We start from the raw sequence: 144,179 nt of genomic DNA, 5'->3' as shown, positions 1-144,179 counted from the left end.
CACATATCGTATTCACATGTGCATATATTGATTGTTTACTTCAGCATGAAAAAAAGGATGCTCCATCTGTATAATTTCACATAATTACGTTTTCCTTCCTTTCTTTCCTTTTTTTACTATTGCAGTGGGTTGAGTACAATATGTACAAATAAAATATGTCACTTTCGCACTACTCCATCATTTCGGAACAGCAAATAAGCAATCAGGATGACAGATATATTTATTTTCTTATTATTTTTTTAAATTTGTAGTCAGTATGAGACAGCTCACATTTAGCTTGCTTGATTTTTAACAAGCTCTTGGTCAACAACGACACATATGTTTGGGACTCGGAAGTAAACTGTGCAGTATGTCTATCTCAGCATGCTTTGGAATGACAAGCCAAACCTTCATCTTATGCAAGTGTGGAAACTGACAGCTTATGCAACCACACACCCATAATACGTCTACAAACCTGTCATTCTTATGCAGAAGCGGTTGAAGTGTGATGTCAAAATATATGTCACTTTCATCACTCATTGATTCATGCGTGACATCTCTTCTTGTACTAATCAAGACGTGGCTAAACGATACCATCTCCTATAAAATTTTTCTTTCCACATCTGCATACAACACTTCTTGTTGTGAATGATGCCACTGCATAGAAGGTGTCATGCTCATAGCTTTAAAAAATAATTTCTTGCAGTTCTAACTGGCATTCGTTCATACCTAAGCAAATTTTCATTTCATTTCAATGCTCAAGAAGAATGTTATCATATGTGCATACTACTGTCCTCCGGATGTAAATTGTGCATTTTCAAGCGAGTTTCAAAACATTCTAAACGAAGTGCATATGCTATTTTGGCATTCTACTCTGATAATTTATGGCAATTTTAATTTCTCCGTTATTAACTGGACAACAGAATCTGTCACATCTGCTAATGCTCAATGGCATATTTCCCTCATTCCTGTCTTCACTTCACTTTACCTCAACTCATTACTCTCCCAACCTGTTCATATGTACACTGGCCAATATTCTAGATCTCATCAGAGGTAGAAATAATTAACATTCAAATATGCAAAGCCATCAAAACTGCCCTGGGCCTACCATCTACGGCTATCACTACGAGACGTCTCAAGATGGGCATACACAACACCTGGCAAGAATTAGCTGAAGCTCATAAAGCCAGTCAGTTAGACTGACTTAAGCTCATGCCCACCGGGAGATCAGTGCTGCAACGGCTGAGCTACAGTGAAACCTTTATAGGCCACCACGGACCGAAAGGAAAGAATTCCTCTAAACATCTGCAAATCCCTGTGCATAGCACCAATTACATGCAACATGCACCTTACGCACCACAAGGAATGAAGACAAGCCCGAGTGGATGCCCTACGGCAAAGACACAGGCAAGATCCGGATGCCAGATACACCGGCACAGCCAAATACCCGCAAAGAAATGCTTACGCCCTGAACGTCATAGATTCTAAGGGCAGAGAGCTAGCGTCTCCCATAGTCCGTGCACAAAACTCTGAGACTGCAGAAGAGACGGCAATCGCCCTAGCAACTACCACGTGCATGGACGCAGCTGTAGTTTTTTCCGATTCTGAAGCAGCTGTCAGGAACTATGCTAAGGGTCTAGTTTCGACAGAAGCACTAAAGATATTGAAGCACGACAGCGCTCCGATCCTCTACACCTGCGTGACCTGGGTTCCTGGGCATGGCGGGCTGGATGCGAATGAAGCAGCACACGCCGTGGCCTGAGGCCACACCTGCCGCGCCAACCCTGCCTACTCTCAAGATGCCGGTCTGCATCAGCAGGGGCAGAGACTGTACCCATCACCTACTTAGCTATCCTTCAATATCACAGGCTGAAACGCAGGGTGCACCCACCACCTCACCCAAAGCTCACCGAAGAAGAAAGTACCACACTCAGAAGACTACAGGGTAACACTTACACCCACGGAATACTCATGCACAGACTATACCCAATGTGAAAGGATACCACTGCTCAATGTGCGGCTTACCAGTCACTTTGGCACACCTGATCCTCGAGTGTCCATGACATCTAGATACAGACGCATCGCCTTCACCGAAAGAATATAACGCCAGACAAGAAAGCGAAGACCTCATTGAAACGTGAGAGGCCAAGCTCGTCTCCGAGGGCCTGGAACAACAATGACACCTTGTCGCCAAGGCCAAGGAGGCAGCGAAGGCCAGAGGGTTCCCGGAATGAGGAGACCTCCCACCTAGAGTAAAACTGGGGCTTAACCCGGGATACTGTTTCAAAAATAAATGTTTATTCCTCCTCCTCCTCATCTCGATGAGCGATCCTCTAATCTGTTCCGGCATTACTCACATAGACGGGCAGTCTGATCATGCAGTTATAGTAGTAAGTCTGCTTAACTTCTTTTTAACAAAAAATAAAACACTACTAAAGACATTAGGTGCTACAATAGGGCCAACGTTACTCTTTAACAAAAAAGAAAACACTACTAAACACATTAGGTGCTACAATAGTGCCAACATTACTCGGCATAATCGTTAATTAGTCACCTTTGCAGACACTCGAGCTATTGAAGAGAACTAGGTTATCTTTAGAGCCACCTTTGCAAACCTTATCAAAATGTTCATCATTTTTCTCAGAATTAGATGCAACAAAACATTCAATAAAAGCCTGCAGCACTTCATAAATAAAATGAAGCGCTCTATAGAATGGCAAATAAAAAAAATCCAAGACATGGCAAAGATACATATTATGTGACAAAGAATGCCAGATGCTACTAAAATCCACACGTCAGCAGGTTTACAGCTATGATTTATTATGAATAACAGTGATTATGGCACGTAATAAACCCCTATTCACAGCCTGACATAATCCAAATTCTGGTGGTGACGTAGTTCCTGAGTTATAGTGTGTGCAGTTACTAAATGACATGCTTTGTTGAGTGTCCAAATGCGAAGACATCACTGCGTGCCCTGACTTCCCCATGCAATCTGACATATCTTAAATTGTTATTAGTGCGTCGGGCATTTTTACCTTACTAAACAGATTAAAAACTACATCTGCAACAGGTCACAGCGAATTTAATAACAAGCTACTCAAGAATGTGTCCCAGCTAGTGTCGCGACATACCCCCTGGGTCCAATCGAAGACTGGTGAGTGGCTAAAGTCATCCCATTCTACAAATCCAGCAAATGTTTCTCACCCCTTAACTACCAATGAAGATCATTAACCAGTACAATTTGCAAACTTATGGAACACATTATTAATTCACAAGTCGACTATTTCGAAGATCCCAGTTTAACATTCAACTACCAGCACAGGTTTTCATTTACATTACGACTTAACATGAAACCACCACACTTACTCCATCTTTGCAGCAGCTCATCACTCTCTTGGCATCATCAAATGAAACCTAAAGCATGCTTTTGTCAACATACATAAATTTGCTTACACTACACTAATCCACACAAAGCTCGAATACGCATAGCTAATATAGCACTCTGGCAGGTAAACATGGTTGACGAGATTGCATTTGTTCAAAACTGGGCTGCTCGACTTCACATTTTCCGACTGTTCATCTTACACTTTATCTTTCTTTACGGCCATTAAATATTGGAACAAACTACCACCCCATATTAAAGCCTGCCGCACAACATTGACATTCAGGAGAGAGACGAAGAAATATTTACTACTGGCTACTGATTCATTACTATAAGTATATATTGTGTACAAATCTATTTCCCAGTTTTCAATGATTCTGTACTTACCTACTGTATCGACAGGCTTTATTTATTGGTTATTCTATATCTTCCTTTGTCTTTTTTTATCCTTTCTTAGGCATTTCAAATTTTTTGTCGTATAGTCTATATAACATTTGTACCTTGCGTATTGTGAGCATATATTTATTTCTAATTATCTGTTACATTAACTCCGTGTTCTTTGACATATGTCATTCCTATGTTTCCATAACGTGTCCATTACTACATATTTATTTATTCACATGCTGTATCGGTTTCATTTGCTTGTGTTTTGAACTTCAATTATTGTTAGCAACTTTTTGTATTTGTTTATTTTTCATCAACTTCGTGTTTTCTGATGTCTGTCGCTGCTATGTTTCCAAAATGTATTAATTCATGCAATGTTAAATTACTAATAGGAGGTCCCCCTGACAGTTCTTGTAACTCGGGGACCTCCTTCTGTACTAATGATGAATGATGAAATAAATGCGTACATACTTACACTTGCGTGTCATCATTAAAACCACGTAGTGATTTGCAAGCACTATCCCTTCGCCACAAATTAGTGCGTCTTTGCTTGCTTGACAAACGTTATAATCATACTTCTCTTCACAATGATTTCTTTCAGTCACCACCTGTCGTCTTTTCATGCCGGGATCACCACCTCATATTCAAGCGTACACCATCTCACACGTTACAATATGCATGCTCCTTTATACCCTGCACCATCACTGAATGGAACTGCTTTCCCTCTGATATTGCCACAGAATCTGACACTAAAATTTTACGACGTGCTATGCACTGGTAATTAGTTGGCTTTTTTATTACATTCTTGTTTAGTTGTTTTTGTGAGTTACTAATAAATACTTGTATTATTACCGTAGTTTATGTGTGCATGCATATTTTCAACATTTGATTGTGCTGTGTTCATAACTTTCGTTTTCCAATTCTTATGATTTTTTACATTCTGTTTCCTAATACCTAAACAATGTTAGCATACTTTTGTTATGTACTTTGTCCTATTGTTTACTGTAACTATTTCTTTGTAATCTCATTTATGTTTGTACTCTCCCCTCCCCTGTTATGTGATGCGCGCAATTGTATGCCTTTAAGGGCACCGTTGAGCACTGCAACACTGCTACTTTGACGTAGCAGTGTTGTAAGGCATTTTGCCACACCGTTGAGCACTGCAACACTGCTACTTTGACGTAGCAGAGTTGTGAGGCATTTTGCCACCCCAAGTAAAGTCAAACCACGGCACTGCTCTCCGCTCTAGCACCAAATTTAGGTGCATCATATGAAGAATTTTAAGACACATTGTAAGGCATTATAGTAACTAATATGGGAAGAAAGTTGGTACACAGGTTTCCAGGCATCACTTCATTGTTTTTTCAAAAGTCAGTCATCCATAGTACATTTGAAATTGGATATTTTACGGAATCCAACAATGTCTTTTCCATTGGTGAAATGTAAATGTTAAAGTGGGGTGAGGAACGACTAGATGCGATGTGCCCATCTAGAGCTGCCAAATCTAAGTGGCCACTTGTTTAGCCTACATCACAATATACCTCTTCTTGGTTGTGTTGCTGGTCAGAAATATACATACAAAATAACAGAAGGTGCTGCTGTGCTAATATATTCACAAAAGTATTACATGATTATACAGGTGCCATCCATTAGCATAAAAACATGGCCTGCACAACAAGCACAGTATCTCCAGCGGAAATTGTAGTGTTACATCTTGCATATAGAAATGCAGAAAAATGTAAACAAGGCACACTGTGCTGAAATTTGTCTTGTGAATTCCTACTGTGCCAACTGTGTAGATTGATGACATATAATTTGATGTGGGAGCTAGCAAAATGCACATGTACACAAAGGAAAATGATTCACCTCTTAAATATGTGAAATGACGCCCATGTAGGCACAATAAATTTTCAGATCTCTATGCTTCAGTGTTATGCTAGAAGAAAACGTTTTTTTAGTGTGTTGCTGATTCACAATTATATACCAACTATGCATATAAGAGAATAATCTGCAATCTTTTAGGCTGCATGTTAAAATACCATGTATACAAACCCAGGGAAAGCACGGGGAAGATGGCAAATGGAAATTCAAGACGATGAGCAAATCGAGAACAAGGTGAAAGCAGGAGCCAACGTTTCAACAAGTGGACATGTCTTCTTCAAGGCGACATATGCTGTCCGCGCCACAGTTACAGATATTAAGAATCAGTTTGGTTGATGCCCAGACTGATACTCCGTGATTGTACTGATAAATATGCATACAATTGTTTATCCTTTTTCTTTGGATTGCATTTCACCTACTTACAATTGAAAGATATCAGTCAACGTGAGATGGAAATAGTGTTGTACTTTGCGGAAGGTATGTATGTATGTATGTATGTATATATATACATATATATATATGTACATATATATATATATATATATATATATATATATATATATATATATATATATATATATATATATATATATATATATATATATATATATATATATATATATATATATATATATATAGCACCAGCGATTATGTTACGACCTTTGACGAATCATGTGAAGCGCTTGACACACCATGCTCGCCGCTGGGTTGTTGTGCTTTGAGTGCCACATGTTTTTCTGAGCACAGGTTTGACCGATAAAGAGTTAATGCTGTGAAGTGTTGTTTCCAGCGTCTTAATCTACACTGTCACGACAATGCAACAATGCTCTGAAGTATAATTATTGAATTGACAGCAAGAATTCCATAGAAATTTTTTGTGGCTTGAAGGAAGGAGATGCAGATATGGTAGCAGATCTGAATCATTGTTATTATTATTATTATATATACATATTATTACTGTATTAATCATTAATATACATCGTTGTACCGTGTGGTAGTACAATATATAGTATACCGCTAAACACAGTCAGTGCTCGAAGTTAGCCAGGGCTCGAGAGAGTTCGGCCTCTGTTCCATTTTCTAAGCAGGGGTTCGGTCCCGTCTTTGCAGGTCAACTGTAGCACTGCGGCACCCATTCGACAAGCACTGTAGGTAATTTTATTGCCGATAGTGCCTTGTGAGGGGAAATTCCAACTCTCCAATTTTTGGAATAATGACTTAAGTAAATAACAAATCGGTTTACTATCTCTGTCCAAGCGGCGTGATCATGAATGCCCTAAATTGTTGCATAATTCAAATAACACCCCACACTACTCATTAAAGAACAACTATCTGTCTCCTGATAAATTGAAACCTACTAGGAATAGCCACAAGCTTAACCTTTCACCATTTCAACCGCATACTAACCTGTTAAAGTATAGCTTTCCTCATAGAATTGAAAAATGGAACTTACTCCCAGGTGAAACTAGGTCACTGCCTTTAGAAAAATTTTTGTATAAATAACTTGACTCATGCTTTGTTTATTATACTGATTGTATCTTTTATTTTGAAGTTATCATGTTTCTTAAGGCATTGAAGCTGATTTGGGCAGAAAAATATTTTGTTATATGCAATGTACAAACCCACTCCTGCGATAGCCCAATCGGGCTACAGTATGTGAAAATAAAAATAAATAAGTAAGTGATAAATCAGTTTATAGGGCATGAGCAAAGACAGAGCAACAGCTATTGTCCTACTTCTGCATGCACTTCCCCAAGGCATTGCGCATGACAGTCACCAACCTTAATTGCTCGACTAATTAAGATTCTTGGCACAGCTAGCATACTGTTTCATGAGTCAGTTGAGTGTCAACCTACCTGTTCGTGAATTATTGAAGGGTCACCTTGGTTTCTTAGTTTACCAATTAATTTTAATATTCGTTTATTTTTGCATTGTGAGTACAGACTTGTGCTATACCAAAGAAGCATGTACTTTTTACCCTTATGCAGTAAGCAGGTATGAAACGATGAAATATATTCTTGTAGTGCCCTGATGTTCTAGGTCCTTTCGGCTCCCCTTATTACCATCGGTACCCCTACATCCTTTATCTCCAGTGGTGCGGCCGGTATGTCGATACCGCCGGAGTGCCTTATTGAGCGATATATGTGTGAACCTGGCACGCGCGGCTTGCCCGTAAATCCGTTTCACTTGCGCGTACCGCGTCAACAGAAACACGGCGCTTTTCTTTCTTTCTTTTTCTGGGGGAAATGGGGCACAACATCGAATAAACGAAGCTTTGCACAACACGTTTACAAACGGACAAACACAAAATAACAACCAGTCTGACTCATCATTAACATGTCTAATTGACCAACGATTTGGCGGCTGTCCATTGTATTTGTTAGGTTGTTAAATATGCTGTTTCTAACTGGTCAACCAAGCGGGACTGTACTAGTAATCATGCAAGCCGTTCGTTTTCTTGCATTTCGTGACTTGCTCGCCCGGCTCCTTTTGCCGACAAGAAGCAGCCTATTTCTCGCTTTATCCCCAGCAGCAATACTCTACAAAACGAAATATTGTCCCTCCATTTAAACCCCATTCAACCAGGGTCAATGTCCTCAACATTGAGCCAAAATATGTAAGAAATATCGTTTAAAGGCCGCAGGCCAGCTGACAATGGACATAAATCGGAGGGGCCGAGGGGCCAAAGAAACTAAACTAAACATTGTTTGCCGTGAGTATTTTCTAAACAGCATGTGCCTTATATCTTAAATAAATAAATATAAAAAAATCTAGACGGACATATGTTAGAACTTTGTTTCGTTTTGTCCATATTCAAACTCTTTTAGGTGGCGCCCCAACAGCTCATCGAAATGCACGCGGCGCGAATTCGAATCCAAGGCGAGATTTGAGCGCGGGAAGCTGCTGTGTGCCGTCATGCCAGGGTAGGCTTGACAACTCAAAATTTTCTATTTGTACTTAAGAGGCAGCAGTATTTGACAGAAAATAATAAGACTTTGATGCTCTTCTCACGCCTACAAGCGAGGACGGCGTGATTAACAACACAGCGTAATGCGCAACGGTGAACGCCAACGAACTGCGTGCCGCCACCAAGCTGGACAAAACATTTTGGTAAGCTCGTATTTTATTTCTTGTTTGCAAAGTTTGTCGCAGGCAAACAATTTTTTTTCTTTATTTCTAAAAGGATCGCATTTGACTTCGCTATCGTGAGTTTCACACCGCGAACAACAGCTTCTGCGATATCCAGAACGTATTGATGTGCTCAGTGCGCATGCATCATGTAAGACGATAGAATAAGCAGAACTGTGTAACCTCTATATCGTACAGGGGCGAAAAGACGCGAAGATAATATGTCAGTTAAATAAAAGGACATGTCTCGTTTATACGCGCTCCTTTTGTTTTAGTTACTGTATATTTTGTTAATGTATCTCATATGGTTTACCAGCCATGGCCGGATTTGGTGCTCTCGTTCTCGCGTGCAAATGTCCCGGTTTGCTTAGGTGGCACTGTGAGCAGCGCCAGACAGGGCGCGATTCCCCCGGTTCTTGAGCCCCTGGCCAAAAACTTAATGCTGGTATAGGAAAAATTTTCACACCTGTGCACTGTACCCACCGCGGTTGCTTAGGGGTTATGGTGTTGGGCTACTAAGCACGAGGTCGTAGGATCGATTCCCGGCCCCGGCGGCCGCATTTTGAGGGGGGCGCATTGCGGGAACACCCGTGTACTTTGATTTAGGTGCACGTTAAAGAACCCCAGGTGGTCAAAATTATTTTTGAGTCCCCCCACTATGGCGTGCCTCATAATCAGATTGTAGTTTTGGCAAGCAAAACACCATGATCTATTTTGTTTACCTTTGCACTATGTGTTTTGATATGTTCTCCCTTGTTTAAGCGCTGTGGTACAAGCCTTTACCGTAGCTTTAGCTTTAAAATTTGACCATATTCTCTCGTTGCGTAATGCATTTATATACAACAACCGCGGATAGAAGCTGCGACTGTTTGAGATCGTAGCGCCTTTCCTCTAAGTTGTAGTGATTAGATATCATTGGAAATGTGTAAGGTTGGAAATGCTTGTTTTCATCCTTGACATTCTAGAATACAAGCTTATGCTAGGGTAATTAAAACTTGCAAAATGCTGTGTGAAATTTAATACTTAACTTTCTTTATTCAAAGAAAATAAACAATATATTCAATGTCCCTTTATAATAGCATCATTGTGCACTGTGGAGGTGAACTGCTTCGAAGGCACAAACTGACTGAATGGATTCTTGTCTTGCTTTAGCATAACTCAGTTTGAGTATGGAAGAAAAAGTACAGGTGACAGGATGAGCACTAACTTTTGACTGGTCTTATTTCACGACCTTACTGCACATTATATGCGCCGCTGATAGCACACATGAGAAAAACAACTGAAACAACAACCTTACAAGAAGTGGACGACTGCAGTTCACTGAAAACGTGCCGACCAACTTAGAAAGTAAAGCTCCTTGCCTGATAAAAATAAGGAGGGTGTACTCACGCACAACCTAACGTATTTTGACGATGGCGTTAGCCTCAGTAATCTGGCACATCAGTTGAGTGTGACTGCATCCTATGATGATACATTCTTTAAAAAAAGCTAGTTTGCATCCACAAGTCTTGCAATGCATGGCAAGGGACCTACTTCGTTAACTTTTATGAAGGTTGTAACTATGCTCGCCCAAGCAATCATTGATACTGCATCAGAACGGCAAGTTGGGCCAGTTGGTTGGGATCAATACTAAGGTTTGTTACCGCGCAACCTAAGACAAGGACAACAGAAGGTACAAAGCAGCGCTGTGTCGTCATTTTGTACCTTCTGTTGTCCTTGTCTTAGGTTGCGCTGTAACGAACCTTATTATGAATCATTGATACCCCTTCCCGTCTGTCTAATGTAGACGCCCTTGTACAACAAGGGAAATTTGTATACCACAGCTCAAGTGCAATCAACATGCCCGTTCATGTCTTTTTTCCAACCAGTGTGTCAAAACAGATCTAAAATACTGGCAAACATGCAATGACCAGTACGTCATTTCACATTTATTCTGCAATATTCTGCTATCTCAACTGCAGGTTGCCAAGAATTAAAAATTACCAGAAGGTACTACTCAAATGCTGTTCACTGTATTTTGATGACTGTTGTTCATGGCAGTCGCTGCAAATATTTCTCATTCATTGCGCACGAATATGATTCATTAACTAACTTTTAAAATTTACCTAATCGATGAGATGTCAGTGAAAAAGTTTTGTATGATGGTTACAAATGGCCGGTAACAGCATTTAAAACAGCCTAGGATTTGTGAAGACACGAGAATGAAAGCCCGTTAAATAAATAAAAGGTGAAAATAAACTGCCCTGACCATGACAATGCTTCTGCGCACTAACTATTGCATCAATCTTTTCAAAAACTTTGTCAAATGGGGGCACTGGGAAAGATCAGCTGCAGTTTTTTCTCGACATGTCGACAGTTTTTGGCGTGCAAGTACAGTCCCTATCAAACGCGAAGTAGCGCGATCTTGGTAACAGTTCGCTATGCGAACCTTTACAACACTGTGCCCCAGGTTTGCACATTCATAATATACGCAGTGCACTGATGACACTGTTTCCGTCTGAGACCACTTATATTACTGATGCGGAGCGCATTGTCACATTAATTTCTAAGGAAAAATTTGCTCTTTTGGTGTTCTTTTTTTTGTCGGAACAAAAAAAAAGACCACACATGACCTAGGTCGTAACGCTGTTATCGATCATTTCTCGGCGTATTCCACAACCTTTGCATAGGCACCGTATTCTATAAGTAAGGAAATAAACATTCATTACAAGTACATATTAATTGCTTGGTCACAGTGGAAAAAAAACTTGAGTAGCACAAACATAAACCTATCAACATTGAGAGGGTGATGTTCACGGAAAGCACTCATCAATTTATTTCTTGGGCACAGTTAGCTGTCACATCCAGTATGTAATTTAATGGTGGTTTCGAAGAAACCTGTACAGGTCTCCTTCGTAGCTTCATGCTAAAGTAGGGTGGGTGAAAATTTTTCCTGTCATGAATTTTACTTGCCTTGCAGGCTTCCACAGAACTGATCTGCCATAATCAAATAGTGTTCTGTAAAGTAAAATAAGGAACACCTTTTCTTCATATACCTGTATTTCACTCATTGACCTTTACCAAGCTACTCATGTAAACACGCATTTACTGCTCCAAAATGGGCAATTCATGTTCAGTGTGTCAAATTTTGAACTCCCAGAGCTGCTCCAAAACTTCTTTGACTGCTTCAATCCCTGTATGAGTGGCCCATATATTGTTTAATGAAATTATCACTGGCATCCCACAAACTTCAACATTTAACATCCGTCTGCAAAATGCCTATATCTCAACATTTTGGTTAGAACTGATCACTTTATTTGCTGCAGAACTGAAGCTGTGTTGATATCTACAATACATTGGAGACTACATGCAGGATTATGAATGGATACCTGAACACTACTTGAAGGAGCAAGCTCTACAGCATCACTTATGCTCCTTTCCATGGGTTGGCAAGAGGAACCGTGGCACGCAACTCTACAGGCACCTGTGCTCTTCACTACCTTGGGAGGAGAGATGCATTGGTATGCTGTACATATATTTGACTGTGGGTTCCAGCTGCATCTCTTGCATTGTCATTCGATGTGCAGGTAGAGAAGTTACTTATTGGGCTCGCGTGTTGGTGAACGATACAAAAAGGAAGGTGCTTCTTTAAACACCAATGACCTTGTCCTCCACTTATTTATTTTAATTTTCTTGTTACCTTATTTTTGCTGATTATATAAAGGTCGCAGGCAATTAAGCCAAGAAAAGCGTTGGTGTAATTAGTTGTGGTTGAAATTGAAATGTAGAAAATATTGAAAAATAGTCTTGAAAGCAGTCGAAAAGACCTTGTCTCTGGTGGTGACTGAACCCACAACCTTTGCAGTACACACGCGATGCACTACCAATTGTGCTAACTTGGGTATTTATGGTATTTATACCCTGGGAGTGTTAGCCAGCGCCATTTAGAGCCATGGTGGGCAGATGTGGCACATCTTTTTTTGCACGATGGTGTCGTGTAACACCAGAACTGAAGAGAGCAGGCATGTGGCTAATAAACCCATGCATGCTACCCAAAGGGATCAAGGCTAAGAGGTTTCAAACCCTCGCATGAATGAATGAGAAGGAAAATGGGCTTCATTTTTTAAAAATCACGACCGTATAAAGCCAGCAGGCAACGAAGCCAAGAAAAGCATAGGGGTAACTAGCTGTGGTTGAAACTGAAATATTGAATTGACTCTGCGGCCATCCATCCAATTTCACTGCAATGCATTAACATAACTCAATGAACAGCACGCTTAAAAATTAAATTCAGAAGACTGCCGGAATTTCAACAAATGAGCAGTTAGAAAGAATGCGAGTGTATGCCCTTCTAATATTCTTCGTATTTATGGCACTTATTCGCAACTTTTCTGCTGTGTTATATCAGTGTATTAATTCGAACCAAAACCGTGCTATAATGTAGCAAAGAGGTTACGATCTAGTGGCGTAAATGTGCATGTTAATAAGAGGGCAAATCGCCTTAACGTTACCTGAGAGTTGTTTAAACTTGGGCAGCCTTCCGAAATATACTTTTTTTGAAGTTGCTGTCCATTGAGTTACACTGTTGCACTGTGTCATGCGAGCTACCGCAACGAGATGACGCTATGTACACGGTCATGTAAGATGCGGAACAACGCATCTGGGAGAGTGGACCAGACCGTGTAAGCCGAGCCGGCATGTAGCCGCGCGTGTTTTGCATACACAACCTAGTAAACAGTTCCCAGTTAACACTTGACGTTTTGTCAATAACGTATGTTGGTCACCCGACCATGACATGGGGCAGCGGTGGGATACTCGACAACGCTGTGTGAAATGCACCACGCAAGTAGAAGTCTACACCTGCAGCGCACTGCGGTGAATACGAAACTTTGCTACCCATGGCTTCACCTACAGTGTCCACAGCGAAGCACGCAGCTCCGCTAAACTTGTTCGTCGTCAAACTGCCGGCAAAACTTGATTTTCGGCGACCCGAGGAGTAGAAACGGTGCTTCACGAGAAGGGTGTCCTATAGAGCTATCTCCAGACTAAAGAAGCAAGACGACGAGACGCAGGTGAACACACTCATTTATGCAATGGGTCGTGAAGCCAAAGACGTCCTAGCCTTGCCAAGGCTCTGTGATGCCGAGAAACTCGACTACAACACACTAATGCAAGTGTTAATAAAGTATTTCCTGCCACGGATGAATGTGATATACGAGTGTGCAAAGCTCAACAGCCAGAAGCAAGACGCGCATGAGACAGCCAATATGTTCATCACCGAACTCTTCAGACTAGCTGAAGCCTCTGAGTACAGCGCCCTGAAAGAGGAACTGATCTGTGATAGACTCGTGGTCGGTGCCACAGACACACAGGCAAGTGAGAAGCTGCAGCTTAAAGCTGAGCTTACTCTAGAAGCCGCTGTCAACGCTGCTCGCAACATGGCAACAATCAAACAGCAGCAAAAGGACCTACGGCCACAGCTACAACCACTTGAAGCCATAGACACCATGCACAGCTTCTCGAAGAGCGAAGGAAAGTCAAATAATTCTCGTAAAAACCAGCGTGACCAAACTGCGCTAACATGCAAGTGGTATCGTTCAACAGGACAGCTATGGTTCACCATCACACACTATGTGCACAGCGAATGGCAAAACATGCAGCGCCTGCAGTAAAAAGGAACACTGCTGCCATATGCTTTTCCACTTCCAAAAAGCAGAACAGAAAGCACATACCAAGCTGCTTTTGAAGATGTTTACTTGGACAATTAACTGACCAACAGGATGCTGGGCCAAGAAAAATCAATGTGATGGTCAATGGCTGCAAGGTAGACATTGGCGCAGATGTAACTGCCATGCCAACAAGCCTCTACGATGAACAAGTCATCGGAAACCTGAAGCAAGCAAAGGAACAGCTGCTCGGACCCGGCAGAACCAAAAAAGGCAACGGTTAGACTGCTACCCTGTGCTGAAATGGCTGGTTGTGTCATGAACAAATTTATGTAATAGACAAGCTGCATGACGCACTTTTTGACGACCCGCAATAAAATTCTTCAATGTCCTACCAAGTCTCCTAGAAGTAGCGGAGTCAACAGGCAAGGTCAGCGACCAAGTCAACATTTTATGCCACTACCTCTACCTGGCTACAGACCTGGGCCTGCCTTCTCAAGACCGATTACAAGATATCGCTTATCCCTGATGCCAAGCGGTGTGCTATTATGTACTCGGGGCGAGTACCTCTGCCCATGTTGCCGAGTGTCCAATGTGATTTGGAGAGAACGGAGAGCCTGGGTGTCATCATAAAGGTCGAAGAGACCACAGAGTGGCGTGCACATATGGTAGTTGCGAAAAATAAAGGAAGCGAGCTTCAAATCTGCAGTGACTTTGGAGGATTGAAATATAAAGTTCTGTGAGAATGAGGCTTAGTGCCCACCACCGATTATTGCCTGGCCAAACTCACCGGAGCTGCCTGGTTTAGCAAACTTGATGCTATAGCCGGATATTGGTTACTAGTTACCCGAGTCCCAGAGGCACAACACTTTCCTGATGCCAATTGGCCATCTTAAGTTCCTCCGATTGCCCTTCAGAATTTCCTCAGCAATTGAATTTTTCCACAGGGAAATGCTAAGACTACTAGAAGGCCTGGAGAGCCAAGCATGTCTGCAAGACGACATAATAGTGTTTGGTTCCGCGAAGGCAGAACACGATGTAGGACTGCACAACGCACTTCAGCACCTGCAAGAAGCTGGCATCACCCTAAACGCAGGAAAGTGTGTACTACACCAGCAGTCCAAAAACGGGCCCCTTGGTTAACCCCCTTCTCGTTCATTACATAACAAGGGTCTCAAGTCTGGCAACATTGGTGCCTTCAGGTACTACGTGTGGGTTTACTGACCAGTTGCCTTCCCCCAAAAAGATCACATACTCGTGATGCCTGCGACAGAAAGGATGCTCTACATCCATCGCCAAGGTTTGTGAGTGGTGGCACTGGCTGACAATCCCAGGGTTAGTTCTAGTAGTAACATAAATACCCCAGAAAATAGATGGGAAGACGGTGCTGTGGAAATTCGATCGGTAGAGCATCACCCGTGTAATGCGTAGATGTGGAATTGTTCGCCACCTGCGGGAAGTTGTTTCTTCATCCACTTTCAGTTCCATTAGGTTATAATTTCTTTATTTCAATTAGTAAGTACAAGTAATTTTCCCTGTGTTCTCCTTGATGCCTTTGTTTGTTGGCGTCTGATGATATGATTAATAAAAATCGGCCCCCTCGGTTAATCTGCTTTCTTCTCGTTCATTACATAACAAGGGTCTCGATTCGGGCAACATTGATGCCTTCAGTTGGCATGTGGGGCTTTATTGACCAGTTGCCTCCACCCAAAAAGATCACGTACTTCTGATGCCTGCTGCAGAAAGGATGTTCCACATCCACCGCGTGTGTGCCATGTTTTCTAAGAAAGCAGGAACTATTCATATAATCTCTCTGGAAGTTCATAAAAGAGGGGGAGGGAGGAAAGATTGCAAAGAAGGAAACAGGGTCAAACAAATTGAGGTGTAGCAACCTGTGTAAACTGAAAGCAAAAAACATTCATACACATACTTGTGAGAAATAGAAAAAAATAGATAATTACACAGTCACTCCCACTCTTTGATATTAAAAGAGCTTTTGATATCAGTTGTGAATTCATGTTTCTACTTCTGCCAAGAATATATTTCAAGTTGTGGATGACAAGTGCATGTGTTACAATGCTCACCTACGTTGTTGTTACTTTGTTTCTATATTCTGCAAATGTTCTCTTGCCCTTTCATTAGTGCAGCGTCCTATTTGGCTTGTGTAGAGCATACCAGAAGTAAGAGGTTATTTGGTAAACCATTCCAATGGCACAATTCATGAACGGTGTTGCATGCCTTTTGTTTAAAGCAGCTGTATTTTTACACTAAAGCGTGGTAAAAAAAAGCCTAGATGGCTTCTTCGGAACCAGCAGCACGAATAGGGCCCCATATTTGTCATTAACCTTCTTGAGTGAGTGCAACTGCTGTGCTCATGAGGCAGTGCCTCTGGCTGCTTCAAACTGCGCACTGTTGCCTTTGCTGCTTTCAACTCCTGAAGTTTTCGCAGTAGGGATTCTGAGATTCCGCCGATGATGAGAGTGAGGGAGGCGAGCTGTTATGAACCTGCCAACGTGAGCACAAAATCTATTGCGCATTGTGTTAATACACATTTTTAGAGCCTATTCAAGGCACATTGGGGCAATAGTGGCCTTAACATGGATGTGGGCTGGTTCATACAGTAGCTAACCTTTCTTTGCTATTAGTTGGTAACTTCGGGAAACATGTTTTAGGCTGAACATCAGATGTTTACATAAGATATGCAGCATATTGTCAATGGGTTAATGAGGTTGAGCCTGAGGAAGTCTTATCTGGTTAGAGAGTGTCGAGGGGAAAAACAGAACTGACACCGACCAAGGTGAAAAATTATTTCAAAACACGTGGGAGCCTTGCTTACAATGCTTTCGCCATGCGTGTCTCATCTGTAAAGGTTAGTCCTTTTCCGTGCCCATTAAAAACATTTCAAATGTTATCTACTGTATTCTCATGTGTCATATTAGAGTTAGGTTGTAAAAGAATTAAGATATCAATGTATCTAAACACACTTAGAACCACGGCGTTGTCAAATACCTAGTGACCTAATGTCACGAAGCACAGGAGCATTGTGATTATCATATCTCAAAACCCCTACCGCAAAAGCTTAAATTCCAAATGCAATGAAATTTCACTTTGGCTATATTGGTAATAAATTAGTAGTAAATACTACTGTTGTGATCTTGGCAAAGTTGCGGGCCTGTTATCTAATTTTCTTTTTGATATTCTTTTCATACTGTCTTAGCAGACGATGCATGAACCTGGTGGTTAGTGGCTATGACGAGAGTCCACATCGCCTCCAGGTTTTTATCACACTGCAGGCAGCTGCAGGTGGTCGCTTATCTCGTAGTCCAGCCTAAGGAGCCCTGCAATCTGAGTCAAGCCTCCATGCCAGGAACTGACAATTGTGGCATTAATTTCAATCTCAGTATCAAGATTGCTAGCATGTTGTTTTGTATTCACACTGTTTGAATCATTTTATGCAGCCCTAACTTTTGTTGTAGTTGGGCTTTAGGGTCTGTAAAACAGCAAAAGCCAGCAGTGCACACACTTTAAAGCAGCTGAAGCAGCCAGAAGTACTGCCTCATGAGCACGAAGTGATGCACTCACTGCAAAAGGTTGCTGACAAGCATGGGCTCTGAGTTGGGCTGTTTGATGTTGCGCTGCCTAGCCTGATGGTGGATGATCAAATTGTAGCTGTGGCAGCTGCATTTCGATAGGTGTGAAATGCAAAAACGCATGTGTGTTTTGCACTGTATGCACAGTAGAGTAACCAAGGGGGTCAAAATTATTCCAGAATCCCTCGTACTTCATGCCTCATAATCATATTGTGGTTTTGGCACATAAAACTACAGAATTTGGTTCAATATATTAGTTGGTGCCCTTTGATGTACCAGTTCTCTCATTTTCTTGCTTATAAAAGCTCTGTCCATGCAATAAATGATAAATTTGTTATTACAAAAGGCTAAACATTAATCAAACTTAACTCATTATATTCCTTTAGTGTCCCTTTTCCATGCATTTAAAGCATGGAACACTAATACTTTCGCATTAATTTTTATTTGACTCGTGCTCAACAGCTAGATGCCATAGAAGATGAACTACTACCGTGGGCTTCAAGTTGATAGGTTGTCGTGTAAAAGCTTGTCTTTTCTTTTAGAGATAAAAACAGCTGAGCCTAGTTTTCTGTCTTTATATAGACTGTTTTACCTAAGGCAGCTGGGCGCCGCCATATGCATCATACTAACACCACCTGTCGGCTTTCACCGGAAGCGTCATTGCCGCGCCATGCTGGGCTGTTAACTGTGTGTTAACTGTGCTGGCAGTGCCTTTTGGCAACGTGTTTGTTTGAGGTGTGCCGACGTTTGTGTCTGTGAATTCTTGCGGAATTTTTGTTAGCGCGTTGCAGACGCATCTTTCTGCTCGCGAAGTCTTCATCGCTGCTAGGAAATGGCCACAGTGGCCACAACGAACAGCAGCATGCAGCCAGGAGCCAGCGGGACTCACACATTGTCGGCTGGGGATACGATCGACATCGGTGAGTGTGTGCGCTCAACTCGAAATGTTTTGCGCGTCAATTTCGCGTAGAATAACCAATGCATGCTGTGTTTCATCGTTCGCTGTGTCCGTGATCGCGCAGCCAGCAATTACATACAGGTGCATCTGTGAGTTGTACTTTGAACGGGAGTGTTAGCAGCAGCTGTCAGCTCGCACGTTTGTGGCGGCGCGGACACCGCATCTTCCCATCGCTCGCTATCCTGCTATGAACAATATCTTATCGCATGACTGGTCTGCAACCAAGCTGCTTAGGATAGCTTCGCGGCGGTGTCCTACCGAAATCTTCGTTCTCTGTTGCAAGTGCTTTCCACTCAGACATGTGCGGAACGACGCAGTTTGTACTGATCTGCGATCGCGGAAAGCCGTCTAGCCGTCCTAATAATCCGCCCGCATCGCTGGCGTGCTACGAAGCCTCATCTCGCGTAATAAATGGAAACGATGTGGGAACGAAGCGATATCTACCGTCTCAGAAAAACGAGCACTCCGCGGTAGCCCAGTGGCTATGGTGTTGCGCTGTTGGACTTAAGGCCGGCCGCAGCGTCCACTGCCGTGCGTTGTGTTCACACTAAAGGAGCCGAGCTGGTCAAAGTAATCTGGAGTACCCCACTACAAACAGCATATAATGTTTTAGTGAAGGGAATGTAGGGACGTTACAGTCTGAGCCACGGGCATGACAATGTCGCCTCCAAGTGCATCTCACAGTATTTTAAAATTAAATTATGGCGTTTTACGTGCCAAAACCACTCTCTGAGTATGAGGCACGCCGTAGTGGAGGACTCCGGAAATTTCGGCTACCTGGGGTTCTTTAACGTGCACCTAAAATTAAGTACACGGGTGTTTTCGCATTCCGCCCCCATCGAAATGCGGCCGCCGTGGCCGGGATTCGAACCCGCGACCTCGTGCTCAGCAGCCCAACACCATAGCCACTGAGCAACCACGGCGGGTTACCTCGCAGTGTAACCAAAGATGAGGCATTGGTTTAACACATATGAGATCGATGATCTCATTTCCCATCTCACATCGCATGTTCCCATTGTATTTGATAACCCACCGTGGTGGCGTAGTAGCTATGGCGTTGCGCTACTAAGCCCGGGGGCGCTGGATCAGTTCTCGGCCGCGGCGGCCGCATTTCGATGGGGGTGAAATGCTAAAATGCCCGTGTACTGTGCATCGGGTGCACGTTAAACAAACCCAAGTGGTCAAAATTAATCCTGAGTCGTTCTCTACTGCGTGCCTTGCAATTAAATCATGGTTTTCGCACGTAAATCCTCAGAATATAATTTTTAATCATTGTATTTGTTGCTGCAGTATATGCAAATATTTTTAGCCTGCATATTCACTCACTGATTGATGTCACCTATTTTTCAGAAGGAGTGACTTACGTGCACCCAATGTTTGTCAAAAGCTGGGTGGACGATGTCAAGGCGTGGCCAAGTGTGTCTAGTGCCCACATTGTGTGCTACCTCATCAAGAGCAAGGCATGTGACCTCAAAGAAGCTGAGGCATACAAAAGCCTAGACTCCTACAATTTTGTACAGAGTGGCTGGGTGGGCCAGGTGCTTTGTCACAATGTTAACGCAGACTTAGTGTACCTCAAGGCGGATGTTCGACCATCGCAGGCCATAAATCAAAAGCCTTGGACAGCATGGGCTTGCGTAAGGCACACTGGACAGGTGATCACTGCTGGTTGCTCGTGTATGGCTGGGAAAGCAAGGGTTTGCAGCCATGTTGGTGCACTACTGTGGAAAGTCGATATGGCTGTCGCCTCGGGAATGACCGGCACATCATGTACTGACCAAACTGCTCAGTGGAACAGGGGAACAAAGAGGAATGTGGAACCTGTCCTGCTTGAAGATATGGACTTTAAGCTGCAAAAACGAACTGTGGACTCCGAAAACAAGGCCCCAAAACCCACACGAAAGTTTCATCACTTCGGAAATGATGTAGAGCTGATGAACCACATTGGGAGGAAACCATTTTCAGATCTCTTCAACATTCCTGGTGAGGGCACATTTCTTCCAACATGAAATGAGTGCAGTTGTGTTAAGTGGAATGCCTTAAAATTACAGCGGCGGTTGTTCCTTGAAACCCTATATTTTTTTGCCACTGTATGGCATCAGTATGTTTTTTGGCATCGACACGCATACGTTAGGAGACTGACGGGTTATTTGTTGCCATTTATTTAACATAATGGTAATGCACATTGTGATAGGTGTTGGTGCCTGTCAAATACAGTAGATATCATGTTTGGTTATTGCAAATCATTATATATACAAGTGGTGTTAGCCGGCACAGTGCAGTGTGAATTGTGTGTAATTGCCTTATATCTTGCAGGTACCATGCTTCATAGTACATTGAATGCGGCTGCTTGGGACCCACGTGCTACTGATCTGCCAAGCCAGCCTCGCCACTCACATACAGACCCTTTGGAACTCCCAAAAGGCTGCGACCCTTGCAGAGTATTTTATCAAAAGTTTGTTATGCTTTCGAATGAAGGACGGGCTTCCCTTGAATTTGCCACTAGGGAACAGGGGTGCCCGCTATGGCGCATGGCCAGGCGCCTTCGCATAACTGCATCAAATGTGAAGCGGGTTCTTAAAAGGGAAAGCACTGATCCCTCGAAAGCTGTTTCTGCGCTTTCAAATCCAGGCTTTACCGGTAATGCTGCCACAAAGCATGGGCTGAAGTATGAAGCCATTGCAAGAGTAGCATTTAAGAGGAAGACTGGTTTGGCTGTAGCGCAGTCGGGTATGGTAGTGAGCAGTACACATCCTTGGCTGTCTGCAAGCCCTGATGGCATCTGTGCTGATGATGCTCTAGTTTGAGATCAAGTGTCCCACGCTTTCAGATTGCACGGTATTAATTGAAAAGGGAAAGTACGACGTTAAGCTTGTGAATGGGGAACCTGTGCTTTGTCCAGGTGGCAAAAATGGTTACTGTGACCAAGTGCAGTTTAGCATGTTTTGGTGTGGCAAAAGCACCTGCTATTTTTATGTGTGGTCGGCTGAAAGTGATGTCATTGTAAATGTGCCTATTGACACACGGTACATTGAACAGAACTTGAAGAGGCTCAAAACATTCTACTTTTTGCATCTCCTGTCTCACCTTGAGGACCTACATTATAAGAAAAAGCTGGCTATGTGCAAAAAGTATGAAGAGATTTGCGATTTGTGATGAGCAAGTGAAATTTTATTTGTTCATAATGTCTGCTTCATTGGAGCCATCCAAGTATATTGAATGAATAAAAAAACATTCAACCACATTTTAACACCTTGGCTTCAAATCACTTCCATAAGCTTCACAGGTACGAAACCAGTGACGTTACAAAAAAAATGGCAGTGGCTTAGCTCGGCTATACGTAGCGAAAGCTAAGGCATAGCATGGTTAGCCTTGGTTAATCTTGATTGCAAGTCCAGGTTGCAAGTCCAGGCCAATAAAGCTTTCACTTTAAAACGGCATTAGTGAAGTTTACCCTACTCACTTCTCAGAGTGCTTAAGGCTAAATTAAAGTACACACGGGACATTTATGCTTTTGTCTGTTCGTTGATGAGCGGCGTTTAAGGTTACAGAGTCCTGCACAAACAAGGACAATTTTGCTGGCATACTTTCTTGACTTGATGGGCAGTACTTGCTTGAAAATTCTGTACGTCTTGATTCGGTTGATTGCCCGCTCAACATGAATTCGTAGCGATGCGATGCGCCTAGTTTCGGTGACTTCACTTTCAGGTAGCTGATCCTTTCCTGAGAAAAAAAAAGATGAAGAGGCAGTCATGTACGTGTAATTACTGTGTAGCTCTTAAGTTTATGGAGGTTATGAAAACACTATTGTGGACACCTACCTTTTGTAAATGCAGGCCTGTTCATTTTAATCCCTTCAGCTTCAAGATAAGGGTCAAGCTTGAAACCACGGTCTGCCATTATCTCATCACCTGGAAGGAGGTACTCTTCCACTCCACATGTCCTTACAATGTATTTGTCTGATGCCCTGCCTCCATACACATCTGACACAAACATTATAAATCCATTTGGTGCTATGACGGTAAGAAATTTCATCGTGTTTGCACCCTTGTATTGGCTGTAACTTTGGGATCTGGCCATCAGTTTCCGTGGCCTTTGCATTAGTGCTTCAGTGCAGTCGAATATGCATGTTGTATGACTGTACTCGCTGTTTCTGAAACTCTCAGGCATGCTTGCCCGCAACCTTGAGCGGGGAAGCCACACAACAACTTCTTGCATGATCTTCACCAGGTCGTCCAGCACTCTCGAAAATGTTCTAGAAACATAAGCTACAGAGACCTCGAACCGTCTTGCTAAATCTCCACAAAGGAGGCCAAGTCTAAGCCTCATGAGTGTCAATAACAGCTGGTCTTCGATGGTCAAGAGCTTGCGAATTGTCTTGTCTTGAGTCTTCAGTGCTGACACGAGCTTGTCAAATGCAGCCACAGAAATGCCAGTGTAAAAAAGAATGTCATCACTGGTCAGTGTTCGATAGGAAATAGTTCTCATGGTCATAGAAAGTCTCGTGCTGGTGTACGAATGGTCAGCTGGTGGCAGTTCCCATTGTGTGGACCTATCTTTAATCACCTACAAGAACGTGGAAAGGCATGTCATGATGTAGAACACGTTAACATTACAAAATATTACCTTTGTATTTTTCCTTGTCATGATGTGCTCGGTTTTGCTTACTTGAATCTGACAAAATGACAGTTTTGTGAGAAACTTAAACACGTCATCCGGCAACTCAAATAATCTGCGTGCATACTTACGTCAACTTCGTGATCTGATATTAAGCTCCCACAAACTTCATTTTCTGCAACACTGCTGTCTGGAGTAGCTACACCATAAGTGAAAGCCTGTAAACAAAGCACAGCAGCAATCATCATTGCAGTGTCACACAGGAAGTAGACATGATCATGTGGAGAGGACAGTGCCTGTACACTCACATCTGGTTCCTTATCCAATGTACATCTGACTAGTGAATTTCCGATGTGAAGGGAAACCTGCAGAAGAAATTGGCAGCTCAGTTCCACTTGAAGCAGCATATGAAAAAGCCTAGATTGTCCCGACCACTCACATCTGGTTCACAAACTGTGCCAGAGCTGGGAAACGTATCTTCATTGCAGTGAGCCTATGAAAGGAGAAACCATGTGAATGTGTGTACTTCTTAACAGGCACCGTGTTCAGAAGCCTAGACTGGCTGTGTGAGCACTTACATCTTCATACCCCAAAACATTGTTGAATGATGTGGTTTCCATGTGTGCTGCAGCCTGTTGAAGTTGAGTTACCTTTAAATATGACAACATAAGGAGGCAGAAGAATTTGCACGACTGCTTACTCTTTCATAATGTGTAAAGAATTGAACAGCACTTGTTCCAATAAGTGGTGCAGGAGGTCACTTACAGCTGGTTCACTTTCAAATGCATCAGTGAACACTGCAGACTCACTGTGGGATGTCTCCTGTTGAGAGAACGATAGCAACAGTTGGCATGATTTTATCGTGTCTGGTGTACCTGTAAGCTTAAGCTGTTGGCATGATTGCTTACTTCTGTTTCCTGACATGCACAAGCGCTGTCTAGAATTGTCTCGGCACTATCTCCAACCTGGTATGGGTAGGACACATAACAGTGAGCACATATTGTCAGTGATAGTATGTCAAGACAGTGAATGCCTACTCACATATTCCAAACTGTCCAAAAGAGAGGTCAATGTGGAAGCTTGCGCATCATAAGTGACCTGTAAAAGCACATCAATAGCTTTAAGCCTGTTGCATTGACAGAACTAACGCTGGCCTACATAGTTATGAAAACTTCACAGCGCGGGAAAGACCTAGTTGGGGCATTTCCAGTAAGTGAAGTTACTTGTAGGCAAAACATCAACTAGCTAAGTTCTTGTTCTCAAAGACAAGCTTGTTTAACAAACGAAATATGTTCCCGTATTGTGGTACGCAGCATACTTATATCTTTCTCGTGACTAATCGGCTACATTGTTCTTATAACGACACACACCGGCTATTTTCCATAGTTCAATTCAATGGTATGTTCAGATTCTGACAAATTAGACCAAAGAAAAGCCTTACACTCTGTGAAGGAACCTGACGTGACTCTTCATCTCGTGTGTCTCTGCTCGTTTTTCTCTGCAATGGAAATAAATCATTATCAGCCACACAGTGACAACAATCTGTACACTTGCCTTCCGCTTAGTTGGTGCTGGCGTATTTTCGTCACGGTTCAGGCGTCTGCGCCCAAAGATATCCTGAAATATTACGAAGCTTTTTTATTATCGCAGCTAAAGATTCGTGGGTTTTATGTGCCAAAGCCATTGACAAAATTATGAAACGCACTGCAGTAGAGACGAACTTATTATTTCTGACAACCCGAAGCTCTCAGACCACCCAAGCATTAGGACAGGAGCGTTTTTGCGGTTTGCCTCAATAGAAATGTCGCCGCCTCGGCTGCGTATCGGCACCACGACTTCGGCCTTGGCAGTGAAACGCCTTAACCGCTAGGCCACCGCAGCAAATCTATTATCGCAGGCAAGAACGGAGGCTTCGATTCAGCAACAATTGCTGATAGATCGCCACGGACAAGCGAAGCGACGAAGATGTAAAAAGTTAACGTATCACCAGTAAGATATCGTGTCCTCCGCACCGATAGCATGAAGCCTAGCTCAATTGTAAAATTTCTCAGCACCACTATCGAGCATGAAACTGCGGCACGTTTCCTATTCAGGTTCGGCAGAAATCGAGGGGCAGAAATAGCTACGAGCTACGGTACATGACTTCAAAGCTTTTTCACTAGAGCTGTAAAGGCCCAATGTCTAAGGCACTAATTACACGAAATGCGGTGCTTTAGAACGGGTCAGGTAGCGATGAACAAGTGTTCACTTACCTTTCGCTGGTAACCCAAGTTCAGCATCGGCAGCGGGTTTTGCTCCGTGCGTTTTCCATCAACGAAATGCGCAGAACACACACGTGAATTTCTGTTTGGCACGAAGTCTTTCCTGTTTATCAGAGAAGTCCACTGACGACCCAAGTCGACGTTCGCGGGGAAGCGGTGCAACAGAAACATATCGCAACCACATTGCTCCTTCTTCACAGCGTGTTTTTCGTACAAGCTATCCGCGATATTCTTTCGTTTTCGCTGGTTGTTGCCACAACCCACCACTACACAGTGCTGACTGGACGATGTAGGCGCGGTGAAAGGCATTTCTACTGTTAATTAGCGCATGCAAAAAGGAGAAAACACATTGAAACAGGCACGCGTCAGCTTCTGTCGAGCAAATTTAACAGCCCAATGCAAGAGGGCCACTCTGGGTTACCGGAAACGGAAACGGCAAATCGAACGCAGTGCTCCTGGTTCGAGAGTATCCCCGCTCTCTCCGTAAAATCGTGTATAGACTATTGAGATAGGCAAACACCACTTGCATGATAGATCAGTGATTAGTTATGTGTTCAGTCTTTGCCCCCGCCCCAACAAAAGAAAGTGAACTTGTGGGATCGTTCCCCACCTGTGGCAAGTTGTTTTAGAGCGCAGCTCTTTGGCGTCCGTTCCTGGGTTTCGCGTCGTCGTCGGCGTTGTCGTCGGCCTCGTAACCAGCTCCGCCCCCCTTTCATCCCCCAGCGCTAGCAGCGACCGACTGATACCGCTGGATGCCGCTGACGCCGCTAGAGAGTCAAGATAACGTGACTGCATAGAACACCGTCGCCGCCATGCAGAAAGAGGAGGAAAGGGTCCCCCCCCTGTTCTTGTGTGGCAGATAGGGTGCTCTTCAGTTGCCGACGCGCCGGTTATTTCACGTAGGCCCCGGCACGTCGACGAATACGTGACCACCTTCCCACGGCTAGACCTGGTTCTTAGCGCTGCGGAAGCGAGGGTATCATATTGTTTGTGTCGGCATCGGCGGCGTTGTCCCTGAAACCAACTCCGCAGCTGGGGTTGACTCACTATCGGCGTCAGCGGCATCAGTCAGTCGCTGCTATCTCTTCCCTCCTCCCTTTATCGTGTTGTCCGCTTGCTGCGCGCGCTTCTGCCCCCATCGTTTGCCGCTGGGTGTACACGCCGCCCCCCTCCCCCCTCTTCCTGCGAGTCTCCGGTTGTCAAAGCGCCGGCTCGAACTTAATTCCTTTCTTCGCTCCTCCTCCAATGAAACCCCTGTGCGGTGGCAATCAGAGAGCCAGATCGGTGGCGGCGGATCTGTATATGTGCACCGCCCGAGCCGAAATTGCCGCTGCCGTTCGCCACTGCGAAATTATCTGCCAGTTCTTTCTGAGCCATGAGCGAGACGACCGATGGAAGTCCTCCGTCTGCTGCTGCTGCTGCTGCTGCTAAACGAGCTGCCAGAGCAGAGGCCCAGCGCCGTCGCCGTCAGAATCCAGAGGTGCGTGCTGCCGAAGCAGAAGCTTACCGTCGCCGCCGTCGAGATGATCCAGGAGTACGGGAAATATAAAAAAAAATTCTGTGATAGCGCATACATGTGTTGCTCGATTTCGTTGCCTCAATCTATCGAAAAGGTGAAACAGCTTATTTGCTGCGCTCAAATTTCGCATTAGGAAGTAACGTAATCGTCGGTAATTTTTTTTCATCCACTTTCATTTCGATTAATTTATCATTTCGTTATTTCATTTATTAAGCTCAAGTAATTTCCCCTATGTTGTCCTTGGTGTTTGTTCGCTTCTTATGATATTACTAATAAAAATTGGGCCCCTCGGTTAACCCTCTTTCTTCTCATTTATTACATAACGAGGGTCTGGAATCAGGCAACATTGATGCCTTCCGGTAGCATGTGTGGGTTTATTGACCAGTTGCTTTCACCCCAAAAAGATCACATTCTCGTGGCGCCTGCGGCAGAAAGGATGTTCCACGTCCGCCGCCAAGGTCTGTCAGTGGTAACGCTGGCTAACACTCCCAGGGTTCTACAAGGAAACATAAATACTGAAGAAAGTGGATCGGTAAATGGCGCCGCGGTAGCTCAATTGGTAGAGCATCGCACGCGAAATGCGAAGGTAGTGGGATCTTTCCCCACCTGTGGCAAGTTGTTGTTTCAACCACTTCCATTAATTTATCGTTTCGGTATTTCATTTGTTAAGCTCATGTAAGTTCCCCTATGTTGTCCTTGGTGCCAGTGTTTGTTGGCTTCTTATGATATGACTAATAAAAATTGGGGCCTCTTGGTTAACCCTCTTCTCGTTTATTACATAACGAGGGTCTCGAATCCGGTAACATGGATGCCTTCAGGTACCATGCGTGGGCTTATTGACCGGTTGTCTTCATCCAAAAAAGATCATGTTCTCGTGACGCCTGTGACAGAAATGATAATCTACGCCCGTCGTCAAGGTCTGTGAGTGGTGGCACTGGCTAACACTCGCAGGGTTCTACAAAGAAACATAAATACCCAAGAAAGTGGACGGGGAAACGGGCCCGCGGTAGCTCAATTGGTGGAGCGTCGCATGCGAAATGCGAAGGTTGTGGGATCGTTCCCCACCTGCGGCAGGTTGTTTTTTCATCCACTTTCATTTCCATTAATTTATCGTTTCTATATTTCATTTATTAAGCTCAAGTAATTTTCCCTGTGTTGTCCTTAGTGTCAGTGTTTGTTGGCTTCTGATGATATGGCTAATAAAAATCGGGGCCCTCGGTTAACCACCTTTCTTCCTGCAATAACATGTTTCATGGAAGATAACAAAAGCAGGCTTGACATTCTTAAAAAATATGCTTCATGTAGACTGTTTCTGCGTCCTTGTCTGTTTGCAACCTAAAAACATGAAAAACAGCTAGTAAAAGGCAGCAGAAAATTTTAAACGAACTGCTGATATTGCAGTAATGAAAACTCTTCACAAAGAATAGCTAATATAAATATTTTGGAAATTTCAGTGTTTTTCTGAATATAAAATTGGCATGGAAAAGGTTAATCTCGTATGGGGCACTAAGAACAGCAGCGAAACAAATTAGTCACCTAATGCAATGTGTGTAATGAATCGAGGATAAGTGCTCTATAAAAAATTACATGTTTTTGATGAAAGACGGTGATTATTTTCCGACACATGTCAATCTTTATTTGCTAATGTGGAAAACCACAATCACTTCCCTCTCAGCTCTGTCAGGGCTCTTTGCAACAAACCTCGGTACTGGAAGATAGGGAAACACCCACGGCTCATATGTTCAGCCATGTGGCTACTGTATTTATTCTTTGTGCAAGTTCTGGGTTCACCCACTCCCTCATTGAAACATTGATAATGCTTACGGTTACTAATACTCGTTTCCATACAGGACCAAAGTCAGCTTGTAGTTGATGCTAGTCCTGTTGACAGGTCTTTATCCTTGTTTCTTCATGCTATCATACTTCTAAGAATAAATAGTCTTGCATACTATTGCTGAAAGCTCGGAGAGTTGGTTACTGGCATTAGGAAACATAGTTACTACACTATAAGATGAAACACGTGAAATGCACAGTATGAGCACTGCACATGAACTTGTTTTAGTACATGAGTGCGATTATATGCATGCATGAAAGGCTCACATTTGCAGCAAAATTTGACTATACGTGACATATAAGATGCATCACTCATTCTATTTTGCATGTACCATACATCTTTTTCTAGTAATCAATTTTTGCATTCGAGATTTCAATAGAAGGTGTGCTATTGCATTTATTGGTTTGTCTGGGAAGGCCCTTATATATCAGTGTGCACTTTTAGCCTTAAATTTTCTGAGTATTTTGTTCTGTTGTATTTTGCCATGTATTGACATCTTTTACAATGTCCTGCAAGTTTTTCAGGCCTTGCTAGCACGCTAACCTGCGCAGAATGCTCAGCCAGTCTTTGAGGCACCTTTGAATACTTTTAATGCCTTCAGTAGCAAGTGTTATACCCCAGTCACACGAGCATGCCAACGGTCCTTTGAAGTTAAGGAGCATTGAGCTCTCAAAGACATTAGTTCAACGGATATATGTCGGTGCTACATAGTCTCCAGGTAGCCTCCGTTGAAGCTTTTAAAAGAAACCGCAATGTATCCTTAGCGCTACCATCACCTCGAAAGTAATAAAAAATATGGCCCAATGCGTCTTAAAATAAGTTTGTCACATTTTTTTCAGCAACATTTATTTTTCCTAATTCATAGAAACATGAAACAAATTGCACACGTAGTAAAGGTATTACTTTATCAAAAACAGATGTATTTATTGTAATGATGGCCACCATGTGTACCGATTTGTACAACGCACGTTGGCGTCGATTACTCATTGTTGCCTTTGCTTCAGCTGCTTTGTTTCATTCGTTGTGGCTATGTAGCGGTAGGTACACATAAATGCTGTAAAAAATTACAAAACAAAAGTAACAAGGAAAGAAGATGCGCAGAAAAAAGCTAAGGAGACTGGGACGCCTAGCAGCCACTAACCAAAGAACCAAATCGCACATGGCACTCGTATTGTGTCGATGTTGCTGCTGACGACAGGCCGTGCCAGCGTTGCTGTACCAACGCTTTCATGATGGAGATTGCGGGTGTCCCGAAAGTGTTTAATACTTTAGTAACAGTATTAAGTACTTATAAGCTCGTTCTGAAGAGGTAAAAATTGAACTTCCATATTTTTAGATAATTTTTTCTGCTGTCAAATGCCTTCTAGGCTTGAGAGTATTCCCTTGAGGTTTCAAAGGACGAACGCGCACTCGTTTGACTCAAAGCCCCCTTCCAGTAGGGCTCCTTTGCTGTGCCTGTGTCACAGCGCACATTCTCCCTTGCAGTAAAGGATCTATGGTTCAAAGGACTTTGAAAGTGCCCGTGTGACTGTGGTATTACGTAGGATAGACCAGGATTTGTGGTAATGGCAGGCTGCAGGAGCATTGTGTACATATGTAGGTGGTAACAGCATCTGGATATCTCACAAAACATTGCAAAAGATGCCAAACTGTGCCAAAATTTGACTGTACACATGCACTTTGCAAATATAAGGCAGGGAAGTGCAGATTTGTATACTAGGTCTTTTCCATCCAAGAAACCAATAACTGCATTAACAAACCTTCTACAGGGGTCTTGAATAAAGAAGTTGGTTACTTGAACAATATGATGTATGACATGGGTGCATCATGAATCGCATAGTTTATATGTCGTGTATTGTGAAATTTCCTGCGAATGTGTCGTTTTTATGTATGCAATCGTTGTTTAGTGAGGTCGCTTGATGTCCAGCACCCATTCTCTGCATATCATGTTGGTATGTTGTTTTGTCTTAGAACTGTAATAATGTTTCATAAAACCTTACATTGCTAAAATTAGACTTTTGGGGCAGTTTGGTCTTTTCATCCACATTCTTGTTTTTTTCGTTTCCCGTACCATGTAGGCATTTTTCTGGAGCATTTGCAGTATTTCGTCATGCTCTTGCGTTTACAAGCCAGATGTCTGTCTCTGAACAGCCAAACCACTTGTAGCATGCAAATCTGATGCATCCTCAATAGAACTCCATATTGAACGTATTGCTAAAAATATTCTCCAGGGGATGAAGCACTTCTGTAACTGCCGAGTTTTGCAGCAATAAAGAAGCAGAATACTTGCATCTGTGTAATCTATATATAATATTTTCTTTGTGTCATCTTTTATCTAACTGTCTGTCAGCATGGTAACATTGGATAATATTTTGTTTCTTAACATTCATGAGTTCGAAATAGCTCCTATAACCTTTTTGTCCTCACTTTTTCTGCAATATCCTTCACCGAAAGGACAACTAGAAGTTCACCTGATTTACCACTTTTACAGGCAACAAATTAACCATAATAGCAGTGTCATGCCTATTGCTTAAAAGCTCCTAAACGATTTTGCACATCTGAAAGTTCCTCGAATTCATGCAAGCAGGTGCTGTTTATATGAGGGCTGCATGCTTATGTGATTGGTTTTTAGGCCAATGTGAAAGAAAAACCCCAGTACCTATGTGTTGCTTTATGATGTTGACCTGTATTTATTATTACGTTGGTGAACTGTGTGTGCACTCTGAAGATATGCGCATTACTGCTGGTGTTTTGTATAATCTGTGTATAATAAAACAACACATTGTATTATCAAAAACACATTCATTTTATTAGTTTTTGTAATGTGTTGTCATGATTTCCTTTCATTGTCAGTGCTACAAGGCGTCCTAATACCTAATTAAAGAGCTTCTGCAGATATAAAGAGTTGATTCAAAATTTCAGAAACTTTTAATCACTGCAGCTACAGGTTTTTTTAATATAAGCTCTTTCTTCACTACAATATGGGGGTTCTTAAATTGGTTATTTGCACCTATAAACCACCCTAGCGGGATGAAAATGCTTTTCAGAAATTGCTCGAAGGTCTGTTATACTTAAGTCAGAATAAGAAGATACTCTTTGCAGATAAAAAACAATAATGGTCTATCTCACATAATGAAACATTCTGGAAAGCCTTGTGGTCATTCATATAAACACTTATTTGTAGCGTTGTCAGTGCCGTGATGTTTCAACCTTAGCCTACAAGGTAACGATGCTCACACGATGTGAAATTTTCGCGAAGTATTCTGTTTGTGCATTCTGCAACTTAAAAGGAAGAGGTCCGGACACTGACCAAAATGGTTTAAAGTAGTTATTTGAATTTTGGCTACCCCACGGGAGCCTTGTGAACAAGGCTCCTGTGGAGGAGCCATAACGTAAATAACTATTTTAAACATTTTGGTCGGTATCTGGACCTCTTCCTTTTAGTATGTATCATCCCTACCAGACGGGCTTTCGTCATTCTCTTTACTTCATCCAGTCTGCAACTGTACAATGGGCTGCAATTCTTCCTAAAATCTGAGGTGGCCAAGATACACTTGGAGTGGTAGCATTGAATGGCCCAGCACTGTTGAATAATTCGTGATGCCATGTTTAAATATTCATACGGTGTCAGTTTGCAATACAATAGTACATAATCTATTTGCGTTTCGTTTTTCAGAATGCTCCCTATCATGCACTGCTATCTCAACAGTACCATGGCTTTTTGTGTGGATTCCTTCCCTTTTGAAGGCCACCACTGTTTGCACAGCGTCACCGCCTGCCTGCCTTGATCTTGCGGAAGAAGAAAATACAAAATGCCTATTTTTTGAAATGCATGCATGGCTCCATGCAACACCACCTGTCGTCGGGGTGTTAGGGCTTTTTGCAGAGAAAATGTTTGTAATGACGCCTTATGTGTGCCCTGGTGGCTAAGTGTTTGTTTCTTTGCCTATGTAAAAATTTCACACTTATGGATACTGTTAAGAGTTCCTGTATCATATCTTCTTTCACATCCTATAGAAATTTTTGTTTCATTATAAAACTAAAATTATAGTTAAATTGCTGCTTTGTGTGATATGCAATATTCAGCTGAAGGTGATCAGCAGAGGTCGAACAAGAGTTATATCAAGTGGAGAAATTTTTTTGAGAAGTGGACTTCCTTGTTAGGGTAACAACCGTTTTCCTTGGCAGTATTTATATAGTTCACTTTTCTCCACTCCAGGGATATCCAGCAAAATGAGTGAGGGCATAGAGAGGGTGAGGTAAGTTTAAATGCTCAACATGGGGGTTTAGTTGGGATAGCAAGGCGTGTAGAAGTAGGGGAGTTTTGCAGGTTGCTGGCACCAATTTCTATGAGTGATCTTGTTGTTTGTGTCTATGTCGGTTATGTAATGCGAGGCGTCTTCTGAGGCCAGAAATTTTGAAAAATCTTATACTTGTGGAAATTCAGTACGGGCCCCTGGGGCTACTACGAGCACTTGGGGCCACAGGGTAGATGCAGCTCTTCAATGAACGTTTTTGACAGAAGCTTGTGTATGTACACTCGGTGTGTGCCACTGCATATGTGCCACTCTTTAATGAACCTCTTTGATGCTGACTTAGGTCATGGGGCATCACAACACGAACCTACGTAGTGACATCTGTGTATGCATGTAAGTGTGAGCTGGAATTGTCTGCTCGGATTTTCTTTCCCTGACGACGACTAGTCCCCATGTTGAATTAACTTCAGCCTGAGATATCACCTGTTTGTCTATTGTTATCACATTATGCCCATTTTGCTGTGAACTCGTCATGTTCTCTAGCTGGCAAGCTTTAATTTCAGGTACTGCACAGCGCTAAGGAAATTGATTCAGAGTGGGTGGTACCACCTCTGCTTCTTTTTCTTTGTAGCTGTGTGTTACATGAGAGAATAAGTTGTACGTAGATGTCTATTAGAAATAGCATAGGTATTCAAAGGTACTTTCATTATGTTCTAGGTCATTGGTGCTGTTTGGCCTCCTTTGCATCATTTTTGTAGCATGCTCGTTTACATGCAAAAACAATTGTGGCCTGTTCTAATGCATGCAAGGACTGCCCAATAGCTCATGATGTTTTGAGCCACTCAATTTCAGTCTTGGCTGCACTTGTGGATTTTCAACTGTACTGAAGCTTGCAATATGCTTGAATTTCCTGTCAAACTGGTTTGCTTGTTTGTATGCAATTTATTGAATTATTTCACTTTCGTTATGCTAATAGTCATTGATTGTACTATCATGCTGGCACATTTGATTCCAGACCTGCAATAAATTTCCAGACATTTTATTGCATTCATGGTTTTAGCAGTCGTCAGACACAATCTACTGAGCATACACACAAAAAGAACTCCCTTCAACCTCGTAAAATTCCCAAAAGGCGCATAATAAATTCCCAGACCTACCTGTAAAAGCTCTAATAAAGAGCTGAAATGCACTCCCAAAACATCTGTTTGAAACTCCCTCAGTAAAACAGCTCCATAAAGCTGTAAAAATGCACTCCCAAACGGTCTTCTATATGTTCCCATAAAAAGAAAATATTGAACTCTCAAAACTATCCATAAGGGCTCCCTCAAGCAGAGCTCCCAAAATATGGGAACGGTTGCTCCCAGGTTTACACCTAAGCACTCCTACAAGGGGATAAAATAATTTCCCAAAGGTATCCTTCAAAACTCCCTTAAGAAGCCAAACGTTTCCGAAAATATGTACGTAAGAACTCCCATCGCTTCTCCCATAAATTCCCATAAGAAGCAAAATAAAATACCCATGTCAACTTGTAAAAGCTCCCAAAGCTCCTCATAAGAACTTCCATAGTGCTGGTGTTCAAAAGAGGAATGAAAAACTCCCAACGTTCCCCATATAGACTCCTGCAAGCACTCAGGGGTTGGTGTTCAAAGGAGAATTAAAAAACTCCCATAATTCCCCATATAGACTCTTGCAACCACTCAGGGGTTGGTGTACAAAGGATAATTTAAAAACTCCCATAATTCCCCATAACACCACCAAACACAAGGGTGATAAAAAAAACTCCGTTCGAATGGAGGATATTGTCCTCCCTTAAGGACTGAAGGTATGCAACGAGGCCAAAACTCCCTAAAAGAGTCAAACCTGTTTACAGTGTGCCCTTTATTGTGGCATTGCAGGTGATAAGCAAAATGTTTCTCTGCACTGGTTTGTTTTTCGAATCCCTAGGACCATACGGGAATGAGAATATTTCCTCAAGGTCTTGCTTAGAGACTCAGCCATTACACAAAAGTGATCGAAGTACCTGGCGCAGCACACATTCTGCTCCAGCTTCCAATATGCCGTGCTTGATGTCTGGTGGTAGCTGGTGAGTTACATCAAAATACGGGAGTTGAAGAAGGGCTGATACCTCATTTACTACATAAATACGGCTGTTAACAAGGCTGTCAACAGAAATTGCTTGAAGGTGCGACTGTTGTCGACTGGGAGTGCATTCTTGGCACATTACTTCACTTGGCAAGTCTGCTGTTTTGCCGAGACCATGCAGAATCGACAAATTCGGCCGCTAGTGAAGCAGCACGAAAAGCCCCCAAGACGATTCATTGAGATATTGTCGCCACAGAAGCTGAATACAAGCTCTTGGCTCTGTGTCACGGCTCCCCCCACATTGAACATGAACCCTTGATCATACATTTACTTTAAGTCGTCAACGAGTCACTGCGGTACAGCAGTCAAGCCATATTTCTTGACATAAGCATCACGAACAAGCGAAACCAAGTATATGTTGCGAAGCTGAGACCTGTACTTCACATGGATGTTCAGCAAGCAGCAGTACACGGCAAGAAGTTTATGCACACCTCGTTTAGCACCCAACGGATTGACAACTTCAATTTCTTCTGAATGAAAGAAAAGCATAATTGTGTGTGTGCTGCTCTCTGATATGAGAGATTGTAGGTGCTCTCTATATACAAGACCATCAGTGTAGTCTCTGTATAAAGCAGGCACGCCCGGTTCGAACTTGGGAGTTGTGAAATGAGAGGCAATGTCGGGAACATTGCAAAGTGCGTGGAGAAGCTTTGGCACAGGTAGATAATGACACTTTGCATTTTTGCGAACTATATGTTTCTCTGGCGCCACAAAAGGAAAGTTCTCCTTTGCATATCTCTCATGCTTGCGTTTTTCACTAAGATCCTTGAAAATGTCATGCAAAAATTCACATGTCAATAGATCATTTAACACTGATTGTACTTCTGACATTTTCATGGAGCGCACAATCTTTGTATAGGCCTTTAACACAATCTCGAAAACGAAGTGCAGTTCTGAAAAAAGCTTTTCTACAGCCGCATGTGGCAAGTAGTGACACTCGGTCACATTGAAGAAGAACCTCCATATAGCAGATTTTGCTTGCTGAACGAAGGAGCAAAACCCATATCTTGGGTAATCAGTCTCCTGAAGCATTGAACTTCCTTCATGATCGAACAGGGGACTGCCAATAGGCGTTGAGTTCTCTTCCACCATGGTGCTTTCTACCAACACTGAATCATTTTCCAAAGGTGCCAAAGACTCCTCACTTTCCTGTGATTGGTGCGCCCGTTGGAGGCTTGTGCCTTGCTCCTCAAGCACATTTTTGTGCTGACGGTACAAGTGTGAATGGTATGACGAAAAGTTGGTGTAGGTGTTGGCACAATCATCAATGCCACAAAATATTCGAAAATTTGGCTCCCCACTTTGTGCCACACCTATGTTTGTGACCACTTTTTTAGACTGAAATTAAATATATGGGCACCTTGGACAGTACTTAGCTTCCATTACTACATGTGCTATGTCAAAAATATATTCCTGCCACTAGCAGGGAAGCATATGCCCAGGAGAGCAGTCTGTGAACTGAGGGTCATGTATTATGTGCACATATAGTGCAGTTTATTTATTTTATTTATTTATTTAACATACTTTCAAGGCCCGAAGGCCTTATAGAAAGGCGTGGGTGAACATAACAAAACATTTGTTCAATATACAAGGACATATTCAACGTGGCGTTTCATGAATGCTGGTTTTGAAGGTGTCGGTATCCAGGATGGCTGCAATGGTGGCGGGAAGGTGGCTCCAATCTTTGCTCGTACTAGGGATGAATGCATTACTACAAAGTTTAGTACGTGAAGACGGCACACCAACTTTGAAACTGTGATCAGAGCGAGATGATATGTATGACGGTTGGGTGATAAGCTGTTCTTTCAACAAAGGGTTGTGGTGGTAGATATTATGGAATAGCGAAAGGCGGAAGCATCTATGACGGAAAGAAAGTTCTGGCAAGTTAAGTCTTGTCTTCATTGAGGTAATGCTAGCATGTCGGGAGTAGTTTGATAAAATGAAATGCGCTGCACAATTTTGAATGGCTTCTATGCTGTTTGTGAGTGTAATGCTAGCCAGGTACCAAATGGCGCATGCGTATTCTAGTTTGGAGCGAACTAATGTTTTGCACACTGTTAGTTTCAGTGACGGTGGTGCGGATGAGAAGTTTCGGCGCAAATAGCCCAACATGCGATTGGCATTGCTACATATAATGTCGACATACATGTGCCAGGAAAGGCTGCTGGTTATGTTTAGTCCAAGGTATTTGTACGACGAGACAACTGAGAGAGGGCTATTATTTAGGAAATATGTATGGAGATTGTTAGTATTGGTACGCTGTGATACCCGCATGCATTTACATTTGCTTAAGTTAAGCTTCATAGACCACTTGGTACACCATAACAGAACGTTGTTAATGTCGTCTTGAAGTTTACGAGAATCATTGAGGTCAGTAATTTTATTATATATAAAGCAGTCATCAGCAAAAAGCCTAATAGTTGAAAATTTCACACAGGAAGCAAGATCATTAATATAGATTAGAAAAACTAGAGGACCGAGAACAGACCCTTGCGGCACTCCTGACGTTACCGCGAGGGGCGCAGATGACGAATTGTTCGCGATTACGTAGTGTGTTCTATTAGCAAGAAAGTTTTTAATCCAGTCCAGCACCAGCGGGTCAATGTTAAGAAGACTAAGTTTATAGATTAGTAGATTATGGGATACGGTATCGAAGGCTTTAGCAAAATCGATAAAGATGCACTCGGTGTCAAATCCTAAGTCGGTGTTAGAAAAGAGGTCGTTAGGCAAGTTAGTTGCGTTTCGCAGGAGAACGATTTCCTAAAGTCATGCAGACTGTTGTTAAAAAAAAGTTCGTCTCAAGAAAATCAACTATGTGGGAATATATTAAGTGCTCCATAATCTTACAGGGAATGCTGGTTAGCGATATGGGACGGTAGCTTTCGAGACAATGTGTGCTACCTGATTTGTGAACAGGAACCACCTTCCCCACCTTGTAGTCGCTTGGTAGTGATGAGCAGTGTAATGATTGTTGGAATATCCTAGACAGAATAATTGATGAATACAGTTCGGTACACTTGAGTGGAGGAGGAAATAACTTTATTGTGTCCTGAGGAACCCCTCCCCACCCACTCTTGGTTTAGTGGCCGGCAGGGCTCGCGGGCCGCACCCACGTTGGGACGGGAAACTCGTGAGCCTCCGCCCTTTTGTGAGCCCTCTGGACGGCCCGGAGCTGGGTATGGTGGTGGTCGCTTTGCAGGGCGTCCATCCAGTCTTCTTCTTTAGTGAACGCGGTGCCGCTTAACGCGGCACCGCTAGCGCACATGCCAGAGCATGTGCGCTAGCGAGCAGTACGATTCGCCACAATCCGGACATTGCGGCTCTACTTCTGGTGAATAACGGCTCAGTCTGCCTCTCGAGGGGAACGACCCTGTCTGAAGCATTCTGAATATCGATGACTGTGGTCTAGTGAGTTTAGCGTGGGGGAGTGGGAAGGTCCTCCTCGACAGCTGATAGTGTGTTGTTATTTCGTTGAAGGTGAGCAGCGGGTCTCGGTGCTCCCCTCCCGCCCCGCCACTTCACTCGCCACGATCGCCGCGGTGCGTGAGTCCTCGCGCGCGTCCGTGCGCCAGCTCGTTGGCGTTGGGAAATTCGGGGTGCACATCGGCCCCCATGTGGGCTGGAAGCCATTTGACGATGTGCTGACCCGCGGCTCCCTCGCTGCCGAGGACGGCCGCCGCTTCCCGGGATATCGAGCCCGAGGCGAATGCTCTTGCCGCCGATCGCGAATCTGTGTAGACGTAAGGACGTTCGGGGTCTCTCATTGCCATGGCTATTGCCACCTGTTCGGCCACTTCGGACGTTACCCCATTGACCGATGCTGCGTTAATTATTGTGCCATCCAAGCGTACCGAGACCGCCGCGTACCGGTCGCTGCGCCCATACTGGGCGGCGTCTACAAATGCCGCCAGGCCCGGGCAGTTGGCGGTCGATTTCAGCAGTGCTCGGGCCCTCGCCTTTCGGCGCCCCTCGTTGAATTGCGGGTGGACGTTTCTCGGAAGCGGTTCTACCTTGAAAGTGCCCCTGACTGCCGCGCTGAGCGCAATCTTGCGTGCGTTGCACTCTGCCTCGGCATTTATCCCTGCTTCTTCTAGGATGCGCCTGCCGGCCCTGGTGGTCGACAGCCGCATGACCTGTGCCTTGGTCTGCGCTTCGATGATTTCTGATAGTGAATTAAGGACCCCTAACCGATTGAGCTGGTCGGCGCTTGTAGTAATCGGAAGACTTAGCACCCTTTTGATGCTCTTGCGCATCAGTGTCTCTATCTTGGCCGCGTCTCTCTTGGTCCATCTTAGCGCCGAGGCTACGTAACTTCCGTGACTCAGGAGGAAGGCGTGGTAAAGTCTGATGAGACTGCTCTCGCTGAGCCCTCCTCTGCGGTTGGTCACCCTGAGGATCAGCCGGAGCATGTTCTATGTTTTGGACGTGAGTTTCATGACAGTTTGTGTGCTACCACCTTTCGCCTCAATTAGCAGCCCCAGGATTCTTATAGTGTCTACTCTGGGAATCGGCTGGCCGGCACTCGTATGTAATTTGATCGGTATTTGATCGATCGGCGTCAAATTCCTCATGCCTTGTTTTGAGGGCCTGTACAGCAACAGTTCCGATTTGCTGGGTGACAGACGGAGTCCCGTTTCCTTCAGGTACTCTTCCGTTGTCTCCAGTGCCTCTTGAAGAGCCTGCTCGACTTCTGCGTCGGACCCTCCCGGGCACCACACCGTAATGTCGTCTGCGTACAGGGCGTGATTGACGTTGGTCACTCTCGTCAGGCGGTCCGAGAGCTCTTTCATTGCCAGATTGAATAATAGTGGGGAGAGCGCCGCCCCTTGTGGGGTGCCCCTCGCGCCTAGCGTGTACCAATCTGACGTGATCTGTCCTATTTTGATCGTGGCTTTCCTGTCTCTGAGGAAGGAGCCTATGTAAGAGTGGAATTTCCGGCCGAGCCCCATCAGCGAGATCGTTTCCATTAGAAATCTGTGTTTGACCGTGTCGAACGCTTTCGTTAGGTCCAGGGCCAGTATGCCCCTGGTGTCTCTGGTCATGCGGTCAATTATATGCTTCTTGAGTAGTAACATTACGTCCTGTGTGGAGAGCCCCGGTCTGGAGCCCACCATGTTATGTGGGAAGAGGCCCTCTCTCTCTACGTACCGCGATACTCGGTTATGTATGGCAAGTTCGGCCGTCTTGCCTACGCACGAGGTGAGCGATATTGTCCGCATGTTCTCCGCAGCAAGTGGTTTACCGGGTTTTGGTAGTAGTATGAGTGAGGCCTCTTTCCAGACCTCTGGTACTTGTCCCGTTTCCCACACTCTGTTGATTTCTTCGGTGAGCATCTCAACCGACTTTCCGTCTAGGCTCCTCAACAGTTTGTTCGAGACCCCGCCCGGGCCCGTATCGGAGCGTCCGTTGAGGTCTTGTAAGGCATCCCAAATTTCCTATTCCGTGAAGGGCGCGTCGAGTTCTTCGGCCTCTGCCCCTGCGTATTCTGGATAGTCGCCGTCGCCTGACGGGCCCAGTGGGAGATACGTCTCCGCCAGCTCCTTTAGGAACTCGCTTTCCGTTTTGCCCTGCTCCTTTTGCTTTTGTAAAATCCTATTTATTGTCAATCTCTGATTGCCTTTGGATTGCTTGTCGTCTAACAGTTGCTTTAGGAGGTTCCATTTGCGCCCGGTTCTCATTTGTCCGTCTACCGACGCGCACACCTCGTTCCACTGTTGCTTGGAAAGCTCGATCGAATGCGCTTCGATTTCTCGGTTGGTTTAGTGCCGCTACTTTCTTTCGCAGTCTTCGATTTAGTCTTTGCGTTTTCCACCTGGCCGTATTTTTGAATTAATTTCATCTGAACTCGCCGACAAAGATATTTTCAAATTACCGATTAGTTTTCCATTGCCCACCCAGTCTATAAGAATTGAATCCATTGGAGTATCATAAACTTTCGTTAAAGGTGGCAAAAGCATAGGTGCAGCGTCATGAAAAAAGGAAGCAAAGATATTATTAAAAATTGTGCAACACTGATCACTTTCAACAGGAGTGTTATACTGGGACAATTGTATTGTGGCTGGTGTATTACCACGAAGAACATTCCAGAATTTAGGTGGGTTGACATGTAAGTATGATGGTAATGTAATGTTGAAAAAGGTTTCCTTAGCTTGGGAAATGGCGCTACAATATTCATCGTTGATGCGGTGATATTCGGACCATCCAACCGGGTTGTTAGAGTTTTTTGCGGAACGAAATATCCGTTTTTTCTTGTTCCGAAGACGGCGCGAGGCGGCGGTAAACCAAGGTGACTGGTTGCATTTTGTGGCGGCCAGAAAGAGAAAAGTTGATGGTGTAAATTGCGCACGTGCCCACACAGACGTTGTCCGCGCGCGCGTCCTCACAGACACGCACACGAATTCTTCGGCGAAGTCTTATGCACATAAACATGCGCTAAGACGGCGAGAAGAGAATCGTTTACACCGAGTGTTGTTTTCGCGTGCTTTGCGGCCCACGACTACAGCTACAGCCAAGTGCAGGCACGAACACAGGAAGTAGAAGAAATAGCGGAAATAACTTTATTTCATTCGATCAACGCGAAGTTGGCGCAAGCAAATAAACAAAGTGAAACTAACTAGCCGCGTGTAAAACTTTATTATACGCACCATTATACGCTTCCAAATATTTCTAAAAATAAGAAATGTTGAACAAATGGCTTTTGTGTAGTTTATGGTGCTGCGATACTACGACAAACGTGAAGAATTAATGCATCACACACGTTGATATATCCTGTGGCACCCCAGTTCCGTAGTGAGCCAATCCCGCAGGTCCGGGGCCGGTTGGGATAGCCCGCTAAAAGTTCTACATTGCCCGCAAGGAACGCACGTCAAGTTACCGTGCTGCACGCTTCTTTGTGTTTGCGCGCTTTTGTCGCATATGTTCTTCAGACATGACCTCAAAATGCCTTGTTTAGTTTCGAGAGAAGAAGATCGTCGTTCATTTCGACGGGTCACTGACAGGGAAAGAGCTTATCGGAAACCTGCAGGCCTCCAGCGTCCTGGCGAATGTCGATACAGCGCAGCTAAAGCTCACGGTACGCATACACAGTGCGATTGATCATACATTATATTTTTCTCATTGTGGTAAGAATTCTTCATAGTATCATCTCGCGCAGTGTACTTAATTATTGACGAGCACAGGAACAAAGACAACGACTACGGACGGTTTGCGCACCATCCATTGTCATCGTCTTTGTTCCCGTTCTCGTCATAAGTACACAGCGCAAGAAGAAACTATGAACAACCAGCAACTAGCCCGATTCATCGCTCTTTCAACGCATTTTTGCGCTTGGTCTGGGAGGAGCGCCGTGTTGAGTTTGTGTGCGTGCAGTGTCACGGTCATAATCGAAGAAACGTCAAATCTTCAAAATACATGCATATAACAGCGCTCCAGCCTGTAACCTTAATTGAAGCCAATTCCAATGAAATTTGTTGCAGTGAGAAGGAAAAAGAGAGTCCTGTAGTAGCCATAAAAGGAACTTGAACCAAAATGTAGTGCTGAAGTATTTTATTAGGGTCTTGCAAAGGTTGGTTCTGTGATCGCCCAAAGAACGGTTACTTGCGTTTTCTTACGACGTCGCTGCGGTAAAGCTATTCGACAACAGTGCTATATACCAATTTAGCCTTTAGTGCTGCTTGAAGCTATTTCATGTTTTTTTAAGGCTGTCAATTGTATCGCGACGAGAACGCTATACTTATAAAGTTGTTCATGGTTTCATTTGAATTTCGCGCCGCATTTGCAACACTGAATGTCATTATTTCTCGTAACCTTTGAACTTCAGTTCTTGTTTGGAGTGATATATCTTTATTTATAAGGCCATTTTGCACGTGATAGTGGCCTATGGTTATCACGGTGCAAGGTGACCATGCAAGTGCAGGGATGCCTGGATGCGTACGAGACGTTCATTTGAGGGATCGCCAGCTGTTTGTGCGCAGGCGCGAGTAAGAGAGGACGCGAGAAAGTCTGGGGGCTTTTGCTCCGTGAATGTATGACTCTGCCTAGGCACTACGGAGGAGGTTTTTCATCATCATCATCATCATCAGCCTGGTTAAGCCCACTGCAGGGCAAAGGCCTCTCCCATACTTCTCCAACAACCCCGGTCATGTACTAATTGTAGCCATGCCGTCCCTGCAAACTTCTTAATCTCATCCGCCCACCTAACTTTCTGCCGCCCCCTGCTATGCTTCCCTTCCCTTGGGATCCAGTCCGCAACCCTTACTGACCATCGGTTATCTTCCATCCTCATTACATGTCCTGTCCATGCCCATTTATTTTTCTTGATTTCAACTAAGATGTCATTAACTCGCGTTTGTTCCCTCACCCAATCTGCTCTTTTCTTATCCCTTGACGTTACACCTGTTATTCTTCTTTCCATAGCTCGTTGTGTCGTCCTCAATTTGAGTAGAACCCTTTTCGTAAGCCTCCAGGTTTCTGCCACAGGAGGTTTTTATGTAGGGGTTTGTCCCTAGGCGTGCCGGTGTTGCGGAGTGGGTAGTTTGTTTACGCTCGGACGCTGGCTGCTGTCGTGGTAAAATAGGTGAAGCAGCTGGCACTGACGACGAATTTGGCGACCGCTGTGTCGGAGAGAATGTCCGGCACCTGCGGCACTCATGTTAACTCAATCGTGGCGGATCATAGCTTTCTCGCGCCTTACGGCAATGTACCTTGTAAATAACATCACAGATGTTTCTGTGGGAGCAGTAGCGACAGTAGTAGAATCCGGACCGCATATATTAAATCTCTAGATGGCCTTGGCAACCGCGGTTGAACGCACGTGGGTGAAAGGCCGCCGGTGACGATGATTGACTCGACACCAGCGCCGCAGGCGCGAGACTGTTTGTCCGACGTACCTTCAGAAGTGAAGTTCTGACTGATGCCGAAGTCGCGGGGTGCGGTAGTGCTGAACTTAGCGTCACAAGTTGGCGGCTGGACTTAATTATATTCACTCAATCGTGCTTTTTACTAATTGTAACAACGTGTCATTATTTCGCATTATTGGCGGCGCCTCCAGCACACCAACGCAGCAATGGGGACACCAAAGCTAGAAACCGGACTGGCCCGTGGGTAGGGCCTCGCAGAGGCCCCAACCCACGGGCCGTCCTGCTTCCAGCTTTGATACCCCGCTACCCCTTGGGTGCCCTAGCTTAATATCCTGCGCCACCTGCTTTATGGTAACCTCATGTGCTCTCCTGAGGCATCCGTTTGCCGATTACATTTGCCGTCCTGGAGCAGTGATTGTAAAAAATCCAATCTATCGCTTTCACTAGACGAAGCGCCAATAGTGATGGCACACAGGAATGAATACAGACAGGACAAGGCGCTACTTGGAACTCTTTATTGAAGGCAAAGGAGGTTGATTATATAGCCGTGAGAAGAGGGGAACGAAATAAGAGGAACACTGACTATGTGAATGCGCACATGTGAGAACACTGAAGATATATATGAAGGAAATCACATTTAATCTCAATCTAAAACTTATCTAAAACATGCTTTCCTTTGTATAAATATTCAGAGTCGCGGTGCTGACACAGTTGTCCCCTCTTTTCTTAATCTGGTTGGCCTCCAACAATCCACGCGCCACAGAATCTTTACTTTTAAACATGATTGTTGTATCATAAAGCCTTGCTTCACATACTTGTTTATTTTCATTCCCGCAGGCCTTGCAATGAAGCGGCAAGTTGGAACCATATCCATTTTTAATGAAAGGTTATGTTCTCGCAGGCGTGCAATAATACATCGGCCAGTTTGCCCGATATACTCTTTCCCACACTTCAGAAGTTTGCGGTATATGACCCCTTCTTCACGCTTAACAAAATGATTCGTATGTTTAATAGAACACGCTACTTTCTTAGAGTCATCTGGACCAATCAGGTGGCACAAAGTACCAAGTTTTCGGGGCGCGGAAAAGACCACAGTAATTTTGTATTTCACGGCGACGTGTTTAAAATTATGAGCCACTTTATGAGAATGGTGTATCACCACTGGTTTAGCTTTCTTTTCGACTGTTTGATCTTCTTTACTTCTTTCTCTTTCTTTTTTCACCTTTTTCAATTACGCCTCCGAAACTGCGCTTAAAACCAAGCAAGGAAAGCCAGGCGTCCTCAACTTCAAAATGTGGCCGTCAAAACTTGCTTGTGCCTTATGGCAGCACGATTTTTTCAGGGTGGATTCGAGGCACATAGTGGCAATTGCACGTTTAACAGTCTTGGAGTGTGTGTTGGACCGCATGCCACTGTAGGGTGGGAAAGAGTATATCGACCAACCTGGCCGATGCATTAATGAACGCCTGTGGGACCATAACCTTTCATTGAAAAATGGATATGGTTCAAACGTGGCGCTTCATTGCAAGGCCTGCGGGAATGAGAATAGACAAGTATGTGAAGCAAGGCTTCATGATACAACAATCATGGTTAAAAGTAAGGATTCTGTGGCGCGTGAATTGTTGGAGGCCAACCGGATTAAGAAAACAGTGGACACCTGTGTCAGCACCCCGTCTCTGAATATTTACACGAAGGAAATCATGTTTTTATATAGGTTTTAGATTTAGATTTAACGTGATTCACTTCATTTGTATCTTCAGTGTTCTTGCACGTGCGAATTCGCATAGTCAGTGTTCCTTTTTTCGTTCCCCTCTCCTCATGGCTACATAATCAGCCACCTTTGACTTCAATAAACAGTGGCAAGTAGCGCCTTTTGTCCTGTCTGTAGTCCTTCCTGTGTGCAGTCACTATTGGGGCTTCATCTATTGAAAGCTCTGCACCAACTCGCCCCACAACGTGTCTTACTCCAACCTAGCGTCGCGACGAAAAAAGCGACCCGTGATTTACATAACACCAATAAGAACCTTGCCCCTTCCGACACAGCGATCACTAAATGGGGCATCCGTACCAACTGCCTCACCGCGCGGGCAGCCAGCGGCGGCGCGTAAACAAACTCGACCGCCCTCCGCAATGCCAGCATCTAGGGGACAAACGCATAAACACGCGCTAAGAAACCTCCTCCGTAGTGCCTAGGCAGAGTCATATATTCAAGGAGCAAAAGCCCCCAGATTTTCCCTCTCGCGCCCGCTTTTACTCGCGCCTGCGCACAAACGACTGGCGATCCCTCAAATGATCGTCTCGTTGGATGCGTGGCTTCGTGTCGTTACATCGTAGACGCTCGTCAGTCGGTGTGGTGATTTCAACCTCGCTTTCATCAGCATAATGCCGGCGCTGCCGGAGATAGCTAGCCTTGAACTTTTGTGCCGCATTCGAAAGGCTCCTCGTTTTACCATGTCGAGGCCGGTGATATATTGCGACATGCCAGCTTTTTGTCATCGCGATAAAAAAAATGCAGCATGCGAAACGAAGCCACGCTTTCAAGTATCACGTCAGAGTGTGCTTATTTAGTTGTGCGGCCACTGTGGCTACCCGTCGTGGAGCGCGGTAATTTGCTCCCATTGGCCATAATCGCCACTGTTCCAATCACCATGCCATATCCGAAGCATTAAGAAAAATCTAAGTGACCCGTAATGCTGCATTAAACAATACTTTGCGGTTGAATGAAGAATAAGTAAAGCAGTATTCTTTTCTTAACCTTTTACAACAGGTGTATGATGAAGACTTCGAAGCATTTGTAGATGTCACAGACAACTTTTTCATTATCGACAAACTTAAATTGCAACAAAAAGAAGTGAGCGAGTACAGGTAAGTTCAACACAATGAAGTACCGGCATGACATTTTTGACCTCATTTTATGTTTGCAATAAAGGTTTTCAATTTTGAAACCCTAAAGAATTACACAAGCCTCGAAACAGCCTAAATAATTTCCCATGACAGCATTGCTATGAACAAATTTTGGTTTCAGTTCCAAGGATGTAGGTGTATGTGTCATGATGCACATTGAGACATTTCTGCACTTTCCCAAGCTTGCTCAATTGGTGGTAAAATAATGTAGGTGTTCAACCGTAGTAGCGTAGCGCAATATGGCAGAAAAATACACAAACAAAAGAGCCCAGCACGGTTGCCACAATCAACTGTTTACTGGGAGGCCTTTCACCATTTGGTGGGCATGCACACCTTCGCATCACTGGGAGAAAATCTACGACACAAAAAGCTTGTGTCAAATAAATAGCATTCATAAAATCGTGCTCGAGATAGTGCAGGCTTGTGGATGATTCAATGCCGCAAATAGCTAGAGGCATTCTTGATAAAAAATGCCTCCTGTGCGAACGGTGACGTGCTGTTCTACTCCTGCCTAGAATCGTGTAACTCTCTCGCATAATGTAGTTATGAAGGAACACCTGTGGTTGTTTTATATCCTCATTTGCTTTCAGCACACATCTGGAAACAGTAAAATGTATAACAAAATTTAAACTTGACAGAGCACTAATATTCACAGAATTTTGAGACTTGTAAAGGCATCAATTTCTTTACAAAAGCATACAAATCCTGTTTTCATTTAACTTCACTCACTCTTATGCAACAGCTATTTGTCACACAGACATGTAATATGCTGGGTACCTGGCCATAGAGGCATCGAGGGTAATGTACTAGCTGACGAAATGGCCACATCATTCACATCACTAGCTATTCCTACAAGGGCTGTCCCTGTCACAGATCTGAAGCCTTTCTTACGAAAGAAACTGTGAAACCACAATGAGGTTTTTGGCAATAAAGCCACAATTAGGTTCTTCGCCCTCCGCCACAAAATTGCGGGGAACAGACGTTCTATTCTATCGTCTCATAACAGATAGATATTCTATCGTCTCATAATAGAACAGACAATTGGGACCCATAATTTTCTACCCATGGCACATGATTTGTGGCCGTCGCCACAAGCTATGGAGTCCTATGCCACGCCTCCAGCGTCACTACACCCACTGCCGAGACGGCTGAAGAAGTGGCCATCGCCCTGGCCACTCTAGATCCCACCTGTCACACCATCGTGTGTGACTCTGGCTTAGCAGTCACTAACTTCCGCAACTTCCGTATTTAACTTCCGTATTTCTCCGCAAGCTTTTCTCATCCTCTGCCAGGCAACACGCTCTATAAAGACGGCACGATCTCCCTGGCATGAATCCCAGCACATGCAAACCCTGTCCACCTACGGCACCCCAGCCTCAATGAGGTCGCCTACACCATTGCGCGAGGCCTAGTCAACCGCGCCTGAGTCACTGGAGACGAGTTGGATACCAGGGACAATCTGACCTCTTATAACAATCTCGTTAAGGCCTTTTACCTCAGTCGCCGAATCTTCCCCCCAGCTCCCTCCAAGTTCAGCCGTGCGCAGGCTATAAACTCTTTATTTCTTTCCCCTTTGGTGGACAGGGGTAGCCTTGCTGGAGCCGGGAACTTGAAGGACGGCCGTAGTAGGTCCGTTTTGAAGGCTTCGTGGGGTTCCAGTTCACCTCTGTGGTAGTTATTTGCTGTTTCGTTTGTCCGCTGGTGGCTCCAACAGGCTTAAGAAGTCTTCCTCGGATTACTAAATGAAAAAAACGTAGTAGTAACGACAAAAGACACAAAAAGTAAAGCATGCAAGAAAGAGGGTTAAAAGGACATGCCGAAGAGACTTGTGCATCGGGGCGATGCTCTCGCACAGTTGGCAGAGCACCGGAGAGGCAATTGTGCACTGACGAAGAAGTATTGGCCCGCCAAAAAGTTTCCCCCCGACCTTACACGGTTCTGTCAGGGCCGGGCGCCCTTCCCAGGACCTTTGCTCATACTGGGTGTGGCTCGGCATGTCGACCTACCGAGCCACATTCCAGGGCGGGGTCGCTAGTCAGAGCTATACGTCCTGTGCCCATTTACGTTGGGTCATCGTCGGACCGAAGTCCTACCTTCGAGCGTGACGGCCCACCCTACTACTGTCACCTCGTTGGTCATGTTGTGGGCAACCCACGTACTCGAGTAGGCGGGGGCGATAACTCCCCGAATGCCCCCCATGAAAGGCACCTCTGCCAGGCGCCGAAGCGTCCTCGAGCTTGGTGATTCCCTTGTACACCAGACCTCTGGCTGAGAAGCCATCTCTCCCCACATTTATATAGCGGATGGGTTGACTGCCGGCCCTTTCCCAAAAGGGCCAGTTTCCTGGTGTCAGGACTCAGGCCTCCTGTCACTGACATGAGAGGCCCTTTCCCAAAAGGGCCTCTCATGTCAGTGACAGGAGGCCTGAGTCCTGACACCAGGAAACTCCCGATTGTCCCCTTATGGTACTACTCCCAAACTCGAAGGCGTGGTTTCGCTTCCTCGCCCTCTTAGCCACTTTGCAGTGTTGCCCGAGGCGCCCACGAGGAGGGGGGGCGAGGTAAGACACAGGCAGCGCTTCCTTGATCGAGATCACCGGCTTGGATTACACGAGAGCGCCACCTCTCGCAGCGTAGTCACCTGTGACCTGTGTGGATCTCCTGCACCTCGGTGCGGCACCACACATGCAACCTAGCTCGAATTCACTCACGCAGCCTCTAATGAGCTGGATTACAGGGGCTCGCAAGGTCCCCCGGCTTTAGATGGCGAGGTCGTCCTGACACCTGGGATCTAGACGTACCTCGCCTCTCATCCCGAACCTACCTTTCGGATGGTTGTGTCGGCCTCCATGCTTGGATTACAAGGAGGCGCAACCCTCCCCGGCCTTAGGCACCACCTCTAGCATTGTGCTACTATCTGCCATCGACCGACGTGCACAGCCTCCAAGCTGGATTACAGAGGGTCGCCACATCCTCCAGCGTCAATGCGCAACTGTCTGCCATTGACCGACGTGCACCGCCTCCAAGAAGCCGGATTACAGAGGGTCGCCACACCCTCCAGCGTCAGCTGCCAAGACGCAAGTGTACTCCTCACTAGGTCACACGGTTTCTGCACACACACCGTGATGCCCCATCCATTTGGACGGGTGGAGACCCACCTGTGACTGGACCAACCACCCGAGCTCCGCTTGGATTACAGGACGACGCTGGACGTCCCGCTCGTAGCATGGAAGTACCAAGCCACAACGCCTCAAGAAGTATTGGCCCGCCAAAAAGTTTCCCCCCGACCTTACACGGTTCGGTCAGGGCCGGGCGCCCTTCCCAGGACCTTTGCTCATACTGGGTGCGGCTCGGCATTTCGACCTACCGAGCCACATTCCAGGGCCGGGTCGCTAGCCAGAGCTATACGTCCTGTGCGCATTTACGTTGGGTCATCGTCGGACCGAAGTCCTACCTTCGAGCGTGACGGCCCACCCTACTACTGTCACCTCGTTGGTCGTGTTGTGGGCAACCCACGTACTCGAGTAGGCGGGGGCGATAACTCCCCGAATGCCCCCCGTGAAAGGTACCTCTGCCAGGCGCCGAAGCGTCCTCGAGCTTGGTGATTCCCTTGTACACCAGGCCTCTGGCTGAGAAGCCATCTCTCCCCATATTTATATAGCGGATGGGTTGACCGCCGGCCCTTTCCAGCTCACTTCAAGTTCAACCGTGCGCAGGCTACCACCCTGTGTCTGCGACAAACACGTACACTTTACCCGCCCGCCTCCACCTTATATTCCCAGACGTTTACACTACCCCCAACAGCCGGTGCTGTGGCAATCACCTGGCTACGCTTCTGCATATGCTGTGGGCATTCCCAGCACAGTACATGCACATTAACACCACAACCCTCTCGTCGAGGTCCCGTGAGGCTGTGCGGAGCTCCGCCCTCGACGACCAAACCACGGCGACCCAGCACGCCCGTCAAGCCGCGGCGAGGCAAGCCCTCAACTTCCTCTCATAGGAGGCTTAGGTGTGGCCATCATAAAGTTTATTTATTTATTTATTTGAACCTCAAGGATCCCTGGCGGGACATTAAATGAGGGGTGGGCGTAAGAATGGTGGTTAACAATGAATGTTACATGAGAATCATGACGATGACATGACTTCCTCGATGGAAGTCTTGAAATGGGCTGGATCAGGGATTAGGGCTAAGTCGCAGGGAAGGTCATTCCAGTCGCGAGCTGTGTGTACAAAAAATGGGTTCTGAAATGTAGTTGCTCGGGAACGATGCGGGATGACGCTGTTTGGATGGCCTGTACGGGGTGTTCGACGGACTGGTAGGATGAGCTTGCTGTCACGGGGCGAACAGTGGAAAAACCTGTTAAAGGCAGATACGTGAAATTCGGCAAAGGCGAGCGAGAGAAAGAAGTTTTATTTGCAACTTCAAGGTGGATATGCTAGAGTATCGCGAGTAGTTTGAAAGAATGAAGCGAGTGGCACGATTCTGAACAGATTCAAGGGCTGAGATAAAGTTAGACTGATGGGGGTCAAATATTGCGCAAGCGTATTCAAGTTTAGGTCGCAAAAATGTTTTATAAGCAAGTAATTTTAAGGAAGAAGGTGTCATGCGCAGGTTACGACGGAGATACCCAACTGATCGATTAGATGAATTTATTATGTGGTTAATGTGGCAGGACCATGATAAGTCACTAGCAAGGTTAATGCCAAGATACTTAAAAGAATTAGTGGAAATAATGGCAGTATCGTTAATTTTATAAGTAGGCGGAGTATAATTTCGGCGGCGGTAAAAAGAAATTTGTACGGTCTTTGTAGTATTTAGGGACATTAGCCACCTGCTGTATGTAATGTAATGCTGTAATGCTGTAGGGACATTAGCCACTACTGCTGTATGTTATCCAGGTCATTTTGGAGGATGTGAGCGTCCTCGGCGTTAGTTATGGGGCGGTAGAGTAGGCAATCATCCGCGAGAACGCGGATACTAGATGTTCCTGTGGAAGGCAATTCGTTAATGTATATTAGAAATAGCAAGGGGCCGAGAACTGTGCCTTGAGATACTCCTGAAAGAACATGTGAGTAGGATGATGAGAAGCCATTGGCGGAAACAAATTGCATGCGGTCAGTTAAAAAGCTCCGAATCCAGTTCAAGACACTAGGATGAATGTTTAACAGAGACATTTGAAGTAAAAGGCGGAAATGGGGTACTTTATCGAAAGCTTTCTCGAAATCTAGAAATAGCGCGTCAGTTGGGATATTGCGGTCACGATACGAATCAATGTCATGCAGGAACAAAGCTAATTGGGTTTCGCATGAGTGGCCTTTCCGGAATCCGTGTTGGTTTGAATGAAAAAGTTGTCCGATTTTGGAAATGTGGCAACATTAGAGTAAATGACATTTTCCATGATCTCAAAGCGTACACTGGTTATCGAAATGGGTCAGTAATTGCCTGGGGATGATCTGTCACCTTTCTTGAAAACTGGAATGACCTTCCCAATTCGCCAGTCATGTGGAACTGAGCCTGTATCAAGTGACTGTTGAAAAATGAGGGAAAGAATAAGACTGCACACATGTTTAGTATTTTTTAGGACTTTGGAATTAATTCCATCGATACCGCGGGAAGATGAAAATTTTAGCAAGTCGATAATATTAACAATACCATGTGCGTTGAAGGTGATGCCGTCCATTGGTGGATGCGGCAAAGGTGCAGGATCAGTGAAATCACGAGTTGTTGCATTAGTAAAAACTGAAGAGAATGCATGGTTCAAGACATGGGGTACATCGGATACCCCTACTGGTGAGCCAGTGCTGTCAATGACAGAAATAGCAGTATCTACATCAGGAATAAATTTTTTCCAGAAGCGTTTACGGTTGCTTTGTAGCATTTCCGGGAGGGTAGCGCAAAAAAAACCGGAGCTTAGTTTGGGTAGCGAGATCGGAATATTGCTTGGCAGTGGTGTGGTATTTGTTCCAGGCACATTTGGTGTTAGATAACTTAGCAGAACGGAAAAGGCACTTTTTCTTATTATTTAAACGCTTTAGTGTATGTTTAGGTCTGTTATGCTGATGGTAGGGATGTAAAGTAGAATCAAACGCAGCATGTATGACTTAAAGAGAGACCAGTTAGACTCGGCAGAACGTAAGTGGTAGGTAGATGCAGAATGGTTATGGAAAACAAGAAGTTTACGATCCATGCTAATGTAATCTCCTTTGTCGTACAGCGTTAGTACTTTTTTGGATTTAGGACTTTTGGTAACGCTGGTAGAAAAGGTAGTGTGAAGTACAACGTGGTCACTAAGGCCCGTAATGTACGAAGGAGCACAGAATTTGTCAGGGTGAGTGGTCAAAATAAGGTCAAGAATGTTTGATGTATGGTCAGTCGTGCAGGTGGGCTCAGAAACAATTTGAGGCAGGGCGATAGTTAAGCATGTGTTTAGGAATTCACTAGATGCCTGACTTTTTGTTAGGTTGCGGGACATATCATTCCAATCTACGGACGGAAAGTTGAAATCGCCGAAAAGCAAAAGGGGGTGCGCGGGTAAGATGAGATTAGCGAATCGAGCGTGTCATGAAAGAGCGTTATGAAGGAACTGTCGGTATCAGGTGGTCGATAGCATATGCAAATGAGTACGCGAGGGGATGAAGCATGACAGCACAACCAAGTTATTTCCAACGAGGTTACTACGTTAACAACTGAACAGTTTACAAGGCGCTTGGCAGCGATAAAAACACCCCCGCCACGGCAGCCGTCAGGTCTGTCTTTTCAGAATATATCGAAGTCAGGAAGTTCAGGCACGATTTCGGAATATTCGGGCAGTCAGCAGCAGTTCGGGCAGTCGGCAGAACGACGTTACTGGATGATGAGCTGATAAGACTACATAAGGAATCACGCTTGGGTATTGTACTGCGAATGGTAGTGTAAAAAAGGGACAGATGATCGTTTTTGGACCGTACGTTACTGCTGGGGGGAATCGGTGGCTGCTATGATTTACGTTCGAGCACTTTCTCAGCGGTGTGATCAAAGATGTGCGTTTTACCATCAGAGATTAGCCTGTTGTGACGGAGCTTGTAGGGCATGTGGTTAGTTTTCGCAAAGTCAATGAGGCGTTTACGGGTGAGCCGGGTGTTAGGGGAGACGTCTTCGCTGATTGCGTAATCAGTCGATTTAAGCTCATAAGCTCGTGATAAAACGCGTTCTTTGTCCTTGAACTGCAGAAATTTACCTATGATTGTGCGGTGCTTCTCTCTTTTGAATGTGCCTAGACGATGCGCTCGCTCGATGGTATTGCTTTCGATGTTATATACAGGTTATCCTGGCAGTGATTAACTATTAGTTTTTCAGAATCACTCCACCTTTCGTTTTCCGCATCTTTGAGCCCATAGAACACCAAATTGCTTCGGCGAGACATGTTTTCAAGGTCATCCATTCGGGCAGTCAAAGTAGATACTTGAGCTGAGCAGTTGGCGGTAATGCTTTGTATACTGTCAATTTGAGATCTTACATTTCAAATAGATTGGAAATCTGTCTCAATTTTCGCAAGCCTACTGTTTAGGTGCGCAAATGCTTTCTCATGCTCCTCAAGGGTGGACTTGATAGGGCCTAGCTGCTCAAGGATTGTTGACTGCCCGGATTGTAAAACTGCAAGCGCGGCAAGTATATCATTGGAATTGTCTGCAGCAGAGGAGGGAGGAGGACCGGGATTAGTTTCCACATCCCCGGCCAGCAATAGCAGTTTCAACAACATGTTGGAACACTCGTAAAACATAGGTATAGATCGCCGTGGGCCCGGCAGCACAAACAGACAACGGTTACTGGAGCGCTTGGCGTAAAGGCTGAGATAATTCATTACCTACGTAACGAAGAAACGAAGGCAGTTAGGGCGATCTATGTCTGTGGCGCCCCCGAGCCCATAGAGTTTCTCACTACATTACCTAGAGGGAAATCTGGCGCTGCTGCGCTGTGGTATGCATGGAAATGCCGGTATATTGTGGATTCGGATTGGCATCGTTTTCGTAGAGACAGGACACCTTGTAGACGCGCTTGGCAAGTACTGTTCCGTCTGTCGCAATGATTCATTTTCTACTAGAACAGCACGTGAAAAGCTGTTTTAGCTTTATTATTACGCGAAAACATGTTTTCTTTAACTATGAGAACTTGTTATTGTGTGTACGACTACATGTTACGTAAAAAGTATCAGCGGGCCGCTAAAGTTGGAGGACAGACGACAAGGTTCGCGCTAGCTTTGAAACAGTTGGTCGTCTGTTATTACTTTTCTTCGCTTGGTCATGCATTGTGGGTGAGTAAAGATGTAATATGCGTGAATGAAAACATTTCATGAAGATTTTACTTTGAGAACGCGCTATTTGCATAGCCATATCCACGTTTTAGACGAAGCCTCTTACAACACCAGCCAACACGAGCCTCGTAGACATATATACCGTCATGCCCATGACGGCACGGTGCCCCCTTAAGAAACTCCCATAGACGGTGGCGCCAGATTACCCTCTAGGTGTTGTAGTGAGAAACTCTATGCCCGAGCCCACTAAGGGCTATGATGGTTTGGTCGGCCTTTATGTAGCCGAATCCTGGGGAGGGCACGGCGATTGTCGCAGATAGCGATGACGGCGTCCAGGGGTTACGAAGATAATGCAGCGGAAGCAAAGCACCCGTAGTTGCATGTGGAGGCTCGCGCTTGGCTGTCCAAGGTTGATCTTGCAGCGGTTGTTCCATGTCGGTATGGGCATGCGCAGAGGGAAGCACAGGCAACGGAACGACTGTCGATGATGTACAGGCGGACAGCACTCCGAGAACAGCGAGCAGATGGGGCCAGGAAAGTGGGGTGAACTGCGTAACGAAGAAGCGAAGGCAGTTAGGGCGATCCATTTCTGTAGCGCCGCCGAGCCCACACAAAGTGCTGGTTCTTTAATAAACGTTCATTCCTCCTCCTTCTGCTGGAAATGAACTTCAAAGCTGCGGTAGATGTGGACAGAGGCTGACCATCCTCCACGTCTATACTGCAGTGTCGGTAAGCCGAAGCTAAGAGAAAGAAAAATTTTCCTCTGGCATACCGTTATTGTGTCCCACTTCACCGGCAATGTTTCTTGGTAGAGAACCGCTTTTAATCAGCAATGCAGTTCTCAGTTTCTTGAATGATGTTGTCCTACATGTTATTAGTGCCGTACATTCGTAGCACTTCCTCTGTTCAGAGGAGGTCACTGCGATAGCAGTATTGTATAGCACATGCCTCCAGGTCCTTGTGTCTCAAGCGCTCAAACAAGGCAGTGATGCTGCAGTCAATTTTAGCATCTGACATTTTTTTGTATAGTGTATCATTCCTTCGAAGTGCATCTTAATGCTCATAGTGCACGTCATTTCTCATTACGCATGCCATGATCCTATTACACATTGAATTTGCGCACTTTAAGCAACCATTTTTAAGGCCCCTTTAGAGCCATGTCACGTCAACTTCATAGAACTCATAACTACACTGCGAACTCATTACCACGGGCATGGCGCTCTTTGGCCATACATGGCACTTGCGTTAATAAACATCAAACATTCATTCACACAACTTATTAGGGTGTAAAATAAGCTGACGTTCATCACGGCTGCCTGCATGAAATCCCCTGTAAATTCAGCATGACCTCTGGGCTCTCCTTCAAGCATTCAGACAGAGTCCTTTCCTTTCCAGCCCCACGTTTCGCACTTTCAATGAAAGACTCAGCCACAGCAAAAACTACCGTCATAGGGAAGCTTGCTGAAAAAAGTCGGCCTGCCTGGAAATCAAAGGTATTGTATATGTGAGCGCAAGTTCCAGAGCACAGATTCCATGCGCTACCATGCAAGACACTTTTTCTCAATCTTCGAGTGCGCAGGATCAAAGGCACAAGGCCTTTCTTGGCAGTGTGTAAAGAAATGTATTTCTGTAGTTTTACGTTCCAAAACCACGATCTCATTGTGTGGCATGCTGTGGTGGAAGCCAATGGATTACTTTGAATGCCTGAGCTTCTTTGTTGAGCCTATATGCACATACACAAGTGCCTTCACATTTCACCCTATGGAAATGCAGCTGCCATAGCCAGGAATCGGACCCACAACTTCACGCTTAGAAGAGCAACGCCAGAGCCACTGAGCCACCATGGCATGTGGCAGGCCGGAAGGATAGATCGCAGCTTCTCTATTTGAAACTGAAATTGAGTTCTGCTCATGTACGTTGTGGGTACTTTCCACGTTGCCATAAAAGGACTCCTGCCTTTTGATTATGCCCACTGGATGATTCTGAGAAGTGTTATGCATGACTGTGCATAGAATCTGGGCTCTGGAAGTAGTGCTCACATCTCGTAGAATACATATTATTTCCAGGTAGGCCACCTTTTCTTCAGTGGGCCTCCTTATGGTGGTTTTCGTTGCTGCGGCCGAGTATCTCTTGCAATGAGCTAAACTTGCTGCTGGAAGAGTAAAGGCCCAACCTGAACGCTTGAAGGAAAGGCCAAAGGTTGTCTACATTTACACAGGATTTCATAACACCTCAAAAAAGTTGCAGGCAGACATGTTGACCCTCTCGTTTCTTCAGACCCTAATAAGTTGCAAGAACTCTGCTCCCGGGTGCATGCTGAAAGCAAATAATAAGATATACGAATATAAGATAATTATGGCGAAACAGCACAAATGACGGGCTGGGTGAAAAACGAACAGGACAATGCGCTATCCAGCACCTGGCCGTTTTACGAGTCCCACCGTCTGCACTGTTTTGTCATAATGTACTTAAACTAACAAACCCTGCTAAGGATACTTGCGCAATATAAAACAACATGGGCGCCCCTTCATAACCACATCATGCAACAAAGTTTACATTGTCCAAACACAACTATGCGCAAATGAGTATTTAAGGAGGACGCTGATAGAGCAAGGAAGAGAATAGGTAAGCACATTCGGCCATGCACTTCACATGTGAATGCGAGTCACTTCAGTAGGCAAATTGTAGGCAGAAGCAAAAGCGCATGTCACAGTACGCATTGGAGGCATTTTTCAACAAAAACAATGCTTCTGTTTGCGGCAAAATGAAGCATCCACAAGCCTGCACCATTCCGAGTGCAATCTTATGAAGGGTACTTTTTCAACACTTTATTGTCGTCGCATATTTTTCTTGAGTGCATGCTCACGAGTGCAATTCTCAACAAATGGTACATTTGTTGGTGCCCGTGCTTGTTATATTTTATTGTCTGTCTGTATGATCCCTGCACTAAACTTCCATAGAATTTTACCCATGTTTTTCATTAAAAGAATCGCCTATAACGCCATGAACGCAGGTGTTCATAATTTCCCTACTAATATACGATTAAATTTATTTGTATGCTTTTCATTAGCTGCAGAGAAAGAATCTTGCAGATTGACTACCACCTCCTTTATTCACTATAGAAAAATTCTGAGGTTTGTGTTGCTGTTTGATAGCTGTGGTTATTTTGACTTACTATTGCAGGGTTGTGGATGTTTTAGATGTTGAAGTAGCACAAATGCCGCTGCATCTAGCACCTACACACACTCTCACCAGTACCGCTGGACATCCAAATGGCTGTTGAGAAACATCGTGCTGGGATGCACTTTGAAAAGAGGCAGCGACTCATCCAGTGGTTGCTTCACGACCTCTGCTCATATGGAATGTGAGAGGCAGTTTATAGACTTTTGCGCTCCTTGTTTCTACAATGCTGTTATCTTGTTGTACTGGATGGCCTTACCACAGTAAACGTGCAATAATTCAAACTTGGATATTTTGTACTCTCAGTAAATTCAAGGAAATTTTGTATTTTTGTTTGACCCGCTATGTTTTTAAGGTACTTGAAAGCCGCTTAATTCAAACTGCAGCATTTGGGTATTTCTGCTAGTTGAACCTTATTTTTCTTGTCCGTACTGGAAATATCAGCTGCCTTTGTAACTTCAGCTGAACATTTGAGTGCATATATCTTTCAAACAGCTGAAAATGAGGCCGATTGCCTGCCTGCAGTAGTAAAAGCTGTCAAAACCATGAGGAGAACAGAGTTGGTTGCCCTTGCTGGAATAGAAAACTTAGTTTTGAAGTCACAAGCTGCTAGAAAGCAGTCAGCAATTTGCAGTTGATTTTAAAAGAGCGCATAACTCAATATTTCATTACCAGTATAGGCTAATATGTTTCCCCAAGTCATATTTATGCTTGCATCTGATAATTCAAATGAAATTCTGGGGTCCCCTCGAGTAAGAATTATCAAGTCTACTGTATGGTGCTAAACAAAGTGAGCCTCCTGTTTCATTTTTTGTAGTACACACTGTTCCTTAGCACGTATGTGTGCAAAGTATTGTCAATGCAATCATGCAATGTTGCTCATTCAGTTTTGGCCAATGTGCAATAATTGTAAACTGACAGCTAAGAGAAGTATGCTTGCATGAGTATGCATGTTCACATACAGCCTGTTCCTACTTAGGGACTATCTAAAGCAGTGCAAAAGATAATCATGATTCAACTAACTGATTTTGATCATTAGGTGTCAGCTGTGATGTAAAAGTTAACAGCACAGTTAAAAGTTCAGCAAAGAACTTAAGGTATTTTAGGACACATGCTGCTTGCATTTGTATACACATCCTTGGATTGTGCCACAGACATGCACTTGACATAGCCAAGTCACGTGAACAAATTTAGTGACACTTCGAGCGAGTTCACCTCGCCGAGTGTCGCTTCGGTAGCATGGTACTCGAAATCAAAATTATTTCATCATTCGGGATTGATCACAATGACAATCTACGAAGCCATGGGGTGTCTAAAATGAACATTTCCAGCTTGATTTGGTTTTGCTTTTCTCGCAAAGGAGCTCGTAACATTTGAAATCATCAAAACAGTTATTTTAGAATTAGTGAACTCTTCAATGAGAATTTATTTATTTTTACAGCACAAGACCACAAGCTGTGATTAGTCACTTTTTCACAAAGTAAAAATGCATGGCACTAATATACTCAATTTTGGGGCGTTTTAGGAGCAACAGGTCTTCAGGCAAATGGAAGTTCCACTTTCAACTTTCATAGCCAGCAAGTCAATCTGTGACATCAACGCCCAAAAATCAGTCCTGTAGCACTGTAGCGTTTCTGCTATTACTTTCACTACCTCAAATAAGTCAGCAATTTGTGTTCTATGAGAAATGCCCATTGCCTTTATCAGTAAGCACACTTGATTATACTGATTTTACACTTGCCTCTCTGTGTGTTACTTGCAGTAATTACATTATATATAGAGATTGCGTACATTTTCTTCTTTTGAATTTTGATACAAATGGCTCGCTGACCTCTCTGGTAACACTGGTTTTTCTTTAGGCATCTAGGAAAGCTGTACGAGGAAGCAAGAAAAGCGCTTGTAGCAAAATATCCCAGTTTGGCTGACATAACTGGAACAGGATATGTAAGCTTTACCGCTGTTTACGTATTGCTCATTTCCACTAAGTAATATCCGCAGCAGTTCGTCCTTTGATCAGAATTTTTTTCATCTACAGCAAAACAAAATAAGGTAGATGGAGCATGTTATGTTTACGATAAAATCTTACTGTCATGCGCAATGTGCATGTAGTACTGCCGCAGTGTTTTTGTTAGTGGCACAGCACTTGATCTCTTTGAATAATTACGGCTTATCAGTGACTGCTGTGCAATATTGTTTCATCTGTTGCATTTGGTACTGCACAGAAGTATGCCTTGGCCAAATATATTTAGCACGTAGCTTTAGTTCTCCCATAACTGCCGCGATTACTAGCAGGTACACTCACATGTAGGCTTTTGATTAGCGAGCATGTGCACTGCCAGCACTCAACACGGCTGGTAATCAGGTCTGTGTTGTTCATCTCATGCGCGTAATGTGAACACCTGAGAGAGTATTTGCATGTTAAAGTGACCCGTAGCACCTTGCACATACCCTAACCACTCTGAACACTAATTTGCGTATTTTAATGTCTTGATGCGTGCTTTACAATACCCCAGTAAGCAAAACGTTATTCAAAGCAGCACAGTGCTCTAGAAAAAAATGCACATTTTGTCTTACTGTTGCAGGATGCTTCAAAGCAATGCTATAAACTGGCAGATCTGCCAGTTACTAGCTCTGCTTTGCAGTAATAACCAAAACTTATTAGTAACCATATTGTGAGATGTAATGTTGACATTTAAAACTTTCAGGATTCTTGGAGGGAATCTTTGCGCTTCAAGGCGAAGTATGAAAGAAGAAAGACAATGATACAGCGTGGGGAAATTGCGCCTACCAAAAGGACTCACACAAGTACATTGACAAGTGGTGAGACAACAGCAAAAAGAATGAAAATACCTGCTGCTGTAAGCATCAGTTGCCGGGCGTTGGCATGTAACAAATCATTTAATTTGAAAGGTGTCAGGTACATTTTTTTTCTTTCTTAGGTTGTTGTAGTGTGGGATGGCGAAGATGAGAGCAGCATCGGAAGCCACATTGCTTCCATGAAAAAGGAGCTTCTGAAACCAAAGGCTTACTTTTCATACGTCAGAGATTGCATGTTACGGACATTCAGAACTCGACGGGATTGGATTGAAAAGGAGTGCCCATCGATCCAGGCTATCACGGATGAATATCCAGCTCTGAAATTAAGCGCCATGGTAATTACTACTGTGTTTTTAAGTGTCTTGTTGTATGCTTGGCTACCAAATACATTTCTTGTATTGCGTGGGGGTGTGGCATGCTCCCATACGCATTCTGGCCAGGTTGGTGGACTCTCCTACAGTGTTGAAGCAGGAGGCGAAATAACACACAGTCATAAAAAAGCTCTAATGGCACGTGTTAAATTTTTCAAATCAGGGAATGCAATTATTGTGTTTTATTGTTTAGGTTTCACTGTAGCATCGGTGTTGCACTGTGGAAGTTTTACATGTTCGCCATAACTGCCTCTGAATAAGTTTAGGTCACAGTGCACTTATGTTCTATTTAGTAAGCATAATTGTATTTGGACTGTACTGTTTGCATTCATTGCGCTTTCATCAATATTTCATTAACAAATCGTGAGTTAAGCAGTTGCACGAATGCGCCATTTTTTAGAGTTCTGCAACACTGCAGTAATTGGGATGGCTACGCACATGGCTTGCTGCAATATGAACACAAGCTAGCCTTCTCGCGGAAATGGCTATGTGCCCTCCAAACAACTCTGTACTATGTCACAGCTACTTTGGGCAGCCGAACAAGGTTTATAACAGAAGTTTCATGACAAAAAAAAACTTCCAAGGACTCATGCTCACTGTTCATTTCTTAGATCCTCTGAGCTATTAGATAAAAGAGGAGAGGAAGAACATGGTGGTGCTTTGATATAGGGTATCCCTGAAATTTCCCCATAATTCATTGTCATGTGAGTGGTTTGCAGAACGGCACTGAGAAAATCTGTCTCTTATACTTTGCATGACATATTTGTGATATGGAATGCGATGGCTCCATGAAATGCTTGGTGATGCCATGACCAGTCTTTGTACATGCAATGGAGTCCTGGTCTACGCGAAGTTTATGTGTAACTATCAAAAGAAAAACTAAAGCTGTTGCCTGCCTCACTGCTTTATTGTATGCTATGCATAGCCTGCTCTTTAATTTTGAAAGCTGCTAGGGTATTTTGTGGCGGTATAATATTTTAGGATATTTCAGGTGAACGCTATTGTTCAAGTAGCCTATCGTCCAATTTGCAGCTTGTAAAGACTAAGTTGACCCACTTGTTAGCTAGCAGATAACACATTCCTAGAAGTACTTGCAGCATGCATTTATTTCCATCATGGTTAGTTTTGTGCGTTCGAGTTGTAGCGCAAGGTTTGCAATATAAATTTTGCTAACTGCTTTAGGCAAATTCTCTGCTTGTACAGCCAGAAAAACTGAAAACAAGCAGGCTGTGAGACCAGTGACTGCAATTTCTTCATTTATTTTGCTTTAGAGCAAAGCGCTAATGTAAGTACTGACCATTTTATTTTTTATTTTTCCTCCATCAAGCTTTACAACGAGTTTATGCTGCAAACAGGTGTTGACCTGAGTACAACACTGTGACCCTTACTGCTTGCTGTTGCAAAGAAGGTAATTGAGAAAGCCCAGAAGAAACGGCATCTTGAGGCATTTCTTGCGGACTTTAACAGCCTCTTGGAAGCTGCCACCGAGGACAAAAGAAATGGTAACCAGGCGGGTCTGCATGATGATTCGAAATCATTAATATATTTTAATCATGGTGATCGTGCTGAGGAAAGTGTACTTAATGAGTGAACTGAAGTAAAGGTATGGCGAATGTCATCCGTGTGGGAATAGTATAGACATAGAACATGGTAGCTTATGTAGTGGATCAAACTACTCACTGGAGGAGATATACTCGCCAGTTATACAGAAATCGTTTGCACTCCAAAGAGTCCTGTTGTTGCGAAGAACCTGCTCACTAGATATTAATGCCCAATTAGTGCGTCAAACAAATAACCCTTCATAATCTGCTATGTAATGATGACTGAAACTCGCTGACAAAAAATACTAGGATGTCCACATCGTTTTATAGTAATTGTGAGGACTCGTGTGTTTTATTAGAAAGATACTTGAAAAATATATTTTCTTCTGGCACTACTCTACTCATTTTCATCTCGGTCTCAGAAATTACTATTCGCTCACACCCACTGTTTAAATATCTTTTCCAAACATCTCCAAGTAGATGCTGCGGGTATAAACATTTAAAAGGCCAAAATTTGCAACGAAACAGAAAGGCATTCTTGAAATTGTTTTTTTTTAATAAGCAGTTTGAAGTACTGACATACGAATCCTAGATAGACATGCATTTAAGGTGCAATGTATCATTTGTCCGGCCTACTAATGTTATAGCTACTTATCCTGGCGGGGCGACAGTCTTACCCTGTTACACTGACAGGCTACCCTGTTCGACCCGCTTACATTTAGCACTTTTCCTTCCAGATTTGATGAAGACTGCTGCAATTTGTTTGCTTCCCTGTCTCGTTAAAGAGCGCAAAGAAACATTTCTGACAACTGTAAGTGCACCTGAACTGTAAGCAGTAGGTGTAGTGAGCTGTGGGATAAGCCACGCTACTTTAGCACGGATATGACTCAGGCTCAGGCTCAATTTACTACTTTATGGCAAGTATTTGCACCCTTAAGTGGAGCTGAAGGCCATCTAATTTAATTCAAAGATTGGCTGTTTCCTAGTCTTGTTTATGTATAGCTAGTGACAGGTCAAGAGAGTAGCAACGGCTCCTCAGATAGAAAATGTTCATGTGTGTCAGTAGATTGCCTTAAGGGGAAGCCTTAGTCTGAACATCGTGTCTAAATGCATGGGAAGGGAAAAAGTTTTTCTTGGCAACCACTGCTCCAATGTTAGTAAGGTTTGCTGCATTGAAAAGAAAAAGAGTGAAAATCTGACTAAGCGATTATTTTCTTTTGGTTGTTTATATACTTTAAACTTGTGCTCCAGAAGTTTACCTGGACCGGCTTGCTAAACATAATGGTAAAGACAGAAAATGAGAGGACATGTGCTGTACTCGCAAACAAACTTATTGAAGTGAAGCCTTATGTACATCCAAATGGATCAGTATGCAAGAAAAAGATGTAGTATGCAAGAAAAAGATGCCCATGTAGATGTACAAAGCCGGGTGATAAAAAAATGGGGAACTGAATATGTGAAACAAGACAAATGTAAAAAGAAAAGAAACTCAGGAGACAGGTTAAATAATGAAAAGAACACCTAATGTCACGCTACATTATAACTTGTGTGACCAAGGTAGTCAATTTCCTTGGATGAAAGGGTCACTAAAGCCTAGCTCATGCAGTATTCCTTTAAGGTGTACACATGGAATGCTTCAAGTATTTCTCTTGTTTGTTGCGATGACGTGAGAGCATAATAGTATAATTGAAGATTGGGTTACGACAGCATGAATGACAGTGACACTGCAAATGGTATGGCAGTGCGGACAAAGGGAATAAGTGGTGTTGCTCTTTGGTGGGGCACTGGCCACTCTGCAATTAAGGGACACTAACAGCAGATTTACCACTCAATCCTTCCATGCACTGTCAAAATATATGCCTCTTCAGCTGGCAGCATCACTGAGTTACCATCGTCGGTAACTTAATAACTTGTACGCAACAATGTAGGCATGATGAAGCACGTCGCTGGCGTTGCCTCTGCAGCATGACCTGGTCAGGGGGAACATGCAAGCACCCGCCGTGGTTGCTGAGTGGCTATGGTGTTGGCCTGCTGAGCACGAGGTCGCGGGATTGAATCCCGGCGACGGCGGCCGCATTTCGATGGGGGCGAAATGCGAAAACACCCGTGTACTTAGATTTAGGTGCACGTTGACGAACCCCAGGTAGTCGAAATTTCCGGAGTCCTCCCCTACGCCGTGCGTCATAATCAGAATGTGGTTTTGGCACGTAAAACCCCATAATTGAATTTAACATGCAAGGTATGCTCATATCATGCCTGAACATGCGTACCACCATACACAATACACACACATAGATAAGCTAAATGCCGACTGGAAAACGGTAGCACTGACTACCGCTAGAGAGCTGAGACCTCTCGCGTGTGTGAGTGATCATGATAACCATAATAATAAACAAACGGTGCTCTTCTTTAGCGAGTAGATGTGGGGTGCTGCTGTGTAACAGTGAAAATCGTGATGTAGAGGCGCCTTCAAGCACGGAGGGGCCTATATAACAGAGCCTATAATGGCGGCCTTTTCCGCGATTGCTGCAATGCCCACATGGCAAACTCTAGGAGCTGGCATCTGTAGGCCAAGACAGTGACCAAAATTTTGGAAATAAACAAGTCTTATACAAGAAAAATATGGTGCACAGCAAACTAGTTGGACATATGCAAATATGAATGTATGCAATGACATGCTTAATTCTCAAATGAAGCATGCTTTTACCACGGTGTATGCAACACTCGCTAGTGGGGACATGTGCGCGTTGCTTGGTATATCCAAAAGTTTAGCGATGACTTCCAGCGTTTTGTGCACCCCTTTTGCAAACACGCTGTCGAACGCCCAATAAAGGGTGAACAATGTTGTCAGGGCTTATGGCAACGTGTTCTCTTGAATTGCAATATCCTCAAGACAGACGGTAAAGGCTGTCGAACTCCATGCATCAACACTGCATATCACCTTAGGCACTCTGTGCGCAGTGCTCCTGTCCTGCGAAAAAAGAATTTGCAAATACCGAGTGACACAATTTGTTAGATGCACTGATTTTAAAAGAAATAGCAATAAGTGAACATACCCTTGCAAGTAAATGAACTCGCATATTAAAATATCTGCAAGGTGAAACAAGCATGACCTCATCATTTTTATAAACACTGCAGCACTTTATGTATGGCAGCAACTAATTCTGACGAGGCTCAAGAACATTTGTTGAATTATTACTGTATGGGCCTTAGTTCAAAGAAAATCTCTTGAGTATGCCGAGTTCAGGTGTAAAGGTTGCCAATGTGCCCCAATGCCATATGTGCCCCAATATGCCCAAATGCCTTCGCAGGACAGGAGCACAACGCACTGGATCGAACGATAAACGATTGAACTAAGGTGCCGTTGGTCTGGCCTGACTCCTTCTGTGGCGGCCGCACGTGGGGAAATGCGCCAGTAGTGATAAACCAAGGGTAAATCTAAATAAGTCATTGAAAATGGAGGACACCAAGGGTTCAATTTCATGTTTTGATGTCATTAGTTCATTCATCTGAGGGCGTCGGCGGAACTCCTGGTGGTCCCGACCTTTCCAAACTTGGGCATTCCTGCATAGAGTTCAAGGTCTGTGTATGCTTTAGTACAAAAGCCTGAAGTTTTCGCCCGATTGAGTGTTTCAGTCGTATTTTGATGATGATGGCGCCTTCTAAAGAAGAGAGGCGTCTGCCAAACTTATTACATCCTGCCACTTGCTGAAAATTTCTCTACAGCTTGCTCTCGTGCTTCCTTTTATAGAGAGTTCTGAAATGCTTGGTTCTAATCAACGAACGTGATTTTGTATTACTCAAATATAAGATCGAGCGAGGCAGATGCTCTGATAATTGCCTTTCACCGATTTTCGTTTACTAAGATTCGATTGTGTAATGGGTCCTGCAGTATTAAAACAGGTAGTTCATAGGAGCACGACATTGCACCGGACATGGCAAACTCATGCTAGTTACTCTTGAGAATTATTAATTTCAAAGCCGCGGCATTGGTTAGAAGTAGGAAATACTGTGTGCTAGTAGTGTGGTGCCCACCACAGCTTACTGGTTTGCTGAAACGGACGAAAATTCTGTCGTCTGTTATGTGTTGCCTTTTATCTTACCTTTTACTTATGATTTCTGGTGACGTTTAAACTAACCGTGGTCTCAGAACAACCCTGAAGCCGATGCATTTGCCTCGGCTGCTAACATCATACAGGAACTTGATAACAACTAGGAAACAACCAGGAAAACACTAGGAAAACAACCCGCGCAGTAAGAACAGGTTAGGGAAAAGCAAGCAGCAGCTTATTAAGCAGTCAACCAGCTAAATGCGAGTGCGGCCACAGTCGAAAATGCCTTAGCTTCGCTGGGAAATATCGAAGTTGGGAGAATTAGAGTAACTGTCCATGTTGTGCGAAACAAAGTGGCGGTATATTACATCCCGATGTATTGAAACAGAAAATAGATTGACGCGTTGGAATTTTCTTCTTTTTTGACTTCGATAAAGACCCTAAGGTGGATTAGGTAGTGTCCGAGCATCAAAAAAATTAAACTATTTTTTCAAGCAAGCTCAGCATTATAATATCAAATCAAGAATTTGAACGCGCGTACCGGCTTGGTAAATTTGGTAAAAAAGGGAGGTCAATAATCACCAAGCATACATTCCTTAAAGACAACGAATACACTTTGCCGCTTCGGCGAAACTTAAGGGAGCATCATTTTATACGCAGAATATTTCACTCTTAATTCTGCCGTACAGAAATAAGTTCATTGAGTTTGCGTTACCTCAGAATTCCTTTAAGCTTTCAGCGTACAAGCTCTGTATCGACTCCGAAACGTACATTTATGATAGCTTCGCTAACATCGTCATTGAGATAAAAGGGTAGTTAAGCCCTGACACATGTGCGAGCAATCACCTTACAGAAAAGCCTGTCAAAGGGTTCCTTCATTATTCCTGTAATTCTACTAATTAACAAATATACACTAAGCCAATTTTAACTAATTACCCCATGGTACATATTGCAATTTACGAATTGTCCTGGGTGAAACTGCTAGGCATATTTACTTGAAAGGAATTGTGTGGATGATACCATTTACAAGATATGCGCCGTCAGACTTGTGGCAAAATGCACTGTCGTTAAACTTACTTTCTTGAAAAAACTTCAGTTGAAGCATTGAAGCGCAAAAGTAACTTGAACGCGAATGTATTTGTCCGAAAATTCTGGAATTTGTATCTCGAAAGTAGAGTCATCCTCAGAATTGATCCCAAGCCTAGCGATCTCCTCTGCTAGAATTTGTAACTTCGAAGAAGTGCCATAAAATGATTAACGAAACTGTGAATTTGGAAAATTTTGGTAATAAGTCGATTTTGCATTTCAATTTTATGCGCAAGTATTGTACTCTGTACTAGTAAGTAGAGTTTGACTGGGCCAGCTCATGCACTAGAACTGCGCAGTTTGCCGCAGGCAGGGTTTAAGAAATTTTCGGAAGTGTTCGCTAAAACACTCTGTATGCAGGCGCGTTCGACTTCCCAAGCGGGAAGGCATTGTCTTGCGGGGCATTAACAAAAGTCTTGCGTCATTCATGTTAAATACTGGTGCCAATAACGAAATTGTTTGGGTGGCCATCGAACTGTATTTCATGATGATATTGACCGGGTGCAGTTAACGTACATCAGATTTGTACAGCTTTTCTAATAATCAATCATGCATTAGCATAAACAAGGCCCCTCACCTTTTTCTGGCGGACGTTGCTTCTCTGTTCACTGATGTGCATTTTCTTTATTCGACTGGGCCAAGCTTTGATCTACATATAATATATCAATTGAGTTCGTCAATTTGACCTTTGACTGCAACTCCTTCCAAACTGTATCGCAGCGACCAAGTAGCTTCAATATGTTAGACCTTATAATCACGACAGCTCATGAAGCTTTAGGTCACATAGAATACCTCTACTTGCATCTATTTATTAATTTACTTCAGCTCACCTTCTATATTTTTTTCTAATATTGCTGATGTGATAACGAAAGAAATTCGCCGCTGCAATAAAGGTCATAACATTGGTAATAAACCCTGTCATCACCGATGAACAAGAACTTTGTGGTGAGAATCTACTACTACCACTCTATTAGCGATCATCCGAGGAAGCGATCATCCGAGGAAAACTGTATTTTAGTTGAGAAAATATGTCCGCGTCAGCGGATAAGTGCATCGCCTGCATTAAAAAGCGCAATAAATCTAAACCATCGTCTACAAAAGCTCTTCAGCGCATGAACTATAAAAATGACTATACAGAAACGCTCAGCGTGTTAGGCACAGCTTCATCGTAAGATAAATACAAAGTGAATGCTACATCGTCTTGCATTGCCCTAAGTGCCGCAAAGAAAAAATATTTTTTGAATGACTTGCCACATATACTGAGTTCTGTGAAAGCATGAGCCTACCTGAGAGAGTAACCGCGTTTTGTCAAACGAGGATAACGCAATCGTTCTTTCTGACAGGCAATGTTCAAGCGTCTTTAACTATTTTTTCACGTCCGCATTCACAAAAGAAGATAGCTGGAACGTACAATTTCTTCGTGACTTCGGCTATGAATAGGTCGCTAGTATAAACAACGTGGTGGGGGGCATAGCTGCAATAATATTCTTAAAGTATCGTCTTGTGGCACTGCTGACATCAACTGGACGATAATAAAGAATATCACTTTCGTTTGTGACAAAAAATATTGTGACAATGAATATTGTCTGGTATGCTTGCTTTACCTGAAAAAACAAAACAAAAGCTGTACTGGCCTACAACAGTGGAAGTAATCATTCCTAAAAAATTATGGGGTTTTACGTGGCAAAACCACTTTTTGAATATGAGGAGGATTATGAGAATTATGTAGTGGAGGACTCGGGAAATTTCAACCACCTGGGGTTCTTTAGCGTGTACCTATATCTAAGTACACGGCTGTTTTCGCATTTCGCCTCCATCGAAATGGGGCCGCCGTGGCCCGGATGCGATGCCGCGACGTCCTGCTCAGCCGCCTAAAACCATAGCCACTGAGCAACCACGGCGGGCAACCATTCATATGAGATCTTCAGGCCCATCTTCTTTACTTGCATTTCCTGGAAGAAGCTTTAACATGTCACCACTTCGCATATTGGTAACCATAATAAACATAATTTCGTTTCACACATAAAAACTGCATCAAAGAAGGCTTTTGGTGTGAGGCATGGTTACTGGAATTTACAACAGACATGCAATTAACATGGGCGTCAGTTTACAGGCGGACTGCTTATTTCTGAACATTTCTAAACCATTCAACCGTGTTGCTCGTTTCAAATTGACAACTGAAATTTCTGTGCTGAAACTTGACTACCGAAGTTTGTTATGACTGCACAATTTTCGTTTTAATCGTGAGCGATATACCTGGATTGATCCCTTCAAACCTTCCCCATCTTATGTTACATCTGGTGCGCTAAAAGGCAGTGTTCTCGGGCCTTTTTATGTCTATTCAGGATTTATGACCTTTTGGATAACATATCTTCTCGCGTACGAATGCTTGTGGAGAACACCATATTCTATCACGAGATAAATCGCACTGATGTTCATCTAGCGCTCGAGGGATACGTCGAGCTTGCTATTGAATGGTGTAAAACGAGGCTCATGACTCTAAAGAGATCAAATTTTAAAACGACGTCGTTCACAAGTGAACCAATCATATCGCAGTTTTGCTGCCACCTTGACAACAGTCTTGTAACTAACACTATAAATTATAATGATTTAGGCATTTACCGCAAACAGAAATTAACACTCGCTTAGCACATTACACGGGACTATGCCAGTGCGGCCAAAATATTGGGATTTTTTTATCGGCATAACTTGCACAGTGCACCTTTTGCCTCGAAAATTTTTCTGGCCTACTTAACGTTGAATCGACCGCGTGTGTCCGGCTCTCCAGTCTGGTCAGCATATTATCTACCACGTTGAAGTGCTTGAACAACTTCAACACAATCATCAATAAAAATCCAATTCTTTGTGTACAAAAAGTCTTCAGCGCACGAAGAGCAGGAAAAAATGGCTCTATGGGAACCTAGTTAGCTTCCTTCAGAGCTTCGAAAAGCATGTGAGGCGAATAGCAAAGCTGATATCTCCAGCATATCATTAAAGCTCGTGTTCCTCTCCGTCTTGAAATAGGGCAAGTCACCTAGTTCTTGTAGTCACAGGGCTCAGTCAAGCATGCCTACAATCAAGTTTAAGCTATCGCTACAGACCTTAAACACTTGACGTGACATCGCATTGTTATCATTACTACAACAAGTCATTCACTCTGACGATTCATCCCTACCACGCATCATTCTGCACGATAGCCATACCGCGTCTTCACAACACGCAGATTGCCAAACTACATCGGTTGTGCCCACATATTCAGTGTGACACAGATACTTTTTACCACTGCCACATGCTATCCGCCTCTGGGACAATGCTCCCTATGATATTGCTTCAGTTACGAATCATACCGCTTTCCGCAGTAACTTAGCCAAACATTTTTCAGCTCACAAATAGTAGTTATTTCTTCGCTTTTGGTATTCCGTGTGTCTTCTTTGGACATACTTTGTACATATATACTTGTTTACAATTCCGATACGCGTCACTTGGCCCTTTTGTGTTGTTTCCAGTTTTGTTGCTTTACTGTTGTTAATATTTTTATGAAGATTGTGCCAACATCTTTTAATTTTGTTTTGCCGGTGAAGAGATATTGGCGTCTTTGCGTTTATTGTTCATTCTGTTACGTTAGTTTGCGAAAGTTCTTGCATACCACTTAGTAATACTAGCAGCGACAAACTTGATTTCTCGCACTTTCTTTTTTGTTTGCGCTTTGCTGTTTTACTTTATCTTTTCCTATAATTTGTCAGGCTATATGTTTAAGGTTGCTTGATCGTTTGTTTCCTTGACAATGCTTTGTAGCGGAACTGTCGGCAAGTGTAATTGAGCTGTACCACTCACTCACCTCACTCAATGTCACTCTCGAGGCCGGTGAGGTGTTTCTAAACAAATAAATAAGTTATATTTTTATCGTTGTTACACTTCACCGCTTCTACAGTGTTTCTCCTTGAACGTTTGCTCTTTTCAAATTTTAGATTGATATGCATCTGTTCTAGTTCATCTTGCTCAAAGCGCAAATGGTGTTGCACTTTCACTATCCGAGGCGTTTCTCGAATCTTTCGTCCGTTTTATGTTGCTACCCTTCTTCAAAAGCGTTTCCTGCTCTCGAGCTGCAGCTGCCAGAACTGCTGCCATTTCCTCTCCGCACTTCCATTAGCTCAGGTTCCCCACAACGGTGTTTATAAAACTGTGGCGTTCCAACTGTAGCCATGGGACGTTTTGTTGGATGCGCAGCTGTTTTTACGTCTCATTTCCGGCACTTTGCTCTGCAGCTTACCTCCAAATGTGCTCAAAACCCGCGTCTTTTATGAAACAAGAACATAGCAAATTATTGTGTTGACTTTTGTTCTATTCCTCTGGACACGCACATGCTAAATTGTGGCATGCAAAAATAAAAATCAAGATACTGCAGCGGGCACTGCTTAATAGATGCGTGCCATCAACTTCAATCAATTTTGCGTCAGTTGGTCACTGACAATGTAAATACCTTTCAATTTACCGACTCCTTTGCCGCACTACATGAACAGCATCCATAATTATTATTTTTATTTTTAGTCTGCTTCCTAAAGAGAAGCAAGCAGGCATTCTGCCCCTTTCGGAGGCGGCGGCCATTCCTCTTACTAAATTTTTTCTATTTTCTATACGTCTCTAAGCCCAATAATATTATTTATAACAATAGTAATAACTGAGTTGAAAATGCTTTCTCCCAATAAGCTTACATTTAATGTTCCCTTGAATTTCCGACAACAGGACCAAAGAATAAATGCTCTTGTTTAGCATATTCCATTTAGGAAAAGTGGAATGCTTGCGACGAACTAAATGCGTTATTTAGCAGCTGATGAAACGTCGTCTAAATAGGAAAAATAAATTGTACTTGCTTCATTCGGTCGAATACAATATATGGCCTTATTCATAAACGCATATAGTGCCTGCACGGTACGCACCGATGTGGTTATTATTGGGTCTTACAAGAACGCTCAAGGATTTCAACAAGCGTGTTAAGTAGATCAGTATTCTTACAACAGTGACAAAAGTAAGGTTACGGGAGTAGATTTCGTTGACGAATAGTGAAGGTAAGCAGAGTGCGCAGTTTGATACAGAAGAATGATCGTCTTTTGCATGAAAGCTCAGCAGCTCGACTTGTGGTTCAGGAATGGTTCTGCAACACTGCATACGCTTGCTAAGTTTTTTTTATATCTAGATGGGGGGCGAGGGTTGGTAGTAGGCACATTGCGCTGAAGTAGCGTCGACCTGAATGCGAGCGAACCTTTATGTGACAGCATCTAGCGAAACGCCCAACAGCACAGGGAGGCTTTCCTAAGTGTATAGCTGTCACTGCTATTTGGCCATTTAGGAATTGCGTCGCCACACGCAATATCGCACCAGCTGCAACATGTGCAGCAATAGCGGATGCGATGCGAACAGCAGACTCCACAATCTCTCGTAGGTTTTACATTGTGGAATGCGTTTTTGAGGGCTTTGCGCATCAATCGCGCACTGTGCAATGGCCTGCCTGAGCTACAGAAGCATTAGGCGAGTGTCAACTTGGTTTCCCGTAATTGCCCCTAAAGCGGCTGTGGTCAGCGACGAGATGCTAGCCAGCGTGGCTGGCCTGGGTAAGCTCCACATTTTCTTACAGTCAGAAGCTACACGAATAAGTAATGAATGCTATCGCGTGGCTGGCGCCTTTCCTGAATTGCTGCCTGTGAAATATTGTTGCCAGTTGGAAGTACAATTGACCTCAGCATATTTCTTGTCAATGAATTCTACCATCGTTTCATCTGAGATGAAGGCTATAGTGACGTGCCGAGAGCTTTACAGATCGAACAAAACATTGTACAGTCTTTTGATGTATGTAAAATATCTAGTGAACGGGAAGTAAAAAAGAATATGCAAGATGCAGTCCTTATATAGGTGACCTCATCACTCCACTGTATCTGACACATTAAAGTACCCAAACAATAAACAACTCACCTTTTCAGAGTGGCACTCTGTTGAAATCAGCGGGTAATAGCCGGCGTAAGAACGATACGTCGTGAAAAAAGTTTCAGGCGGGAAATGTACACATATTGAAAAGGACTGCGGCTTCATATGCGCATTTTTGAAACGCGCGATATTTCTCGCCGTACTGGTTAAAGCATTTCCCGCTAGAAAAGTTGCGCATGCTGCGCGTTTTCTCAAGTTCTTATTATGGGAAGTTTTTGATGTGCTATACATGCAATTAGTGTTATTTTTTCCTGGCATAGAGTGAAGTTGGAATGAGTTTGTGTGGTTAACCAGACCTGCTATAGAGCATAGTAATTCCGCTACCTACTAATATAGCATGAAATTCAGCCTCTGGCACTATAACAGACCAACATACCGTTGTGCATTGATTGTGAGAAGAAAACAGCATGAGGACAATGAATTATGCTAAGCCCACACAAACAGCAGGTTGCCAATATCCCTCAAGAGAAAAGTGTATAACAGCTGTGTTTTACCAGTGCTCTGGGCAGAAACCTGGAGGCTTACGAAAAAGGTTGTACTCAAATTGAGGACGACGCAACGAGCTATAACAGGAAGAATGATGGGCGTAACATTAAGGGATAAGAAAAGAGCAAATTGCTTTAGGGAACAAACGTGAGTTAATGACATCTTAGTTGAAATCAAGCTGCAGCCATGGCGTAGAGGTAGAGCATCCGCCTCGCGTGCAAGAGGACCGTGGTTTGAATCCCGGTGCTGCGCAATTTTCCACCGGATTTTTAAAAAAATCCGCGTGTTTATAAAATTGCATAAACAAGGCCTGCAGTTCCGCCTGATCCTGGTGACCAGAACCGGTAACGCACTCCCTCACCATAGCAGGAGTGGCCACCCTGGTGCAGTACTCGGCCACAATCTCTTATGACTACAACAATCAAACCCCGGCCCTCACTCCCCAGCAGCTGTCAAGCAACTGACCACGGTGGTGGTCAGACCTGTGACGCAGCAGAGGGTGCTAAGATTCCCTGGATCCGGACAGACCGCCGTTGGAATCTGAACCTGGCATCGTTTAAAGCTTGAACGTTATCTAGTGAGGCGAGCCTAGCAGTGGTATTGGGGGAATTAGAGGGCAGTAAATGGGATATAATAGGGCTCAGTGAATTTAGGAGGACAAAAGAAGCACGTACAGTCCTAAAAAGCGGGCATGCCTTGTGCTACCGGGGCTTAGCGGAGAGATGAGAACGAGGGATAGGATTGCTGATTACTAAGAATATAGCTGGCAACAACAGGAATTCTATACGATTAACGAGAGGGTGGCAGGTCTTGTTGTGACCCTAATAAGAGGTCCAAATTGAAGGTTGTACAGGTCTACGCCCCTACATTGAGTGATTATGACCAGGAAGTCGAAAGCTTCTATGAAGACTTGGAATGAGCGATGGGTAAAGTCGAAACAATGCCAAAGTAGGCAAGAAGCAGGCTGGAGACAAGTCAGTAGGGGAGTATGGCATTGACACTAGGAATAGCAGGGGAGAGCTATCAGTAGACTTTGCAGAACATAATAGTGCGCAGATAATGAATACCTTTTTCCGCAAGCGGGAAAACCTTAAGGTGACGTGGAGGAGCCTGATTGGCGACACTAGAAATGAAATAGACTTTATGCTCTGCGCTAACCCTGGCACCATACAAGATGTGGACATGCTCAGCAAGGTGTGCGGCAGTGACCATAGGATGATAAGAAGTCGAATTAGCCTAGACTCGAGGAAGAAACGGAAGAAACTGGTACATAAGAAGCCGATCAATGAGTTAGCGGAAACAGCGAAAATAGAGGAATTCCAGATGAAGCTACAGAACAGGTACAGCCGCCCTGATTTTTAATAATATAGCGCGAGCGTCGACTGAACTGCTGGTGAGGGCCTTATAACGGCGATAAGCGTGCAACAAGAGCGTGCAACAAGGCGAGTGCAACAAGGCAACAAGGCTCGTGCGCGAACTCTCGCCTTGTTGCACGCTTATCGCCGTTATAAGGCGCTCACCGGCAGTTCAGTCGACGCTCGCGCTATATTAATAAAAATCAGGGCGGCTGTACTCGGCTTTAACTCAGGAAGAGGACCTTAGTGTTGAAGGAATAAACTACAATGTTATGGGCATCATTAAGGAGTGTGCAATAGAAGTAGGTGGTAACTCCGTTAGACAGCATACAAGTAAGCTATGGCAGGAGACGAAATATTTGAACAAGAAACGCCAACGTGTGAAAGCCTCTAACCCTACAGATAGAATATAACTGGCAGAACCTTCCAAGTTAATCAACAAGCGCAAGACAGCTGACATAATGAAGTATAATATGGATAGGATGCAACATGCTCTCAAGAACGGAGGAAGCCTAAAAGCAGTGAAGAAAAAATTAGGAATAGGCAAGAATCAGATGTATGCGTTAAGAGACAAAGCCGGCAATATCATTACTAATATGGATGAGATAGTTCAAGTGGCTGAGTAGTTTTATAGAGATTTGTTCAGTACCCGTGGCACCCACGACGACAATGAAAGAGAGGATAGCCTGGAGGAATTTGAAATCCCCCAAGTAACGCCGGAAGAAGTAAAGAACGCCTCGGGATCTATGCACAGGAGGAAGGCAGCTGGGGAGGATCAGGTAACAGCAGATTTGTTAAAAGATGGTGGGCAGATTGTTCTGGAAAAACTGCCCACCCACTATACGCAATGCCTCATGAATTTCAACATACCGGAATCGTGGAGGAACGCTAACATAATCCTATTATATAATAAAGGGGACGCCAAAGACTTTAAAAATTATAGACGTATCAGCTTACTGCCCGTTGTCTAAAAAGCATTTACTAAGGTAATCGCAAATAGAATCAGGGACACCTTAGAATTCTGTCAACCAAAGGACCAGGTCCTTAGACTACTACTAAGACTACTAAGGTCCTTAAAGGCTACTCAACAATAGACCATATTGACACTTAGGTGTAATGTTGTGTTGAGTACTGTGTTTTCAATGTCAATATTTTGTTGTATTGTGTATTAGATATATCCTTTTGTAACATCAATCATCTGTATTTCCATCATTTGTATATTCCTTCCCCCTGCTCTAATGCCCAACATTGGGCACTGTAGGTATGTAAGTAAATAAATAAAATACATAAATAAATCAGGTGATATACAAATGTGCGTAATATAACCAACCCTTATACAGTAAACTCTCAGTTGTACGAACGTAGGTTTATCGAATATTTCAGAACAACGAAAACAACTTTTTTAAAAATCCCAGGCAGTTTTTTTTATAGAGTCTATGCAAAAATGTTTCACTTAAACGAATTTCGGAACAGTCATTATTTCAGTTTAACGAACTCGCTCAGAGAACCAAGGCTTATTTTTACGATCAGAACCGATGCCCGCCCTCATCAAGCCACTGCTCCAGCGCCAATGTAAAGTAGCTGGCGCTACAGTGCCCCTGGGGAAAAGCGGCGGTGCGGAAAACAAACGGCAACGAGGCATGGCACGAGGCATCGCCCGCACGAAACGAGCAAGCATGTAATCTCGGAGGCCATGAAGGAAGTAACATAACTGGCGCTTACAGCGCCGCCAAAGCAAAGCAGCGATCTGTCACACCACAAACCACGTGGTGTGTGTTTTTTTTCCGACCGGCTAGTTGTGGCATGGTCGTCGTCTCTTTCTTTCGAAGAAGAAACGAAGAAGACAAAGAAGAGGCAACTGCCGAGCCAGTTTCAAGCCCTATAACTTTAGCGGAGGTTGTAGGGTACATTGGAAAGTTGAGGGACCTTGTGTCTCAATAGCAACCTGTGCCAGGAGAAGTGTACAAATACATTGACTCTTTGGACAGTTTTGTTACTTCCTGTGCTTTAACAGTACAAGTGCCGAAGATTACACTTTCTTTATCTAAGTGAGAAAAGCAGCATTATAACTGTTACGAACCTTGTAGTTGTTGATATGTACAAATTTCATTTCACACATTTCTTACACTATGGATGCCATGTCTTTTGCTGCATGAATTGCGCTTCAAATTTTCGACTCTGTATGCCATGTCTCATGTTGGTCTAGTGAATATTCAGTTTAGTGAACCTTCAGTTAAGTGAACTATTTCCTTCGGTCCCTTGAAGTTAACTCAAGAGAGAGTTCACTGTATATAGCTTTCATTGATTACGAGAAAGCGTTTGATTCAGTCGAAATCTCAGCAGTCATGGATGCATTGCGGAATCAGGGTGTAGACGAGCCGTATGTAAATTTCCTGAAAGATATCCATAGCGGATCCGCAGCCACCGTAGTCCTCCATGAAGAAAGCAAGAAAATCCCCATAAACAAAGGCGTCAGGCAGGGAGATACAGTCCCCCCAATGCTATTCAAAGCGTGTTTAAAATAGGTATTCAGAGACTTGGATTGGGAAGAATTGAGGATGAAAGGTAATGAAGGATACTTTAGTAACTTGCGATTCGCTGATGATATTGCCTTGCTTAGTAACTCAGGGGACCAACTGCAATGCATGCTCACTGACACGGAGAGGCAAAGCAAGAGGGTAGGCCTAAAAATTAATCTGCAGAAAACTAATGTTTAACAGTCTCGGAAGAGAACACCGGTTTACGATAGGTATCGAGGCACTGGAAGTAGTAAAGGAATACATCTACTTAGGACAGGTAGTGACCGCAGACCCGAATCATGAGACTGGAATAATCAGAAGATTAAGAATGGGCTGGGGTGCGTTTGGCAGGCATTCCCAGATCATGAACAGCAGGTTGCCGTTATCCCTCAAGAGAAAATTGTATAACAGCTGTGTCTTACCTGTACTCACGTATGGGGCAGAAACTTGAAGGCTTACGAAAAGGATTCTACTTAAATTGAGGACGACGCAACGAGCTGTGCAAAAAATGACAGGTTTAACGTTAAGGGATAAGAAAAGAGCAGATGGGATGAGAGAACAAACGCGAGTTAGTGACATCGTTGTTGAAATCAAGAAAGAGAAAGGGGGGGAGGCATGGGCAGGACATGTAATGAGGAGGGAAGATAACCGCTGGTCATTAAGGGTCACAGGCTGGATTCTAAGGGAAGGCAAGCGTAGCAGGGGCGGCAGAAATATAGGCTGGCGGAAGAGGTTAAGAAGTTTGCAGGGACAACATGGCCACGATTAGTACATGACCGGGGTAGTTGTAGAATTGTCGGAGAGGCCTTTGCCCTGCAGTGGGCGTAACCAGGCTGATGATGATGCTGCTGCTGCTGATGATGATGATGGAACAGACTTTACTTGACCAGAGCGTTACGTATACCCGCACTTTATTGGAGTACTCTCTCTTCTGTTGAGCACTTGAGTGGCACCGAAATTTCCAAAATGTTGTGGGGGAGGACGTGACCTGAGAAAAATTAAATGTTGTGCCTAATCCACAAATGAGACAGACCTAACATCTAGACCCAGTGCAGGATGATGCACCGGTGTCAACTAGCCTGGAGACAAGGTCTTTTTCGAAATTTCAAATTTATTTCGGGTTCGCCGATGCTAAGCATCTGTCTACTTTTGTACCATCAAATAAGGCAGTTGGAGGTACTGTAATTCACGCCGGCAAAGAAAAAAGACGCCAATATAAATCTTGGAACAAGAACGGTGAGGCAAGTTACCGCAGGGCTATGTAGAGCAGTAATAATGCAGAATTAGCAAAAGAAGACAGAAACTAAACATAATTACGCATATTCAAACAAAACCGGAACAAACGCTCCACCAGAAGAGTGGCTTCACTCAAAAATATATATGGGCCGATCTCAAAGATTATGCCTTTCAAAAATGTGTGCTCTTACCGAAGCTCGTGCAGTGTTAAGAGCAAACCGTATCATAGGCAAATGCGCCCAGTATATTGGGTGTGAACGCTGTCAAATTTATTTTTTTATTATGGACGGTAACGTCCCTACTATACTAAAAAGTTGTTTTTATATTTTTGCTGATATGCAAAAAGTGCTGACCATGGTCGGGCGAGATAATTCTATCATTTCCCTAGTGTTGTTTAACTTCGAATTTCTCAATAATATACGTGCAACTAATGGAGAAAGAAATTAAAAAACTTCAGGAGCTGCAAGCTGTTTCGCAGCTTGCCGCTGATTGAAATATAAAATTGTCCCGCAACCACTTAGTCTTTTCTGATTTTGAAAAGCAACTACTAATTTGTTGACATGGGATTGGTACATCAAGTAATCTGAAATATTTAACATCTGAAGAAGCGGTTCAACATATTCCAGGTCACGTCCAACTTTTAGTACAGAGGCCCTAGAAATATTTGAAATGCTTTTTTTACAAAGACATCCTAGAGCGCGAATATGAATGCATGTTCTACAGTAAAATCCTCTTTTCGCGAGGTATCGCTTTAGGCGTACGAAGCCATCCGTAATTTTCATTCCAAAATTGTCATGAACCCGCAGACGTGCTCCGCCGTGGAGGCAACGCTGCTGACGCGGCGCTTGCCATGGCAGCCTGCATGCAAGTTCTTCAGCCATATGCCACCGGCATTGGAGGTGACTGCTTCGCCCTGCACTACGACGCCCGCACAAAGAGCGTTCGTTGCGTGGATGGATGGTGAGTGGAAGGGCAGAGAGTGCACAGCTGTTCAAGCTTGACATTCTTTAGTTAGTTCTTGTATAATCCAACGGAACGTCTTGATTCAGAATGTGAGAAGCGTTTAGACCCTGAAATTAACGATAAAAACAGAAACTGATGGGTGCGACTTTCGTAATTCACGCGCGTGCTAAACCAACAGCATTTGAAGCCAAGGAAAGCATAGTAGAGTGGAGGTTAGGTTACCGCAGGCAGGAAGATATATGTTTTGTTCATTTTTTTTTCTTGTCACTACTACACTATACATAAGCAATCGATAGATAGTTATTTTTTCTTTTTCCACGATATTTATTATCTACAGGCTTCATGTTGTTTCTGTCATGCAATTGCAAATCAGACGCGACAAATAATATTATTGCAGATTCTTTGCAGTACCGCGCGGCAGAACTGCGGTGGCAGGCTGTTCATTCCGCTCATTAATTTACTAAAACTTCACTGGCTTTGTGAGCATGTACACTTTAAAAGACAGTGCCAACGCAACTTCGTGCGCTTCACCTAGCTACATCACTGTCACTCTGGCGGGCTCACGTATTGCAGCGCTTACCTGTAATTTAATACAAGCAGTGTACTAGAACTACACAGCAATAATATTCAAGAAACGTTTTGCAGAAATATGCTTTTGGCTTAGCGGCTGACTCAACGACGTATTAGCCCTCACGCGAATATAGTCTTGTCCGTAGCTGTTATCGCGTTGAGGGGCACATTTATTCGAATAAAGTAGTCACAGTATTCACAGGAAGCATGAGGTCGATGAACAACAATTTGAGCTGTGATGAACGCTCTCCCACCGATCACTGTGAGCGAACATCGTCTCTGTCACTCAAATCACATAGTGATTTTCGTAGGAAGGATGTTTTTTGTTTGTTACAGCAGTACGCGCCTGGTAAAGTTCAATATGGCCTTACTGCATGTACCAAATTAAGATTGCGGGTAGTCCAGCTTCGAACGTGTGACCATACCTATTTTTGCACGTTCACCTTTATTGCATAATCTGTCCTACTTTCGCCTTGTAACTTATGGCACTTATATTGTTGTTCAAATCAAGTGCTAAAGTTTCTTGTTGCTGTTGTTGTTTACTGCTACAGAGTTGTGAATTAGGGATCATTCTTCATAAACTTAGTTTTATTCATTTGCCTCAGAAATTTTTTAAAGAAAATGTCGCAAAAACATGTTCTTCGAAAAGCCAAGCAGAAAACTGACCCAGCTGTTGAACGGTAATTGCATGGTCGCGTTTATTAGGGCTCTATATAATGCATAAAATAAGTTAAGGGATTATCACATAACTTTTATGAAAACACTTTGTGCGAACACAAAAAGCTTGACATCCTGGTACGGCACTCAACTGTCACACACCTACTTTTTTTTGTAAAAATTCCAATTGTAGAGTATATCATTGTGCGTATTCAGCAATAAACCAAGGCAAAATATGCGAAGATACCTTGTACCAATGTCTTTAGTTTACCTAGTTTAGTTCACGGATGTTTCTTGATTCGATAAGATTTCTCCTTAACAATCTCTAAAAAAGATGTAGCATGGAACAAAGTGAGTACTACAAATTTTGCGCAGCAAACCTAAACTTAGTTTTTACGCAATATAATTAGTCGATCAGTTTCAAGCGCGCGTTTCTTTCTGCACGCCATCGCTGTCCATGTTCATTCCCGGAAGTCTGCATGGTTGTAAAATACTCGGTTCCTCTCATGTAAGGTAGATGTTTAAGTCTTGATTCCGAGACTCTCTTCCACTTGTTATTACAGGTGTGGAGTGCACTGAACCATTGTAAGTTTATTGGGGCCACGGACGCATAAAAATGCTTCACAAACCCACGTAAACAAATAAATATTGTCGGTAGAATGACATCAACAAACACTTTGTGAATAAAAGACACGCATTAGCTGGGGACCATTCACTAATTTTCCGCACTTCTGATTCTTCAAACTGCACGTCAACAAAGTACACGAGCCTTTTCACATTGCGCAAGTTGAAGGAATGGAATAAACATAGTTTGGGAATTCAATGACTCGATAGGGGCTGTTGGCTGAAGAATGAAATTTTAAGCTATTCAAATTTCCAGTAAATGATAGAAAAATCATATTATATAGATTCAGCCATAAATGTTTTTAAGGTCATAAACGTCAGACAAGTCAATTCGCGTCATGAAGTCGTACCTGGTTGAGTGTGCTTGGAGCGTGAATGGTGAACTGGCCAATTCTGCTGTAAGACTGAGTGTGCATGCACACGACTAGTGCAATTCGACTTCTTCACGCAGTGTGTGACGATAAACTTTTCTATCCAAATCAGCCCGTACTCACTACGTTACAACACGGAGTAGGCTAGACAACAGCGCTGGCATAGCTTGAGGACGTTTGATGAATGCGGTTGGTATGGTTAGGTCTTTCACGTTGCTAGTCTTTAACACTGATGCACTCGATGTCAGTAATGAAACAGGATTGCATTAGGTGGTCCTTTGTGGCGTGTTATGCTATACTGCCCTGTTTTACAAGAGCTAGATGTTGTATTGAGATAAGGCCCAACTCCCAAGAGAGATAGTGTAAATATTTTTTCTCTGAATTCAATGAAATAACATAAGCCAAGCATCGAACGCTTTTACAAAGGGAAGTGACGTAAATCCTGAAGTGTCCTGGTTTATTTCTTCAATAGTTAGCTTCGCATCCTGTTAAATGAACACATCTGGGTCGCTCTTGCAATAGGTTACAAGTGAGGTGGCCTCTTATCGAAGATTTTTTTAATGTTGGTATAGCGTGAAAATTCTTTGGACAGTGTGCCAGCGAAATCTGTCCATGGCGCGAAAAATGTCACACCCCTTGTTTACAAAAAAGAAATAATTATTTTGTGAAGTTAAGAGATTAAATCGTTATGATAATGTCAGGGTGGATAGTTTGTAGCTTGAAAGGTAGATAAGGAAACAGTGCAAAATAAAGAAACATCATCGTCATCATCATCATCAGCCTTTACATGTCCACTCCAGGACGAAGGCCTCTCCTTGCGATCTCCAATTACCTATGTGCTGGGTCAACCAATTCCACCCAGCGTCTGCAAATTTCCTAATTTCATCACCCCACCTAGTCTTCTGCCGTCCTTGACTGCGCCTACATTCTCTTGGTACCCATTCTGTAACAATAATGGTTCAACGGTTATCTAACCCACGCATTATATGACCAGCTCAGCTACATTACTTTCTTCCAATGTCAATTATAATGTCAGATATCCCTGTTTGCTCGCTGATCCACACCGTTCTCTTCCTGTCTCATGATGTTATGCCTAACATTCTTAGTTGCATCGCGCTTTGCGCGGTCCCTAACTTGTTTTAGCGTTTCTTTGTCAGTCTCTATGTTCCTGCCCCATATGTCAGAACCGGCAGAATGCAATATTTGTACACTTTTCTAGTAACAATAGTAATAGAATACGCTCCAACCCATCTTTATTTTTCTGAAAATTTACTTCTCATGATCAGGCTCCTCTGTGAGTAATTGATCTAGGTAAATGTACTCCTTCACAGAATGTAGAGGCTGACTGGCGATCCTGAACTCTTGTTCCCTTGCCAGGCTGTTGATCACTATCTTTGTCTTCTGCATAATAATCTTCAACCCCACTCTTACACTATCTCTCTTAAGGACCACAATCATTTGTTGTAACTCGTCCCCAGTGTTTCTGAAAAGGACAGTGTCATCTGCAAATCGAAATTTGCGGAGATATTCGCCGTTTATCTTTACTCCTTAGCCTTACCAGTTTAATAGCTTCAATACTTCTCCCAAGCACGCAGTGAATAGGATTGGAGAGATTGTCTCCTTGTCTGACCTCTTTCTTTGTAGCTATCTTCCTACTTTTTGGTGGAGAAATAAGGCAGCTGTGGAAGCTCTGTAGATATTTTCGAAAACATTTAAGTGAGCCTCCTGTACTCCCTGCTTACGTAATGCCGCTATGAGTGCTGGTATCTCCAATGAATCAAACGCCTTTTTCGGATCTGTGAAAGCCATATAGGGAGGCTGGTTTTAGTGTGTGGGTTTCTCGATAACCTGGTTGATGACATGAATGTGATCCATTGTACAGCATCCCTTTCGGAAACCTACCTTCTTTCTTGGTTGGATAAAGTCTACCGTTGCTTTTATTCTATTAGAGATTCTCTTGGAGAAAACATTATGTAATACTGGAAATAAGATAGTAGGCCTATAATTTTTTAATTATTTGTCTCCCTGTTTCTGGGTTAGAAAAGGAGAGGAAGGTGAAAGCGGGAGCCAACGTTTCCACAAATGGACTTGTCTTCTTCAAGGCGACATAAGCTTTCCTCGCCAGAGTATATATATGTGCGTATATATCTTCAAAAGGGGAGATAGCGTAAGGCGGGTGGGTGCAGAAGCGTGTAAAGGTGTGTTACTGACGAGGGTGTAGAATTGAGAATAAAGGAGTGCTGTGCACAAGGCCAGTGACAAGGCCGTCTGTCAGTCACGTGTCAACGGTCGTATGTCAGCCGGCGTGTCAACGGCGTGCACAGCACCGCTCTATTACTTGTTCCGCCGGTGATCGTGGGCTATCGTGTCTCTGAAAGAGGTAAAACAAGGGGAGCCAGAAACCGGCGCTCGTGAAAAAACAGTAATTAAAAGAAAATTCTATAATGGAGTAAATAAAAAATAAAAAGCACATGACACATAGCTCAACGGATAGTTCTACAGGCGAACATCCACAGCATTGCAGCAACATATAGTAGACATATCGCAGAGTCTAAATCCCTAGTAAATTGATCTCCTGAATGTGGTCCGTCGTTTTTTCCCGTAAACAACGCAGTAAACAAATATGAGCTCCACAAAGACATAACAGAGTTTTCAAGGCGCATGCGCAGCACGGATTCTTTTTTGATAGGCAAGACGTAGGAAAACTTTGATAGAGAGTCTCTGAGACCACCTAGCACGTAGAAACCGGAAAAAGAACAGTGCCCAGACCTGCGTTTATAGATAAAGCTTATCTCAAAGGAAATTCTAGAGTCAGCTCGGCATTGCTGGAAACGCAAAAATTTGTCCCCCGCTCAGCACCAAATCATTAAAGAACTCAGGGAATGAAATATTATTGTAATAAAACCAGCGCTCAAAGGCGGCAGTATTTGTAATATGGCCTACAGAAAGCACAAGAATGAGGCCTCCAAACAACTGAGCAACCACACCCATTACAGAAAACTCGACTCTAACCCCACTTCAGACTACAGCATTACTTTGAAAAACACAACAGTGGAGCTCCGGTTCAGGCAACTAATCATGCAATCTGAATATCGCTTCACCACGGCCAAGAATAAAGAGGCAGAGCGTTTTTATCTTCCTCTTCAAATACGTAATCTTGCTGTAGAAGAAATATTTGCAGCCGAAATCCCAGGTCAGTCTATTGTGTCTAATAACCCACCTACCAAGTCACTAGCTAAATTTTTAAATCACCGCCTCTCAAACACCTCCACCACCCTCCCATCTCATCTTCAAGACATGCCGCACTTCCTTCGATTTATCGACGGTATCAAAGGCAACGAAATCCTTTCCGACCTTGCTATTCTAGCCACCTTGGTCGTTTCTGCCCTTTACAATACCAAACACATGAGTGAAGGAATTGAAGTCGTTTCGAAATCCCTCGCAATCAATCGCCAAGCGCATGCTCCTGAAGTTTACCTGTCACTCCTTAGATTAGTTCTCAGTCTCAACTATTTCAGATTTCATTCTATTCACTACCTGCAAACTTTCGGCACTAGCGTGGGAACACCGTACGCTCCCACGTATGTGAACATTTTCATGGGACAGCTTGAAGTAGACCAGTTGAAATCCTGCCCTTTTAATTTCCACACCTGTTTTCGTTACATTGACGACATATTTCTAATAGGGGAACACGGCACAAGTGCGTTACCGACCTAATTCTCCATTTCAACCGCTTTCCCCTGAGCGCTAAATTTACTGCTCACCAGTCTCCTAGTCAGATCAACTTTCCTGAGACGACGGTCTACATAGAAAACGCAAAACTGAAAACGACACTTTACCGGAAGCCTACGGATAGCCAGCAATATTTAGACTACAACAGTCATCACCAGCGACAATGCATGCAAGAAATTTTTGCCGGACAATTGAAACGAATAATAAGAATCTGCATCGAAGATCACGATTATAGCCACCACTTAAAAATGACAGTAAAACAATGCTAGCAGAAAGAAACTATCCACAAGTTGCTCTCGAAAGCGCTTATGATGTCGCGTCAAGATTGGAGAGACAATCAGAATTAACGGAAAAAGCGCCTACACCAGAATCCGACAGACCGCCAGCCTTTATAACAAAATATTCGAATGCACTCCCAAACAAACAACATTCTACAAAAATGCCACCCAATATAATCAAGTAACGAGCGTCTGAGAAAAGCGTTCCCGGATGTACCGAGGGTTACCTATCACCGCAACAGGAATTTTAAGACATGTAAGTGCACGAAAAAATAATCCAACATCATTCCCGCGTAATACAAGCATGTTTCCCTGGTGCAAAACTTGCAGGCACCTTCAAAGTGACGTTAGAATTACAAGCACCTCTAGTAGTTAAACACAGGAAGTCAAATGTAGCTTTACTTGTACAACTTCGGATGTGATTTATATGCTTGAATATTCCTTCTATAAGAAACCATATATAGGCAAAACGGGACAATCAGTGAACGTCAGATTAAACTGATATCGCACGGGCAGAGCTAAAAAGCTTTTCAAAGCCGTCGTCGAGCATTCCAGCCAACCAGGTTATTACTTCGATGAATTTAAACTCTACATTTTACAGTCAAATTTCCATTCTGAACCAGAAAGCAAATACAGAGAATCATGCCTTATTCATAAATTCAAGACATTGGAAGTTATAGACATAAACTTCTCAAAGGGAGTTTTAGAATCTGTTTGTAATGCTAAATTTCAAGTAATAGGCAACAACACTTATTTTGGTTGCTTAGTGTTTTTTTATTTAGTTTTAGTCCATTGGTATATTTTCTTTCAATTTTTTTTTCGCACGGGCATCCGTTTCTGGCGCTCAATCTTTTACATCTTTCAGAGGCAACCTAGCCCACAACTACCAGCGAAACAAGTAATATAGGGGTGCTGTGCACGACGTGGACACAGCGGCTGACACACGGCCGTTGATACGTGATTAACAGACGGCTTGTCATGGGCCTTGAGCTCAGCACTCCTTTATTCTGGAGTCTACACCATCGCCGCGAACGCACCTTCCCTCGTTTCCGCGCCGACCCGCCTTACACCCTCTCCCTTTTAGTACCCCACCTATATATATACTGTGGCGAGGAAAGAATACGTCGCCTTGAAGAATCCAAGTACACTAGCCGAAACGTTGGCTCCCGCTTTCACCTTATTCTCGTTTTGCTCATCGTGTTGAATTTACAACTCCGGCCTTTCCCCTGTTTCTCCTTGATTATTGTGGATTAGTAGGACGTTGAAATTCTACCAGTTTTCTGGGGCCCATGAAGTGTATAGACAATTCTTATAAAGGGTCGCTTGTTTTTCAAGCATTATGTATCCTGCACCTTTGATTAAATCGACCGGTAGTCCATCTTGTCTTACAAGGCCTTTTCAACTTCATGTCTAGCCAGAGAAGGTGCCTCGGTAACCCGTTTATTGCTACTTCGAATGGAGATTCTGGGTGCTTTGGGTACTTACAGGTCAGTACGTAATTCTTCCACTGCTTGTACTATATCTGCGAGATTGGTCACAATATTACCCTGATTATCTCGAATTGCATACATCTTGATTTGTCCGATTCCATGTTTCGTTCACACGGATCTCAGGCTGCGTCCTATTTTTACTGCTTCCTCTGTCTCTCACGTTGTAATTCCGAATATGGCTTCTTTTCTCGTTGTTTGTCAGTTTTGACAGTTCTGCGAATTCTATCTGATTTCTTGAGTTCGAAACTTTCATTCTTTGTCGTTTCTTTATTAGGTCCTTTGTTACTTTGGGGAGCTCACCTACTGGTTGCCTTGGTGCCTTACTTCCCACTTAAACTGCTGCCTCTGAAGCCAGCCTAGCTACAGTTGTATTAAATGCCTCTATGTCACCTTCATCTCTCTGTACTAAACCTGAATTGGTATGCTTTCACCCTTACTGCGTTTACGTTTGCTTTTCTCTTCTTAACCAATTTCACTCTTTCTCCCATTAAATGGAGCTGAATCCTAGCCCTAACTAACCTATGATCACTGCTCTTTACCCTATCTAACACTTCTACATGCTGCACTATGCTGTGATCTGAAGAAAGTAAGAAACAATTTTATTTTTGTTACACCATTAAAGCTTTTGCAGGTCCACTTCTTGTTCCAACGCTTCCTGAATAAGGTGTTCATTATTTGCAGCTTGTTCCTTTCCGAGAATTCCACCAACATGTCTCCGAGTTCTCCTAGTATTTGCGCTGTAGGTTCCACGCAGAATCCCGGCCAATTGCTTCTTCACCAGCTGCTCTCCCCCCCCCCCTTTTTGCAGTGAAGTCGCCCATGACAATAGTATACTGAGTTCGCACTTTTAGCATCGTTAATTCAACATCTTCATAAAGCTATTCTATTTTTCATCCTCGTGAGTGGAGGCTGGAGCGTAGGTTTGTACTACCTTTATTCTATACTTATTATACAGTCTTATTACGTCTACTGCTACCCTCGCATTGAGGCTGTAGAATTTATCTCCGTTGCCCGCTATGTTCTTGTGAATTAGGAACGCTACTCCGAACTGCTTCTTATTTGGTAGCCTTCAATAGCAGAGGACGTCGCCACATTTCAGCACTGTATAAGCCTCACCTGTTCTTCGAATCTCGCTAAAGCCAATGATATCCCAAACAATACCTGATAGTTCCACAAAGAGTCCTGCTAGGTTAGGTTCACTCACTCCAGGTGGTTCGGGTTTTAAACGCTACAAGGGTCATTTTCCACTGGCGACCTGTTCGGATCCAGAGATTCTTAGCATCCTCTGCTGCATTGCAGGTCTGATCGCCGCCTATGTCCGGTGCTCCGCAGTCGATGGGGACTGAGGAGCATCGATTAATCGAATGAGTTATTTGGCAGGGAATGCGACCAATTAGGGTAGGCCATTATGCAAAAAAAGAAGTGAGGCGTGCATACAGAGCACAAGAGTAGAGAAGTGGACAACACGAACGCCGACTATCAACTGAAGGGAGCACTGCGGCGGAAAAAGAAAGAAGACACAAAACTCATCTGCGCATGCTCAGGAATGGTAACACCACGTGTCAGTTTGGTACACGTGCCGGACTACGTGAGAGATAGCTGTTAAGGCACTTAATCTCTTCCTTATGTAAAGTAATCAAAGGCTGACTCACGCACGCACTTCCACCACTTCTTTTTTGCATAATGGATCCTTACGAACTAGCTCAGCTTTCTGTCGTTCTAGGGTAGGCCAGCGTAGCAAGGGATCACAGCCGCATCTGTATAACCATATCTACATCCACGTGGCATGGCACAGACAAAGCAAGATGATCGCCATCAGCTGCCTGCAAGTAACCGTCAAAGTGGCACTCACGGATGAATTAGAAGGGCCCCTTCCTTTGAAAAAACACACAAGTTATAACGAATATATCTAGCAAATGCGACGAAGTACGGAACAACAAGGAATTCGCAGGAATACACGCGGTGGAGTGCGTTGTAAAGGACGCTGGGACACGGAAGTATAGATGCCCTTCGGAAAGGGCCAGACAGCAAAGGGCCAGCAGCAAAAACCAGCGCTGGACTGTCAGGGAACTGTCCACCGACAAACGCTAGGAGGCCTGGCAGTAATAGGTCCCATGTAAACAGACCCTGCAGGACGTTGTGAAAAGGAAGATCGCCGAATATGATCCCCGTCGGCTCCTTTCACGTACCTTGTCTGGTCACAATGGTGCACCAAAATTTTGGTCGTATGTGCGGATGCTCGATGGGAAAGATCCTCACCAAGAATTTAATGGCGAGGGCACCAGTCTCCCCGTCTCCGATTTCGAGGAACAATTTGCAAGCTATTAGACGCAACTGCGCGCTTCCACGCCTGCACAGCCGCCAGAGGCTCCTCCTGCCTACCCATTCAAGGGCGCCGAATACAGCGTAGAGAAGAGCAAATGGGTAAATACACCACTTGCGCTTGACGCAGAGTGTGTGGACATTGGGACTTATACAGCCCAGAGATTGGACAATATTCCAGGGGTGCTGGTCAAATGTCTCTCCAATGAAGCCCGAAAATGCCTTGCCGTTATATTTACTGACATCCTGCATTGTGAACCCGTTCCGCCCGACTGGCATAGCGGACGCGTTGCATTCCTGCGCAAGAGCGGTGGAAAGGAGGAACCGCTAAAGGACTACAGGCCACTCACCGTCACAAGTGTGTTATGTCAACTGGTCGCGCAAGTAGTCAAAACGTGGATTTGCTCATGGGCCGATAACAGTGGCGTTCTAACGGAAATGGAGAACGGGTTTCGGTAGAACCGCCGATTGGAGGACATCTGCTTGTGCTTAGCCAGACGGTAAAGCTGACGCGGAACGAGTCGTGAAACTCAGTGGGATGTTGCCTGGACTTTTGCGATAGCGAACGACAGCGTTCCGCTAGACCAGACGCTTCACTGCATGGCCGAGCACATGGATCAGCCTTCTTCGTAGCATGCATGAGAAAAATATCGTTGATTCCTTTATTGGGTTCAGCAGGAGACCGGTGGCGACACACAGAAGTATGAAGTAAGGGTGCCCTCTGTCGTTATATTACATGTTAGATGTGTCCTTTATGGAGGGCACGCTGCTCTGGAGTGGCCTTGGTTTCGAGTTCCAGTACACAGTGGGTGGTCAGCTGAACTCTTGGAGATTGCCGTGCCGCCTGTTTGCGGACTACATCGTGCTGCTTGCAGAGAATGTAGAGCAGAGGCAGTAGTTGGTCTTCTCGGCTTCTGCCCACCCCTGTCTGCTGGGACACGAGTTCGATACGAGGAAATCGTCGGTGCCGTCGATCTCCGGTCCTTGGGGCCACAAACCGATGATTTATCGCAATGGTACCACAATTCCGTGGTCAACGGAATACCGTTTGGTTGCTGCAACGGTTAGTGTGTAAGAAAATGTGGATTAACACGTGAATCAATTCAACCGGGCTAATTAGAGGGCATGGAGTTTGCTGCGCAGGCAGTGTATGTGAGGTTGCAGCCGCCCTGTGATGGGGCGAGAGCTATGGAAGGTAGTACACGTGCGTGGTTGGACGGGTGGAACACAATCTGCGCCAAGTTGGGAGGACATTTATGAAGTGCCATGGGCACGTCGCTGCGCGGCGATTCAAGGCGATGTCGGCTGGCCTTCTTTAGGTGCTAGAGAAGCGACCATCAAGATTCCATTTGATGGTCGTCTAGGGTCAATGAGCGAAAACAGGTGGGCCCGACGATTGTTAAGATATCTACATTTTAAGCGTGTTAAAGCTCAATGGAGTAGACGCCTACACGTTATTCAGCGTAAGTTTGTGTTCTTCGCTCGTCCAGTGCAGGAACACAGCGAACTCAAGTCGGCGAACGCAGTGAGTGCTGAAATTAGGAAAGAAAACAGCGCACTATGGCAGTCCGCAATGCTCTCTAAACCAAAGCTGCAATTATACAGGACCAAAAAAAACAATTGCTGTCGAAAACCTGTATGAGAACAGCAACGAGAGTGGTCTGCTCGTCCAGCCTAGCGCAGAAGCTCTACGCACTCTTGTGCATCGACATCGCTATGACTCAAAGCCGAAAGTGCTGGCTGCAAAGTACTGGGCGTGCGGAGAAGAGGAAGAGAAGACGGATAATCTGGTCCTCCCTGCAGGGGCCTCACACGAGCCTAGCCAGACAGAGGGCACCATCTTACTCCAAGAGCGCGCATCTCCCTTTCCCGTGGAAGCAGCCGTTCGTGAGGGAACCGATGGAACTACGGACGCGCTCGCAAATGGCAGTGTCCACCACTATGAAAACGCTGCATCAGCAGTGGAGAGTAACGAGTGCAACTCCTCCAACTGAAGTTAGATCATACAGTTGATATGACATATAACACTTTCGCTATTTTTTACTGCTTTGTATGTTTCTTTGCTTTTGCGACATTGTTATTTTATTGTTTTAATACTTGTTATCACGACTGGAGCGCAGCACTTTCGCCCGTCCATTCTAAAATGTCAAGTCACATCAACTCATCATGAAAGCACGAAAGTGGAGTCCCATTGCTGGACATGCTTCATACAAAATTCCTTTCAATGGCGGTAATAAGTTGTGTGGCTATATTTATTCTATCCAAATGCATTACCGTTGACAGTAATCATGAGATATGTCTTGCGGAATTTTGTTTGCGTCCTTGTCTTCTCGTGCTGCTCATCACATTATGGAATTACACCAATTAGCCGAACGTTTAATTGTTATGCAGTACTGCTTATTGAAGTTCTACAGGTACAGCTAAAGGTGATTAAAACGCACCGTCTGAATGAAGCAGCACCTTAGTATAAAGGTTACACTCTGCGGGCTGAGGGCTGAGCGCTGTAGTAAGTAAAATAATAAGCTTTGAACTTGATTGAGGCTTCCATAAAAGCGATTCAGAGATCAATTTTCCGAACACCAGCAAAAGAAGATGTTCTAAATGCGTGACTCAAAATAAATGATAGGAGAGATTTTTATAACATGCGTATAAAACACGCAGTGGCAGGAGCCCGGCTGCGCTTACACTGGAGATGGTGGAGTCCAAGAGCAGATACGACTGGACAAAAGAGAGGTACATGTATGGCTTGCAGGCAACGGTTCCCGGTGCAGCGAAGGCCTGGTTCTACATTGCTACTCGTTTTGGCTCGGGAAAGGTGCGTCTCGCTGCGTGAATGCTGTCAGCTTAGTGCTAACTATAATGTCAAACGCTATTACAATTCTAGAATGGTGATTTGAGCAAACAATTTCCCGGTTCACCGTGAAACTACTCTACAATCTAAAAACTACGGATGGTATCGCAGGAGTGAAGCGGCTGATTTAGTCTTGAAAGCGTTGTTTTACTCTCGCAAAATGTCGAGTGGAGTGCAATGCATTGTTCATTATGTCGGCAAGGAGAGGGTGAAATGTTCTTTTCACTCTGCCCTTCTGAGAGAGACTAGAATGCCCGTTCTACCGTTGCAGTAATAGAGAAGAAAGCATAGGATGAACTTCTGCTATAACCGTAGGCGGTTGGCACCGAACATGGCGATGTATCACTCACGCACGCTCAGCAAAGACAATACCGTTTAGCTTCTGAGAGAACAGGCAGCCACAATTCAAAGGATCGCGGAGCCAGCGCTCTACATTTTTACTCGGAGTTGCTCCGCGGCAAGTGCGCTCAATATCGCGGAACAGCACAGCACCGGAGAAAGGCGATCCGTCCAGCGAGCAGCAACGGAGGCCATCCAAGGGAGATTGTGTCTCAGCCATTCCGCGTGGCCGCGAAAATCCTCCTCGGTAAGTGAATGCTAACTTTGCTACATACGCAGAATGTGCACCTTGCTATCGCCAGGAAGTCGTCCAGGCGCTTAGTAGACGCAATTGACAACGGACTAGGCAAGCGCGCAGTGTCTCTCGATGTCAGTAGAAAAAGCCAGTCGTCGCATGTAATTTTATCACTTGCCGCTATCCGTAAGACCTTGGAAAATCGCAAACGCTTCCAGAACCATAGTGTGTTCAATAAAACGTGAGGTGACGGGACGCTTAAAATGGTTTGTTCACCAGCGCATGATTCGTAGCCTATGCGAAGTGTGCTTAGCCTTCGTTTTGTGTTTTCAAATTCATTTAGTCTGGCAGTTTACTGTGTACGGAATGCTGTTAAAATAACCACTCACATAACAGAAGGCGTCAGTTTGTTGGGGGCTTTGCTTTCCTTTTATATAAGACGCGTGCTTCACGGGGTCTTTCACCCATAGGTGATCTGCGACCACTGAAGTTATGTGCAGCGCCAGTGCTAGTTAGAAACATTGCCACAGGCATTCAGCTGCATGCTGCAAGAGGTCCGCTGGACGCGTTATCTTTAACTTACTGAAAGCGCATGAGGAATTCATGTCTTATGCTGAACAAAGTATACACCCCTTGTAAGCGACCTTCCGCGCTACAGCGAAAAATGATGCGATGGAGATGGCTGTCGCGTTCGCTGGTCGCCTACAAGTCGTACGCCGTGCGAGCGATGACTTTGAGCGACGTCTCCCCGGTGTTTCTGGTATGAGGGCTGCAAATATGCGTCGGAACTAGCGTGACGCCTGCTTTAGTAATTTGAGTTGATGTATTTTGCTGTAAAAAGCAACATCAAAGATTTCTCAAGGTCCTGCAGTAGCTTATTATCCTTGAACGTATCAAAATACAATCGTTTGCTCGTTCTGTGCAATAATCGGTAGTATTTGAATGATGTACATGGAGTTCCGGCTTCTCGCTATTGGCTACGCACTCATTGCACTTTCGGGCGACGACTGAGTAATTCTAGATTTCCAGAACCGAGCGATCTGTTCTCAACCGACGGCCCGTTTTGTCTCTCAAAGCCGTCGCTCGTCGCCATCGCGCACAAAATCGATTACAATTGCAGGGGCGCTTTACATAGGCTCATTGTTTTGGACATGTCTGTGCGCTTGCTAATATGAATTGGAGTTTGAGAGTTATGTGAGATGAACAGCTAAGTCACTCTTCCTCTGGAGCATAGAATCGTAATCTCTGCATCTTGCTAATGCATGGCAGATCAAAATGTCTTTATTGCTTTAATATTTTTACTGGAGAAATACCGCTCAAAATAAAACGTTGCTTTAATTCTGTGTTACCAGTCGTTTGTCGTACACAAAACAAACAGTTGGTCTAATAATCTAATAAATGAGGTCTAACTGCAACTTTTACATGCCTTCAACAATGTAAAATGCATGATTTCGAACTGCAGCAGTGGTCGAGTCTGTCAAAAATAGAGTCCATTGCGCACCTCATAAATGAAGATAAGTTAATGCCATTTAGAAAGCTTAGATGCAGGCCATAGTGAACATTCTTGTTAGTATGGAAATGTGGGTAAGCTTGCCATAACATCTCTTGTTGCCCTTTCTTATAGGCACATCCAGTCATATCCATTGAACTAGAGGACCATATTTTCATCCTTACTGAGAATCATGTTTGCAGCTATGATCCTCAAATTATGGCTTGAGTAGTGGCACAACCAGAGATTGTGCGGGGTGAACACTGGGCGGGTTCTGAGGATGTGTCACAAGTGGTGTTTCCGACACACCAGACTAATGACATAGTTACGACAACTGGCAATTATCAATGTTCTATTTGTTAGCAGGAGTATCTTAACATTGATACTGAACGGGGATGGACTGTGGGTTAATTATTTTTTGTTTAAATCTAAAAAGTGAAGTTAGTGTAGCAGTTGACTGTTGCAGTCGTTTACATCTTTCGCATGCATTTCAGCAGGAAGACTAAGAGCTAAGAATTTCTTTTAGTGCCATGACCTTACTTCTTCACTCTCCTGATGTTGGTTTACACCATATCCTCGTATTGACTTTTGCACACGATATTTTTCACGCACCCGCTTTATATAAGGCAAGAAGGCAGCTGCAAGGACACAAGGATTTCAGAGAGCCAGCCTCGCGCGACTCCACGCAGTGCAGATGAGCGCACGCTAAAGAATCAAAATACATTGCCGTGCGATTTGTACGAGAAAAGTAGAATGTGGGTATATTGGCTGTCTCCACTATATCTCGTCTTGACTATTGACTTGTGTTGGCTATATTGACTAAATGTCAACAAAACTTTCAAAATACAGTATGTCACACCAAGATGAAAATTATCACGTTCTCTAGGCAGTCATCATAACATGGTATATTTATTTGTCAAGATGTGTTACAGTTCAATTTGAAGAACCCTCAGGTAGTAGCGCACTGCATGGAAAGGTCACACAGATTAGGCAACACAGGCACAAGGCTTTCAACCACTCGTTGTAGTGGTCTTTCTCGAAGCAGTGCCTAGTGCTCGTTCTCCTCCAGTACAGTCGCCTCCCTGGGGAAGAGGAGCCGTCTCGGCGACCTACGGGAAAGATAGCACTGGTGGATCAAAATATGGATTGATGCACTGAACGTGCTCAATTTCGCGCCTTTGGCGGCACTTATCGGAAGGTGGCTAAAAAGGTTCTACCAAATAGTTCACAGGAGACGTTTGACTGACGACACGGTAGGGACGCTTGTACTTGGACACAAGCTTCAGTGAAAGTCCAGGGCTAGTAGCGGGAACCCAAAGTCAGACTAGTGAGCCAGGGGCACAAAGTGCAGCAGAGGACAGAATATCCCGAAGGTGCTTCTGTCGCTTGTGATCTTCTGAAGTAATTGTGCAGGCGAGTTTTCGGCTCTCTTCTGCGGGTGAAGCAGCTTCGGACAGGGTAGTAGCCTCCGTTGTGTCAGGGAAATATGGAAGGATGGTATCCATTGTTCAGGAAGGCTCGCGTCCGTAAATAAGAAAGAACGGGAATAATCCCGTAGTGGTTTGTGTGGCGGTATTTTAGGCGTACATCACGAAAGGCAGAATGACTCGCATTTTCGTACTTTCTAATAATTGGGCTAGCCTTATACTGGGGAGCGAGACTAGGCATCCGCGTCCAAATGGTTATGGCCAGAGCGGTACAGAATTTGAATATCGCACTCTTGGAAGCGAAGCGCCCATCAAGCGAGGCGACCTGAAGGATCATTTAAGGACGACCACCAACGGCGTTCATGGTGGTCCGTGATGACGTCGAACGTGCGGCCGTAGCGGTAAGGCCAAACTTATTTGTGGCCCAAATGACAGCCAGGCATTCTTTTTTCTGTAATCGAATAGTTTGATTCCGCTTTCGTGAGTGCGTGGCTAGCAAAGGCAACAACGTATTCATCTAAGCCAGTCTTTAGTTGTACAACAACAGCGGCAATGCCGATGCCACTGGCATCCGTGTGTATTTCTGTCGGTGCGCCTGGGTCAAAATGTCGGAGTATAGAGGGTCAGGTTAGAAGATGACGCAGCGTCGTGAATGCGGCATCGCAAACTGGTGTCCAGGCCAAGAGGTCCTGGTTACCCGCTAGAAGCTGCGTCAAAGGCGCTATTATGGTGGCGAAGTAGCGGATAAAACGAGGAAAGTAGGAGCATAATCCGATGAAGCTGCGGAGCTCTTTTTGGTCTTTGGTCGTGGGAATTTCGTGTCGCCTGGGAGTTTGGATATGAAAGCACATCATCTTTCAAAACAACGTGGCCAAGGATGACTAACGAATCGACATTTGTATAAGTTAAGCTGGAGTCCAGCATCGGCGATGCAAGTGAGCATGCGGTTGAGTCGGAGCAGGTGAAAAGAAAAGTCCAGGGAAACGATGACAATCTCTTCGAGATAACAAAGGCATGTTTGCCATTTGGGGCCCGGAGGAAGTTATCCATCAATCTTTCCAACGTCACAGGCGCATTACACAGGCCAAAGGTCATCATGGTAAATTCATATAAGCCGTCAGGCGTAAAAATTGCCGTTTTCGCGCGGTCTGCGTCAGCTACCGGGACCTGCCAATAACCGGATCGTAAGTCCAAGGACGAAAAGTGTTCAGCGCCTTGGAGGCAGTCCAGTGCGTCGTCGATACGGAAAATCTTTGCGGGTTGCCTTGTTGAGTCGTCAGTAGTCCACACAAAAACGAATTCTCTTACCTTTGTTTTTGACCAGCGCTACCGGAGAAGCACAGAGATTGTGTGATGACTGTATCACGCCGTGTCTGAGCGTGTATCCTCTGTGCTCATCAATGACACGGCGCTCCGTCACCGACACGGTATGGACGTTGGCGTAGAGGCGCGTGGCTTCCCGTGTCAATGTGATTAACAACTGTCGAGGTACGTCCTATAGATTGTTGTTGGAGGTCGGATGCAATTCGAAATCGGTTACGGAGGTCGACAATCTGCGTGCGCTGACTCGGAGTGAGGTTGGGAACAATACACGGAACAAACGTTCGGCCACATGCACGCGCCGGTGCAGAGACAGGAAGAGCCATGGCGCCAAATTGAAGAGTAGTCGAGTCACCAGGCACATCATAGACAGCGCTCGTGTCGAATTCCTCAGCAAAACCGAGGCACTCGCCATGATGTAAGCTTGGTGGACACGAAAACGGATTCGAAACGTAAAGTGCGCTCGAGCCCAGGCTAAAGGGCAGGAGGGCAAAGGGAAGCAAGAAGGGATGACGGCGTGCAGCAAGTTGAGATGGTGTCAAAAGAACTGTGGAATCGTGGAAAGCAGCACAGTGAACGGGCACAAGGGCCGAAGAGAATGGAGGGATATCAGCGTCAGTGGCGACGAACACTCGAGCAGAAGGTGGAGGCCAATGTGCGGAAAGGCTACCGCAAAATGGAGTCAGCTTAAGTTCTGCACGGGCACAATCAATAATAGCGTGATGAGATAAGAGGAAGTCCCATCCTAGAATGATGGCATGAGAGCTGCGGGGAAGAACATCAAACTCAATGTGCTATAAACTGTCTTGTATAGCGACACGGATGGCACATGTTCCTAAGGGCTCAATTGGCTCAGCGCTTGCTGTACGTATAGAAATGGCAGAAAACGGCGTCGCGACTTTTCGGAGCTTACGGTGAAGCTGGTCGGCAATCTCGGACACTGCGACACCCGTATCGAAACGCGCGTGAACGACAATACCTTCGGCAAAAACTTCAATGCCGTTCGTAGGGAATAAACGAGGGCTTCTGTAGTTCGAAGAGATCGCAGTTCTTGCCTCCGGAACTGCACCTTTTAGTTATCCTCCCCAGCTCTAAGGCGGTGAACGATGGGGGATAGGGAACGTCGACGGTTAGAAGGAGACCGACTAGTGTTGAAGCGTCGGTGAACAGGAAGTGAACGAGCGAACTGTGGAACTGGGGGAGAATAGCAGGGCTGGGAGTCAGGAGCGTTCCCTTGAAGTCTCGCAGTATCGGAAGGATACCAACCCCGCCGGCGGCAGAACAGTGTCACGTGGCCAGCAGAGCCACATGCCAAGCAGATCGGCCAGTTGTCTTGGGTACGCCACGAATTGTCAACAGGGGGCCTAGGTAGGGGTGCACAGTTCTGAGCTGGTCGTAGGGGCTGCAGGGGCGTGCAGAAGCCGCTTCGGGGCAAGTAGTTCGCAGCTGAAGAAGGTGATGCATAGAAGCCACTTGAGGCCGTGTAGTGCGCGACTTCAGGCTGAGGTCATGGTGTGGCGACGACGGCAGCGTAGGTGAGCGGAACCGAGGTTCAAGGTGGCTGATTAGCATGAGGTAGTGCGTAGCTGACTTGTTCATGTATGAGCCGTCCGAGTTCTGGAGACAATGAGGACTCAGACGACTGGGCAGCAGGCAGCAGCGACAGTTGGCGCGTTACTTCTTCGTGACCGAATTGCTTGATTTTGTCGAGGAAGGAAGAGCGGGCGGGAGCAGCACTGAAACTGTCGGTTAGATCCGAAGCCGTGTCGTCCAGCGCGGTAGCTCGGCGCGTAGTAAGGTTTTGTTTGCGGAGCTCATCGTAGCTCTGGCACAGGATAATGACCTCGTCCATCTTTTGAGGATTGTCAAGAGCATTTGGTAGGCGTCATCCTCTATGCCCTTCATGAAATTCTTGATCGTTTCACAGTCGGGCATAGCGGTATTAATGTGCCGGCAAAGGTCAACTACGTATTCAATGTAGCTGGTGAAGTTTTCACCCTTTTCCAGGTGAAAACTCCACCCGGAAAGGGTGAAGCTTGCGCACAGCAGAGCGACCGCAGACATCATTGAAACAATGTGTGAATTCTGTCCAAGTGGAAAAGTCGGATTCATGATTCTGGAACAAGACGTTAGCGACTCCAGAAAGATATAAGATGACGTTAGTCAGTTTATTTGTGTCATCAGATTTCTTATGCGCACTCACTCGATCGTACCACGAGAGCGAGTCCTCCACGTCATGGTCGTCGCTGCCGGTGAAGGGTGGATGATGTTGTTGGCGTAGAGCACCGGAGCAGACGACAGGCGATGCCAGGGGAGGATCGGGCTACGCGAAGTCCTCAGGCATTGCAGAAACAGTAAGCAGCGTCAGGCTGCGGAGTTCCATCTTGGTAAAGGGCGCAGCACATCCACCAAATGTCAAGGAGCGTTAATGTTTAACTGGTAGAACCCTCAGGTAGTTAAGCACCGCAGCGAAAGTCCCAAAGCTTATGCAACATATGCACAAGGCTTCCAACCTCTCGTTGTCGCCGTCTTGCTGGAAGCAGCGCCTGCTGCTCGTTCTTATCCAGTACAATCGTAGTGTCTCTGATGACATAGTCAAAATCAAATTCGCCCTCTGGAGACAAGCACATAGGAGCAAGTGTCATTGAAAAGTGAGAAATGTGTTTAAAAATGCTGATTAGTTTTGTGACAAGTGAGTGCTTTTTGTCTTGCTCTCAACAGATATATCCATGTGATAGAAAAGTAGTGGTACAATAAAATTGCATATTTGCTTAGTGACAGGACACATACTTGCTTGTGTTCACAATAAAAAGCAGCAGCTCATACTTGGTTAGGTGCTTACATACATTTAAATTTTAACAGCTTTAATATTTTACATTTAAAAGCGCGTGAATGGGAGGGTGCAAATACAAACCACTGTGATTCTGTATTTTAAATGCTGACATGAATCAGACAGATTTTCATGTGTTCCCTTCTATATATGTTTTACACCTAATTTTATAATCATGGCTTTCTTTTAGGCCCCAGAAAGGGGAAGCATTGGGGGAAGAGAATCCTATGTTTAGGAAGTCATTATCGTCTATATGCATGCTCACTAAACCAGTTCATCAGAACCGCTTATGCCTCACGAAGCGAAAGAAAGGAGCAATAAAGGCCTTTAACGGTGTACACCATGGTGCGTACCATATGTATTATAGGCCGTAGAGTCACTAGGAAATGAAAATTATTTTAAAAATGTAAAATTGTGGTTTCTCCTTCTGTAATATGTTCTTATGATAGTTTCTGGCCGGTATTTGATATATTTATTAGGTTGACTCCATGTATTGCCAACCAAGTACGCTAGTCGAGGTAGAGATGCGTTCAATTCAAAGAACTGAGAGCATCTCAGTAGAGCACTTGTTCATCAATTCGCAGATGGGAACATATAGCGTCAAGCGAAAACCTCTTACTTTCATAGCTTCTGTAGACATAATGTTATAAGGGAAAATAAAATTAAAGCATTTTCGCACAGAATTTTTAGGCTTAAGATTGAGTGCACAGTGAGACGATGTATTAATATTCCCAGACACATCTGTACTTGTTTTGAGACGAGAATTCTGTGAAGTGCGCTAATTTTTCTTGCTTTAGTACACGCTAACCTCTTCAGTAGGAAAAAAGCTTCGGTTTAAGGCAGTTGGTTCATTGTGCAAGTATATGAATAGTCGCAAGCAAACTGTGCGCTTGGAAGGGATGTGCGAAACACAATGGCGCCTTTCTCAATTTATGATTTGCTTCTTTGTTTGTCTCTTTTGTTGCATTTACCTGCCTGTGCTTTTGCTTATGTCACCTTTGATGCATCATATTCATCAAATCTGATTTTTGTCCACATCTGACCCTTTCTATACTTTAGTTGTATTGCATTGCCAACGAGTCGCAATATTTGATCATGTAATTCTACGAGCTTCTCCTCAGAAGCATAGCATTCATACCATAATGGGAATGAAAAGCTACCATATATGACAAGAAATTTAATGCACAAGATTTTAATGCCAATACACCTTTCAGTTTTGTACTCATTTGCTACACAATAGGTAATATTGTAAATATTATTTTATTTATTTGTGAGGAAGTGTAATGGATCAATTCCAACAGCACAAGGAAACTACTTACGTGAGGAGGCCAACAGAATAGGAAATGTGATACGCCTTTGTAACCCTTTGCTGCAGAACCACGACAAGACGTGCTTAGAAACAATGGGGTGCAGCCCATACATGAATAACTTTATGAGAAATATAAGCAAAGCTAGCTAGGCCTGCAGCCTTACATGAGAATATACAAGACATTTCTGAATGCACTGTACTTTCAGTCAGGAACATCCATACGCAGTATAGGACGTTATGAAATGAGCTGCTGTTTAAGAATGTGGCGCACAAAAAGTTTCTTCCGAAATTTATCTATATTACCAGCCCCATGCTTGGCAGCTCATCTGGTAACATCTGCCATATTGTCACGTGGTGGTGACGTAGAAGAACGCAGTAGCAATACTGTGAACGACAAAACTTTTATTGGGCGAACCTGTGCCCACAAGACAGGCTACACTCATAGCCCAACGATAGCGGCGAACACGGTCGGCGATCGTCGAAAATCTGATCAGCGGGTCAAGCGCGTCGGCTTTTATACAACAGTCGTCGAATGTTCCAGACTGATCATTGGGACCCGCGTGCCTTCCACAATGTTCTACACCATTCGCGGCAGGCGATGAAATCAGATAACATAAGGTTCGGCGACAACAGACAACGAATAGAAGCATCGATAACTTTCCAGAAACTTCGGATACATGCAGGCGCGACCAGCGCTGTGCGATAACATTTGTTAGGCGGCCAAACGCGGTTGCCCGATGAAGATAAGTACACGTGTCAATATAATGCTTGCGTTTTGCGCCAGAAATGCATTTTCTGGCCAGTACTGTGGTGCTTATTTCTCTTCAATAATAGTGTCATTACTTTGTGAGTTTGAACACGCTTGTTTATGTTTAACTTTCTATTGTACAGCTTATTTTTTAAAGAAAAATGCAATTGAAATTGAAAGACATTTCTACACTGTAATACTGATGAAACTTTAGAGAACATACCTATGTTTTATTACAAGATATGTTTTAAATTTTATGGGCATCACTGTAATCTGATTTTATGTGCTTGTCAGTATAGTTATCAAATTACTATTCTCTCTGTCTTGTCACTCAATGCAGATTTCGACCTTTGAAGGGAGAAAATGTTTCATTTGAATAACTCGGCGACTACAGAATACATACCATTCACCAAGCATAAGTGCAGGAGCTGCTTATGAAGGGATCAAATATTCGCGACATGCAACTGTGGCGAATCCCTTCTAACGTGACCATGGAGCTACATCGCTCTATCACACTATTTGCAAGAGTACTATCTCTCTGTCCTGAAGGAGTACAAGCACTCTGGGGGAAAAGAAACACTCGGCTTGGAGGAATAGAAGTACTCGGTTTGGAGGAGCAGAAGCACTTGGTCTGGGGGAGTACTATTACCCCTTTGGGGCGAGCATTGGCACACTGCGGAAGAGTACTAGAACTCCCTTGCGGTGGAGTAACAAAACTGTCGGGAGGAGTTACCCTACTCTCTCTCGAAGAGGGTCGGTCTACTCTCGAAAACAGAATAATATATGGGACAAGCAGATACTCCCTTGACGAGAGTGCCCGGAAGTCTCTTTGTTTTTAGAGTGTAGAAGTTTTAGGAAACAACAAAAAGAATTAGGTATAATTCTGCGAGAAATGTATTAGATAATGGTGGCGGTGCCCGAGAAATTTGCATCAAACAAGTGATCGCAAAGCAATCGCATTATTATGTTTTGCTAAATAAATGAGCAAAACGGCATCATTTCGATTTCGTGTTGGTAGTTCTTTAATAAAACAAAATGTAGTTATTTTGTGGTATGGGAATAGCACTGCGTACTCATTCCTAACGTGCAGACTTCCGGCGCTAGGAGCCGACATTTTCCATCCAAAGCGATGTGGTTGGTTGGTGAACGAAGACGCTAATTTACCACTGTTTTATTTTCAGCTTGAATTTGCAATAATTGTGAACAGTTGTAAGTCAAGGATCGTTGCATCTTCGCATAAAAGTAGAGGATGCATACGTCAAAGCTATGCAAAACACAAGGTACCTGATGACTGGCGTTGACTTCAAAATTGCTCGCATTCTAATTCGAAATTTTTCCTCGCTTATAACGAAGTCAATAATTTATACGTGCACTGTGGTAATAGATAAGATAAAAATTCGATTGCTCTTGGAAGTACTTTTCTACTGCACATCTTACACAGTTTATTTGGCAAAAGTCCGTTATCTGTCAAAGAAAACTTTTCTAAGTGGATTTTCATTTTGTGCACTCTTTCAAAGACGTACCGAATTGTAAATGGATGTGCTGAACCCAATAATACCATCAACGTTTATGGGGTTGTATCATTTTGCACATTGCAAGGATCACGCACGCGATCGGCAATATGTATCCAATAACGCACATCGAAGTCACTCTAGTGGCATCGCAGTTCCCACAAAAGCAGGAAATTATGTGCACACTTATGTTCTTGAGATCCTTCGTCAATTTTACTAAGTTTCTCGCCAGCAAAGAGCCGAGAGCTGCGTCTGTGATTTTATTTATGAAAGTTAATATACCGAAAACGCCATACTTACAAACAGCTCTTGCGTTTCACTATGGTAATTCCAAGGGGTAAACACCTATGCATATTGAAATTGCTGACGAGGCTCGGGCAAGAATTAGAGCTCAGTAAATGTATTCCTACAGTTCGTAATGTGGACACATCTTAGCAGCTATGCCATGGAGAGCATGATACTCTTTTGTTGAAGTCTACTGCACGGATCCCTGCACGGATCAAGTGTCAAGGACATGGTTGTGTGCTTAGGACACTTGGATTACTTCTACTAAATGCGTTGATCACGGGCATTGTGAAGCGGCAAGGTTTTTTAATACACACAGTGGCCTCACCTCGTGCTACCAATGGCGTCAGCTGTTGAATACTTGTGGTGGCATTCTACTGAATGTTTTGGCGAGGTCTTCTGCCATGAAACAAGATCATTAGCATGCGCGTTAGGGTAAGTCTTCCCTGTCTGAATATTGTATAACCTGAATGAAGACTATTTACGTGATTAACCACAAGTTCAGTTGTTATCAGTATAGCTTACAGCTTGGGCAAAGGGGTAAGTTCACTGTCTTACTCTTTGAGGCGACCGTGTGCATCGTGCAAGAAAAGCACGCTGAACGCGCCTATAAACAATATCCGGCAGCAATACCGATATCTTTTCGAGTGTAAATATTGGTGGTAACAGGTGAGTAATACAGCTTCAACCGTGCTACATGGATAACATCACCGGACTGCGGGGCAGATGAGGTAGTGAGAGTGACGGATGGGGCAGGCTGTAACAGTAGTCGTGGCCTGAAGCTCTCGGTGTGAGGCTTAATACCGAGCCAGGACATTTCCAGATACCACAAGATGGCGGGACGAGGCAACAGTACTACTAGAGTTCCTGGAGATAAGTGCTTTTCTATGTGTAGTTGATCTGGCGAACGTCAGTGGCGGGCGTGGGTAGCTCGGATGATGGCGTCAAGTGCGCATTCGCTGCCCAGTGCTGCAAGACATGTAAGGAACGTGCCAGTGGGTGTATAGATTCTCGCCAGAACAATACAAAAAATATTGACGAATAAATGACAGTGTCGTGGTGCAATGAATTATATGCAAACGTTACATAAAAAGGAGTATGGAACTGTGGTTGGAGTAGGCATACACTGAAAGAAGGTCTGTGATAGTTTCAATCACACGCTCCTACAGAACCTTTGATTGCTCGTGGTAAGACATCACGAGCTTCCTGTAGGTTGAAAACGACTGCACAGTGTTGATGATGATCATTGAAAGGCATGTACGGCCAGATTCAACAAGCAGTTAGTCTGGCGGTTCATGATCGAAAACCACGTCGTGCAGGAGAAAACGGTGACAAGTGCGGTGCCGCTTGTTGGAAGCGCCAGATTATTGAGCAGCACGTGGGCAATCTGTGGACGCAGCGACTCACTTGCTGATAGTTGATAATACAACGGGGTCAAGTAACTGCAGGCCTACAGGCGAGTGAGGCTCACGTGATGTCTAAAGTAGATAAAGTAAGCCCGTAGGACGCGTTCACTGTTTTGCGGCGCTGGCAATTCCTATAAGCAACAACTCCTCTGAAGACGGAGAGGGCAAGGTTTGGCGAAAAGAAGCAGCGGCGCATACGGTTCGAATCAACAGGGAACGGTCTTTTGCTTTACTTGTTTTCTGCAACATATTTCATACATCAGCGTGTTTTATGTACAATATTTCAAAGCCAAACTTCTTTTGCCCACTCCGCAGCCTTTGGTCTCAATACTGGATGGCTGAACTCAATATCTCCAACAATATGTTTTTGTGTTTACCTCTACCAAGATTACATTTGTGCTGAATGAAGGTGCCAGCAAACGGGCATACCCTGTTGAAAAATACCCCAGAGGGGATCAAGATATTCGAATAAGGGGGAATCCGACCCAGACATGAACCGGCGACCAAAGTTAACTATACCCAGGAAACCAGCAATCGCATCATGATTGACCCTGTCCCGCGAAACAACCACCCAGTCATAACGAGGGTAGAAGATTCGCGAGATCCAAGTCCACCCTTAAAAACATCAATCAGCACAAACTAGATGCCTTGTTTGTCGATGCTGCTAGATGTGACAGTGGGAATATGTTCACTGTCTCGGTGGTAGACGCGGGGGGGGGGGGCGACCTGGTCAATGCAGCCTCTGTTTATACGAAGTTTGCCCTTGTGACGGAACAAGCGGCAATCGCTCTGGCTTGTCAGAGCTCAAATGTTCCCGCTATCATCTTCTCGGGCTCGCGCACGGTGGTTAGATCCATCTCGTCCGCCTCGTAGCTGAACAGGCGAACAGTATTGTGAATAAAGCACTTCAAAGTTCTAGGTAAAGCAGCAAAGGAGGAAAGCACATCTCGTAGTTCCCAACCCATCTACATAGCTCAATTAACCCTCTTGGATGTAATCCCAACGAGCAGGCCCACCGGAGCGCGCGCGATTTCACGCACCGCACTGTCGCGGGTAGCCAGGCTTGGAACAAGTTCAACCTCCACAAAGATCTATTATGTACATTCAACGAATTATTTCCCATTATCGACTGAGCAGGAGGACATTTCCACCTCGTCACCCCAAATTGAACAAACCTCAGCCTAACACACTAAGACTCCGGCAAAGTCGTTAGTGTCCCACTCCTCGGTCCCTTAACAAGATAGATCCTCATCACTCACCGTCGTGCCCCAAATGTGGTCCTGACTCATGCTCTTTATTAAACCACATGGTCTGGCTGTACCCAGCCCTTAACGCCTCTCCACCCATCGCGAAATAACATTGGAAGGAATCTCTCAAGAGCAGCAATCTCCACATTCAACTCCAGGCTGCCCAGAGAGCCCTCTACATTGCGGCGGCACGTCATCTTCCGGTCCCATCGTGGGCGAAGCCACCTACTACTTGATCTTCGGGAGCCTTCGGTTTTGCCTCCCCAAGATCTGAGCCACTCAGGACTCAAATAAAGTTCTTGTCATGTCATGTCACTGGTCTGGTGTCTTTTGGTATTTTCTAGTGTAAGAACTAGCACGATCTGGCGTGACCTGATGTGTACACCTGTGTGGCCTGGCGTGTTCTTGTGTGCACACCAGTATGTCTTGGTACGTTGTGGTGTGCACACCAGAGTGGCGTGGTATGTTAGGGGGTCACACTAGAGTGGCTTGGTGTGTTCTGTTGTGCACACCACAGTGGCTTGGTGTGTTCTGGTACGCATATAAGAGTGTGCCCACCACAATATGGTATGTGGGACCTGGAGTGCACGTTACTGTAGGGGAGTGCTGTCTAACATACATGCTACGTTGGCGTACTGTGTTGTGATGTAACTTTAGCTTTTGCACACCTGCCTAGGTTTAGAATCTTTTCTCGTTTTTGTATGATTAAGGTTGTCTAAATACTACATTAGGTGCTTTGAAGTTAGCAGAGCTATAAGCTTGAAATTTATTTCTTTAATTTATTTCAACATACTGTAGCCACGAATGAGCATTGCATGAAGGGGGAGTACAAATTACCAATTTAGCAAAAAATAAAAATCGAGAACAATAAGAAAACAAGATGCAGTGCAAGTTAAGTTGTCAGCGCATCCAAGATCATAGAATTCAACGTGGTGACTAAAAACGAACATGAGCTTGTGAAGCCTCCCACAGTTGTATGTATAGTGCGAACAAAAACAGTGTTTAAATGTCTCCGTGTTATGATGAGGAAACACGTTTAGTGAGGATAGTGTAAAGTGTATGTAAGTCCACCATGCTGCTAAGTAAAGGAAATTGAGGAGAGGTAATCACATCACGGAAAATGTTCAGTTACTCAATGTAGCCTTAGGAAGAGAGAGCAACAAGCTGAAGATTTCAAAGATGGAAACCTTTACAATGGAAACCATTGCATGAGAGCTGTGCTTTCAAATTATTAAAGAAAACATAAGTTGAATTATGACATTGTACACATTACCATAAGAGGTTCAGTGAACACGAAGTTACGCGTTTGGTTGCAAAATTTTGGTACACATCACAAAACTGCTTTATAGAATTATGGTTATAGAATATATATATATATATATATATATATATATATATATATAGGTTTCAGGGGAGTCTCAAGCTACAATTATATTTTATTGCTTGCATCGCCTACCATTCAACCTTTACGACAAGAAAGGCAACTTCTCTGATCAATGTTTTCTCTGGCACCAGCAGGAATTCCACGAGAAATAATTAAATAACGGGAATAAACGGCATCTTTTATTTTATGCTTGCTTTATCCCAGTGCACCGCTTCCACATGGATGGCTAATATGAAGCTTTGGAAAACAATTAGCTTCTAAATATACTAGTGTAATGACTAAGACTACGAACCAATCCTACACTTCGTAGGAAGACACAAAACAAAGCGGTTATGATAAATGGAAGTTTCTGTCTCGGGCTTTCGTAAGATAACTTTCCTATGATGTGCTGAAAGCCGGTACTCATACCTTACATTTATGCTTCATATTGCTGACTTTTGCTTAGGTTATAATAATCATTGTGTGAGAACCAGGTAACTGCATAGGCAAGAGAATAAAAGACTGATATTCACGAAACACAAACGCTATGCTTACTGATGGCTTGCCAAATGTGCCACTCAGAAAACCACACATGTTCACTTACTAAATCTGCCATTTTAGCAGTAGTGTGACATAGGAGGTTACTTTCTAGTGAGCAGATCATGGCTCATGCCGCGTTCTGTGCCATTTTCCTGACAAATGGATCCACGTACACAATAGTCTAGAGGCAAAGCCAATTGCCGAACTCACAAGATTGTGTGCAATCATATTGTTTCTTCACAGGCTTAAATCATTTTTCGCTTCATGTCTTACAAGCTACACGCAATGGAAGAACATTTTGTGTGTTCATAAATACTTTCACGGAGTAACTATGCATGGCAATGTATATAATACTACTGATTTCATGTCGACACATTGCACCGTATACTCTTCAATAGCATCTGAAAGTGTCTTTTAACTCGAAAAGTGCGCATGAACCCATTTATACATTGTACTTGGAACAAATGGTGTGAAGAAAGGACGTACACTCAGCCGCAAACGTTTGCCGTTTCTGCAATGCGTGGCGGAGCTACGAAAAACTGAATCGCTGCGCCGTCTACCGACACAAAGCGTGCCGTCGAGGCTGCACAAATCACGCTTAGCGCAGAAGGACTGGCAACCTTGGCCCCACGCTAACCACGCTCTGTGACGCTAGACGGCGCAGCAATGAAATTTCTCGTTATCCGCCATGCATTGCAGATCACACAAAATTTTGCGACTAACTGTACATTACTTCAGATGAGTAGACATTTTCCTTTAACATACTACAAGGCCCTCAGCATTGAGAATATGCGGAGATACTGAAAAAATCATAGTAAGGTTCCCGTACTGGGACAAGCTTACATATTTTAACAGACAGGCTACTGCTCGTGAACCATTTACTACCGTGAAGGAAAATGACTGAAAGATAGCAAAAGTAGTACTGGCCTACAGAAGTGCAAGTAAAAATTCGCGTGAAAATTACAGGCCCATCTCTCTTACTTCCAGTTGCTGCAAAATGCTTGAACACGTCTCCGCTTGGCATGTTTATAACCATATTGAAAAATGAGTTTCTTTTTGCTCAATCAACGCGGTATCAGAGAAGGTTTTTGGTGTGAGACACAGTTACTGAATTTACAACCGGTGTGCGATCACCACGAACGTCTATTTACAGGCGGACTGCTGATCTCTCAACATTTATGAAGCATTCGACTGCGTTGCTCGTTGCCACTTATTATCTAAAATTTCTGCTCTAAGATTTGATTTCCCAAGTTTGTTATGGCTACGGGACTTTTTTTTTAGTCATGAGCAATTTACTTGTGTTAATGGCTTGAAGCTTTCTCCCTCTGATGCTAGTTCTCGTGTGCCACAAGGCAGTGTCCTCGTACCTATTATATTTTTAATCTAGAATAAAGACCTTCTGAACAACATATCTTCTCGCGTACAAATGGGTGGGGCGAATTGCATAAACTATCAGGAGATAAATAACAGTGATGATGTTCTAGCACTCCAAGGAGAGGAGAAATTTGCGACTTAGAGCCCGAAACATACGTGTAAGATGATGTTGTTCACCAATAAACCTGTCGTGTCAAAGTTTTGCTGTCACATTGACAACCGCCTTATATCCACGACTAGAAAATATAGCATTTAGGCGTTCACCACACACCGAAGTTAAAACTGTCTTACCAAATTACCCCCGTCTCAGCCAATGTGCCCAAAACTTTAGAATATTTTTTTGTGCCGCAGCTTGCACAGTTCAACTTTTGCTGGATTATTGACCTGGCTTAAGGATCGGTTGACCCCGGCTTGAGTACGGCTCTCCAATCTGGTCAGCACATTACGTATCGTTTTGAAGTGCATGAATAACTTCAAAAAAGTCACCAGTAATAAATCCAGTTTTTTTTTCACATAAAAGCTCTTCAGCGCCGGAAGAACAGGAAGAAATGGCTCTACGGGAGCGCGGTTAGGTTTCCCACAGAGCGTGGAGCAGCATCTAAGGCGATCAGCGACGCTAACATCTCCAGCATATCATTAATGTTTGTGTTTCTCTCTCTCCCAAAATGGAGCAAGTTATCTAGTTCTTGTATATAAGCCCTCAATCAAGCATAAATCAAATCAAAAGTAAACTATCGCTACAGCCCTTAAACATTTGTCGTGATATCGCATTGTTATCATTGTTACAGCAAATAATTCACGCTGATGGTTCCTCCCTGCGATTCTTCATTCGGCACGGTAGGTTTACCACGTCTTCACAACGCGCATATTTCAAAACTACTTCGGCTATTTCCGCGTATACAGTGGGATACAGACACTTACATTTTCACCACTGCCACGTGGTATTGGCCTCGGTGACAATCCTGCAGGTGATATTGTTTCACTTAAGAATCATGGCGCCTTCCGCAATAACCTAGAAAAATATATTTTTCCGCTCAGAAATAGTAGTTCTTTCTTGTATTTTGATCTACCTGTTTGTCTTCTTTCGACAAACGTTGTGCATATATATTTGCTGCTAGATCCCATTGCGCGTCATTTGGCCTTTTATAGGATTCTCAATGCTCTTGTATTGTTAGTATTGTAGTTTATGAAGACCGTGCGAGCATCTCTCGCTTTTTTTGTCATGCCGGTGATGTGTCCATTGCCGTCTTTGTGTTTATTCGTGTTTCCGTTACGATTGATTTGCGAAATTTCTTGAATACCTCTTAGTAATACTAGTAGCGATAAACTTCCTCTTTATGCACTTGTTTTTGTTGGCACTTTGCAGTTTTACATTATTATTTGCCATTATTTTTCATGATGTCTTTTTTAGATAGCGTGATCGTTTTTTTCTTTGACGATGTTTTTTAGCGAAGTTGCCGCCCAGTGTAATTGAAGTACACCACATGCTCACCTCAGTCAATGCCTCTCTGGAGGCTAGTCAGGTATTTCTAAACAAATTATTGGTTATATCTTGTGCTGATACATTCGATGGCTTGAACAGCGATTCTTTAACGATTTCCTGTTCTAAATCAGTGATTGATGTGCAGCTGTCCTAGTTCATCTTGCTCAAAGTGCTAATGGTGTTCCACTTTCACGGTTCCAGCTGTTGTTTGAAGCTTTTGTTCATTTTATGCTGTCACCATTCTTCATGAGCGATTCCCGCTACAGGACTGCCGCTGCCAGAACTGCAGCTGCTACCTCCTCTCCACGCTTCGATTGGCACAGATTCGCCACAACGGCGTTTAATAAAACTGCGGAGTACCTACTGCAGTCGTGGACCGTTTTGTTGAATGCAGCAACTGTTTTTACGTCTCCTTCCTGCCGCTTTGCTCTGCAGCTTTCCCAAAAATTCGCCTAAAGGCCCCCGTCTTTTATGAAACGAGAACAAACGAAATCATTGTGTTGGTTTTTGTTGTATTTATCTGGACACGCACATGCTGAATCCTGGCATACAAAAAACAAAAGCGGATAAAGCAGCGCGTACTGGCTGAACCAGGCCTGCCATCTACCACAGCCAATTTTGCGACAGTTGGTCCTTCACAATGTAGAAAAAAGGCATGCTAACTATACCAGCGAATGTAACGAGAAGCCACTTTGGATGTGCTGCTTTTTTATGCGCGCTACAGCTTCACCGTGCATAATCTGCCCAGCTTTCAGTTCTTTCATGCCATAGAGGAGTTGCGCAATAACTGTAGGAGCTGTCCACCATTCAAGCAGCAGTAACTTTTTGTTAGATGCATGCTAGAAAGACGTATTATCAATATGTGAAGTGCCGAACGGGATGGACGAGACTGAGCAACAGCTGAACGATTCTATACTATCGCTGGAAACTTCAGCGGTGCCATTATTACAATTTTCAAATACGAGAGAAAGATCAGTTTAAAGAAATGAATGGAACTAACACTTGACTAACTGAAGTTCTTGAATAGTCGTTAGTATTCATACGAATAAGATAGTAATAATTCAATGAACACCTCTACAGACCAAATTATAGACACACGTTATGATTTTTCCGTATGATACTACTAACCGGAGCCGAGAACGTTTTGATGAAAAGTATATAGCAGACCGAAAAAATGTTCAGCTAATTCTTATCATTTAAACTGGATCTCCGTGTTAATACAGGGGAAAATTTTGTATTCTTTATTTGAATAAAGTGACCTAATGCTTCGACGATATTTACATTATTGCATTTACTTATTTACCGTTTATACAACGTGACCAAGATTGCATTTCGTTGAAAATATGACATGATGCTCCTTATTACATCTTCAGCTTTCAAAAAATACTTCATTTTACATGTATCTTTAGATGTACTTTTCCCGTAGCTGATTACTGCCATAGTCATAGTGCTCCAGTTAAGATCATATATCAGTGGTTTCTAATTTACAAGCTCCAACGTTTATCGGGCGTCCTGTTCTAAACGGCATTGGCAAAATGAAAGAAAGCAAAAAAGAAATTTTTCTATTTATGATAAGTGGATGCCATGGAACTCTCGACTTTAAAATTGTTTAGACAGCGAACCGTTTGGTATTTGATTAGAATTCTGAAGGTCGCTTTTATTGAACATTTGGTTTTGAATGTATGCGAAACTCTTAGCAATAGTGCAAATTCTCCTTCACCTGTAGATGAGCCGCGAAAGATCAATAGTTATAGTTCATGACCTGCTACTATTTTTATAAAGGAAAGAAAACATGACTTTAAGGAATATATACCCACGCTACGCTTAACAAATAGGAAAGGGATGCAAGACCGCATCGATTTTTCATCTCCACCACTGGCTCACCCTAACCTGGTTTCGCAATCGCAACAATCCCCTTTTATAGAACTTAAACATGTTGCAGTTTTTTGTTTTGTAGGAACTTAACTATTCGCAAGTGCCATTTACCTAAAATTATCATTTTTTTCATGTGGCAACCCTTGTTCATTGCGCGATGAAGCTGTAATTAGAACTTTTATTCTATAAGTACTACAAAGGCAATAGTTTGCTGGTTAAATACGCTGTAGTTTGACAAATGACTGCACTCGTACAACACAACCTGTTTGAGTACCACTATCACTAGAAAAAAGTAAGGTCGTTTTGACAAAAAAAAAATTGTTTTGAATTTAGTACATGCTGTCACATTACGATCGCGTCCGCTTTATGTTTATGTTTTTCTTGGAATGATTATTTGTCAATATGTATAATTTCTGAATGGGTAGTATCGCTGGTGGCACATTAACTCTTATTTATTCATGGCATTTATAGCCGCAGAACACCATTGGGACCACTAATATTAAAAATTGGAGACATGCTGCTTCTTCTAAAAGCCTTTCTGTAGGAGCCATCCAATGTAGGGAGTTGCGATATGACGGTGATCTAATAAAACAGCTCATGGGAATCCGGAACTTCCGTTCCTTTAAAGAAAAGCATTTTTCTCCTGCTATCCTATGGTTTTGTCTCGGTCGGTCATTCGCTCGTTTGGGTTATCACTGCGTTGATTACTCCTTACTCGTATTCTTACTCCACGTTTGATGTACATTAACACACCAGCCTTCAAACAAAGAAGATCCTTATCCGGCCAAATATTAGGCATGCATCCGTTTTCTGGGTTTCAATTAGAAAACGCGGTATTAACTAGTACCGAGCACTACCCAAAAGAGCGAATTATGTGCAGTTGTTAAAACACTTGCAATGCGGTTACCATTTTTGGGAAACTTCATGCAGTTTAAGGTCTGTCTGTCTGTCTGTCTGTCTGTCTGTCTGTCTGTCTGTCTGTCTGTCTGTCTGTCTGTCTGTCTGTCTGTCTGTCTGTCTGTCTGTCTGTCTGTCTGTCTGTCTGTCTGTCTGTCTGTCTTTGTGCATACCTATCTGGCTGTCCTTGATTTAGGACACTCAGACCCATGGAAACAGTCTTTAGTCTATGGTCGAATGGATTCAGCATGCCAAGGGTGTTCAAAACCAACTGTGCGACCAACATGGGTCAATCGGTGTGAGACAATGGGCCTGAGACACTCATTATAATGCTTATTGTACACCAACTACGATCACATGGTATGTGATGACGTAAGAGATGTGCCTCTCTTTAATGAAGTATTACAATACAGTTTGGGTGACTCGATAACTGCCGACAGCATATACCACTCTTCAATAAAATGTTTCACGGTCACTTATGTAACTGTCTATAACATTGGGTATAAGCCAGTCTTCATATTATTCATTGAAATATGGAAATAGGGCATGTAGTGAGGAGCGAAAATAACCGATTGTCATTAAGGGTTATGGACTACATTCCAAAAGAAGGAAAGCATAGCAGGGGGCGGCAGAAAGTTAGGTGGGCGGATGAGATAAGGAATTTTTGCAGCAACAACATGGCCACAATTAGCGCATGACCGGGGTAGTTGGAGAAGTATGGGAGAGGCCTTTTCCTTGCAGAGGGCGTAGCAAGGCTGATGATTATGATGTGTCAATATTGCTTGTGACGTTTAAGGCTTAATAGATTATCAATGTAGTTTGTACAAGAAGTGGTATCCTCTTATAACAACAATAAATAGTGTACATGAAAGTGAAGTTACTTGTGTCCGTGATAGAGTGGAATTGATTGTAGTCATGATAATGAATTGTTTGCGGCTATGGCATTATGTCACTGATGGCAAGCTTTATCCAAAAGAATTGCCTTCTTAATACTAGTTACTTGTAAATGTGAAAGTAGACATTTTGACTTGTTGAAAGTATCGCACTGCGCTTCACAGCAATCTTACTTTTTCCTGGCGCTTGTATCACGCAGCTTAGCATGTCGGAGGTCTTAGCGCCGGCAATCAGCTACGCGGAGAACGGATTCCCTATGGATCACGTGAAGCAGGCCACCTGGCAGAACATGCTCAACGGGCTCTTACGATTACCCGGTGGCCGGTATTTCCTCAACGAGGACAACAATGTGCCCCCGCTCGGTCAGATATTGATAAACAGGCCACTGGCAACGCTTTTGAAGGCAAGTACACGGAAGTCAGCGCACTATTTTTTGCCTTTTTATCTAGTCCGTCAGCAGCACAATTTATCGGGCTCATGGTGTCTGACTTTCGATCCTTTATAAGGTGTTCTGCGTAATATTTTTCATTGTATCTGCGGATGCTACCTGTATCGCGCGTATACCACCTCAAGGTGTTATCGTTTCCCAAATATTGCTTCGCTGCATCTGTTAGTCGACCTACGTTGGTTCTTTTTGACATTGTGAGTGATACTCTTGAGTCTATTTTGACAAACGTTTTCAAAGCTCCTTCAGCTTGATATTTCAGTGCTCCTGCGTTTTAGGATTTAGCGCTTCCCGCAGTTTTACAAAAAGAAAAAGAGGACTCCGCGAAGGTATTTGATGTTCCTATTTGATGAACGTATTTGTGCCCAGATATAAAGTCAGAACTAGTCAGTAACGCTTTTATTTCCCGCTGTTACTGCGTGTAGAAAGCGCGTGGAGAGCAGAAGTTGTGATTAAATGAGGCGGCTATATCTGGGTTTCGGAAGGAACCGTGGGATTACACTGTTTCCTGTAGGGGCAGCATGAAATCTATCTACCATCGGTGGTGCAGCCGAGTCGCATTAAAGCGAAGCAGCAGATAACCGGCAAATGTACAAAACTCCTATGATGTCCGATATTACTACACATGAACAAGCAAATCCGATTCCTGTGGCATATCCTACGAGCAGTGATTGAAGAGGCAATAATTCCGACGTATACTTTCTGTAAAATAATTCATGTATAGCTAAACTCTTACTGACAAGCTGTAATAAAAAGTGCACATTGACTGAGCTATGCCAAGTATACGAACCATCCCTGAAACTTAGTATTGATTGGCCGTGGCGAAATACTCCACATATAATTAATAAACACTGCAAGAAAAATAAATTAGCTGTTTACCTAACTTTGTGCACGGATGAAAATGCGAGCACCACCTGAAGTGCACAACGGAAGGGGTTTCAAGGATGAAGAAAAACAATAATGCCGGTTGCAGTTGCGTGCTCACAAGTGAAAGATTGTATAAGCTGGGCAAGAGAGAATGCTCACACAAAAGCCCTAATAGTTGAAATATGCCTAACCTAGGGCACCAAGTTCATTTTCCACTGCACAATTAGCACTGCCAGTGAATGCCTACTGATGGGGTAAAAAAAATCTGGCGTAACGATTTACAGGTTGCATTCAATGCATATATAGGAGATGTTCGTTTCGAAAAACGCAGCATCATAATGCCAAATCAAAAGAGGGTTGTGCAGTTGTTAGTAATGCGTTACAAGATGAGCACAATGAGCGGGATTGACTTCGCCTGAGGCCTGCCCCAAGATGGGCCACAACACTTTCTGTTTTGCAAGATCTGTGCGATTTATTTCACAATCGGTTTCTGCAGTACTGCGCATTCTATATATCTGTCTGCACGGTACTGCTAACCTGACCTACCTTGGAACTATGCTGTATGATGTCACCCACTCCTAGTGTATAGGACCCGCTGGCTCTCTACACACGACGTCGCGAGACTGCTGCAGAAGCTGTCGCAAGACAATAGGCCTGATCAATAGAAACCGCATCAAACATTTACTGAAGACTCTCCCATTCAGACGCCGTAGGTAATTTGGCAGTTGCGAAATTATGAGGCGCAGTCGTGTTCTTGTCTTTAGCAAGGCTTGTATTGAAACACCACGCTCTGTGAATTCGCATCATGGATTATTGTTTCAGAAATCAATCGTACACCGGTTCTTCGCAGAGGCTAGGCCAGCAGGGTCCACAGGTGGTATACAGGGGATGTGTGGCTGATGGAATCGTGGACGCTGTGCGTCGAGCGGGTGGCGTCCTGTCCACCGAAGACCTTTGCGATCACTTGGAGTCTACTGAGCCCCTCGAGATGGAACCGGCGTCCGCAACGTACCGAGGAGAGGTCGAAGTGCATACGACGACGCTTCCGACACAGGGTGCCGTGCTCTTAGAGGCTCTTAACATACTCAACAGGTTCGATCTCAAAGGTATGGTATCGTAAATCTGAAGCAGCGATTGCGCAACCCCTCACTCAAATATGCCGACGCTATGTAAATATTAAAGAGAACACATTTACGACTATTATCTAAGTTAGTGCGGAAGCATTTAGCAAAGCAACATTCTCTATAGTTATAGTAAAGCTTTTCTTTAAGAATTTCTAGCGCATCTCGTTTGTGTTCTACGTCTAACGATGATTGCAATCGCAGTTCCCTGAATGCATCAGCTTTTGTGGCATCCGTACACATTCGACAGCAGCACGCCTACACTTCCATTCTTGAATCTCTGGGAAGGGGAAGGGCAGGGGGATGTTTTTCTAGGACCCACCCCAACTCCGGCGACACTCGGTGTCAGATTTATAGCGTCCCCTACCTACACTCGTAATACATAACAAAACTTCACATGCAACTCTAGACAGATAAGAAGGCAAAACAGGTACATCTTAGTGGGTCTGGGCTAACAAAGGGTTTTGCGTTAAACTCTGTCAGTTTCCCCTGAAGTGCAATGCTCCTTAAGAGATAGCAATGCTTAGCTTTCACTTAAGCATCCAGGGAGGTGTTCTAGGAAGTCACTGATTCTAAATGGTATGGCAGTGGAGTGCGCAAGGCAGCTGACGCTGCAGAACAGAAAGAGCACCAACACAGCTACTAGGCGTCTCATAACACTGGCGTGATGAGGAGTGCCTTGTAGGCGTCAAATATCAATGGTGCAGGAGATGGAACAAATGAAAGGGCATTAGCATTTGCAGTTGTAAATTTACTGCCTGCTCCTTTAGAACCACTTCACGCACACGGCGCCTCAGTAGGAATAATAATGCCTGTACGCAAATCACTGAATCCAATTAGGTAAGACGTAACACTGCCCTAGCTCTGTTGCAGAGCCGACAGAGCAAAGCGTTCGAAGGTGCCATTGCGTTCACTTTCTTTTGTAATTATTGCCGCCAAAAGCACCCACTACTTCTCTCTCACGTCTATACAAACCTAATACGCCGCGATCGGCCTATGCAAGCAGTATCGATATCACGCGGGAAAGACGGAACCAACGTCAATAGCGAAACGAAGAGTCGACATAATTGAAATTTGTTGGGATCCGTTAGAATAACTATGGAATTAAAACGAGATTGCTCTAATATGATTGTCTTCTGAAACTAAATAAGATACGTTTACTGAAATAAAACAATAAAGACAACGCGCGTTGACTATTAAATTGATGAATAAAACTCAGACTGTAAGAAGTGACAGCCGCTCTTGTAGTCACGATGTGAATATCAATAGTGTTTCGCATATGCTTAGCCTTTGACATCTGCGAGGGTCCATTTAATTCAGTAAGCGATAGAAAGAGCCCTCAAAGAGATTAAACGCAGGTAAGTTTGGCAATGTGGGGTAGGAAGGAAGGTTTAGGTTGGAAAAGACTTCATGTGCTGCATTGTTAGATGGTGGGGTCGAACTTTGGTTCCGCAGCACAACAGTCTCACCCTCTAACTATTAGAGGATGGACTTCTTTCTAATACTGGTCATCCACGAGGAAATATCAACCAAAATCTAAAGCCTCCAGGTGGAAATGCCCGCAATCTTCTATAAGTGTTCTTACTGAACAAGTGTGTGTGTGGTAGAAAAAGTGCGGTCGCGTGGCAGAAGCCTTCGTAAGATTCAAGTCGATGTTATATCGATTAGCATTTGAACAAGGCCGCCCTATACCACATAGCTGAACAAATCTTTATTTACAGTCCCAGGCTGCCATCCTCAGATTTCCATATTTAAGGTTTCTTACCATGTGCGTGCAGCCCATGCCGCTTTAAGAACTGGTATTCAGCGAAGCCTAATGCATATTTGCACAAATGATGAATCTATATATTGTCATGCAGTAGAGACGATGAATAATACAGCTCTAACACTGTGACTGACGAAACTGACTTTTTATTGAGCGAACTTAATTGGGCCTACAAGAGCGAGTTACAAGAGCAATAGCGGCGAACACGGCCTGCCATCGCCCAACATTTGATCTGCGGGTCAAGTGCGTCGGTTTTTACACACGAGCCATCGAACGTTCCAGTGTAATCGGTGGCACCTGTGCGTCTTTCAAAGAGTTGTACACCATTCGCTGCGCGCATACCTACAAACAGATTGCACATGGTTTAGTGAAAACAGACAATTTATTTATTTATTTAAATATACCTTACAGGCCTCAAAGTGAGGCATTGAGTAAAGGGGGCAGTACATAGAAAATACATAGAATACAATACATCTATAAACCGTATCTGTTTACAACCTACAACCGCAAGTACAGCTGAGATGAAAAAAGAATTATTTAGTTCGCGATTCACTAGGGAAAGGAAGAAACATAAAAAAAACATAATATAATAACAAGGAATAAATCACACAGATCGTTTTCAGTGAAGTCGTGTAATAAGATCAGTGTTAAACAGCAATAATGAAAAACAATGACAGAAACGTTACGGACGCGACATTCCAACGAAACGGTAAACACACCGACATAACGGTAATAATGCGACAATAAGCCGCAAGAGACAGTGCAAGTATAGAAAGCATTGTGCGACAAACATAAAACTTCACTTTTCTTTAGTCATGCATACAGTCAAGGCATCACGGAATGAATCGTAGTTGGACTGGCTTGCGATGCTGTCCGGGAGCGAATTCCATATTCTGATAGCACGAGGAAGAGCAGAGTAATGGAATGTTTTTGTAGACCCGTAAAGGCGGGCATAGCTGAAATAATTAGGAAGACTATGTGATGGGGAGTAGGGTCGTTTCAAGCATGCGGGTGTTCGAGTGGAGTGAAGGAATTCGTGGAATAGTCATAAAACGGCAATGTCTCGGCGAGTGCTCAAGGATTGTAATGAAAGCTTAAGTTTTATTTGTGTAACACTAGACTGGTAGCTGTAATCGTTTGTGATGAAGCGGCTTGCTCTATTCTGGATCCGTTCTAGCGTTTCAGCTAGGTATTTCTGGTGAGGGGACCAAATGGGAGATGCATACTCGAGCTTGGGACGAACGAGAGTTAGGAAAGCTAGCTTGCGAACATTTGAAGGAACATTTCTTAAGTTGCGTCGCAAGTACCCCAACGATTCGGAGGCATTAGCTGAAATGGACGTGATATGCTCTGTCCAAGAAAGATTCGATGTGAATAGAACCCCTAGATACTTATATTGTGTAGCGGTTGTAACAGTGTAATTTCTAATATGGTAGGGATACTGTGAGGTTGCCGATTTTCGGGTAAAAGACATTACTTTGCGTTTTGTGGTATTTAAAGTCATTAGCCATTTATTGCACCAGTTATTGATTTGTTGAAGGTCTTGCTGAAGAACGAAATGATCATCTGAGTTTTTAATTGGGCGATAAATTATGCAGTCGTCGGTGAATATTCTGATGGTAGAGGACAAAATTTGAGGTAAGTCGTTAATAAATATTACAAAAAGCAAGGGACCGAGGACGCTACCCTGTGGTACACCAAAAGAAACGTCTGTTACGGAGGGAGAATACTTATTTGCAATAGTAAACTGTTGACGATTAGACAGGAAATTTCGGAGCCATGGCAAGGTAAGACACTCCAATTTAAGTGCGGAGAGTTTTGATATTAGGCGACAATGTGCGACACGGTCGAATGCCTTCGAAATATCAAGGAAGAAGCAATCAATTTGTAAGTTATAATTTAGGTTAGTGTGTAGGTCTGTTGTAAATTCAAATAAGTGTGTATCGCACGAGAGGCCCTTCCTAAAGCCATGCTGATTATGAAAAAGGAATTTGTTAGTCTCAAGATGTCTGTAAATCTGCGAAGCGATAATGTGTTCAAGCAACTTGCAGGGAATGCCTGTCAATGAAATGGGACGATAATTCTCACAGGAGTTCCTGTTGCCATATTTAAATACAGGTGTAACTTTCACCATCTTCCAATCTGCAGGAAGGTGGCCTGTCGCAAGTGATTGTCTGCATATGTAAAAAAGAATCTTGCTTGATAATTCTACCGTATTCTTTAAAATCTTTGAGTTTATACCATCTATGCCACATGAAGAAGACATCTTAAGGTTATTTATGAGAGAAGAGAGGGCCTCCAAAGTGGCTTCAATAGGTTCCATGTATTGGTAGCGTAATTCTGAAACAAAAGGTATATTTGAAGTTTTCTCTTGTGTAAATACAGAGCTGAAGAATGAATTAAAGACCTCCAAACAGTCGCTGACTGGAATAGAAATATTGCTGCTATTTTGTAATGGCAATTCATCTGATTGATAACATTCCAAGAACTTTCGATACGTGCAGGCGCTTCCCGCGGTAAGCGATAACATTTCTTAGATGGTGAAAAGGGCTCACCCTAAAATGACAAAGAAGGTCAAGCCTCAATGCCCCTGCCTAGAAAAGCATCGTCCCTATGCCACAAAACACAACAGTGGCTCTATAACGTAAAGCTATTCCAAGCTTTTCTATTGCAATTCTGCAATAAGCCCTTTGCGATTGATCAAAATTTTTCTGAACCATCCCCACTTCGCCTGTCTGTCACGCGACGTCACGAAAACCGCGATTGCTCCCCATTTGATATGACGCATTCACACTGATTGTGCATGATTTGACCGAACAAAAGAAAAGTAGTTATTTCCGATTCGGCACTTTTCGCCATTAGCCCTCGGCTATTGGTCAAAAGTTTTCGGGCTGCACCCACTTGACCTGCCTTTCACGCGACGTCACAATATCGCAAAAACTCCCCACGTTAAAGTGGCGTGACTTGATTACAGATGCATTATTATGCGGAACAAAACATTCTTTTGTGAACAGCTCCAGGCTGCCCCATTCCGAAAGGAATAAAAGATGGCTGCCGCCGATCGCTCAGGCAGTGGCTACTCGCACCTGCTGTCAGCATTGGTTTGTTTGCGTACAATAAAGTCTTTTGCGTGGCCATGTAACGTTTTCGAGCACTTTCGGCCCATTTACACCCTCTCTCTGCCAACTCTTCTTTGCTGAGGATCCATTTTAGGGGCATTCTTAACCTTTCGTTGCATGCCGCCACGATTTTCGACCAGCCGCCTCAAGCTAAGTAAGGGAAGGCGGAGCAATCACAGACGCCGGCACCACCCAATTCGTGTGGTTGTCGATTTTCAATGCACTAGCCCCGCACTATCGATCCCCTCTCCACTTGAGCGTGCTCCTCTTCCCTTGTCAGCCAATTAGAAAAAGCCGCTCAGTGTAGGCAATGTTATTCGTTTCTAAAGCAAACAAAAGTGACGTCCTGTAAAGGAGGACAGCGTTTGATTATTCTGTTCAGACAACCCTGCGGGTCACCGCCCGAGTGCTTGCATCGGCGGTTACGCAAATACCACGTCAGGAGATTGGAATAAAAATATATTGGAATGGTTTTACATTATAGCGCCCCAGAAGACCGAAACACGAAAGGACACTTATCAAAGGAAGAAAGTCCGAAGAACACAGTCCCAAAAAAACCGCAAAGGTCAATTACGCAATGTATCAAAGTTCATTAGCCCTGAGAGAAGGGCTCAAGTCTCAGAATGTGCACTATTTCAGGTCGTGAGCGGGGCGCCAGTGTCCCACAAAATGCCGTCTCGTACAACCTCGCAGACGAGTTCACCAATGCGCCGAATGATCTTTTCGGGTCCCAAATTGCGGCATAAAATCTTCTCGCTAAGTCCTCGTCGGCGCATTGTGGTCCAAATCCAAACGCGGTCGCCGGGCGGGTACTCGGCGTAGCGTCGTTGAATGTTGTCATGCCGGCTCTTCGTCTACTGCTGGTTCTTGATCCAGAGGCGTGCGAGCTGTCGGACTTCTTCGGGGTGCTAGATTTAGGTGGCGGCGTCAAGATTCTCTTCGTCAGCAACGTGGCAGCACGGCATCGAGAGTCGTTGTCGCGTTCCCGACGTAAACCAGCCTGCAAGGCGGGATCTGTGTTGTTTCTTGCACCGCAGTGTTGTAAGCGAAAGTTACGTATGGCAGAACGGATCCCATGTCTTGTGTTCGACGTCCACGTATATAGCTATCATTTCGGTGAGGGTCTTGTTCAGGCGCTCTGCAAGACCATTCGTCCGTGGGTGGTAGGCAATTGTCCTCCTATGGCTTATCTGCCTGTATTGCAGAATGGCTCGAGTAAGCACAGCTGTAAAGGACTTCCTCTGTCGGTGATGACGACTTCTGGGACGCCATGTCGCCGCAGGATGCTCTCGAAGGAAAATTTCGCCACTTCGGCTGCGCTTCCTTTCGGCGCAGCATTCGTTTCAGCGAAGCAGGGGAGGTAGTCCGTCCCGGCGACGATCCACTTATTTCGGGATATTAATGTCAGAAAGGCTTTGAGCAAGTCTATCCCGATCTGCTGAAAAGGTCGGCAAGGTGGATTGATTGGCTCTATTAATCCTGCTAGCCTTGTCAGTGGGGTCCTCCTAGCCTGTGAGTGGAGTCGCAGAGTGTGTATGTCTTGACCTAACGGGCAATGTCGGCGGTCGGGCGCGGCCCGTATATACTTTTCCTGTATCCTCGATAGCGTCTGGGAGAATCCGAGGTGCCCAGTAGTCGGATGGTCATGCAGGGTATGCAGGGCATGCAGTACTTCTGGACGCAGCGCCGAAGGAACAACAAGAAAGCAGTTGGTGTGGACTGGGGAGAAGTTTTTTATGAGTAGGTTATTTCGAAGCGGGAACAAAGACAATCCTCGCTTTAATGCCCTATCGATAAGTTCGGTGCCTACTAGACGAGGCTTTTTAGCTCCAGGTCTGCTCGTTGTTGTTCAGAGAAGTCTTCCGCGCTTATTATTCGAAGGAAGGCATCGTCATCCTCGTCATCTTGCGGGGGCGGGTCAATGGGGACACGGGATTGCCAATCGGCATCAGCTTTTGCGGGCGGACTTGTAGATTGCAGTGATGTCATATTCTTGCATCCTGAGGCTTCACCGCGCCAGCCGTCCGGAAGGGTCCCTTAAATTCACTAGCCAACACAACACGTGATGGTCGCTGGCGAGTTTGAATGACCTGCACAGTAGGTAAGGGGGGGGGGCAGTTTGCTGTAGCCCAATGGAGGGCGAGGCAAATAATTGACTACCGCACTTCACAGCGACTGGCTAGCGTAAACTATCATCTGTTCAAGTCCGTTTTTCCTCTGGACTAGTACGGCACCCAGGCCTAGGCTACCGGCATCAGTGTGGATTTTGGTATCGGCATCCTCGTCGAAGTATGCAAGTACCGTCGGCGACTGCATGCGTCGTTTGAATTCTTTAAATGCGTCAGCCTGCGGCGTTTCCGATTTGAACGTGTCATACTGTTTGGTTAGATGTGTCAGCAGGTTAGCGATACGTGAAATGTCCTTGACAAAGCAGCTGTAGTAGCCACACACATGTCAAGGAATCTATGCACTGCTTTCTTGTCAATGGGCTGCGGGAACTTTGCGAAGGCAACTGTCTTCTGAGGGACTGAGCGTACTCCACATTTACTGATGACGTGGCCTAGAAACAGAACCTCATCGTAAGAGAAGCGGCACTTCTCCGGCTTCAGAGTGAGGCCTAGTGACTTGATGGCCTCTAATACTGTCGCAAGTCGCCTAAAGTGATTGTCAAAATTGCGGGCGAAGACGAAGACGCCATCCAAGTAAACAAGACAGGTGTGCCATTTCAATCCTGCTATAACCGTGTCCATTACGTGCTGGAACGTTGCAGGCACCAATCAGTCCAAATGCCATAACCTTGAACTTTTAGAGGTCGTACCGCGGGGTGAAAGCGGTCTTTCCCCGATCTGTTTCGTCGACTTATATTTGCCACTAGGCCGACGATGTCTATCGATGAGAAGTATGTAGCGTTGTGGAGCCGATCCAATGCTTCGTCTATCCATGGGAGGTATACGCGTCCTTCTTCGTGATGCTGTTCAGTAGACAATAATCGATGCAGAGACGTAGTGTTCTATCGTTTTTCTTCACCGAGACTACAGGAAATTCCCACGGGCTCTTGGACGGCTGGATGATGTCCTCGTGAAGCATTTCGTCGACTTCTTGCCTGATACCTTCACGCTCTAGCATCGAAACTCGATAGGGGCTCTGGCGGACTGGTGGAGCGCACTCTTCGATTATTGTGCGATGCTTTGCCACTGGTATTTGTGGAATCGTCGACGATGTCGAAGAGCAGCCTTTCTATCGTCGGAGAAAACTTCTGAGTTGTTGCTGCTAACTCAGGGGAAGACTTGCATTTATGTTGACGTCTGGTTCGAGAACTAGGGTCGTCGGGGTAGATGGGGCAGAATCCGAGATTACAAACGCATGGCTGGTTTCCACAATTTCCCCAATGTATGCAATCGTCGTGCCTTTGTTGATGTGCTTGAACTCCTGGATTAAGTTTGCTAGCACCACTTTCGATTTCTCTCCGTGTAGTAGAGCGATCCCTCTTGCGGCGCAAATTTCACGGTCGAGCAGTGAACGTTGGTCGCCTCGTTTACGCCGTCTACGTGTTACGCTTTCTACGTTTACGCCTTCTACGTTTACGCCTTCTACGAGAGGCTGACTTGGTCATCAAGTACACTCAAGGCACGCTCACTCGAAGGCCTCTCCATCGGTATCGCTTGGTCTGTGGACAGTGTTATCAACTTAGACCTCAGGTCAATGATGGTGGCGTGTTGGTTCAGGAAGTTAATACCGTGAATTACATCTCGGGAGTGCTGTGGGATGACGACGAGGGTTGAAGGGTAGGTTGAAGGGTAGGCCCTGAACTGCAGTTCTTGCCGTGCAGATTCCCGTCGGTAATACGAGGCGGCCTCTAGCTGCCCGAATTTAAGGGTTGTGTCATGCAGTCTTGACTTTCCAGCTTGGCCGCGATTATTGCACTGATGATAGAGCAGTCGGCTTCTGTGTCCACTAAGTCGGTGATTGCGCGGCCGTCGAGAAGCACGTCGAGGTTGGTAGTTCTTTGTCGTGCGTTGCAGTTAGGTTTGGTATGTGGCTGGCACGTCGTGTCGTCAGATCTTTGGTCGGTGCATTCTTTGCTTCCAGGCTTCGTCGGGATGACAGCGAGACGTTGTTGTGTCGTTTAGATAGTCTCTTTGGCGTCTTCGTCGCTGGCGGATGATCTTCGTAAGTTGGACACACTGCAGCCGCCCCACCATCAGTTGCTACTTTTAGCTTTCCGGATATGGGCTGAAGGACCACCCTGGACTAGGCCAGTGTATAGACGGTCCTGCGGCGACAGGTAGCGGCCTGATGACGGCGAACAGGACGGTCGCCAACAGCTCCACTGAGCTGGTGCCAGGTAATCGGCGATACCACATTGTTGTACAGCTGCTACGTTCAGGAATTGCACTTCGCCACCTATGGTTCAAGAGTATGAGATCCATATTTCGCGTTTTTCTTGTATGCCTTGTATCCGCTGACGATAACGGAAGGCCGTTGTTTCCGGTAATGCCTCTTGACCACCTACACTTGTGAATGCTGCGGCTCTTTGCATGCACATATCTGAGATGCTTTCGAGCACGGAGGCACCAGTTACGCATGCCCAATCCAAATATTCATTTGGTCGACTGGACAATCCTCGTTCCTACAGAAACGTGTATCTTGACTGTCAGTGCATTCTCGAGTTTTCCCCATGTCTGTTTAAGGTAGAGCTCACGGCTTTGCACGCGTTCTGGTATGTAACGAGTGCTTTAAATCAGGCGTTCGTGATCACTAGTGTGCACTACTCCTCGTTTCGAGGGTGGACGGAGTACGTTTTTGAACCTGTGCTAGCAGTAGATAACTGAATGGCGGCATATTAACTACCGCTCTTGTCGTGTAGCCTAAGCTTCAGCTGAAGAATCTTTTGCTCTTGCTCTAGCAGTCTCAGCTGCTGCTCTGTCATCTCTCGCGCAGCTGTGCGGTACTGCTCTTGTTCATTGCGCAATATTGCGCATACCTCCTCTATCCATTGTCTCAACTCTTTATCTCTGAGACTAAGTTCGCGACCGAGGTTCTATAGCTTCTCGGTTTCCATGTCTCCTATTCCTGCGTTCGAGTTCATTGTGGGTCGTTAAAGCCAATCCTGACAAGCTCGCCAAATGTTATAGACACGCGGCTTCGTGGGCCCAAGGCTCAGCACATAGCGGGAAAGGCGCGGAGAGCTGACATTGTATATATCCCTTTTATGCAAGGATTCGCGGAACATATACATGTTCACAAAACAAACGATAACATACAGCACTTGAACAAGTCTAGAACACGCTTCGTGGGTGTATTCTAGTAGTCCGTGTCTACGCCGCAAAGTTCACTGTCGTGAAGTGTCCGCTCTCACCCGATGGGTGTCTAACACACACGCAATCCCATGGCAGTGTCCGCAGCGTTCTACGAATGCCCGCAGCCGTGTCGTCTAGTGAAGCTGCCACGCGCCGGCCCCGGGAAAGAGGGCGAAGAAGACGCTCATCGCTCTGGGCTCGAGGAACGTGGCAGGTCCGTCAGCGGTAAACCCTGCTGGCTCCTGCCAGCGTAACATGACCGCAAGCAGTGCTGGCAGCCCCGTGACCTGCAGCATCGTTCTGTTTCGGCGGCGACTGTCAGACTGTACTTCAGGCACGGCCACCAGTGCGGGCCGTTAGCGGCCGGAGTCGTTGCCAGGTCCCCAGGAGTCTCGGATGGATGCCCGAGCGGAGCATTTGTGGCTCGTGCTTGGGCTGCCCGACTGTGAGATCGACACGGACCCGTAGACGACTCAATCGCTTCTGGATCAGGTCCCACCAGGTCATCGCCGTCCGGTGAGCGTTCGGCCGACCCGTCCAATTCTGAACGACAGTGGGCGCTCTCCTCGCGTGCCGTCCGGCACGCACCACCGCGCAGACTTGTTCTTCTTCGTCGTCCACTCATCACAGGCAAACACAGAAGATTCTGCAGCAATGTAGAAGCACTCGGAACTCCCACTAAAAATTCACAATCAGCTATAAGGGATGAAGATGGCAACATAACCGGGTTTCTGAAATACGTGGAAACAAGATAAAAGCCCGGAAAATCAAAATTGAGCCCAGAAAAATTTTTCTCGAATTAAACAGCAGAAAATAATCCTTAAAACACAGTCACTTGACACGATCAAATTCCGTTCTAGCTTATCAAAAAGCTCGGTCGAAATAACAAGGTCCTGCTTACCAGCGCCTAAGAGCACGTAATTAAGACGAATGAAATTACGGTTGTATGGTCCGACAGCATTAAACTCATCTGCAAGGGCATCGGGGATAAGACGACCTCGTACAGTCCGGTACAGCAACGTCGGTGATATATAGAATGGCAATGAAAGCCACAAAGTAGAACTTGCGAGGTGGATGGAGAAAAATTATTTACTGGGGGAACTACGGAATCGGTTCAGACCACCCATATGCTTAGAGGATTTTAAATTTGTACCAACGCTGCGCATAGAGATTTCAGTAGATCAGAATAGACTTTTATGTAAAGCATTTGTAGATGTATGAAATGAGCCTACGATAATGGAGACAGGGAAGTTTTATGCGATATTCTTAACTGCAAAGACATAGATAGTGGTTTTTTGCAGCTTTTGAGGAAGATATATGTGGTTCACTCCCTATATCTCCTACTTTGCATATCACATTCTACGGAAAGGCCAAAAATTTATTTACGTGGTGAAATTTCACCGAGTACTGAAGCAAGGCTGTCCTCGGTCCGTTGTTCAAGCTTTGTATCAAAGGTATAGAAAGATGACTAGAAAACCGTGAAATAGCGTTTGATTTATTCTATATGCGTAATGGGCAAATCATACAGTAGACAGTAACCGGAATGAAGTATGGAAACTACATAGAGCTGCTAGCGAAAAATGGAAGAGATCTACAGACACTTGAAAATATGTCTGGCAACACAGAAACCAATCTAGGCCTTATGTTCAACAAAAACAGATCAGCACCTATGTTCTCCATTGAAGAGAAGAGTAGGTGCTTGGTTTCAGTCCAACAGCAAGTCATACTCAAAGTCATGCAATGTAATTGGCTCGGCGTATACATCAACGAAGGAAAGTCATACTGAAGCATATGCCAAGATAATTTGAATATATATGGGAGACTGAATGTAAGGATAATAGAACATGTGACACATTGCGCCCACAAGAAATACCACGTGGTTCGTGCGATCAGGAAAGCAGTAAACATGCCAATGCTCACGTTTGAATATGTCATTAGGCGATTAAAATGAGATCTCTTGTCAAGGTTACAGTTAACCAAGAATAGGTACACCAGGATGGCTTTGGAAGCCCACGGTAAAACCATAAATGAGATAGTGCGCAGGATGTCTTTTGTTGGGCATCTTTTGAACTCACAGAAGCGCGGAGTAAAATTAGTATTGAAGAAACACATAGTAACATCAATCAAAATAAATTGACTACTAAAGTGTACAAGTATCTGTGCCTGAAACGCGTGGAGACACAATGGAGGTCGAGCAATTTGGCAACCAAGTACAGGGTACTTGGCAGAGTAAATAGACAACAAGCAGCCATAAGAAAGAAAATGAGGGAATTAGAGGAAGTTAATTGAATGCAAATTGAATAAAAACAAAACAGACAATGAATATTTATAGAAATGTGAATAAAGTAATTAGAAAGGAAAATCTGTACCATAATACAAAAGTAATTAATGAAATATATCATCATAATGATCCCAAAAAAATCTGGGCTAAATTTAGCCTAGCGCATGCTGCTGAGACACACAGATTCGCAGCAATCTTGTCGATCCCACTGGAAGTGGATGCGATGGAGCGAGCTGGCTATGATCACAGAGGCAATAAGTTATTAAGCTTGAACCGGTGCTCATCAGGAGTTATAGGGTCTGGAAGTGTGCAAGTTGTTGCAGAAATTTTACACTTTCTGGAATTTGTCGCCTCAGGGTTATATATTTAGGATCAATGAATTTCCTGCGAAACTTCGGCCAGCAAAGCAGTGGTATAGCCAACTCCGTCGACCATCGAAAATTGTCCGTATCTATAGGTAGCGCAAGTGCAGGAAATTGAACAATCTCAGAAGCTCAATCCACCTTCGACCGCGGTGGACTACAGGAGGTCAGGGAAATTTCGGGTGCCCCCAGCTGAGGGCTTATTTTCATCCTCTTCAAAAGGACAACGCCAAATACCTAGAGGGAGCGTGCACGACTGCAGAATTTAATAGTAAAATCGCACAAACTTTAACACAAATCAAGCAGGTGTGTCTTGTTAAGCGTGAATAAATCCAACTTTATTTTTAGGTACGCCATTTTTGTAACCTATTGCCCATTCTTCTTCTGCAGTACGCACAAGACGTTGCATGTATCATATTGTGGCTGCGCCCGCGGTAGAACCTACCAGATTCTTTTTTCCATTGGCTATGTTCAAGCGGCAACTCATAAACTCAGAAAGTTAAGAAGTCATCGTAAGTGATCAATCCCATAATCACTAGCCGTATACTAACCGAACCGTATAGCCTCAACGAAGGTGCAAACGAAGAACACGTAGTAGGGCTGCATGCCCTTCAGTTTAGTACTTTTCCCTCCTTCCTTAATGAGCCAAATAAAGGCTGCTCATACTGCCTTATTCTTCTTGCAGAGACGAAGCACATCCCTGGTCAGTTCGAACACCTTGTGGTTGAAGCACTTCGCCACGCCATCGCCGATGGTTTACGATACATAGGGGACCCTCGTACTGGTGGCTCACTGGAGGTGATGCTCTCACATCAGCGCGAACGTAACATTGCGACAATGGTGAAATTAGACAGGTACAAATGCTTGAAGACATAGAAAACGGCCACAATTGCGAAGCTGCATGTGCTAGGGATGTAACACGCTCTGACAACTAACACCAAAAAGAAAGTAATTGCAACAAAGAAGCGTCTTTGTGACACTTCTTAAATTCGGACAGTAATGCTAGAACAATTGCTTTAGTAACAATTTCTAGAACGAGACTTGTTTTGTTAATCCTTTACTCCAGAGGTACATAATTTAATAAAAATTTTCCCTCCCTCACTGAGGAACGGGGTTAACTCAAATTGTGGGCTACGGACTGAGGTTCATGTTTCCCATGGCCCCAACACATGATCATTATGTTGTTTCACATTCCTGCGACGCGCTTGCTTTTCATACCCGCATTCCGAAGTCTCGGGACACGCCGAGTGACACAAATTTTTACAGGAATTGTGCCTGAGCTATGCAAGCAACAGTTGCGAATGAAGTATATTCGTAGTCTTTCATGAAGCATCTTCACTCATATGCATCAAATTTTTTATAATCCATGCTCGATAAGGCAGCCTCCTCAAGGCCTAGATACCAATGTGTTTTTCTGAGTGCGCGGCCTGCCAATGCTAGAGTGCTGTTTTAAATGATATCAGCTTGTTCGCCAAATTTTTTTAATTTGCTTGCAAAAAAAAAGTGTCGCAGTGTGACTAGAAACATAGACATAGTTCACCAATACCAAATCATTAAAGATAAGATTGTTACGGTGTAACAAGTTGATTTCTTATACTTGAACTTAGAGAAACTGGCAGATACTGTGCGATTAGCTAGAAGTGGCAATTTGTGTATCTTTGTGCAAGCAGTTTCACTTTTGTTAACCTATATTACTCAGCTACACGATCATTCTGTGTGCATATACTTCCACTAACGCTGCCAAAATAGCATGTACAGGATCAATTGCCGTTCAGTATTTGCCTCAAGAGCAATGCGGAATGATATATTTCTACTCGCAGAAGAACGGAAACTGTTTATCCGGAAGCTGCACTTCCACTCAAACATTCAGGTACCACATTTGTGGCGGCTGCTGACGAAGCCGGAAACGTGTGTGGATTGATCGGAAGCATCTCAGTCAGTTTTGGATGTGCTGTCGTCGAAGAACACGGATTTGCCGTTCAGGTAGGGGAGAAATATGATGATTGGAGAACATACATCGAAGGTGTCCTTTCGATGCAAGTCGCAGTGTCCGTTTTATGCTGGCAGGCTAGCGATTATTTGAAACATGGCAAATGTTTTACTCTTCAGTTCCACTGAGATGACATTGAAGTACTTTTTGTTGGGGTAGCGAGAAAAAATATCATTAACGCGGCGCAGTCGCATTCAATTGCACCAGCTTTCTTATTCGCACGTGCACTTCGAAAGCGCGCTGTCCTTGCCGACAGCTTCATTCATAATGGAAGTAGTTAAACCACTGAACATTCCCTATCTGTGAAAATATCCTTATTCGAGCGTTATTCATGCGGTCTTTCTTACAGAGGCGGGGAGGCGGATTCAACCGAGTTTACGGGCACCCGAATTGTTATGGGCCCCGAAAAAAGCCCTACCACACACTCATGCCGGTTGTGGTGACCGATGCTCGCTCGCGAGACTGGCTATGCACGATGGGCACTATGGGTGGACTCATACAGACAAGCGTCCTCGCCCAGGTAAGTTCGTAAGTGATACCCTAAACCACACATCAGACATACAATGCAATTTATGTTGGGCTTATAAATCCCACTTCGCAAAAGTAAATTTTATAAATAAACAAATGTATTTATGTAGCTTTTGTTAGGGGTAGTCAAGTTCTTTTATAATTTCCTGAATTCGTGGTTAGGAACGTATAATAATCTTTGAGCGAACGATGGTCACCTCAACCCGAAGTCAATGTATTGAAAAGCACCCTCGTATATTTGAGGGCGACTTGATTTATTAGCCAGTGCTTAGTAGCGCAGATTTTTATCAGGAGCGAAGAACGGCAGCAATATACAAACGATTAATTCAACGGATTGGTGTGGCAGTGTTCAAAAGGAGAAATGAGTTTTTATAGTGATAAGAGGGGAGGGGGAGCGCCATGTGCTGTTATAATAGTAAGGCTATCGGGGAAGAAAGAAACGTAAATAACGATCATGCGTTGCTCACATAGTGGGCCAAGGTTCTCTAGAAAATTCAATTTAAGAAGATATTAGGTATGACAATTTGAAAAGGAGAACGAAGAAAGTAAACAACACGAAATGTTACGGTGATATTAGCAATTGAGTCATGTCAACTTGAATGTATTAAATTCAGTGGTAAATATATAAATGCAAAACTTATTTAGTGTAATGCTCCTCTTTGTCTAAAATTATAAAAGCAATGAAAATTGCAGACAGCTACCAATGCATAAATGTGCAGTACAGCTTAGAAGAAGAAAATTACAGAGCTCGATTTTAGCTCATTCGGCACTAGATAGTAAAGCAATGCCGTTTCTAATATCTTTTTTTCATTCATTCATAAGAAAAGAAGCTCCTGCAGCACGTAATTTCATCCCTGTACTCCTTACTGTCATAGCTAAACGTTGTTAGCTCGCTCTTCTTCAACGAGAGTATGTGAAGAAAAAATTGCAAACTAGGCATTACCTATGCCTATACATTATGCGTGAACAGAATATTCAACAGCCGCAAGCCAGTTTTGCAAATAGAAATAAAATGGACACACAACAGTGTGCGCTGACTTTTTACAGCATGTGCTAACGATCACCTATATTTAAACTCTAAATAAAATGCGCCATATTCTTCTATTTAAAATATAAAACGATTGATACCGCTTTGTGGTTAAACGTTTGAATAATTGTTATAGTTTCTAATTTGCTGATTTTTATACACTTGTGCTGGAAAATTGAAATTTCCATTCCTATAAAATGGCGGTATATGATTCTATTTATTGTGTATGCCAATATTCGAATTGAAATAAGTTGATATAATTGATCGCTCCTCGTGCATACGAAAAGTGAAGGAAGCAACCAGTGTTTCCGAAAGAGCGTAGGTTAGGGCGTGTTGGTATTCCATAACTGAGGTTTTTTAGCGCACGAGAAGGGACGAAAGACAGTGACGAGACGAGGACACAGCGCTGTGTCCTAGCGCTGTGTCCTCGTCTCGTCACTGTCTTTCGTCCCTTCTCGTGCGCTAAAAAACCTCAGTTACAGTGTTTGCGGCTGATAACCTTTGACTGCCACACGTCTCAATGTTGGACATTGTAATATAGATCGCCTATGACGAGTTTGGCATACTTAACAAGGCTAGGAAAGGGCAGCTGGAGTCTGAACACAAGACCTATTTTGTTCGCGTTTCCACTGAATCTCCCGCAGTTTCTCAGCTTTTATTTCTATGCAGCGTTTAGGTTTACGTGTGCCATTGTTCGATAGAGGTGAGGTGCCACCGCCATCGCATGAAATGTTCCTAAGCCGTTGAAGAATCGTTCGCAAAAATATTAGCTATTATTGTTAAATGGTCTAACTGAATTCACCTACTACCATATTTAAGAAAATGTTCTTTTCACTGATCTCATTACAGGTGCTTCTCAACATGGTCGAGCTTGGTCTAGACCCACAACAGTCATTATCCAAACCACGCTTTCTAATTGGGTCTAGCCTCAGGATACACCCAGAGTAAGAATTAAGTTTAGCCATTCTTTATGTCGGAAATATACTGCGAGTTTTTTTTTTTCTGAGAAGAACATAGCTCACGTCTTGCGGGCTGAAACTGCCACGGAAACACGATCCTACTACATACATAATCAAGAGTTCGACGAAAACCTGTCCTTCCTGGGGATGACATGATGAAATTGAAACCAAAACTCGCCAAGAATATAAAACACAAAAAGATTAAGATTAGAGGCACGCACGAGTCCCATATTCCCAATGACCGCAAAGGCAATAGCTGTTGTTTAAGTATGGATGCGATTTGCGCCGTGCTGTTTCATAGATTTCAGGCAGATGAACCTGGTCCTCTTTAACAATTAGCAAGCCGTCTGTATATGCAGTGATATAACAGTAATCGCGAAGGTAATTGCGTGTCCGTTGGTATAATGTACACGAAGTCGCAGTCTATACAATGGCCTCTCTTATCATGGTGATCAGATAATGCATTTACGGTCACACCTCTGGTCACCTAAGTTTATTTCATTTCATTTATTTAACTTTAAGGGCCTAAAACCATTGCATGTTGGAGGGTACATTTAGTTTATTAATAGCATACAATTAAAAATGACTGCTGTCAAAATTACCAAAAGAAATAAAGCAAATCAAAGTAGCGTAAGTAGCACGAAAGCATGGTAACAACGCGCTGTGCAGGTTGTAGTGCTTCGAAAATCAGGCGACATGGAAATTCTTCACCAAACTTTCTTCCGTCTGAGCATGAACCTACGCTTTTAAGGAGCGTTTTCTACGAGGGTATTGTATGCGAAAAGAATGAATTGTTGATTGGAAATCTTCAGCCCCTTATGCGTGCGTCGAGACTTGTGTGGGCTAATGTCAAGGATGATCTGAGTGGTGCGTTGGGTATTGCATCCTTTGTACGCAACTGACCAAACGAGAAGTGAAACCTGAAAATTCGAGTGATTATACGACGGGGTCGTAATGCGGGAAGCACTACGTACTGTTTTATATCAGTTTTACTGATGTACGGAGAATACAGATCTGTTATAAAACGTGCGGCATGAATTAGTACTTCTTCTGCTTCATTCACGAGATATGATTGTGGTGGATGCCATATTGATGATGTGTACTTAAGCTTTGGCCGCACGTATATGTAGGTATGCCACTTTCTTTATGTCTGCGGATGCGGATTTAAGATAGCCACGTAGGTGCCGAAGAATGCGAGATGCCTCAGAACGCATGGTTTCTATGTGAGACACGAATGATAGTGATGGAGCGAAATGCAGATTGGGCACTTATAGGCTTCAGCCGAGCTGATATGGCACGAAATAATGTGGTAAGTGTATTTTATTGAAGTGTGTTGGCGTGAAAACGATATCACTTTGCATTTCCACAAGTTTAAGGGCATGCGCCATTGGTTACATCAAGCAGTGACATTATCTTAATCATGTCCCAGAGTAGTGATATCATCTGAGTTCTGAATAGGGTTATAAATAAGGCAGCCACCGGCGAAAAGCCCAAATGTTGGTTTTATGTTAGCGGAAAGATCATTGATATACATTAAAAATAGCAGTGGTGCTAAACCTGTACCTTGAGGAACGCCGTGTGCTAGGTGAGCGAATAAAGAGTTAATGGCATTAGCAGTGGTAAATTGAACTCGACCTTTCAGAAAAAGTTCCATCCATCATATTAGGTTCTGAGGGACACCAAGGGAAAATAGTTCAATAAGTAAATGATTGTGAGGTACTAGATCGAATGCAGTCTCACAGTACAGAAATATGGCATCAATCTGAAAGAGTTTGTCCCTATAAAATAGCAAATCATGTGTAAATTGTGCCATTTCACTTTCGCAGGGCCGTTGCATACAGAAGCATTGTTGTAGCGGGTAGCAGAAGTTAATCAATTCGAGATGGGCCATTAGGTTGGAAGCAATTATGTGTTCAAGGATACTGTTCAAGGATGGGATACAATTCAGACAAACTTTTCTGTAATTGGGCACCTATTTGTTTCCTGCTTTAAAAAGGTGGACAATTTGAAGTATTTTCCAAACGTTGTTGAGGACCGATATTTTCAGGCATTCCTAATTATTAGGCGCAGTCTATCACTCGATATTTAAATGGTAATTTTTGTAGCCTATTGGTAACGTTGTGGAAGCCTGCTGCTGATGCTATTTTAAGGCTGTCTATTAGTTTCGATAAGCCCTCTGCGCCTATCTGAACATGAGGCATAGCTACGGAGCAGAAGTCTGATAAGGGTTCAAAGCCAAACTCGGAAGTGGCAAGGAAGATAAACAAGAAGTAATTAATAGCTTTTGCTCACTCAACAGGTTTTATGGGCTCGTTATCCTTGTTAATGCGCACAATTTGGTTTGCTGGTGGTTCAGTCAAAATAATACTCGAGAATTTCGGAGGGTTGGTATGCAGTATTGCGCGTAAATCAGAAGATAAAGTCTAGCTTTTGCGTCGTCCAAATATTTGCCCTAGTGTTTGGACTACTGGCAGTAACGATCCCATGATTTGGGGCAGTTTCTTGTCCTAGTTGATATGTAGAGGCAATTTTGTCTTGTTCAGGTAGATTTTCAAGCAATCCCTAAACAACTGCTTTTTTGTCAGGTTTTTTAAGGATTCTAGGTGTTTAATTATTCTGTAGGTTTATCATAACGTTTTTAAAAATGTGGCCAGTTGGTGGTTACATTGCCTGTTTCATATGTGCTCTGAAATTGTTTAATAGGTGCTCCAGTAAATAATTATCGACATTAATTACCTTTGTTATGCTTAGTCATTAGTTTCTATGTAGGAGACATTTTTGTTTTGTTACTGTGAGAATTATACGTAGAAAACCATGATCACTAGATCAATGTAGAGCCGTGATACTAGATATGTCCCCAGGGTACAAGTAGTCTGTAAGAGATCAAGCGTATTGTAGCCTCTAGTGGGATATGTTTGGACCTGGTGAGGGTTGAAGTGTAATACTAAGCCAAGCGACTGTTTAGATTCATTAGATGGGGCGCATTGGGACAGTGTTAGAAGAGGCCAATTTTGAGTGTATAACTGAAATTTCCAATGAGAGAGATTGGGTAGTCAGGGAACGTCTATTTTAGGTTGCGCAAAGAGTCACGACATCTATAGCAATAAGGTGGTTGACTGTCTCGCGATCAGTAGTAGAATCCAAAGATACACTTCTGGGGTAAATTATGCTCACATACCCATGTTTCCTGTACGTTGTTTTCATGACAAATGTGGGAATATTGCAAGTTGTTTTGATGCCACCTCCTCTCCTGCCTATTCTATCATGGCGGTATAGCGTAAAGTCTAAAGATAGAATTTCACTATTGCTGATGTCCTCATTCAGCCTGGTTTAAGCGGGAAAAATGATAGCGTCCATATCCGCGATATATCAGCAGAGGTGATGCCATTTAGGTAAAACACTTTGAATGTTAGTGAATGCAATGCCACGAAAGAAAGCATGTTTGATGGCTCGGATCAGAGTCCGGGGCGATTGTATCTTTAGCGCGTCAATTATTTCCTTCAATGGTGCGGATGGAAAAAACTCTGGATATTGGCTTGCAGTCTTTAAAGTGAGAGCACTCTTTCACGCTATCGGTTTTTTCGTAACAGAAGAATTTCTTTTCCCACGCGAAGATGATAAAGTGCAAGATTCAAAGGACCTATCTAGGCGTGGATAAACTTAAGCACCTTTGACCATGCATAGCGGTTGGCGTGTACAAAGTTTTTCCTTATAATATAGTGTACGTTAGTTGGCGGCCGCCGGCCAAGATTCTTTCTTTAGCCTTGAAATGACTTAGTTTTGATACACTTGGTCGCTTTTTGCCTGAACGGTAATTGCCAATACAATTTGTATGTTCAATATTTCCCTCTCCTGTTGTCATTTTAGATCGTTTTTTTTTCTCCGAGGCGTCGAATATTTAGTTTTCTGCCTCGCCAAGACCAGGAAATAGCAAGTTATTTCTGCGCAATCGTGTTCGCGTCGAGACCAGCAGCTTTGACTATTTCTATGCACATTAACAATTGATTTGCTCCTTATCGTTTATGGTGAGCTCAATTAAAGTATGCGTTTGTGTCGATTTCAGCAACGTTAAGCCGTCGTTTATTGATCATAGCACTTTGTCTTAGGTAAGCTGAGCACTCTTAAGGTCGACAAGTTCGGATCGAAATGTCTTTTTATCATCATCATCATCATCATGGTTACACCCACTGCAGGGCGTGTGCCTCTCACATACTCCTCCAACTACCCTGGTCATGTACTAATTGTGGCCATGTCTCCCCTGCAAACTTCTTAATCTCATCCGCCCTTCCAACCTTCTGCCGGCCCCTGCTACGCTTCCCTTCCCTTGGAATCCCGTCCGTGCTTAATGACCATCGGTTATCTTCCCTCCTCATTACGTGTCCTGCCCACGCCCTCTCCCCCCCATTCGTTTTTCTTGATTTCAACTAAAATGTCAATAACTCACATTTGTTCCCCCACCCAATCTGCTCTTTTCTTATCCCTTAACGCTAAACTCATCATTCTTCTTTCCATAGCTCATTGCGTCGTCCTAAATTTAAGCAGAACCTTTTTCGTAACCCTCCAGGTTTCTGCCCCATACGTGAGTACTGGTAAGACACAGCTGTTATATACTTTTCTCTTGAGGAATAGTGGCAACGTGCTGTTCATGATTTGAGAGTGCCTGCCAAAGGCACCCCAGCCCATTCTTATTCTTCTGATTATTTCAGTCTCATGATCCGGATCCGCGGTCAGTGCCTGCCCTAAGTAGATGTATTCCCTTACCACTTCCAGCGCCTCGCTACCTATTGTAAATTGCTGTTCTGTTCCCAGACTGTTAAACATTACTTTAGTTTTCTGCAGATTAATTTCTAGATCCACCCTTCTGCTTTGCCTCTCCAGGTCAGTGAGCATGCATTGCGATCGGTCCCCTGAGTTACTAAGCAAGGCAATATCATCAGCGAATCGCAAGTCACTAACGTATTCTCCATTAACTTATCGCCAATTCTTCCCACTCCAGGTCTCTGAATACCACCTGTAAACACACTGTGAACAGCATTGGAGAGATCGTATCTCCCTGCCTGACGCCTTTCTTTAAGGGGGTTTTGTTGCTTTCTTTATGTAGGACTACGGTAGCTGTGGAGCCGCTATAGATATCTTTCAGTATTTTTACTTACGGCTCGCCTACACCTTGATTCCGTAATGGCTCTATGACTGCCGAGGTTTCGACTGAATCAAACGGTTTCTCGTAATCAATGAAAGCTATACATAATGGTTGGTTATGTTCCGCACATTTCTCTGTCACCTGATTGATAGTGTGAATATAGTGTATTGTTAAGTAGCCTTTACGGAATCCTGCCTGGTCCTTTGGTTGGCAGAAGTCTAAGGTGTCCCTGATTCTATTTGAGATTACCTTAGTAAATACTTTGTAGACAACGGACTGTAAGCTGATCGGTCTATAATTTTTCAAGTCTTCGGCGTCCCCTTTCTTATGGATTAGAATTAATAAATATCTTTTGATGTTCTTCTATTTGTTTCCTTGACGTTATTATGGACTCTACTTTGCTGGCGCCAGCTGTGCCGGTGTTAAGTTCCACATCAACCAGAAAGTAGCAATAAAATCTGGCACAGAAATTTAAAGGCTACAGCTTCGCGACAGAGACCAATGGTGTGCTGCCATTTGATGTTGTAGGGGCACGACATCGTAACTAGCAACATTGCCATGAAATTCACTTAGGAGACGAATCACGGTAACCTGGAAAGTAAGCAGTGGGGTAAGCAATTTGAAGCTTGCGGTGTCGTGCTCCATCGGAGCTACGCATCTCGTCCGGGTATGTACGACTCACTGAAGTCCATTGGTTGCCGACGTCGTCAATGAAAATTGTGGCCATGCAGTATCGGTCGGTGAGCACGTTCGGCGGATCGCCTGGTGAGCGGATGAGGACGTACTCCACTAAATCCGGAGCGTATACTGACTGTTCCAGTGGGAGACCAACTGGCAGGGACAGGCTGCCTGGCAGCACGCCAGTCAGAAATTGTTACAATGCATCACAGGTTATCTTTGCTGTGTCTTGCGGCACACTCGCGTTGAAGTAGAGACATCGGTTCAGTAGGCGCTGTTCAGCGGAATGGGGAAAGCAGGATATGGAGGACTTTTCAGCAGTGCGTTGAAAGGTTCTCGCCACTTTTGTTCACACACCCAGTTTCTTCAGGTTCATCGGCGTGCTTTGCTGGATGCAAGTGAACTTTTTGAGAAAATCACGTATTTTTTTTTGCATTCCGATGGCGGTGCTGGTGGCATAGTGTAAATTAACTGCGTTTACCTGGCAATGTGTCTTGAAGCAGACTCCCCGAGAAGAATGTCTTGTTTTCCAGTCGCTTGTTGGTTGTTTTGGTTTCCTTGAAAGAAGCCTGCAGTAGATGCCATTCGGCTTGGGCAATTATTTCCTTTCCAAACGAAGTGTGTATCAATATTGGCAGCCACAGTCATTATCTTATCACATGATATACTTTGCAGCGGAAATTGATCTAAAGATGAGCTTGGAGGAAGACGAGTCTTCTCTTTTTTTGACAAAATTCCTAATTTATGGTGATGATGAGAGGGCTGGGCTACTTGAGGAGACTCGCATAATCAATAGTTTGACGGAAATACGCCTCGAAGAGAGGAACATGACGAAGGTAAAAGAAAATCCCATTAGGAGTATATTAGCCTGACTGAAACTTGATGTTTCGAGGCTCGTACGTATCCCATGCTCACAATGGCAGCAAACGTAATTGTTCTTGTTTAATTATGGGGAGATAGTGCTGTACGCGAGGGTATAACCTAGGCAGGCTGCCACGTGTAGTTTTCATCACTTGGCGCGTCGACTGAATACGCAGTCATACTAATAGTAATCGCAGCGACAATTGCTTGTTGGTTCCTGCAGTGGACGCTGAGTTCCCGTCTAAATTTACTAACTACTTCTAGTAGCCTTTAACATAGAAATTCTGCCCTAACATGCATGTGCACTTTTATGAACATATTCGTTCTTGGAAACAATCAATGTCTCTCTTTTACCGCAGCTATCCACTATTTTTGGAGCCGAGCTTTCCGCTGGAGGCACAGATGGCACTAAGACGCCGAGGGCACACACTTAACGTCGAACAGGAGGATCTGCAGTTTAACCGCGCTGGTCGCGCCCACATCCTGGCTCGGGCAACGAACTGGTGGTCCAAGGAACAAGCAAACCAGCAGTCAATACCCAATGGTTCTATTTGGTGCGGCGTGGATCCTCGCATCAACAGCGTTGCCCTCGGCTACTGAACAAGCTCAAGAATACAAGGGTGCAGAGGGTTGCAGCGGTAGTATATCATCACGGACGAATGAGGCGGAACCCCTCTGAAGATGACGGTGGACATTTGATTGCTATCAAAATTCAAGCTATGTAGCGATACTATGTATACTGTAACGTAGATTGAAGACGAGTCTTACACAATAAACGCTTCTCTTTAATGGCGGGCCAGAAGAAGAGCGTGCAGCTTACGCGCTTCGTCGTCTTCCATGGAGCCGGTCGTTAGGAGCCCCACATACTTGTGTCAATTGCCCCCCCATGCGAAAAGCGACCGTCTCCGTCGCGTGAAAAAATTATTTCAGCGACGACAAGAAATGGAGCTCCTCAGGTGCATCTCGGCGTTCACGTGCCCGCATCGTAGGGTTTCCTGCGCCCTACATGAACAACTTCAGCGCGAGGACGACGGGGCGCACCGGCGTCA

The 144,179-nt window shown here is 44.1% G+C and overlaps 2 protein-coding genes across 2 annotated transcripts; one reads left to right on the top strand and one right to left on the bottom strand.

Annotated features, from left to right (window-relative positions):
- Positions 1–22,432: 22,432 nt before the first annotated feature.
- On the bottom strand, positions 22,433–25,847 carry LOC142591565 (uncharacterized). Its single transcript, XM_075703877.1, has 9 exons — positions 25,821–25,847; positions 25,010–25,066; positions 24,334–24,390; positions 24,147–24,218; positions 24,008–24,061; positions 23,877–23,933; positions 23,700–23,786; positions 22,773–23,517; positions 22,433–22,674 (listed from the first exon to the last, which is right to left on the bottom strand). Exons 1-9 carry the CDS (start codon positions 25,845–25,847, stop codon positions 22,433–22,435), a joined length of 1,398 nt encoding a protein of 465 aa, XP_075559992.1.
- A 48,276-nt stretch (positions 25,848–74,123) lies between these two features.
- Positions 74,124–143,730, top strand: LOC142591564 (glutathione hydrolase-like YwrD proenzyme). The gene is made up of 10 exons (XM_075703876.1): positions 74,124–74,291; positions 81,064–81,217; positions 93,926–94,079; positions 116,887–117,090; positions 118,850–119,105; positions 132,633–132,801; positions 133,768–133,930; positions 134,287–134,457; positions 136,342–136,436; positions 143,490–143,730. Exons 1-10 carry the CDS (start codon positions 74,180–74,182, stop codon positions 143,728–143,730), a joined length of 1,719 nt encoding a protein of 572 aa, XP_075559991.1. The 5' UTR covers positions 74,124–74,179.
- The last annotated feature ends 449 nt before the right edge of the window (positions 143,731–144,179 follow it).

The sequence above is a fragment of the Dermacentor variabilis genome, chromosome 8 (assembly GCF_050947875.1).
Source record: "Dermacentor variabilis isolate Ectoservices chromosome 8, ASM5094787v1, whole genome shotgun sequence".
Taxonomy (NCBI): Eukaryota; Metazoa; Arthropoda; class Arachnida; order Ixodida; family Ixodidae; genus Dermacentor; species Dermacentor variabilis.
Note: the sequence above shows the minus strand (reverse complement) of the source record. Positions and strands in the feature narration are given on the sequence as shown.

Bases quoted from the DNA above. Each gene is read 5' to 3' on its own strand.
- LOC142591565 (XM_075703877.1), bottom strand. From the start codon at position 25,847: ATGCTGAACTTGGGTTACCAGCGAAAG. The intron at 23,934-24,007 runs GTGAGTGGTCGG...TTTCTTCTGCAG, and splicing joins GCACAGTTTGTGAACCAGAT to GTTTCCCTTCACATCGGAAA. The intron at 23,518-23,699 runs GTAAGTATGCAC...ACGTTCTTGTAG, and splicing joins TATCAGATCACGAAGTTGAC to GTGATTAAAGATAGGTCCAC.
- LOC142591564 (XM_075703876.1), top strand. From the start codon at position 74,180: ATGGCCTGCCTGAGCTACAGAAGCATTAGGCGAGTGTCAACTTGGTTT. The intron at 117,091-118,849 runs GCAAGTACACGG...GGTTCTTCGCAG, and splicing joins CACTGGCAACGCTTTTGAAG to AGGCTAGGCCAGCAGGGTCC. The intron at 132,802-133,767 runs GTACAAATGCTT...TTCTACTCGCAG, and splicing joins ACAATGGTGAAATTAGACAG to AAGAACGGAAACTGTTTATC.